This window comes from Heterodontus francisci, chromosome 14 (genome assembly GCF_036365525.1).
Source record: "Heterodontus francisci isolate sHetFra1 chromosome 14, sHetFra1.hap1, whole genome shotgun sequence".
In the NCBI taxonomy this organism is placed as follows: domain Eukaryota; kingdom Metazoa; phylum Chordata; class Chondrichthyes; order Heterodontiformes; family Heterodontidae; genus Heterodontus; species Heterodontus francisci.
The window spans coordinates 97,636,832-97,781,010 of NC_090384.1; the positions used below are offsets into that span (position 1 = coordinate 97,636,832).

Sequence of the window (144,179 nt, forward strand, 5' to 3'; positions counted from 1 at the left end):
ACTAACCCTGTAGCCCTGCAAGTTTATTTCTTCAAATGTCCATCCAATTTCCTTTTGAAATCATTGATTTTCTCTGCCTCCACCACCTTGGTGGGCAAAGAGGTCCAGGTCATTACCACTCGCTGTGTAAAAAAAGTTCTTCCTCATCGATTCTGCATCTCTTGCCCAAAACTTAAATCTTTGTCCCCTAGTCCTTGCTTCTTTGGCCTCCTTATCTCGAGAGACAATGGATAAGCGCCTGGAGGTGGTCAGTGGTTTGTGAAGCAGCGCCTGGAGTGGCTATAAAGGCCAATTCTAGAGTGACAGGCTCTTCCACAGGCGCTGCAGAGAAATTTGTTTGTCGGGGCTGTTACACAGTTAGCTCTCCCCTTGCGCCTCTGTCTTTTTTCCTGCCAACTGCTAAGTCTCTTCGACGCGCCACACTTTAGCCCCGTCTTTATGGCTGCCCACCAGCTCTGGCGAACGCTGGCAACTGACTCCCACGATTTGTGATCAATGTCACAGGATTTCATGTCGTGTTTGCAGACGTCTTTAAAGCGGAGACATGGACGGCCAGTGGGTCTGATATCAGTGGCGAGCTTGCTGTACAATGTGTCTTTGGGGATCCTGCCATCTTCCATGCGGCTCACATGGCCAAGCCATCTCAAGCGCCGCTGACTCAGTAGTGTGTATAAGCTGGGGATGTTGGCCGCCTCGAGGATTTCTGTGTTGGAGATACGGTCCTGCCACCTGATGCCAAGTACCTTGTCCTCAGTACCTTGCTCTATGGCAGCAAGGCCTGGACAACGTATGTCAGCTAGTCCTTGTACAATCAGTCAATGGGAACAGCTTTTCTTTCTCTATCTTATCTAAAGCTGTCACAATCTTGTACACCTCTCTCAAATCTCTACAATCTCCTTTGCGCCGAGGAGAACAAACACAGCTTCTCCAACCTAACCTTGTAGCTAAAATCCCTGCTCCCTGGAGCCATATTAGTAAACCTCCTCTTCACCCTCTCAAGGACCCTCACATCCTTCCTAAAGTGTGGTGACCAGAACTGGACGCAGTAGTCCATTTGTGGCCTAACCAGAGCTTTATATAGGTTCAGCATAATTTTCCTGCTTTTGTACTCAGTACCTCTATCTATGAAGCCCAAGAGCCTATATGCTTTGCTGACCGCTCTCTCAATATGTCCTGCCACCTTCAAAGATCTATGCATATGCACTCGCAGGTACCTGTGTCCCTGCAAACTCCTTAGAACTGTGCCATTACGTCTATATGACCTTTCCCCATCCCATCTGCACTAAATTCCATTTGCCACTTATCTGCCCATTCTGCTGGCCTATCTATGTTCTGTTGCAGTCGATTTGTATCATCCTCACTGTTTACCACTCCAAGTTTGGTATCATCTGCAACTTTTGAAATGTTCCGAAGAAGGGTCACTAACCCGAAACGTTAACTCTGCTTCTCTTTCCACAGATGCTGCCAGACCTGCTGAGTGATTCCAGCATTTCTTGTTTTTGTTTCAGATTTCCAGCATCCGCAGTATTTGCTTTTATTTTGAAATGTTACTCTCTATTCCAATATCCAAGTCATTTATATATAGCAGAAAAGGCTGTGTTCCTAGCACTGACCCTTGGGGAACACCATTTTCTACCATCTTCCAATCTGAAAAATAATCATTTACAACTGCTCGCTGTTTTCTGTCCTGACGCCAATTTTTTTTATCTAATTGGACACTGACCCTCCTACTCCATGAGTCTCAATTTAGCTAACCAGCCTTTAATGTGGTACTTTGTCAAACGCTTTTTAAAATCCAAATAGATAACATCCATTGCATTCCCTTCATCAACCTTCTTTGTTACTTCATCAAAAAATTGAATTAGATTATTCAAGCATGATCTGCCTTTCACAAAGCCATGCTGGCTTTCCTTAATTAGCTCAAACCTCTCAAGTGCCTGATGATTTTTTTCCCCCTGATTATTGTTTCTAAAACCTTACCCACCACTGATGTTAAACTGGCTGGCATGTAGTTACTAAGACTGTCCTTACACCCTTTCTTGAATAAGGGTGTCACATTTGCCACTTTCCAATCCTCAGGCACTTCCCCCATCTCCACTTCCTTTAGCAACCTGGGATGCAAGCCATCCAGACCATAGAGTCATTGACCCACAGAAGCAGACCATTTGACCCATCAAATCCATGCCAGCTCTCTAGGAGCTATCCAGTCTGTCCCGCTGCCCAGCTCTATCACTGTAGCCCTGCAAGTCTATTTCTCTCAGGTGGCCATTCAACTTCCTCTTGAAGTCATTGATTGTCTCCACTTCCACCAGCTTTGTGGGCAACGAGTTCCAGGTTATTACCACCAGCTGCGTAAAAAAGTGCTTCATATTCCCCAGGCATCTTTTGCCCAGAACTTTCAACCTGTGTCCCCTAGTCAGTTGCTGGGAATGGTATTTCCTTGTCTAATTTATCTAAGCCTGTCATAATCTTATACATTTCTATCCCCACGATCTCCTTTGATCTAAGGAGAACAATCCTAGCTTTTCCAACCTAATCTTGTAATTAAAATCTCCCATCTCTAGAACCATTCTGGTAAATCTCCTCTGCACCCTCTCAACGAGCCTCACATCTGCCTGAAGTGTGGTGACCAGAATTGGATGCAGTACTCCAGTTAGGGCCTAACCAGTGCTTTATAAATGTTCAGCATAACCTCCCTGCTTTTGTACTCAATGCCTCTATGAAACCCAAGATACTATATGCTTTACTAACCGCTCTCTCAATATGTCCTGCCATCTTCAAAGATCTATGCACATGCACTCCCAGGTCCCTCTGCTCCTGCACGTTCTTTAGAACTGTGCCATTAAGTATATATTGCCTCTCCCTATTCCTTCTGCCAAAATGCATAACCTCACACTTGTCAGTATTAAATTCCATCTGCCACCCTTCTGTCCATTCTGCTAGCCAATCTATGTCCTTTTGCAAGCAGTTCATATCATCTTCACTATTTGCCTCACCTCCAAATTTGGTGTTGTCAGCAAATTTTGAGATTCTACTCTGTATTCCAAGATCCAAGTCATTTATATATAGCAAAAAAAACTGTGGTCCCAGCACTGGCCCTTGGCGAACACCACTGTCTACCATCCTCCAGTCTGAAAAGCAACAATTTACTACAACTCGTTGTTTCTGTGTATAAGCAAATTTTTTTTTTATCCATTTGGACACTGACCATCCTATTACATGAGCCTCAATTTTGTTCACCAGCCTTTTATGTGGCACCTTATCAAATGCTTTCTTAAAATCCATATAGGCAACATCCACCACATTCTCTTCACCAACCTTCTTTGTTACTTCATCAAAAAATTCAATTAGATTAATCAAGCATGATTTACAAATCCATGCTGGCTATCCTTAATTGACTCAAACCTCTCTGTGTCCGTTGATATTTTCCCTGATTATTTTTTCTAAAACCTTACCTACCACTGATGTTAAACGAACTGGCCTGTAGTTGCTAGGACTGTTCCTACACCATTTTTTCAATAAGGGTGTTACATTTGCCACTCTCCAATCCTCTGGCACCTCCCCCATATCCTGGGAAAATCGGAAGATTATGGCAAACCCTTTTGCTATCTCCATCTCCACTTCCTTTAGCAACCTGGGATGCAAGCCAACTGGACCAAGAGATTTGTCCACTCTAAGCACAGCCAGCCTTTTTAACACCTCACCCCTCTCAATTTGTATCCTATTCATTGCCTCTACTCTCTGCTTCTACTGATATTTTTTCAGCCTCCATTTCCTTAGTGAACATGGATACAAAGTACTCATTAAGCAGATATTACCTTCTCTGTCCTGAATAGGCCCTATTCCTCTTGCTATTCACTTACTATTTACATGCGGGTAGAAGATTTTGGGTTCCCTGTTATGCTGACTGCTATTCTATTCTCATATTTTCTCATTGCCAGTCTTATTTTCCTCTTCACGTCTCCTCTCAGCTAATTGTATTTGGCCTGGTTCTCACTTGAAGGATTCATCTAACATGCATCATACACCCTATTTTTTGATTTCATCATATTCTTTATCTCTCTTGTCAGACAAGGAGCCCTGGCTTTGGTTCCCCTACCTTTCGCCCTTGTTACAATGTACCTAGCCTCTACCTGAAGCATCTCCTGAAAGATCCCCATCGTTCTGTTACAGTTTTTCCTGTCAGTCTTTGGATACATTTTACTCTGGCTAGGCCCCTTCTCATCCCATTGAAGTTAGCCCTCTTCCAATTTAGCAGTCCTACTTTAGATTGTTCCTTGTTCTTCTCCATTACTTTTTTGTGATACAATGATCACTCTTTCCCAAGTATTCCGAAACAGACACTTAGTCTACTTGGTCCACCTCATTCCCCAGCACCAGACCCAGCCATGCCTCCTTCCTAGTTGGACCGAGCATATACTGGTCAAGGAAGTTCTCCTGAACAGATTCCAGCAATTCTTCCCCCTCCTTACCCTTTACTCTAATACTATCCTAATCAATATTTGGGTAATTAAAGTCCCCTAATATCAGCACTCTATAGTTCTTGCACATCTCTGTGATTTCTCTGCAGATTTACTCCTCTATCGCTCTCTCGCTATTTGGAGGCCTATAGAACATCCCCAGAAATATGATCATCTCTTTTTTGCTTCTGACCTCTAACAAAATGGATTCTGTCCTTGCCTGCTCAAGAACATTCTCTCTTTCCAACACCACAATGTCTTCCCTGATCAGTACTGCCACCCCTTATTCCTTCCCTATCTTTTCTGAACACTTTGTATCCTTGAATTTTAAGCACCTAGTCCTCACCATTTTTAAGCCATGTTTGCGTTTACATTATATTCCTACATGGCTATTTGTGCTTGTAGTTTATTCACTAGACTTTGTGTGTTTACGTACATATATTATAAACCTGTCTTTGTATTCATAGAAGTCCTTCGCAGTCTGCTCCTATCTAATATGGAACTACTCCCTTCTCTCGTACTATCCAACACTCACTTTGTGCACCTTATTCCTCTTTTGTACTGGTGCCCATCCCCCTGCCCATTTAGTTTAAACCCTCCCCAACCACACTAATGAACCTAACCGTGAGGAAATTAGCTCCAGTCCTGTTGAAGTGGAACCCCTCCCTTTTGAACAGGTGCCTGCTGCCCCAGAACTTGTCTTAATGCCTTAAGAATCTGAAGCCCTCCCTCCTGCACCATGCCTCAAGCCACAAATTGAACCTCCCTATTTTCTTAATCCAGAGGTTATGACCTTCAAGGTCCTACCTTTTAACTTGCTTCCGAGCTACTGAAAATCTGACCATAGTACCTGAATACATGTTCTCTCTATGTCTTTGGCTCCGATGTGTACCACAACTTCTGCTCGCTCCCTTCCCCCTGCAGAATATTACCCTGGCACCACACCATGCAGGACTCATGACAGTTTCAGAAATATCAGTCTGTCCCCCTAACTATAGAATCTCCTATAACGACTGCATTTCTACACTTTACTGTTCCCTCCAGTGCAATCCCTTGCCCATTGGTGCCGTGGTCTGAACTGCACTCCTTCAAGATGTCATCACTCCCAGCAGTCTCCAAAGCTGAATACCTGTTTGAGAGTGGCACACACCCCGAAGACTCCTGTACCTCCTGCCTCTTTCTACTCTTCCGGATGGCCACCCATCCACTATCCTGCCTGTGGGGTGATCACCTTCTGGAACATAAGATCCAAGAAACTCTCCTACTCCCTGATGCTTTGCAGCGACTGCAGCTGCCCCTCCAAGCTCAGAAGTCCTGAGCTCGAGTGAAGCAGATGAACACACTTCCTACGCACATGGTCCTTCAAGACACATGAAGTGTCCTGAAGTTCTCACATGGCACAGGTATTGCCAACAGTGGGTCTCAGCTGCCCATCCTTGATCTAAAAAGCTCTATTCCCTCTTTTAGAAGCTAGTTGGTACCTTTATTAAACTATTAATTAATGCTTCTAGACCTACTACTCTTATTAATTCACTCACTGTTATACTCACCCTGATTGAGATTATTAGTTTCCTTGCTCCTAATTTGAAAGACTCCCCTAGTTGAGAGAGAAAAAGAGAAATACCAACCAATCACTTACCAGCTTTCCTGTAACGTCACACTTTGATTTTCTTTTCTCTAACATGGTGGGTCTGCTTTGAATCCGCACCCCCACCCACCCCCAGAGCTCTTTTATCCTCCCCCCGCTGGTCTGGCTGTGCTCTCGCTCTTAGTGCCGCTGTTTTATCCTCCCCGCTGTTGGTCTGGCTACTCCCATCTGCTTTTTCATGTTCTCATAGAAAATACCTTGATATCACTATGAGTCTTTGTTATATTATAAGTATATTCAATTTTGTTTTCATTTTATCCCTCATTTCGAATTTCTTAAATTTAAATTGTGAGCGATCAAAATATTCAATTTGCTTTGGAGCTTTTTAAACTGTTCCATTAGTTCTAATTTGAAATGTGGGCGGTGAAAAGAGAGTCCAATGGCAACAGGCCACTTAGGATTCAGGTAATGTCCAAACTGTTGCAATTTATAAAGATCATCTGAATTCATGGATTTTGTTGCCAATGTTAAGTGACTTCTAGGTATTTGTTATTTGCAATAACTTAGACAAAAACCAGTGCATATTTGAAAATATTAAGCCATAGTGTATGCAGTTTTTATATCTGATAGCGAGTGAATGTTAGAAACATGCACAGTGTACATAAATGCATGGTTGCTAGGCTCTGGAGGACATTCTGTGCTTTTGAGTTCCAAGTTACGGTTTACATATTGTTTAAAATAAAACATAACATTTAAAATCTTTTGTTTCTGTCAGGAAGTTTTGAAATTACTTCAACAAACTCAGCAGCTGCTACAGCGTCAAGAACTGGCCCTAGGCAGAACTGAAAAAGAGCTAAAAGTTTCTGGAGAGAAGCATCAGGTCAGAATGTTTATAGTGTGTTGTTTTTATTGATACCACATGTTGTGAAGTTTTTCAACAGTGCCTTATGATTAATGGTTTATGGGTGTTGAGCACCAAAGCAGGACTATTTTAGAATATTTTGGTGCACCTCCAACCCGTCTCCTCCCTTTTTACAGTAATCAGTGCCGCAGAGTATAATTTTGAGTCAAACCTATCTTCATCCGACTTATCTATCACCTGTGAGGTCGTTAATTTCAGTGCGTAATTTATTTCTTTCATTTGTATCATTTTTTTAAAAAGCCACTAACACTTGTAATTTATTTAGCCATATATAACCCATCATCTTCACATTAAGAGTAAATAATGTTTATTGTAAGTCTGTTCCTTTGAGTGTGTGAGCTGGGTGCCATTGGGAGTCAGGTCAAATTAGGGCTGTCATTGAAAGTTTGGTCAGGGTTGCTAGTGGGAGTTGTGTCGGGTTTGGGCTGCCACTAGGAGTTCGGTTGAAGCAAGGCTGCCGCCAGAAATTGCATCTATTTCTATCTAAGCTTTTCTTCTATGAAAAAAAAAGGGTTATATGCATTTTTCTTCTCTTTGCCTTCTGGGCTGCACTGCTCATTTTGGATGTGGGAGCTGATTGGTTATCAGTCAGGCAAACAAGACCTGCAACTTTGAAGATTGACGTAATTTGAAGAAGAAAATTAATTAAATCCCTTCAGATGTATTCTTGATATAGAATAGAATTATTTGTGGATTCATATCTTGGGTCAAAACAATGGAGCTTATTTCTTTCTGCAGCATAGTTATTAAAGTGTAGAGTGAATGTAGCAAAGTTAAAAAAATTTAAGTGGGTGCAACCCTTAAAAGGAGAGCAATGTTTATAAAGACAGTTGGATCTGTAGTATCAGAACAAATTTTGTGTTCAATTCTCTGGTATTGTTTAAAAAAAAGACTACTGTGTATCAGATGACAAATCTTTACCTCAGTACTATGGGTTAAACAGTACGAAGTGTAAGTATTTGTTTTAGCAATACCCTAAGTCTAAAAGCAAGAGCTAATTGGAAAATAAGTCTATGGAGAAAGAGCAGCAGAGTGGGACTAATTGGCTAGGGCTTTCAAAGAAGGGTACAATGGACCAAATTGCCTCCTCCTGTGCTCTTAAATTTATGATGGGTAATAGCAGACCAGAACACAAGACATGCAACTTGGAGAGAAGAAAGTTAAATATTAGAGATCTGTAAATTGAGAATTACAGTTGAATGAGAAAGAAAGCATTTAAATTGTTTGTCTTATCTTGTAAGAATATCAGTCCCGCTGGAGGTAGTTTTTCTCCATTTAAAGTTGAATAGATCGAAAATAGAGGATCATGTTTCTCCACTTTGTTTTCATGTACCTTTCTGCTTTCATTATTTCATGTTAATTTCTTGCCCAAAATTTCAGAACAATGTCAACTCTCTGGCAAAATTGGTCATCGGATACTTGAGCTAGGCAGGTCCGCAGACCTCTCTTCATAATTGTCACAGTAATGGAATTTGGAGGGTTAGACCTGCCACTAGGATAACTGCAAGCAAATGCCCTAACATTCTTGGCTAGACAGCAGGAAGTTTACCAGTACTTTGTGCTGATCGGCTGTGAGATTTTATCAGGTTACATTGCAGCAATGCCCCTATTCATACCTGGCTGCCAAACTATGCCTTAGTTCTCCAGGTTGGTTAATTGGGGTATGTCTATTCAGAAAAAGAGTGTGCTCATATGGTTGGATTTAATTGGCCCCCTGGAGAAAGGCTAGGAGGTGGGGGGCCTGTGGAATTGCGGCGGGGAGCAGAGGGCCCATTGCCTTCCCGCCGCACACTGATTAAGTCAGGGTCGGGAAAGGCCAAAGGTGGCCTTCCTGCCCAGAGGCCAATAGAGGCACTTAAGTGGCCTATTTTTAGCCACTTAAGGGCCTTTTCTCGTTGTCGCTGGAATTAGACCAGGCTTCTTCTGCACGGGGACGTCGCCCAGTGAAACAATGCGACCTCCCTGTGGGCTTGGGGGTGGGGCCTCCTTCTTGGGCAGTCTGTGGTCCACGGAGAGCTCCCCACCGGCAAACACCTCACCTCCCCTGACACCCTCACTCTCCTGCACTCATCACCCTACCCCGCCCCCAGCATCACTGGGGCCTGCCGGAACTGTCCCCGGCGACCCTGCCTCACTTACCTTCTGTCCGGGTCTTCAGTGCTGAGCCTGCTCCCAGGCTTCCTGTAGTATGGGCAGTGGCTCTCTGCTTGGCCGGCAGCTCTTGGAGGCAGATCCCTGTCTTTAATGGAACGGGGATTCCGGCGCCAGGCACTTAAGTGCCTGAGTGCCATCTAATCGTGCCTGGGGGGGGTGGGGCCCCGAAAGGCCGAGGCGGGGTTCCCCTTGCCTTTTCAACCCAGCACCAGGAGCCCCACCAGCATGACTAAATCCAGCCCATATTGGGCAAACAGAAATCCTACCTTTACAGATTTTTTAGTAGATTGGTTTGGTTACTCTTGAACATCATGATGTTACAACCGAGGTGGGAGGAGTACACTGCTTATTCTAGTTCCACTTCTCCACAGGTCACAACATGTATTTAAATCTTTTCCCACGTACTGATACTCTATTTTTATCCCAGAAAAAACACACCAACCAGGTTTCTTTAATGAACAAAAAAATTATTAGTTTATTATAAAACCAATCTTAACCAGTAATGAAGCAAAACATAAACACACAGATTGAAATATGAAAGTCCCCTTTTTATCTTAGCACCTCACACACACACATACATACACAGATTAAGTGAAAAAAATAAAGAGATTTACTCTTTAGAGCTCTAGTACATGAAAAAACAAAAAAAGAATACATTGGCCAAAGTACTTGCTAATTCTTGACAACAAAAAGAGAAGATATGAAAAGATGTCAGAAGCCCTTTTCTGGTTTGGCGTCCCAAATCTGTTTAGACAGCTGTCACTGGGATCTTCTTAGAACAGTTCTTGTCAGGCAACGTTGAAGATCAGTTTGGGCAGGCTTTCCCAGGAAAATGCAGTAACAGGGGTTTCAGGCAGTTTCTTACACTTGCTTCTCAGCTTCTCAAGAGATGTAAAACTGGCAGGCTTTTTCAAAGAGCTGGAACAAACTGAGCTGTGTGTTGCTTCCTTGGCAAGTTTTTTCCAGCTGTCTTTTCAAACCATTGTCCATATCCCAACTTACTGTCCAAAGTGAAACCAAAACCAGTGTCACAAGAATCTAGCCTCCTGACCTCTATAAAACTTGACCTGTCACTTCTTTGTAAACACCTTTCCCCAAGTCAAAAACAACCCCTGCTGGGTAATTATTTGAAGACAGATGCCTTCCAGTAACTGTTTACAATCCAGAACTCTCGGTGACCCTTATAAAAAAAAATCCATGGACTCCTTTTCAGTTTTAAAACACAAACTTCAAAATTTAACAAAAAAAAATGGAAGCACTCGTAACAATGATAGATTCCTGTGTATGTGACTCTTAGCTGACCACAAAAAATGTTCTGGCTGTATATTATAGCAAAATAAATCATACTTTGCACTCTTTTCCTGATGTATGTGACTTGTAAGCATTTGCATTTGATCAGCAGCCTGTGGCTAATTTATCTCCACTCCAGTGTCTTTTCTGAAATTGATGGGATATCCAGGCATCAAACGTAGGAATTTCTGATGAGCTAAACTAGGCTCTGTAGCCAATGGTTTTGGTGCTACGGGAAAGGGTTGCGATAACAAATGGCGGCGGAGCCGCTCCTGACCTCTTCCAACAGGTCCACGCTGATCATCATGTATTGAGGGTGATAGCGTGGGCAAATATGCAGGTTGGGCAGATCATGACATCATTCTGTGTCTAAGACTTATTTGACGCCTGACCTGCTCTTTTGGACCTTGTCGCTCCTGTTAACACCCTCTTTTAACCATGCACTGCTGAACATGTGTTTAGCAGCATGATGGAACCCTCCCACCTGTGTTATTTAAAGGCATCACCATCCAACTTGCAGGTTTGTTGCTTTTGACTATCTACTTGCTGCTTCAGAGTTAGTGGAAGTACTGGGTTGGAGAAGTTGTGAAAAGTTGGTTAAGTTAGCAGGGAGTGGTGCAGGATGTTGTGAAGTTGTTGTATGCTTCTGAAAGGCCTCTGAGTACATCACTTGCTCCCAGTCATGGGAGCTATGGTTGCAGTTCCCCTTGGTCTGCAGCATCAAAAGGACATGGAGCAGAGGCAGCAGAGAAGACAAGCTGCTCACAGAGGGAGGAGGAGAACTTTCAGCAGGTGGCCTTATTCACCTAGGGTATTCAGGGAGCACCTCTCAGACCTACACCTAAGCCAAGAGAAGTGTGTTCTTTGGCTGCACTTCACCAAGAAGGTGGTCACAGAACTGTGCCACCTTTTGGGAACTGAACCTGCAGCTTCAGAGCAGGGCAAGGATGACACTGCCACTGCCTGTCAAGGTGACCATAACTCTAAATTTTAATGCCAGCAATCCTTCCAAGCTGGAACAGGTGACATTGCAAACAGCTGTCCATCGCTGCTTCTGGGAGGTCATAGAGGCCCCACACACCAGGATGGGGACTTCATTGTTTATGCTGTAAACAGAGAGAAACAGGTAGAGTGGGCATGTGGCTTTTCTAGGATAGCAGGCTTCCTTATGGTGCAGGGAGCCATCGACTGCCCACACATGGCCTCAATGGAGAGATGTACCGAAACTGCAAGGGGTACCATTCACTCAATGTGCTGTTGATGTGCGACCACGCGCAAAACATCATATTGATGAATGCCTGCTATCCTGTCAGCAGTCATGATGGTTTTGTCCTGCGTCAGTCCACAGTTCCAGCAATCTTCGAGCTATCATGTTAAACCAGAGAATGTCAAAGGCTACCCACAGTACATGTGGCTGATGACACCCCTCTGCAACACCACACGTGGCCAGCACTCATACAATGAAAGCCATGCTGCAACAAAGAACACCATCAAGTCGACTTTGTCCTGCTGAAGCAATGGTTCCGCTGCCTGGACCACTCAGGGTGAGAGCCCTCCAGTATTTGCCGAAGCAAGTGTCCTGAGTCACAGTGGTTTGTTGCATCCTCCACAACCTGGCCATTCTGAGGGTACAGCCCTTGCTACCAGGGCTGCAGCGACCACCTGAGGAGGAAGGGAGGGAGGAAGCTGCTCGCACAGTCATGTTCCAAACAAGCTGTCCGTGAGCACATCCTCAGACTCTGGTTCCCTTGAATGAAACCCCAGGTCCTTGTTGCTGAACACTTCCCCACCTTACCATCCTTCCGCTACGGGCCTTAGAATACTCAACTAATCACTCTTGTGCCTTCCCTTAGTGCCTGTCTTGCGGGTGCCTTTGTCTGGCCTTATGTTCCTACTCAGGTGCTGTCCCAGTATCTGCAGCATGGCTGGTTGAAGGCTGCTGACTCTCACTGTGGTAGACTTCAGATGGCCTTGCAGAAAGCCCTCAAGCATTTCTGGGCCTTGAAGGCCTAGCTATGGACTGCATCACCTCGCTATGGGTGGCAGTAGCTTGGGCTGGCTGGCTGACAGGTAACAACAGGGGCTCTGGCAAAGTGATAGTGGTGGGAGTACAAATGCTATCAACCTGAGAGAGGACAGCAGGTTCGTGCTCCATGGAGCCACTCATGACCACTCCCTGGACGCTGCCGCAGCAATCCTAGTAATCTGCTGGAGCACAGATTGCTGAACTGCTGTTAAGACCCTGCAAGCTACTTTGAACACTGGTGTCCACAACCATGATGGCAGCAGTCTAATCCTATATGGCACCAAGCAAAGATTTCATGACCTCAGTCTGAGTGTCCACTACAACACTCAGACATTGCGTGGCTTCTCCTTGTGTTGCAATGGAAGCTGAGACATCGGCCATCAGACTGCATCATGGTTAGGTCCGCATGTGTTCTTATAGAGTTGGCCACCATTTCCACCCTGGAATGGATGGGCTCCCAAGCTCTACATGAAGCTCTATTCCTATTTGGAGCTGGACTCTTCCATGCTCCTTGACTTTGACAACAGGCTCTCTGGCAGGCCTGCCAATGCACCAAGCATTTCTGTGCACATGCCCCATCCAAGTCCTCTGCAGCAGAACTTGTATGCGATCTTGACATCCGGGGAGCTGGCATTTGGGCTATCCTTTCCCCTTGGCCTGGCTGAAGCCCAATCATTGACTCACCAAGTGCTGATCCTGCCTTTATAATGCCGTGTAAGGTTTGCATGTTGCCGGAGTCTGAACTGGTGGCTGCGAGTGTCAGGTCAATTGCAGGATTTTCACCGCGGGTTCTGAACTCCGCTGTCAAATGGGGATCTGAAGCCTGCACTGTTTAGGAATGTAATTTTCCCCAATTTGGCCAATCGGTGGCCAGAGGGCAGGCTTGCCATCCAATTAAGGTTGGCAGGCGGGCTTTTGACGTTGGAGGGCCAATATATGGCCTACCAGCTTGAAAACAGCAGTGGGAGGCCATGGCATGCGAGAGAGGACGCTTCAAAATGGAGGCACCCTCTCTCCAACTTTTTCACGTTCAAAATAAAAAAATGGCCTTTGTGGCTGGACCACCATCGTGGGAGAGAACCACGGGTGGTTGTGCTGCTGCTGCTGCCCCCAGGCAGGCATAGGGGGTTGGGAGCCTCTCAGCCTGCCTGGAATGCTACCCTACCCCCACCCCCCACGACTGCTGTCAGGAGGCTGCCTCCAAGCAGCTAAACTATCCCCTGCCTTCTGCGGGGGCCTGGAGGCCGACTGGAAAATTCCAGTCAGCCTCCGTTAACACACCTTAATAAGCCTTTAAGTAGCTTAATAGCCTACCTGCCACTTGTGGGCAGGCAGCCCTGACGTCACCCCCCCCCCCCCCCTCCATTCTGGCTCTGGGGGCGGGATGGAGGCAGGAAACTAGTATTCTGTACCTACCCACCTCCATTCCAGCCCCTGGTGGGGCTAAAAGTCTTGTCCCAAGTGAAGGTGTTTCCTCCTCAGAAGTCTGCTCTCCCTCTCGGCCTTCAGCCTCAGGCCCCTCTGGCTGACCAGGCAGCAGATGTTGGGTATCTGAAAGCAAAAATGCATAAGGAGAGGCTTAGGTGAGGGAAGGAGGTGGGGGAAAGAAAGAGGTGCATGGATATACCATCTGCAGTACGTTCTTCTTAACAGATTGCAGTGTGAGGGTGAATTGGGATTTGAGAAGGTGCATAAGGCAGGAACACACTGTCATCCTCGATGGCTTCAGCTGGCCACGGCCTCAGTAATGACTGCTGCATATTCCCGGCATTGTCTCCTGCATGAGAGTCAGCACATGCAGTCATGCCTGTCCCCGCTGGTTTTCTGTTGCTGCTGCCATCTATTATGTGCTACCTTTCCCTGCAAAGGAGAGGGAAGTACATCAGTGGGTGTGTTGCACTGTATTTGGGTGATGTGCCTGCCGCGTTGAATAGCTAGCAGTAAGTGGAAGCTGTGAGTGTGCAGCTTCCAGCAGTTACAAGTCTGTGAAGGTGAAGTGAAGCATATGAATGTGAGGTTCGAGTCGTGGTTGATTTAGATTGATGGTAGGCAAGTGAAGGGAGTGTGGTTATTGGCTATTCAACTGCAGCAGGCACATCACCCAAATATAATGCAACACACTCACTGACGCACTTCTCTCTCTTTTGCAGGGAAAGATGGCACATAATAGAATGGTTTTTGGAGCAGTGTATGAGGCTAGTGGTTCAGTTGTTAGGATTTGGCATGTAAGGATGCATTCACAGACCTTGAACTCTAGTGTGAGGTGATTAAATGCATCCGTGTCCTTGGTGGCAGACTGTTGACATTGATTGCCACAGCCACCTGTTCCCATTGCCTTCTGAGCACTTGTCTGGAGGGCTTTCTGGCCCCCAAAGGGAAGAGAACCTCTCCCCTCCTGCACTCGTGACTCCAACGCAGCATCTGAAAACCTGGGGCCCGCTCTCTTGCCTGGTACCCCATTTTGGGTACTTCCTAAACGTTATCCAGTGTTGCTCAAGCAGTTCCAGCCCCTGCTTCAGCCAGAATGCACCCCGTTTTTAAAAAGGTGCAATCTGGCTTTAAGTAGTGCAGACTATGTTTAATTGGCACGAGCTTGCAACCAACTTGGGCCCCCTGCTGAAGCATGCAGCCATTCAGCTTCGCATTAGTGCTAGGCTACACAGCTCCATCATGGAAATGAGCAGGCAGCATGCTGCCTGCATCACTTCAGTGGGGCATGGGATAATCACACATCGTGATCTCTGTGTCCAAATTTGGGGGCTATCCCGTTTAGCCCTGTTAGAGTTGCTTAATATTGGATTGTTGCCAGGTTTGGCAAAGTGGATTAGATTTAGATATTCTAATAGGAGTAACTATGCATTACAGTACTTTTAATGTCCATTTTGAGTTGGAACTAATTCTAACTTGCCAAGAAATGACACATACAGGAGCTGTTGCTTCGAAATGAACTGTTGTGTCCTCTTTCTCCTGCAATGTTAGTGATGGTAGTGGTAGGATAACTGAAAGGAAAATGTCTCAGAAAAGCAAAAGATTTGCAAGCTGAAAGAATGTCTCTCTAAACTTTACTGTGGTTTGGCTATCTCAGTACAGACATGTCTTCCCAGATCTAAAAGATTTGTCATGAAGACTTTTGTGCAAGAACAAACTAAGTAGTACAATTACTGGAAAAAATCCAACTTTAAAGGAGACCACAATTTTCATCCATTGCAGGTTTTATTGTGGTTGTTTGATGTGCAGCTGTGAGCTTTTTACAAAACAAAGTAAAAATGTTGGTGTCTTGTAGATTAAAATGAAAAACCATTCAAGTTAATATTTTTAATTGGAAACAGTGCTTTCTTATTTATGACTTGATGTTTCATTACATCACTTCCAAAAATGAATTGTCAGGAAATGTTTACAATTCCTTTTTTGACTTTGTATTGATGACAGGTGAACTGATTGAGAGAAAGCATGAACACTTATCTCTATCTGTTCCCTATAAAGTACTAGACAGTAACAGTGGCGCAGTGGTTAGCACTGCAGCCTCACAGCTCTAGTGGTCCAGGTTCAGTTCTGGGTACTGCCTGTGTGGAGTTTGTAAGTTCTCCCTGTGACTGTGTGGGTTTCTGCCAGGTGCTCTGGTTTCCTCCCACAGCCAAAGACTTGCAGGTTGATAGATAAATTGCCCCTAGTGTGGGGATGTGGTAAGGAATATGGGATTAATGTAGGATTAGTATAAATGGGTGGTTGTTGGTTGGCACAGACCTGGTGGGCCAACGGCCTGTTTCAGTGCTGTATCTTTCTATGACTCTAATCTCAAACCATCCCAATAATTTTATCAGGCAGATTGTTTTGTGAAGAAGAGCTAAGAAGAAAAGAAAGGATAGATTTGCTTTAATGCTGTGCCTTTCATAACCTCAGGACGTCCCAGAGCGTTTCAAGGTCAATGAAGTACTTTTGAAGTGTATAAAAATAAACAGAAAATTCTGGAAATACTCAGCCGGTTTGGCAGCATATGTGGAGAGAGAAACAGAGTTAACTTTCAGGCCTATGACCTTTCATCAGTTCCTCCATATTTGTCCTCTTATACATAACCCTCTCACTTCAACCCATCATTGGCTGCCATGTCTTTAGGCCTCAAGGTCCTATGCTCTAGAATCCTCTCTGCCTCTCCAACTCTCTCTCCCCTCCTTTAAGTCCCCCTGAGAAACTAACTCTTTGACTAAGCTTTTAGTCATCCTTTATAAATCTCCTTTGACTCAGTCAATTTCTGTCTTGTTACACTCCCATGAAGTGCATTGGGTGGTTTTCCTATGTTAAAGGTGCTATATTAATGTGAGTTGCTGTTGTTCTGTAATTTGGTTTTGTGCAAATGTATGAACATTCCCCTTTGAAAGTCTTTTGTGAGTAGAATTTCTGTTAAGGATTTGGCAGAGTTTCAGATATAAGTCTGAGTAGTAAATTGTCTACTTCAGGGGCTGAGGGTGAGAGATAAAAAAAATCCACTAGAGTATTGCTCTGGAACTGGAAGATGTATAACCTTGAACAGTGAGGAAGTTACCATACACTGACAATGTATTTCTTCATAAATTGCTACTGCCAATCTCTCTCTTCAATGCTTATTCCCTATCCATGTTTAAAAATAAGGGGCAACTATTAAAAAGTAAACTTCCTTACAAATTTCAATGTATCATGTTACTAATAAAAGCAATATTGTAGATAGTAATTTTGCATTCAACATAGAATAAGAAATCATTCTAACATATTTTAATTTTCAAATAGCTATATTTCTTGGACATATCTTTATTATTGGAGAAAAAAACTGTTCGATTTTAAAATTCTTAAAGCTGTCACAATGCACAAATTAATTTTCACAATATCCCTTATCTGGAAGATGGGAGGAGTGTCAGATCTGGTTCGTTTTCAATTATTCATTGCATACCTGCTTAATAGAATTCCATATTTTTGTTTTGTCTCCAGTGAATCATCTAAAAAGCACTCAAAGCATCTAAGTACCCTTGATCATATTTTAATGCAAACGGTGCTTTTAGCACTATTGTGTGGTTAAAACTTTGTTTACATTACAGAAGGTCCCTGTCACTCTATTAAGATTTACACTGAGATTCAATGGACTTTCACCACAGTCCTTTAAATCACCTTGTTTTTATTTAAATAAAAAAAGTATTGTAAGTACATGTTTGCATCAGTACCTTAGAAATCTAAGATTTATAAGTGCTAGTTTAAAAAAAAATGTAAAGCCAACTGTCTGTGAATGAGATTGACTAAACCCAGAAATGTTGAAAATGTGCATTGTCAAGTAAAAATTAAATGAGGTAGCCTACTGAAAAATGCTTTCTGGAGCTGTAACTTTGCAAAGGTTTAAGGGTGAAAATTATAAGCATGATGTCACATTTTTGGAGCTTCATGAAATAACATACATGAATTTTGTTTAAGAAATGATAAAGCTACCCGCTGACTATGGAGCAGAGCATGTGCCCCTGAACAGTATAATGAACTGCTACATCATTGCTTTTGTGTTGATGCTGCCTTATCACAGTAACAATGGTTGCATGGACCTAAGGCTGGCTGTGTGCCATTCGACAAAATTCCGCATAAGAGACCATTGACAAAAATGGAAGCAAATAGATTTGGGGACAACCTGTTGGCTTGGACATGGAGTTGGCTAAGGTAAGAGACAGACAGTAGGGATAGTGGGTATGTACTCAAATTGCAGGATGTGAATAGTGATGCCACCAGGGATCTGGGGGACACAGCTTTTCACTGTGTAGATTAAGTGAGTGGGAAAAAGCATGGCAGAGGGAGTTCAATTGGGGAAAGTGTGAGGCCTTCCACATTGGACCTAAAAAGGGTAGATCAGACACCGCCATCACCATCCTCGGGTATGTCCTATCCCACCGGCAGGACAGACCCAACAAAGGTGGTGGTACAATGATATATAGTTGGGAGGGAGTTGCCCTGGGAGTTCTCAACATCGACTCCAGACCCCATGAAGTCTCATGGGATCAGGTCAAACAGGAGCAAGGAAACTTCCTGCTGATTACCACCTACAGCTGATGAGTCAGTAGTCCTCCATGTTGAATAACACTTGGAGGAAGCACTGAGAGTGGCAAGGGCACAGAATGCATTCTGGGTGGGGGACTTCAATGTCCACCACCAAGAGTAGCTCGGTAGCACCACTACTGACCAAGCTGGCCGAGTCCTAAAGGACATAGCTGCTAGACTGGGTCTGCAGCAGGTGGTGAGGGAACCAACCAGAGGGAAAATTATACTGACCTCATCCTCACAAATCTGCCTGCTGCAGCTACATCTGTCCATGACAGTACTGGTAGGAGTGACCACCGCACAGTCCTTGTGGAGACAAAGTCCCGTCTTCACATTGAGGATACCCTCCATCATGTGTGGCATTACTACCGTGCTAAGTGGGACTGATTTCGAACAGATCTAGCAATGCAAAACTGGGCATCCATGAGGTGCTGTGGGCCATCAGCAGCAGCAAAATTGTACTCAACCACAATCTGTAACCTCATGGCCCAGCATTTCCCCACTCTACCATTACCATCAAGCAGGGGGAGCAATCCTGGTTCAATGAAGAGTGCAGGAGGGCATGCCAGGAGCAGCACCAGGCATGCCTCAAAATGAGGTGTCAACCTGGTGAAGCTACAACCCAGGACTACTTGCATCCCAAACAGCGTAAGCAGCATGCGATAGATGGAGCTAAGCGATCCCATAATCAACAGATCAGATCTAAGCTTTGCAATCCTGCCACACCCAGTCGTCAATGGTGGTGGACAATTAAACAACTAACTGGAGGAGGTGGCTCCACAGATATCCCCATCCTCAATGATGGGGGAGCCCAGCAGATCAGTGCAAAAGATAAGGCTGAAGCATTTGCAACAATATTCAGCCAGAAGTGCTGAGTTGACGATCCATCTCAGCTTCCTCCTGAAGTCCCCAGCATCACAGATGCCAGTCTTCAGTCAATTCAGTTCAGTCCACTTGTTATCAAGAAACGGCTGAAGGCACTGGATTCTGCAAAGGCTATGGGCCCTGACAACATTCCAGCAATAGTACTGAAGACTGTGCTCCAGAACTTGTCGCACCCCTAGCCAAGCTGTTCAAGTACAGCTACAACACTGACATTTACCCGACTATGTGGAAAATTGTCCAGGTATGTCCTTTAGACAAAGAGCAGGACAAGTCCGACCCAGCCAATTACCACCCCATCAGTCTACTCTCAATCATCAGTAAAGTGATGGAAGGTGTCATTGGCAGTGCTATCAAACGGCTCTTGCTTAGCAATAAGCTGCTCATTGATGCTCAGTTTGGGTTCGGCCAGGTCAACTCAGCTCCAGACCTCATTACAGCCTTGGTTCAAACATGGACAAAAGAGCTGAACTCAAGAGGTGAGGTGAGAGTGACTGCCCTTGACATCAAGGCAGCATTTGACTGAGTATGGTATCATGGACCCCTCGCAAAACTGGAGTCAATGGGAATCAGGGGGAAAACTCTTTGCTGTTGGAGTCATACCTAGCGCATAGTAAGATGGTTGTGGTTGTTGGAAGTCAGTAATCTCAACTCCAGGACATCACTGCAGGAGTTTCTCAGGATACTGTCCTAGGCCCAACCATCATCAGCTGCTTCATCGATGACTTTCCTTCCATCATAAGGTCAGAAGTGGGGATGTTCGCTGATGATTGCACAATGTTCAGCACCATTTGGGACTCCTCAGATGCTGAAGCAGTCTGTGTAGAAATGCAGCAAGACCTGGACAATATTCAGGCTTGGGCTGATAAGTGGCAGGTAATATTCGCGCCACACAAATGCCAGGCAATGATCATCTCCAACAATAGAGAATCTGTCCATCTCCTCTTGACACTCAATGGCATTACTATCGCTGAATCCTCCACTATCAACATCCTGGGGGGTTACCATTTTACAGAAACTGAACTGGAGTAGCCATATAAATACTGTGGCTACAAAAGCAGTCAGAGGCTGGGAATCCTGCAGCGAGTAACTCATCTCCTGACTCCCCAAAGCCTGTCCACCATTTACAAGGCACAAATCAGGAGTGCGATGGAATACTCTCCACTTGCCTTGGTGGGTGCAGCTCCAACAACACTCAAGAAGCTCGACATCATCTAGGACAAAGCAGCCCACTTGATTGGCACCCCATCTACAAACATTCACTCCCTCCACCACCGATGCACAGTGGCAGCTGTGTGTACCATCTACAAGATGCAGTGCAGCAACACACCGAGGCTCCTTCTACAGCACCTTCCAAACCTGCGACCTCTACCACCTAGAAGGACAAGGGCAGCAGATGCATGGGAACACCACTACCTGCAAGTTCCCCTCCAAGCCACACACCATCCTGACTTGGAACTAATCGCCTTTCCTTCACTGTTGCTGGGTCAAAATCCAGGAACTCACTTCCTTTTTTTAATATTCGTTCCTTGATGTGGGCATCGCTGGCTAGGCCAGCATAGGAACGTAGGAGCAGGTATAGACTATTCAGCCCATCGAACCTGCCCCGCCATTGAATATGATCATGGCTGATCATCCACTTCAATGCCTTTTTCCCACACTATCCTCATATCCCCTTATGTCATTTGTATTTAGAAATATGTCAATCTCTGCTTTAAACATACTCAGTGGCTGAGCTTCCACAGCCTTCTAGGGTAGAGAATTCCAAACCTCTGAGTAAAGAAATTTCTCCTCATCTCTGTCCTACATGGCTTCCCCCTTATTTTGAAATTGTGTCCCCTGGTTCTAGACTCCCCAACCAGGGGAAACATCTTAGCTGCATCTACCCTGTCTATCCCTTTAAGTATTTTGCAAGTTTCAATGAGATCACCTCTCATTTTTCAAAACTCTAGAGAATACAGGTCCAGTTTCCCCAATCTCTCTTCATAGGACAGTCCTGCCATCCCGGGAACAAGTCTGGTGAACCTTTGTTACACTCCCTCTATGGCAATAATATCCTTCCTAAGGGAAGGAGAGCAAAACTGTACACAGTACTCCCAGTGCGGTCTAACCAAAGTTCTATACAATTAAACAAGACTTCACGACTCCTGTACTCAAATCCTCTTGCGATAAAGGCTGACACACCATTAGCCTTCTTAATTGCTTGCTGCACCTGCATGTTAGATTTCAGTGACTTATTGACAAGGACATCCAGGTCCCTTTGTACATCTGCACTTTCTAATTGCTTACCATTTAAGAAATACACATCTGTTCCTTCTACCAAAGTGATTAACCTCACATTTTTCCACATTATATTCCATCTGCCACATTCTTTCCCACTCACTAAATCTGTCCAAAAAGCTGCTTTGCATCTTCCTCACAACACATATTCCCACCTAGTTTTGTGTCATCCGCAAACTTGGCAATACTACATTTGGTCCCCATATCCAAATCATTGATATATATTGTGAACAGCTGTGGCCCAAGCACTGATCCCTGCAGTACCTCACTAGTCACAGCCTGCTAACGCGAGAATGACCCATTTATTCCTACTCTCTGCTTTTTGCTGTTAACCAATCCTTAATCCATGTCAGTATATTGCCTCCTATCCCATGTGCTTTAATTTTGCTAACCATTTTGCTAATCTCCCGTGGGGGACTTTATTAAAGGCCTTTTGAAAATCCAAGTATACCACATCCATCGACTCCCCTTTATCAATTCTGTTAGTAATATCCTTAAAAACTCCAACTGGTTCGTCAAACATGATTTCCCATTCATAAATCCATGTTGACTATGCCCAATCAGGTCATTATTATCCAAGTGTCCATTTATCACATCCTTTAGAATAGATTCTAGCATTTACCCAATAACTGCTGTAAGGCTGACAGGTCTGTAATTCCCTGTTTTCTCTCTCCCTCCCTTCTTAAATAGTGGGGTGACATTTGCGACCTTCCAATCTGCAGGAACCACTCCAGAATCTATAGAATTTTGGAAAATGGTCACCAATGCATCCACTATCTCCATAGCCACTTCTTTCAACACTCTGGGATGTAGACTATCAGGTCCTGGGGACTTATCAACCTTCAGCCCCATTAATTTCTCCAATACAATCTTCTTACTTATACTGTATACTAATACAGCACTGTCGGTGTACCTGCCCCACATGGACTGCAGCAGTTCAAGAAGGTGGCTCATCACCACCTTCTCAAGGGTAATTAGGGATCAGCAATAAATGCTGGCCTAGCCAGTGATGCCCACATCCCAGGAACGAATAAAAAAAAACAATGTATTTCGAAATGATGAGAAGCTCGGACTGTGGATGAGCAGAGAGATTTAGGGTGAGGGTGGCGTCGGGGTAATGTCACTGGACTAGTAATCCAGAGGCCCAGGCTCATGTATTGGGGACAGAGAGTCATTTGCAACACAGAAGGAGGCCATTTGGCCCATTGAGTCCATGCTGGCTCTTCACCGAGCTATTCAGTTAGCCCTACTCCCCTGCCCAATCCCCGTAGCCCTGAATGTTTACCTCCTTCAAGTGGCCCTCCAATTCCTTTTGAAGTAATTGATTGTCTCCACTTCCACTACCATTATGGACAGCAAGTTCTAAGTCATTACCACCCACTGCATAAAACATTCTTCCTCATATTCCCCCTGCATCGCTTTCCCAAAACCCTCAATCTGTGTCAGATCCCACTATGGTAGCTGGTGGAATTTAAATTCAATTAATTAATAAAATTCAATTAGTTAATAAAAATCTGGCATTGAAAAGTAGTCTCAGTAATGGTGCCATGAAACTATCATCGATTGTTGTAAAAACTGATCTGGTTCACTAATGTCCTTTAGGAAAAGAAATCTGCTGTCCTTTCCTGGTCTGGCCTACATGTGACTCTTGTCAGCGATGTGGTTGACTGTTATTTGTCCTCTGAAATGGCCTAGCAAGCCACTCAGTTCAAGGGCAATTAGGGATGGGCAATAAGTGCTAGCCTTGCCACATCCAATGAAAGAATAACAAAAAAGTACAGAAATCACCTAAAACTAGTGAATAGGTACAAGAAATAATTTAAAAGGCTAATAGAATGTTTGACTTTATAGCAAGACGTCTGGAATATAAAGGGGTGGTAGGTCTTACAGCTGTACAGAGCTCTGGTTAGATCCAATCTGGAGTATTGCATTCAGTTCTGGGCACTGCACCTTAGGAAGGATATATTGACATATGGTGGAGTGTAGCACAGATTCACCTAAATTATAACAGGCATGAAGGGTTAAATTATGAGGACAGGTTGCATAGACTTGGCATGTATTTCCTCGAATATAGAAGATTAAGGGGTGATCTAATTGAGGTGTTTAAGATGATTAAAGGATTTGATAGGGTAGATGGAGAGAAACTCCATTTCCTCTGGGAGAGTTCAAAACCTTCAAATTAGAGCTCGGCCGTTCAGGGGTGATGTCAGAAAACACTTCTTCACACAAAGGGTTGTGAAAGGCTGGAACTCTGTCTACCTGAAAGCTGGGCTGAGGGTCAATTGAACATTTCAAAACTGATTGATAGATTTTTGTTAGGCAAGGCTATTATGGTTACAGAACCAAAGCAGGTAGATAGAGTTAAGATACAAATCAGCCATGATCTAGCTGAATGATGGAACAGGCTCGAGGGGTCGAATGAACCCTTGCTGTTCCTATGCTTCAAATTAGCATAAAAAAAGTAATCTTTACTGTGAACCAATAAACCACATCATGAAGATATTTTAAAACTATTCCATGGAGGTTAACATTTATTTATTTATTTTGTTACGACCAGGTGAGAGGGGTCTAGAGGTTCCCTCTCAGCCTTTGCTTGGTTTAACCGTAACAGGGTTTAATTTTTAAAAACACAGTGTTTAGCTCCCCCTCAGTGAATCCTTGTTCACCGCTTTCCAATGGTAAGACAAAGAAATCAATTCAGACAGGTTTTCTTAGATTTAAACGCGAAAGGTAGAAGTTTATTCATCTTAAACTCTAATCTGGTTCACAACTGCGAATATGCGATGCGAATATGCGATGCAACCACGCTAGCATGCATACACGATAAACACACACGCAGATAGAGACAGAAAATGTAGAAGGAATAAAGGGGAAAAGGTTGAGGCAATATCTGGTAGTTACAGTCCTTTAGGTTCAATATGGAGTCTTTGGTTGCCGGTCAGTCCTGTTGTTCGTTGGGGCCCAGTTCATATTTCAACTTGTTTCGATGTAGGAGTCTTTACTCTCTTGAGGTTTATGCGTCTTCCGTGGCTTGGGAGAAAGTGAGAGAGAGAGGGGTCTTTGCTCCAGCTTCAATTTCAACTGCCTTCTGCCTTTCTGTGTGGCACAATTTAAAAAAAGCAGGTTGCCCTGCAGGTTAGTCATGTGACTAGTTGGTTTGACCACTTCTGTTTGTGGATTCTGCCATCTTAGCAGCCATCCTGGAATGTGAGGTTCCTCACCTTCAATGTCTGGTGATCACAGTCCATTTTGGGTTAAGTGGACCAGGGGATAGTCCGTTGTCTCTCCAAGCACTGTCTGTTAGTTTGCAAATGTTTTTCCAGCCCAGTGTCTGGTGATTTTTTTTTTAACAAGTCCTTTCTTCACTCCAACAACAGTTTAAAATCAATGTTCCTATGACAAAATTAATATGCCACATTCTTGGCATATGGGGATCTGCATGACAATTTATTTGATGTCATTTTTCTTGCCTTTTCTGTCAATAGTGACTCTTGCTGGCGTCTGACCTAACAGGCGTCAGACACCCTCCAATACCTTGCCACAGATGAACATTTTTCATGTGTGAGCTGTGCAGTGAGAGTTGTCAAGCTGTTTGACTATGGGGAGAAATTACAGACAAAGCTAATTCTGTCCTCTCATTTGAAAACTTTGCAGTAAAGTTCACTGGTTGAGTTTGCAGTGCTGAAATAAAATTATAGAACATAGAACAGTACAGCACAGTACAGGCCCTTCGGCCCACGATGTTGTGCCTAACCTTTAACCTACTCTAGGATCAAACTACCTACATACCCTTCATACTACTATAATCCATGTGCAGTGATAATTTTCTTTTAAGGGTGGTCGGTGGATTTTTTATGGCAAATGTAGACATTTAATAGCTTAGAAGTTGGGATAGGAGAATTTTATACTTGACTCCAATGAGACCATAAAGTAACAATGCCTGATGCAATGTCACATTCAACTATTTTGCCAAGAGCCACAGTGGCAATGATCTCTAGTGCATCGAGCAAAATGAAATAGCTTCTTGTAACATTTGCGTATGTTTGATAGGCAGGCTCCAAAATTGAGAACCATTCTCAAGATTGCAATCTACTGAAGGAGAGACCTTTGAGACAGGAGTTTGTTGGGGCCAGCAGCACCTTTGCCTAAGTGTTGATGTGATATTGGTGTGAATGAGGTACCATCCTGGTTCAGCCTCTCCCTTACTGATTCAGTGAAGTTATTCTGATTTGCTTGTGAAGATCCTTAGCTGTATGCACTAAAGAATATATACCCACTGGGACATCTTCTATCCAGACCAGCTTTGGCTCTATCCAAGTCCATTAATTTGAATCCTGTTTGGCACCAGTTGTATTTTTTCCAATATGACATTCAGTATCAGCTAGCACTAAGAAGAAAAGTTGGTGTCAAATAGTATTAAAAAAAATCACCATTACTTACCAGCTCTGGCACTTCTGATAGGTGGTCAAGTTTTTAACTAATTCTGGCAGACTTAATCAAGTAGGACACCTATCCTCTACTCTTTTTATTTAGTGAAATGTCTAATACAGATTTGTACAGGTTAGTGTCTCGCGTGTATGTTCTGGAAGCATCTGATTACCGTTTACATTTGTAGGGAGGAATTTCACGAAGAGGCGGTAGCCCTACCAACCTGCTGGAAAGCCAGGGGTGAGCCCACCTCCTCCAGCCCTGGAAGCCATGACTGCATTTAGCGTGGCTCAGGCAATTAACTGCCTGCAGTTGTGGCTTCTGCCCCTCTGAGGCAGGATGTCCCACTTCCAAGAGCTTGTCGGTCCCAGCAGCGCCACCAGGAGCAGTGGCACAGCTGAGACGCCAGCAGGCAGTAGGCACCAGATCCAGCCAGCGATGGAGCCGGAGAAAAAGGTAAGTGGGGTCGGGGCTCACTGGGGCGAGTCAGGCCTTGGCGAGATTGTGGGGGTGGTCGATCAACAGGGCACAGAGGTGTTTCAGTGGGGAAGGGGACCCGTACTGCTGGGAGGGGGAGAGGGGGGAGCCTCCGTGGGGCTTGATCAGGAGGTGGCCGTTCAGGAGGGCACCCTCCCCCACCCCCACCCCCCTCCCCGCAGCCCACAAGCAGGTCGCCAGGAATTACTGGGTCGCCTCCCTAGGTGGCGAAGGGCCCACTGTTAAAATATCAGCGGTGGCAGGAAAAGACTCTTAAGTGGCCATTAATTGGCCACTTAAAGGCTTCAATTGGCCTAAGGATGGGCAGGCTGCCTACCCTGCTGCTGGTAAGGTACCCCACCTGCCATCCTGACCGATTTTACACTCAACGGCCTCCCAGCCTGCTCCCTGGATGGTGGTGGGGGGGGGGGGGGTGCATGTAAATTTCCAGCCTGGTGCTGACGACTAGCAAAGGTTCTTCTTCCTCCAGAATGTTAAGATTAAGAATGCCAAGGAGAAGACGGCATCATTGCTTTGGAGAAACTACTGTCGCCAGATGCTTCCAATAAGCATTCAACTTAGTTAGCTTGGAGTCTTTGGAGATTCTTATATCTTCACTCCAAGTTTTACAAGTTTGTTGGCAAGAGCTTCACAGTGATTGGTGAGTGCATCTGAGAGGTGACATGTTGCTGACAGAATTTCTGCTGCCAGAGGGCTCTTTGGGCGACAGATTTCATTAGAACCTTAACAAACCTGTAGGAGCAAGTCTTTCTACAAACAGGCTGCTGCTTCCTACAGCCCTTTGGGGTACAAGATCCAATACACTCATGACCAGGGCATGATAGGTAAAAATCCAACTTTATTGGCAATGCCGTCACAATCATCGAACAGTGATTCCACTCTTGGTTGATTTTAGTATTTTAGAGACCCATTGGAGGGGTAGTCTCTACAGAAAACTTTGGTATGTGGCACCCTTTATATCGTGAAAAAAAATCACAGAATCCTTACAGTGCAGAAGGAGGCCATTCGGCCCATCGTGTCTGCACTGGCTCTCCGAAATAGCAATTCCCTCAGTTCCAGTTCCCTGCCTTCTCCCCAAAATCCTGCACATTCATCCTTTTCATATAACTGCCCAATCCCCTTTTGAATGCTTCAATTGAACCTGCCTGAAAAAGTTTTTACTCATGTCACTTTTGCTTCTCTTACCAAATAATTTACATCTGTGCCCTCTCGTTCTCGATCCTTTCACGAGTGGGAACAGTTTCTCTCTATCTACTCTGTCCAGACCACTCATGATTTTGAATACCTTTATCAAATCACATCTCAGTCTTCTCTTCTCGAAGGAAAGCAGCGCTAACTTCTCCAATCTATCTTCATAACTGAAATTCCTCATCACTGGACCATTCTCGTGAATCTTTTCTGTACTCTCTCCAATGCCTTCATGTCTTTCCTAAAGTGCGGCGCCCAGAACTGGGCGCAATACTCCAACTGAGGCCGAACTAGTGTCTTATACAAGTTCAACATAAGTTCCTTGCTCTTGTACTCTATGCCCCTATTAATAAAGCCCAGGACACTGTATGCATTATTAACCGCTCTCTCAACCTGACCTGCCACCTTCAATCACTTATGCACATATGCACCTAGGTCCCCCTGCTCCTGCATCTCCTTTATTAAAGAACAAAGAACAAAGAAAATTACAGCACAGGAACAGGCCCTTCGGCCCTCCAAGCCTACGCCGATCCAAATCCTCTATCTAAACCTGTCGCCTATTATCTAAGGGTCTGTATCTCTTTACTTCCTGCCCATTCATGTATCTGTCTAGATACATCTTAAAAGACGCTATCGTGCCCGCGCCTACCACCTCCGCTGGCAATGCGTTCCATGCACCCACCACCCTCTGCGTAAAGAACTTTCCACGCATATCCCCCCTAAACTTTTCCCCTTTCACTTTGAACTCATGTCCCCTTGTAATTGAAACCCCCACTCTGGGAAAAAGCTTCTTGCTTTCCACCCTGTCTATACCTCTCATGATTTTGTACACCTCAATCTCCGTCTTTCTAATGAAAATAATCCTAATCTACTCAACCTCTCTTCATAGCTAGCGCCCTCCATACCAGGCAACATCCTGGTGAACCTCCTCTGCACCCTCTCCAAAGCATCCACATCCTTTTGGTAATGTGGCGACCAGAACTGCACGCAGTATTCCAAATGTGGCCAAACCAAAGTCCTATACAACTGTAACATGACCTGCCAACTGTTGTACTCAATACCCCGTCCGATGAAGGAAAGCATGCCGTATGCCTTCTTGACCACTCTATTGACCTGCGTTGCCACCTTCAGGGAACAATGGACCTGAACACCCAAATCTCTCTGTACATCAATTTTCCCCAGGACTTTTCCATTTACTGTATACTTCACTCTTGAATTGGATCTTCCAAAATGCATCACCTCGCATTTGCCCTGATTGAACTCCATCTGCCATTTCTCTGCCCAACTCTCCAGTCTATCTATATTCTGCTGTATTCTCTGACAGTCCCCTTCACTATCTGCTACTCCACCAATCTTAGTGTCGTCTGCAAACTTGCTAATCAGACCTCCTATACTTTCCTCCAAATCATTTATGTATGCTATATTGTCTGTCCATGTTCTGCCTACCAAAATGAATCACTTCACATTTCTCTGCATTGAACTTCATCTGCCACCTGTCTGCCCATTCCACCAACTTGTCTGTGTTCTTTTGAAGTTCCACACTATCCTCACAGTTCACAATGCTTCCAAGTTTCATATCACCTGCAAACTTTGAAATTGTGCCCTGTACACCAAGGTCTAGATCATTAATATATATCAGGAAAAGCAAGGGTCCCAACACTGATTCCTGGGGAACTCCACTTCAAACCTTTCTCCAGCCTGAAAAACATCCATTAACCACTACTCTTTGTTTTCTGTCACTCAGCCAATTTCCTATCCAAAATACTCCACAGATTTATAAGAACGATTTATTTAGACCACCAAGTGGCAAACTAGGCACCTGAAGTGAGCAATTTGATAAGGCCAGGAAAAGAAGGAATTCCTTACACTTTGAGGTCCTAAAGCAAATTGGAGATTTCATTCTAACCTGGATCACTGTTCATTTAACAGAGGCTCAGAATAGCCCCTCTATTTTGCATCATTTAATCATTCTGTGTGATTGTGAGTCACAATCAGTCTCAATGGTACTTCTGTTTTTGTTCACATCAGAAGACAAGGAATCACCAATATGCAATCAATTAACAATCAGCCTTAAGCTTTCATTTGTCCCAGAGTGTAGACAAGGTGCTGGTCTACTGCTGTAGCATCTGTGTGTTCATCTCAATTTCTCAACCATATACCATAGTTAGCAATTTCTACCCTTTCATCAAGTCCAGGGTCTCTTCATCAGTTGCAAGAATTCTCTGTTCGAGCCAAAGTCAGAGTGAACATTTTTAGCCTTCCAGTCTTGGACTTCTCTAGGAACTAACCTACCAGACCATGATGCACAGATATCAGCTGAGCTCCATTTGTGAATTTGCATTCTGAAGGCGGAACCATTTTTGTGGTACTGAATGTGAGACTATTCATTAAGTTGTTGTAACTAAACTTCCTTCTTTACTCAGGCACTGATATTCCTATTAGTGAGATTAGAGTCACAGACTCATTTACGGCACAGAAGGAGGCCATTCAGCCCATCGTGTCCATACCAGCTCTTCACGGAGCAATCCAGTCAGTCCCACTCCCCCACTCAGTCCCCATAACCCTGCAAGTTTTATTTCCTTCAAGTGGCCATCCAATTTCCTTTTGAAATCATTGATTGATTGTCTCTGTTTCCACCACCCTCATAGGCGGCAAGTTTCAGGTCATTACCACTCGCTATGTAAAAAAGTTCTTCACATTCCCCCTGCATCGCTTGTCCAAACCTTCAATCTGTGTCCCTAGTCAATTACTGGGAACAGTTTTTCCTTGTCTAATCTTGTCATAATCTTGTACAATTCTATCAAATCTCCCCTCAATCTCCTTTCCTCAGAGGAGAACACCCCCAGCTGTTCCAACCTAACCTTGTAACAAAAATCCCCCATCCCTGGAACCATTCTGGTAAATCTCCTCTGCACCCTTTCAAAGACCCTCGCATCCTTCCTAAAGTATGTGACTAGAACTGGATGCAATACTCTAGTTGTCGCCTAACCAGAACTTTATAAAGATTCAGCATAACTTCCCTGCTTTTGTACTGAATGCTTCGATTTATGAAGCCCAATGTTATATATTGTTGTATAATTTGGCAACAGCTAGGAACTAATTACCTAGAAACTAATTGTTATAAATAAGTGTTCCAGGGGGCCACATTCATAGCTGCACTGGAGAGTCACGTGACACATAACACTACACCAGTCTACAGGCAGTTCTTACCAGGCAGCATGGAAGCTGAATGAAATAAACAAAGAGCTCCAGCCTTTTCAAGTCTAAAGTGTGATTATTTCTAACTTATGGGAATCAGAAGACATAACATCCAAGATCCCATATGCGTTACTAACCACTCTCAATATGTCCTTCCATCTTCAAAGATCGATGCACATGCACTCCCAGGTCCCTTTGTTCCTGCAAACTCTTTAGACTGCACCATTAAGTCTATATTGCCTCTCCCTACCCCTTCTACTAAAATACATCAGCACACACTTGTCTGTATTAAATTCCATTTGCCACTTGTCTGCCCATTCTGCTAGTCCATCTGTGTCCTGTTGCAGGCAGTTCATATCATCCTCACTGTTTGTCACCCCTCAAAGTTTGGTATCATTGGCCAATTTTGAAATTCTACTCTGTATTCCAAGATCCAATCATTTATATATAGCAAAAAAGGCAGTGGTCCCAGCACTGACTCTTGGGGAACAGCACTGTCTACCATTCTCCAGTTTGAAAAATAACCATTTACCACGTCTCACTGTTTTCTGTCCTTAAGCTAATTTTTTTTTTATCCAATTAGACACTGACCCTCATATCCCATGAGCCTCAATTTTGTTAAACAGCCTTTTATGTGGTACTTTGTCAAACGTTTTCCTAAAATCCTTATAGACCACATCCACTGCATTTCCTTCATCAGCCTTCTCTGTTACTTCAAAAAATTCACTTAGATTAATCAAGCCTTTTGGAAGTGCGTGCTGACTATCCATAATCAATTCAAACCTCTCCAAGTGCCTGCTGATTTTTTTCCCTGATTATTGTTTCTAAAACCTTACCCACCACTGATGTTAAACTAACTGGCCTGTTGTTGCTAGGACTGTCCTTACACCCTTTCTTGTCACATTTGCCACTCTCTAATGCTCTGATACCTTTGCCATATCTAGGTCAGATTTGAAGGTTATGGCAAACCCTTCCACTATCTCCATCCCCATTTCCTTTAACAACCTGGGATGCAAACCATCTTATCTACCCTTTCCAGCCTTTCCAGAACTCCTTTCTCAATTTTTACACTATCTATTGCCTCTGCTCTCTCCACTTCTATTGATATTTTGTCAGATTCCTCTTCCTTAAACACTGATACAAAGTACTCATTAAGTATTTTAGCCTTGTCCTTCACCTCTAAGCATATATTACCCCCTTTGTCCCTAATATGCCCTGCTCAATCTCTTAATACCCACTTACTATTTGCATGCTGGTAGAAGATCTTTAGGTTCCCTGTTATGTTGACTGCCATTCTGTTCTCATATTCTCTTTTTGCCAGTCTTATTTTCCTGTTCACCTCCCAGCTCAACTTGTTGTATTTGGCCTGGTTCTCACTTGAAGAATTCACCTAACATGCATCGTACACCCTTTTCTTTTGTTTCATCAACCAAGGTGCTTTGTTTTTGGTTCCCCTAACTTTTGCCCTTGTTGGAATGTTCCTAGCCAATCCTGAAACATCTTTTCCTCTAAGATAACCCATTGTTCCTTTACAGTTTTTCCTGTTTATCTTTGGTTCCATTTTACCCTGGCTAGATCCCTTCTCATCGCATTGAAATTAGCCCTCTTCTAATCTAGCCGTTCTACCTTATATCGTTCCTTGCTTTTCTGCATTACAAGTCTAAACCTTATGATACGATGGTCACTCTTACCCAATTGCTTCCGCACAGACACTTGGTCCACATAGCCCAGCTCATTTCCCAGCATCAGATCCAGCAATAATGCCTCATTTCTAGTTGCATCGAGAACATATTGATCAAATATGGGGAGGCAGTGGCATAGTGGAAATGTCACTGGATTGGTAGCCCAGAGGCCCAGGCTAATGCTCTGGAGACATGGGTTCGAATCCCACCACGGCAGATGGTGAAATTTGAATTCAATTAATAAATCTGGAATTAAAAAGCTAGTCTAGTGTGACCATGAAGCCATTGTCGATTGTTGTAAAAACCCATCTGGTTCACTAATGTCCTTTAGGGAAGGAAATCTGCCATCCTTACCTGGTCTGGCCTACATGTGACTCTAGATCCGCAGCAATGTGGTTGACTCTTTAAAAATGCCCTCTGAAATGGCCACTCAGTTCAAGGAGAATTAGGGATGAACAATAAATGCTGGCCTAGCCAGCGACACCCACATCCCATGAATGAATAAAAACAAATATTAATATACTGATTAGACCAGGTAAATGCTGTGGAAGCACAATTTGGATTGTTGAACCAAGTGTCCTGTTGGGTTCTGCTTAGAACTGGCTAGTCATCTATTCTATTAATGTAGGAAAGTACACAAATTATAATGTTACTTATTTTAATATTAATTTATGAATTATGTAATATTTGAAAATTATATTAAACATTGAAGTGTTAAATTGGGAATCATTTCCCAAGATCATTTTTTCCTCCCTTTCGTCAAGCAGCTGTCGGGAAGATTTTGTCTGTGTAAAAGTGAGATAAATAACATTCTTAGAGATAAATGTATGAGACAATTGTTTCATACGTGCATTTAAGTAGGCAATTATGAATAACTCTTAAATCATAACAGGACAATGATCAAAACTGCCATTGAAGACAAGGCTAAACTTTCCTTTAGCTTATGAAGCAGGAACAGCCTTATCAATTGGGAAAGCAGCCTTATCGAAAACTCCAAAATAGAAGATTTATATGTTAATTATTGAGATAATTTAGTTGGACTTTCTGTCAGCCACAATGTAATACTTGTTAATTAGGAATGAGCAGCTGGCCAGTTTTCTGATTGGTATAAATAAAGAATGTACAAGGCTGAAAGTTAGATTCAGATTTTTGGCTTTTTCCACTCCTGCAATAGTTTAACTGAGGTGGGGAAGGGGGTGGGGGTGGGGTTGGGCTGGGTGGCAGTGGCTGTGGGTGGCGACGGTCTTGGAATTTGTGGCCAGGGGCAGCTTGGTACACAATCTCAATCTCTTTCAGATATATTGTAAGGCCAAATCAGTCTGAGACTTGGACAAAGCGGTCAATAAGCAGCTGGATGTCCTCAGGAGTATGTGCTATGAGACATAGTAATTGTAGTAACTATTCTTGTTATAGTGACTGTTCTTTGAGTGCATCTTGAGCATTTGCAGATTGAAGAGGTTGCCCCTCAACTCAACTGGAGAGAGCATAGAGTCGGTCTTTAAACTAAGATCAAAGTTTACCAGACAGTGGTTCTCACTTCACTTCTCTATGGCTATGCGGCATGGACAACTACTGGCGTCACATAAAGCAACTAGATGGATTCCACCTTCGCTGCTTAAGGTGTCTGCAACATCAAGTGGCAGGACAAAATCCCTAACACCGACGTAGTTGCAAGGTGGCATATACCTTGTATCGTGCGCATGCTCATCAGCTCAACTTCTCTAGGTCAGCTGTGCGGTTTGCACAGAGAATTCCGACATACCAAAGGTAGTATTCTATGGCCAGCTGAGCACAGGGACTCACAACATCGGACGCCCCAAACTTAGATACAAAGACATTCTCAAAGCCAATCTCAGAGCTTGTAAGTTGGACCCCACTACATGGGGGGAAAAAAACAACCATGGCAGATCCAAATGGAGAAGTCTCTGTCATCAAGCAATCTCAACATTTGAGAAGAACAGAGTCAGGTCCCTATGGGATAAGTGAGCACGTCGCAAAGCCAGTGCCTTCACCCACCCCTCCAACAGTGATTTCATATGTAATATCTGCAGTCAGATCTGTAAATCAAGATTTGGTTTAACAGCACATGTGAGGTGACATCAACCTAGACGGCGACTTGCTGAACACTCATCCGTTGAAGCAACGGGAGAATCCATCCATCAAAGTTTAACAATCCATTTGATTTATATAAATGTCTACAAAGTATAATCTTTCTGTGAAAGAGTTATAAAAAAGTTAACAAGAAGTAGGAATTAACTTCAGTAGTTCATCTTGGAGCTTTTCTTCATTAGAAAGCATCTCCTAAGGCTTTAGAAAACACAAAATCAGCTCATTGAAGCAAAACATTATTTTGAAAAGAGATATGGAGCAGGATTTCCCCCGTGGGCTTCAGGACCCAACATCAGGGTCAGATGGGGATCAGAAGCATGCACTGTATCGGAACAGTCACCTGCTGTGATTTTCGCTGAATTAAACACTGTTGGCAAGCTGTTGAAGAGCCCTCCAGCACTGAAGAAGCAGCAGGATGGTTGCCTTTTCGGGTAAGTGAGAGAGAGAGAGCACCCCAAGATGTAGGCGCCCACTCTTCAACTTCTTTTAACTTTAAAATAAAAAATGCCCTTAGCAGTCTGGCCACCATTGTGGAGAGGGGAGCCAGACAGGTGGAGAGGGCCTCAAAGCATGCCTGGAGCACTGCCCCTGCCCCCCACCTTGGTCTGCTGCCCAGAGGCTGCCTTCTGGCAGCTACACTGTTTCCCGATGCCACCTCGGACCAGGAGGGCAATTAGAAAATTCCAGTCAGCCTCTGACAATAGGCCTCAAAAGGCCTTTAATAAGCTCAATTGGCTACCCGGCACTTGCGGGCAGGTAGCCCTGTTGGCCCCCCCCCACCCATCCCACCTCTAGGAGATTGGCCCTGGGGTGGGATGGTGTCGGGAAACTGGCAAGCCGTCCACTGGCCCCATGCTCATCCTCACCGGGGCTAAAAACCCTCCCCATGGGGTTTGCTAGTCTGTTTGATAGTAATCTTAACATCTGCGTACTGCATAAATTTGTTCTGATGAAGAACCTATCCCTTAAACATTAACTTCTCTTTCCCCTTTATATGTTGATGGGTCTGTTCTGCTGTGCATTTGCAGCATGTTAAGTTTTTATTCTATTGCCTTATGGCCTTAATATGGAGCTAAATTTTAATTGGTTGTGCCTGGTAATAAAAAGAGAACTTGTATTTATATAGAACCCTTCATGTCCTCAGCATCTCCGAAAGCTCTTTACAGCCAATTCGTATCCAGCAAGGTACCACTAAAGAGCATTGACATAAATGACCATCTTTTGATTTGGCATTTTACAGACTTCTGGACTCAACATTGAGTTCAACATTTTCAAATCATAACCTCTGCCCCAATTTGTTTGGATGGCAGCTGTTGGTGATGATTTTGCTTTTCCTATTTATTCCTCCTCCGGACCCATCTTTTACTTCTTTTTCCTGTTTCATTGCCATCATCCTTTTGTCTTGCACCATCATCCCTTTTGCCATTTAACTTTTCCTGCCTTCCATTCTATCACAGACCTTTTATTTTTTCCTCTCCTCCCCTCCTTTTCCTGCCTCTGTACTCACTTTTAACCTGTTACATCTCTAACTTTTTCCAGTTCTGATGAAAAGTCATTGACCTGAAACATTAACTGTTAACATTAAAAGTTAACTGATGCTACCAGGCCTGCTGAGTTTTGCTGCATTTTCCATTTTCTGTGATGATGTTTGAGGGATAAATATTGGCTAGGGCATAACAAAGCACCTCCTGAGGGTGATGGGGCAGGAGAAGGACTGATTCTGGTGAAACATTGGAATGTATTTTGATCTTTACTGCCTGGGCTGTAATCTGGATTGTCTGTCTGTTATATAACCTGCCAGGTTTTCATTCATGAAAATCAGATGGGTTCTATAATAGGCTGGTGATCTGTTCAGCTAGATTACCACCCGGGTAGTGAAGATCAAAATCTATCCCAAAATTTCTTAAATTGTATCATGCCATATTTAATTGGATTTTTTTTGCAGAACTCCGCCCAAACTGAGGTACTAAATTAAGATTAATGCCACCCAGTCTGGCAAGAGTTGATATTTATGCTAATTGCCGTACTTGAAATTGGAGGGTCGGCAAACACATTTTTGGGCACTAAGTGATGTGTTAAAGATTTATTTTACATCTCATTATATTAATGCATCCTTTGGAATGTACACTGACTGGATGCATAACGTGTACATGGAAAACATTACTGTGCTTTTGCCACTGGCACTGGGCAGGGTGCCACACATATCTAGTGTAATGCAATCAGGCTTCCATGAGGAATGAGTGCCAAATCAGACTGAGCATTTCAGAAGCAGTTATGGCTCTACCCAGATGGATGAGTGGCCTCCATGTTTAAGGATTCATCCTACATATGAATTGGGTTTCAAAGACTGGAGGAGGAAAAGGCACTGAAGACATAGGAGGAAGAATAAGTATTTGTTGCTGTGGCAACCAGAAAAATATTGAAAGTAAGTAAAATATTGTCATTTTATCACTTTGAGGTAGTTTGTTATCACTTGAATAAATGTTATGTACACAGCACTTAAATATATGTTGGCACAATATTGACATTAGATCATTTTTCTTTATGAATTTTATATACAAGATATTGTAAAACATAATGAGAAAAGCACCAACATATGGCTTATGTTTTTTTCAGATTTGAAAAAGACTAGCTGCAAGGCTAGATGAGATAACCCATCTATTCAAGGATTTCATAGATTGTACCTGAAGAAAGAGAAGGGAGTGGGGAAAATACCACAGCACAGGTTAAAATGCATACTGGCCCCCAGTTCCTTCAACTTTCTTCATGGATTCTGCTTCAATACGGTGCGGAGGAAGATTGCTGCCAACCCTCCAGTGTGACGAATAGATTGACTGGAGAGCCTAACTTTATCCACAGGCTAAAGTGCATTCCCTTTCAAGCAATGACTTTGTTCATCATCAAGTTTGTCACATTGAAAACATCTGGTTCTCTTTGCTTCATTTCAACAACTACAAAGCCATTGAGATTTCAAAACGTCTGGTCAAGTCCCAAACCAGTTGTCCCTGTGGGAGTAATGGTGGCAGGTCAGACTAAGTAGGCTGATTTAAGAACTTCACTCAGAGGAATGTAAATCTTTGGAATTGTCTTTCCCAGAGGGTTGTTGATGCTCCATTGTTGAAGATATTTAAGGCTGAGATAGGCAGGTTTTTTGGTTTCTCTGGGAATCAAGGGATAGGGGAGTGGGCAGGAAAATGGAGTTGAGGCAGAAGATCGGCCATGATCGTATTGAATGGTGGAGCAGGCTCGAGGGGACAGATGGTCTACTCCTCCTATTTCTTATGTTCTTATCTTCATGTTTGTTGCCTGGAATGGCACAGGGAGAACCCCTGAATATGACACCAAGTGAACAGTAATAAGCCAGTTTTCTAAATACACAAAAATTCTATGGTCTATGTGGAAAACACATGAGAGAGTGTATGAAATTGTCTAATATATAGGATTTACTTTTCAAGCAAGAGAGTAGCATTTCCTGAATTGGGTGGACAAGATAGTGTGGTGGATGAGTAACAACATTTGTAATTTTAATGAATACTTTAAATAAATTGAAATGGGCTTTTAAACAATTGTCCATACCATTAATCAAAATAATTTAAAATTGCTCACTTGACCGATTGACAAAAATATGTCTGGTGTGAATTCGTACAAAATATAGTAGCACATAAATGCACAGTTTCTCCTGCTAAATAACTGCTTAACCACAGAGGAACTATGCAAAATTATAGTGCTTATAGTATTTTTTAGACTTTTCATTTGAAAGATGGGCAGTTTTCATTCAACTTTTAATGTTTTTGCTCACAGTATATTAGATTAGGCCAAAGTCCATCTCGTATCACTCAGCTCAGCATTTTATATTGCTTAGCCTAACATATTAGAAGTTGTGCACTGAGACAGAAAGTTACAGCAGATATGTTTATTATACCTATTACTGGCATTGGTTTTATGAAAAGGCCATCTTTTTTCCCTCCATGTACTCCTCCAGGTTTCTATGAGGCGAGTCAGATGTACATTTCTTAAATTCAGTATGAAATTCATTGGCAACATGGCAAATCAACACTGATCTTTATTGGAGCACGAATCTATTAGAAGCAACATTCAAGAACGATGTAGTAGAGGGAGATCACATAAAGCTAAGAATGTCATATTAATTTTCTGGGGCAATTAATTTTATGGCAGATTCTGGAAAGAGATAATGAGCTACTCCGGGAGAAGACAAAAGAAAATGAAGATAAATTTCAGATTCTCGAGAGGAAAAATGAAAAGTCTACAGCTCAATGGAAAAAGGAGGTAACGGGAATTAAAATAATACAACCTTTGTATGTAGGTTTTATACATTTCTTTTAGATAGCAGTTCAATTAGTTATAAAAACAAAAATGTAAAAACACAATAATATAGGCATCTTAGAAAAAAAATGTTAGAGATCCCTGCTGTTCTGCTGCATATAGCTATTTACAGTGTCAAAGAACTTATACCAATGTCCCATCACAGTAATATAGATACAGATTATTGAAGGATGACTTTGGTGCCCTTGTTCCCATTAAATCAATCACCGTCTCCCACCTCATTGCTGCCTCCACTCCAACTTTGCTCCACCAAGATAGAAGGGAGCAATCTTCAATGTATTTGGTGTACACTGTTTTAGTCTTGTATCATGAGATCTGGTTCATTTGTGCCAAGCATTACTGTACGTCAGTCCCCTCAGCTAAACCTGCCTGTTAGTCCAAGATCATACTGGATAACAAGAACATCCCCAGGCTGACATTTTTTTTATTACAGCCAATTGTTCTTTTAAACCCCTCCACCCTCACCTCAAACATCAACTGTGTGGAGCTCAAGAACATCTTCGTCTCAAAGATAGAGACCAGCCATGCACTTGCCTCCACTACTTTGTTCTCAAGTCTCCCACACTATCTTCTTGTAGTTTTCTGCTATCTCTCCCATGTGCTTTTCAAGCTCACCTTGTGCTCGAGATACACAACTTATTCCTTCATGCTCCTCCCCAGTGAATTTATGACCACTCAATTCCCCTCCCTGATTCCCATGCTGACATCATCAGTCATGGCCCTTTTCCTTTAAAGCTATTATCATCCATCCCTTGTCAAAAATAAACCTTGACCTTCTCCAATTACAGACCCATCATCAGTTTCCCTTCGCAGCCCCCCCCCCCCATTCCCCACAAGGTCCTTGAACACATTGTCGCTTCACAGCTTTGTGCTCTCGCATGGTTCAATTCCTACCTATTTGAATGCAGTCAGTGCACCTTCAACAATATCTTCTCTTCCCTCTGAGGTTTATCCTCAGACCCTTCTCTTTCGCTTTATGCTGCTTCTCTGTGACATCAACAGCATCCACACATAATCTGATAATGCCCATCTCTGCCTCTTCGCCATTTCTCTTGACCCTTCTACTGACTCCAAGCTTCAGACCGCTTGTCTGAGATGAGCCACAACTTTTTCTATGTCCAGGATGAGTCACAATTTCCTGCAGTTCAACACCAGGAAGATCACAGCTATCATCTTAGGCCTCTGATACAAATTTTATTCCCATGCCCCTCTCCTTGGCCACATTTTTAGGGTGAACTAGACAGTTTTCAACCTTGGCATCCTGTTCAGCTCTGAGCTGAACTTTAAACCACACATCCTATCCACCACCAAGACCATTTAATTCTGTCTCATCAACTTTGCCTGCTCCTATCCCAGCTCATAACCTCTGCTACTAAAACTTTTATACCCGCCTTCTTTACTCGCCAGGCATGATTACTGTTAACACTACGTCTATTTTGCAGCATCACATGCAGTGGAATTTACTTAGTGTTTCTGTTACATCTCCTATCCATTTTGCAAAGATATATTACACTCTGGTAGCAGATTAAAATTACTATAGCATTTATTTGCATTCAGATCATACGTACAGAAACTTGGGGACTGGGCAACACCATAAGCACAGACAACAGACGAAGTATTGTTGGAGTAGAAAATAAATGGGAATAGTGTGTGGGACAATAAACAATACAATTGAGGGGCTTTAGTCGAAAATACTGTCAGCAAATGTGCAATGGTAGAAACAAGACAAATGGGACCTTGGGATGTAGAGACAGAGCCCAATCCCAGGGTGTGATACAAAGTACTGATCCTCCCCCAGCTTGAGAATGTGTGGGAGTAGAATCATAGAAAGTTTAAGGCACAGAAAGAGGCCACTTGGCCCATCGTGTCTGTGTCAGCCGAAAAATGATCCACCTATTCTAATTCCACCTTCCAGCATTTGGTCCGTAGCCCTGCAGATTACGGCACTTGAGGTGCATATCCAGACTCCTTTTGAACGAGTTCAGGGTTTCTGCCTCAACTACCCTTTCAGGCAGTGATTTCCAGACCCCCACCACCCTCTGGGTGAAAAGGTTTTTCCTCATCTCCCCTCTAGTTTTTCTACTTTAAATCTATGCCCCCTCGTCATTGACCTCTCTGCTAAGGTGAATAGACCCTTCACCTCCACTGTATCCAGGCCTCTCAAAATGTTGTACATTTCAATCAGATCTCCCCTCAGCCTTCTCTGTTTCAAGGAGAACAACCCCAGTCTATCCAATCTTTCCTCATAGCTGCATTTTTTCAGTCCTGCCAACATCCTCGTAAATCTCCTGTGTACCCTCTCTAGTGCAAGTACATCCTTTCTGTAATGAGGTGACCAGAACTGCACACAGTATTCAAGTTGTAGCCTAATCAATGAGTTATACAGTTACAGCACAAATTCCCTGCTCTTATATTCTATACCTCGGCTAATAAAGGAAAGGATTCCATATGCCTTCTTAACCATCTTATCGACCTGTCCTGCTACCTTCAGGGATCTGTGGACATTCACTCCAAGATCCCTCACTTCCTCTACACTTTTCAGTATTTTCCCATTTGCCTTGTTTGACCTCCCCAAATGCATCACCTCACACTTCTCCAAGTTGAATTCCATTTTCCACTTTTCTGCCCATCTGACCAGACCATCAATATCTTCCTGCAGCCTACAGCTATCCTCTTCGCTATCTTTGTGTCATCTGGTGGGAGATCCACCCTTACCTTGGAGGGAGTATAAAGAAGGAGCTAGATGAGATTGGATAGCTATGTTAGAAAGAAAGACAACAAGCACTAGGGATGTTTATTTTGGTGCTATAGAAATGCAAGTTGTTGTTTCTTTAAGAACACTTTCTATTTGAAGTTAGGATCATCACTCAAGGTTTATTAAATTAAATATCAGACTAAATTCTGTTTTGACACGTGATAATATTGCAGACTCTTAAGGCCCATCTTGAACTCTGTGTAAGTGAATAGGTTTTGTAAAAGTTAAAATCTCACCCTATTTAGTATTTCTCTAATACAATATTACAAGCACTCATTGTTGTGGGTGTCTAAAGTGGACCTTTTATAGTAAATTACTGTAGGGCTATCAGACGTTTACCCATTGGTTGACACCTGGCAAACTTAATTTGTATTTTAAGTAACAAAAACAACTTTGTGTAGTACTTTTAATGTCATAAAGTGTCCCAAGGCACTTCACAGGAGTATTATCAAACAAAATTTGACATTGAACCACAAAAGGAGATATTACGACAGAAGGCCAAAAGCTTGGTCAAATAGGTAGGTTTTAAGGATCGCCTTAAAGGAGGAGAGAGAAGTAGAAAGGTGCAGAGTTTTATGGAGGGGTCCAGAGCTAAGGGCCTAGGCAGCTGAAGGTACAGCTGCCAATCGTGGAGCGATTAAATTCGCCGATGCGCTAGAGCCCAGAATTGGAGGAGCGCAGAGGTCTCTGAGGGTTTGTAGGGCTGGAGGTGGGGAGGAGTGTGGCCATGGTGTGATTTGAAAACAAGCATGAGAATTTTAAAACTGAGGCATTGCCTGACCGGGGTCCAATGTAGGTCAGTGAGCACAGGGTTGTTGGGCAAACCTAACTTGGTGTGAGTCAGGATAAGGCAGCAGAGTTTTGGATGAGCTCAGGTTTATGAAGGGTGGAAGATAGGAGGCCGGTCAGGAAAGTGTTGGAATAATCAAGTCTAGTGGTAGCAAAGGCACAGATGAGGGTTTCAGCAGCAGATGAGCTGAGGTCATTGTTACGGAGGTGGAAGTAGGTGGTCTTAGTAATGGAGCAAATATGTGGTCGGAGGATGATCTCAGGATCAAATATGACACCAAGTTTGTGAACAATTAGGTTGCTAAGGAGAGGAATGGGAAGGTGGCCAGGGAACGGAGTTTGTGGTGGGGACAGATAACAATGGCTGGAATTTCACAGGGATGGCTAAAGTCCTGCCGCCAGGGCTGAAAGCGGGAGGCAGCCCCGCTTGGGCTGGCGACGGGACATGGGAAGCATATTACCGGCGGTGAACAAGTAAGTGGCCCAGTGGGCTGGCAACTCAGCAGCGCCACTGCTAGTGGTGGCCAGTGCTGAGGCTGCAACTGCGAGGAGAGGGCACCTCAATGGCCAAGGTGCCCTCGCAGAGAGGTAAGTGGGATTGGGGATAGCCAGGACCAGGCTAGCAGGCCCCAGTGATCGGGGTCGGGGTTTGGGGGGGGTGAGTAGGGTGGTTGCTGAGGGCAGGCAGCATCTTTGCTGCAAGGGCAGCCATTGCCACCAGTGTGCCCCATCGTGGGCCATGGAGTGTCCCTAGAGGAGGGACACCCCCACAATCCCCCAGAGTTCAAGAGGCTGCCAGGTTTCGCTGGGTGGGCTCCCCACGGGGTGGAGCCCCCCCCCCCCCCCCTCCCCAAACGCAGAGGCGGGAACAGGGCCTTAATTGGCCACTTAAGTAGCACAATTGGGGTCCTGGCGGGCAGCCAATCTGCCACCTTTCCCACCACTGGCAAAATGGCATGGCAATAGGAAGACATCGGGCCTCTCCCCAATGCCTTCCTGTGCCATTTTGCCAGATTTCCCGCCTCCCAGCCCGTCGCCAAAGGCCTGGTAAAATTCTGGCCAATGGCTTTGTTCTTCCCGATATTAAGTTGGAGGAAATTTCTCCTCATCCAGTGCTGGATATCAGACAAGGAGTGAAACAAATTAGAGACAGTGGAGGAGTCGAGAGAGAGGTGGTGCTGAGGTAGAGCTGGGTGTCAGTAGCGTACATGTGGATTCTGACATAATGTTTTTGGATGATGCCATTGAATATCATGGCAGACTGCTCAATAAAGAAACCTTTTATATTCTTGATTAATAAATACTTGTACTATTTTCTTGGAGGAACAGTGCTGGCATTACATTTTAAAGTTGAAAAAATTACAGTCTCCATTTTAATCATAAAAAAATGAAGTATAATCAAGACAACATTTCTATTTTTGTAACTTGTCTGGGATAGTTTTTCAGTAAACTGAAAACTGACCACCATTGAACATTTAACAAAAGGTGTAGCTCATAATAAATATTTTATGATGAAATACATTGTTATATATATTTCATTTTTTAAAGGGTTAGTATAGTCTTTAAATAGTTAACAGAGGTTATCGTCCCTATTTTAAATACAGTGTTATGTGTCAACTTAGTTGGTTGTGTCAACAATAAATGATAACATTAATACAATCTTAAGAGGATAACTTCAGGCACATTACTAAAAAACATCATGGAACAAGTTGAACAATTTATATTATCATTCATATATTTCGTCAAAACAATAATATAGTTGCTGCCTTCATCACAAAAGTGTGATACACAAATTATGTTATTGTGGTAATCAAGATAATTTTACACGGCATGCATATGCAACACAGAGGTGAGTTTTGTGCCTCCCCATTTTTAGTAAGTTAAATCTCCATGTACATGTAGCATTCCTTAGCTGAGAGTTCAGGCAAAATGATTTAATCTCATGTCGTAACAGCGCTGCTCTTGAACCTGCCCCTATCAGATATGGAGGAATGCTTTGACTAGCCATCTCCCTTAACTTATGGGAATATACTTAAATGTTGCTGTCTGATACCCCCAACTATAGCTATGATTGAAGCACATTGTTTTCTGTGAGTACTGACTTTACTTCAGGCCCAAATTGAAGAAATCAAACCTTTCATACATGCATGTTTCACTACATCAGTAGAGTAGAAATCTGTGATTCTTGTTTGCAGGAGGCTCGATTAAATGAAGAAAATCATCTAATCAGATCTGAGTTAGAAGCATTTAAGGAGGCTTATGCAGAGTGGCAAGAGATCCACAGTAAGCTATCTGCTCAAGATGTACAACAAGAACAAATACAGATATCGCAGGCAAGTTTTTTTTAGTTCAAAGCCTCCAGAACAAGAGCTTGTGGCTTTTAAAGGAACAGTAGATTTTCATATAATATCTTATGTTGGCCTGTAAATAGTTGTAACAACTTAAAAGTTTTACTGTGATGTAAACGGAATACTATAAATACATAAGAAGGTAGGTAATGATTATTTGACTTGGAATTTGCATGGTCTTTTGGTTCGTCTATTGTAGTACTATTGTAGAAGGCAGACAAGTTCTTAAATTATTTACTTGAAGAATAAACAAAGAAGAACACAGGACATTATTAGCTGAGGACTTTTATCTACCCTCTATATATTGTTGGCATAAATATTATTGTGCTTTATAATGCAAAACTGTATTGACGATGCCAGACATCAAAATTATTCAAAATTAATTTAGCAAATTCAAGGTTGTGAATACTGATAAAGAAAGAAAAATGGAAGTGAATCATGGAGAGATGAATAGAAGAGAGAAATTAAGGCAGCAAAGAAAGATCCAGATGACATTGAATTAAGATTCAATAGAATAAAAATGTTAGCTAGAAAGAGCTTGCATTTGGATAGCCCCTTTCATGACCTCACAATGTCCCAAATCGCTTTACAGTCAGTGAAGTACTTTTAAAGTATAGTCACTGTTGTAACATTAACTCTGCTTTTCTTTCCACAGATGCTGCCTGACCTGAGTATTTCCAGCATTTTCTGTTTTTGTTATGTTTTTTAGTCTCGAGTTCTCCTGGTGTCCTGGCCAATATTTATCCCTCAACCAATATCTTTAAAACAGATGATTTGGTGATTTATCACATTAATATTTGTGGAACCTCGCTGTACAAAAATTGGCTGCCGTGTTTCCTACAGTGACTCTATTTCAGAAGTACTTCATTGGCTGTAAAGCGCTATGGGGCATGAAAGCCGCTGTAGGAATACAAGTTTGTTCTTTCTTTCTAAACCCACAACCTCTGACTCCAAGGCGAGAGTGCTAACATATGTAAAAATAGAAATGTTTCATTTTAAGTTAGATTATAAATTGGAAACACTGAAGTTTTGTTTCAAGTAAATAAACCTGCTAAAATCTGCTTGTTCACTATTTTTCCCTACTAGAATAACTCAGAACATTTTGAACATACAGTACAGGAAACAACAGGACTACAGACCAGTGTGAGTGAGGCCTTAATGTTTAGTAACAATGAGGTCAAGCAAGCAGGAATTCACAATACCATCGAAGAGGAAATGAAAGAGTCCAGTGAGAGAAACTACAAAAATCAAGAGATCAGCAACCACAGTGAGGATGGAATGGTCAATACAGATAATATAGGTACATCTTAAACATAGAAATAACACCAGGAATTTCCAAATTATTCTGCGTATACTCATTTCTGAAAGCAGTATCTTATTTAGTGTCAGGAACGGTGACCCTTTGGGATATTGTACAAGAAAAATCTTATTTATTTGTTTTTATATGTTGTATATGTAATATTGAATTATTCTTAAAATTGAAGCTGGAATCATATGCACTTGCATAGAACAGCTCAGTTTGTACTGAAATGTTGGTATATTTAATATTTTTATGTTAATTAATTAATGAATTGTGATTGAAAAGTGTTATAGGAAGTGTGTTAACTTCAAGGCTTTTATTATTTTGCTAGCAGATTTCCATTGGTGCTGCTCAAGGTGAGTCAGCGGATACAGCTATGTACCACATAATTGGCAAAAGAACCAGAGATGCGATGAGATTTCTTTTTAACCAGCATGATGTTAAGATCTGGAATGCACGGCCTGTAAGGGTGCTGGAAGCAGATAACTTTCGTTTGGATAAATTGGATAAATACTTGAAGGGGAAAGGATTGGAGGGCTATGGAGAAAGGGTAGGGGAGTGAGACTAATTGGATAACTCCTTCAAAGAGCCCGAATAGACATGATGGGCCGAATGGCCTCCTCCAGTGTTGTATTACTCCATGATTTGAAGTAATGTACAATATATCAGGCTACTGATTTACTATTATTGAATAAATCAAATTGCAATTTATTGCCATGTAGTAAGAGCTTCAGTGATATTATTGGTCTTGAATAATATTATGTGCACATCTTTTTGGACAGTGTAAATCAATAGCATTGATTATTAATAATTTACCTAAGCATTTACTTTTATCTCTATTTTTTAAAGCCCGGAATGTGGTGGACAGTTGAAGGGAAAAGGTTCTGGGCGTTAGGTTGCAGGAACAGCATGTAGCAGTTCTGTGTAGTTGGAGGAAATGCTGAGTTAGTAGTTAGGTAGGGTAGTTCTGGGTTTGGGAGCAGGGGTTTGGGGTCAAGGGATGTGGGTGCTTTGAGGGGGAGGCTGTAATATCTAGTATAACCAGAGGGACGTTGGGACAGGTATTCATGGTGTTTGGGACTACAGGGCAAATGTATCTGGGTCTGGTAGGGCTCCACAAAGGCAGTCAACTCTAAATGTCCGATCGTCCACATTTGTAAGAACGAGCTAAATGCCATGGCCATATCATCGTGACTCTCAACAGTAAACAGTTGTGCATAATGTACCGACTACCAAGATACTACTAAGTACAATGCATACCACTGCATGTACTGTGAGACACACACTGAGTTTTTTTTTTAAAGTTCAACATTTGTGTAAAAATTCTAATAGGTTTCCTTAAAGACAAATTTCTATTAGGCAAAAAGAAAATTTAGTACACCAAGCAAAGAGAAATGTTAAGAGCAACATGCAGAGATTGTGAATGTATGTGTGGTGGGGGGAGAGAATCATGGAAAGATTGAGAAAAAGAGACAAATAAAAGATTGAGATACTACAAGAGTTGAAAAAAGTGGAAGACAGGGAGATAGGCACACATACAAAGAATTAGAGAGTGGGAAAGAAGCAGAGAGTAATTGTGATTTTTAAAAAATTCATCTGTTGCATTGCCATGGGACATTATGATATAATAGTACATTGTGCGCTACATGATATGGTTGTTGTTATAAATAATGTGCTCGCTGACTCACCAGAAGCAAAGCCACGGGAGATCCACTAATTTAAACAAACCTGCATAGAATAAATGGAGGAACTGAAGAAATTGAAATGTGCAGATCTGCTTTCAAGGTTAATCTTGTCTTTTATCATAACAGTTACAAACAGTAATGTATTGCCAACAGACACGGCTAAGCCAGCTGCAGAAATGCCAGAGAAAGCGACTGATAATGGGGCCCTGTTTGTGAATGAAAGACAGTACACTAGTGTATCAACTGTGAATGTTGGTGCTGGAGAGCCCAATGACATACAGCAGGGTGAAACAGGAAACACTTGCTATGAAGCAGAGTCTGCAAGTGCAAAACTCAAGTCCCAGTGCACTTCTGTCTGTTTGGCAGAAGTCCCAGTGAAAGGAGGAAAGATGCTCCAAGACAGTGCTGATGCATTAGGTGTCTGCAGTGCAGATGTAGGTCAGCAGACAGACTCCATCGCACATAAATTCGATGGAGGCAAAAGTGAAGCAGTTTATGATACGAATGATAAGACTAAAACCACACAGTGTGACAAAGGTGTCTTTATAAATGAACCACCTAGAACTGAAGCCAGAGCAGCTCCTGGCACCGATGAGATTCCAGCATGGAAAGTCCGTGCAAATGAAGTACGACAGGATACTAACCAAACTCAGCACCAAAGTGCTTCTGACCTTATATCTCAACCTGTAATACATGAAATTCAAAATGAGCAGAAATCCAGTTTACAGCAGCAGCAGGAACACCACAACCAAGCAAATATTCTGATGGAAGAAAACTGTGCTAACAACAATAAAGTCGAACTCTGCCAATTCCATAATCCCGGCAGTAAATCAGATGTCAGTCCCACAAAATTACACGCTGACCAGTGTAATCATTGCATTCCATCAATTGTAGCCTGTAAAATTAACAGTAGTGTTGATGCCAACAGTAAACCCCTGTTAGACATTTTGGCAGAAATAAGGGATTTCAGGCCTACTGACCAGGAAGAAGATACTACCAAAGAAATCAGTAGTAATGCGCAAAGCGATCTTGTTAGTAGTGATGATCAGCAGAAAGAACCACATAATCTGGAAACTGTCATTTCTGACAGCGAAGCAATGGAAGATTTGCAGGTAACTGTGTCTAATGCTGAACCTTTAGGAAACCTGAAACAACTGCAAGGCAACTTGACACAAAGCAATGACTGTATTAGTATGACAAGTACCCACTCACTAAACTTCAAAGCTAATGCTGACCATAGTGTGGTTTTAGCCCAAACCTCCCAAAGTACAGAGGAAGCTCATGACCGTGCAAATGATTTTGCAGCTACAGTGGAAAGTCAGCAAGCAGCGGTTAATAAAATGGGTTCACTCGCTGAAATAGGAGAGGCGCGAGGCCCTTCCAAGATAACAGAAAATCAATTCAAACCCATCTTTATAAGTACTTCAGTTAATTCAGTTACAACCATCGTTTTAGATCACAGGAATAAAACATCAAATTGTCAGGCAGAGACTGCAAGCGGCAAAACAACAGAAAATCAACGTGGCTGGAAATTTTGTGGCCTGCCGCCTTTAGATTCTGGCAAGGAAAAGGATATGCTGAACAAAGCCGCAGCATCACTCTCAACCTCATTACCGAGGGACAAATTGGAGGCTCCTGTTATAAACAGAAGAGTCCCTTCAGCATTCACTTTTCCAAGACAAATCAGTGAAATGAGTTTGAGAAGGCCTAGTGCAGCAGGTAATGTCTACTTTTCTTACGACATAATCCTGTAGTAGAAAATGGATGCTGTATGGGGTACAATAGCATAATGATTATCTTACTGGACTAGTAACCCAGAGGCCTAGATAAATGATCCAGAGACATGAGTTCAAATCCCACGATGGCAGTTGGAGAATTTAAATTCAATTAAATAAATCTGGAATAAAAAGCTAATATCAGTAACGGCGACCATGAAACTATCGGATTATTGTAAAAATATCTTTTAGGGAAGGAAATCTACTATCCTTGCCAGGTCCAGCTTATAAGTGACTCCAGACCCACGGTAATGTGGTTGACTCTTATCTGCCTTCTGAAATGGCCTAGAAAGCCAGTCAGTTGTATTCAAGAAGGTGGCTCATCACCACCTCCTTGAGAGCAGCTAGGGATGGGCAACAAATAGTGGCCTCACCGCATCCAGTGAATGAATAATAAAAAAAAAAATGTGGGCAGATAGAATTTAAACTTGTTACATAAAATACCCTTGAGAGTTGAACCATTCAATTCTAACTTAAAATCTTAACTTGCACCAAGCCCTGTTCCCCTTTCACCCCTGTGCTCGCTGACCTACATTGGCTCCCGGTCATGCAACATCTTGATTTTAAAATTCTCATCCTTGTTTTCAAAATTCTCATCCTTGTTTTCAAATCCCTCCATAGCGTCGGCCCTCCCTGTCTCTAATCTCCAGCCCCACAACCCTCCGAGATATCTGTGCTTCACTAATTCTGGCCTCTTGTGCATCTCTGATTTTAATTGCTCCACCACTGGTGGCCGCACTTTCAGGTGCCTAGGTCGCAAGCTCTGGAGTTCCCTCCCTACACCTCGCTGCCTCTCTACCTCGCTTTCCTCCTTTAAGACCCTCCTTAAAATCTACCTCTTTGATCAAGCTTTTGGTCATTTGACCTAGTATCTCCTTTTGTGGCTCAGTATCATACTTTGTTTAATTCTGCTCCCGTGAAGCCCCTTTGGGACGTTTTATTACGTTAAAGGCGCTATACAAATATTAATTGTTGTAGTTGTTGTATAAGTGGAAGTAATTAGGTCTACATAATATATGGCAAGACTTAATTTTCTCAAACACTGAAGCACCAAAGTTCATGATATGTTATTTTTGCATTGTTATTTTCTGTTAATGGACTACCGATCATCACTGCGTCTGTCATTAGTCACTGCAAGTTATGCAGTGATTAATTGCAGTGACAAAAAAAAATTATCCGACTGCACTGAGGGCCCTGACTGTTAACTGCCATGACACCAAGAAAATGGACGTGATGATAAAACGAAACTGGTTACACACGTGACTCCAGTCCACCACTACACGTTTAATACAATAAATGCTATCTTGCTGCTGTTGGACACACCCTGGAACAAATAATAATAAAAAAAGGATCTACATTAATCTGTAATATTTAGGATCGGTCACGCGAATAGAATCCACCAGTCCAATATTTGTATTTATGGGATTTGGAATAGGGGTTCCTGATTAGTGAACAGTAGCAGGGTTAATTCATCTGCAGAGATAATTACAAGTATATAAAGATTTGAGGGCAAATTTCAAATCCAGGTGCCACATTTTGTATGAAACAACTAATGGTCCTTTTTTAAAAAAAAATTGTATCGGAACGAGAAAGAAATAAGTTTCTTTATTTCTTTCCCTTAAAATAAGCTGGAGAGGTTGTTGAGATAACATGAGAAACCAAGCTACCAGACTAGAGGAACAACCAACTGCAATAACTACTATCAGGACCTATTTGGCTATAGCAGGCCCATCAAGTATCTACCGGAGCAAAAGCAAAATCCTGTGGATGCTGGAAATCTGAAATAAAAACAGAAAATGCTGGAAACCTCAACAGGTCTGGCAGCATCTGTGGAGAGAGAAACAGAATGAGCGTTTCAAATCGATAACCTTGCATCAGAACTTTCGACGTTAAACTGAAACACGAACACTTGTTTCTCTCCACAGATGCTGCCAGACCTACTAAATCTCTACTGGTGTTTCCCCACGTAAGTCACCTAATCACCCACTGTCCTGCCATTTAATAGTTATTTTCCCATTCAGCTATCTAATTCTCTCTTTAAGGTAGACTGCTTCAACAATGGTTTGTGGCAAAGAATTCCAAATTCTCACTCCCTCTTATTAGGCAGTCCCTCAGGAACGAGGATGACTTCCTTCCACTCCTGAGTTGTGGGTCCTTAGGTGACTGAATAGTCCAATTCTGGATCCGCACACTCTGCCACAGGTGACATTTGATGAGGCGAGTGGATGAGATGCTCAAATTTCCGAACGCTCCTTCTGCTGTTTGCACTTGGTCGCTGCGTGGGCATGTCAACGTTGTTCCAACTGGCTGGCACCTTCACGGATGCTTCTTCTCCATTTTGGGCAGTCTCGGGCAAGAGATTCCCACAAATCAGCGGAGATGTCACATTTTTTCAGGGAGGCTTCCAGGACATCCTTGTAGCATTTCCTCTGCCCTCCTGGTAGCCTCTTGCCATGATGTAGCTCAGAGTAGAAAGCTTGTTTTGGGATACCTTCTGTATAAAGGCATTCTTTTTACCTGCCCTTTAATTCTTTGTGCTTCTCCTTTCTTCCATTGTTAGACCCATTTACCCTCCAGGAAGCAACTGATAGGCCAGATTAGCAGCCATTATAACCATACTCCTGAATCCAGACTATCCAGGAGCAAAGCCATGGGAAATTGGGCTAGTTGTGCGTGTGTACATCTACCAGTGATCAAATCTCAAGGATAAAATAAATTATAAAAGTGTTGCATTTCACTCCTGTAGTTTATGGTGTTGTCAGAATCGTTTGAATAGATTACTGCCTTGTAATCCACTCCCATTTATCCAGTATCCTCTAAATAACTTTGAAGGCAGCAACCAGTTCAGTGTACACATGTCCATCTCCCACCCTGGTTTCCTCCCAAAGGCCTGAAATGTTTTGGTCACATGGGATTTTCCATCGCTAAACCAATCAAAGATGATTTACAGTCTCACATGATCAATTTATCAGAGCCTATGTGACTAAGTGCAGACACAGACATGAACTCTACGAGTGTATTTCTCTTTACCTCTGACAGGAAACGGAGGCCCCAGTAGAAATAACAGAAATTGCACATCTGAGACCAAATAAGGTGAATTGCAGGCAATTTTCATTCACAAACTAGTATTTGTTCTTCCCTAGTAATTACCATTAGTTAAGTATACTAAATGTTATAGTATTTGTCAAGGAAAGATACATTGTGAAGAAATATTTCAAATGATTTTTGAGTACTCTGTGGCAGTACGAGATCAAAGCCTATATTAGAATAGGAAATTGTCAAGTGAATGGATGAACAGTGAAGCGTCTCTGATTAAACTTGAATAGCCATAATTCTCAAGGTCAGATACAAACTAGCAGTTCAATGACTTCAAAATTAGCATCTGGGGAATTTCAAAGTTTAGCACATTGAATGTAGTTGTAACCATTTCCTCTCTGTCACTCAGATTCTCCCAGTACTAAAAGGTTGAATGACACTTTTAATACCTCCAGTGTTCCCCTTTACCCCAAGAGAAATTCCAGCGAGGAGTGGAATGCAATAGCACAGACGTTTTCTGATTTTTCACAGCCTCCAAAGCAGGTAAGTAGATTTTAAGACATCATTCTAAACCTTTTGTGAGCCAATTTGAGAGAAATGTACAGTCTTATATACAAACAGACAATTTATGAGACAGAAGGGTTTCAAAAATATTGGGAAGGGCTTTGGCACCATATTTTACAATTAAAGGTTATATTGACAGAAACAGACATACTGTATACTTCAATAAGAATATATCTGGTCCTTTCACAAGGCTGGAAGAAAGCAATGTATCCTGAACAAAGCATCAATTGCCAAGGAAAATATAATGTAAAAAAAAGTGTTCATAAATCCAAGACCATACCTCTCAAAGTGGCATGACAGGAGAACATAGTTTGGAATATACCTTAACAAATAATTGGCAATTAAGATGTTTTATAAAAAAAAATATATTGAAAAAAAAAGCCCTGTGTGAAGTAATCATCTATTACATTTACATTTCAAAGTGTCAAAAATGGTACTTCTTACATTACAAGCAGAGTACTTACTTCTAGCTGTCAAACCAGGGACAACTGGATTCACATGCAGCTGCTAATCTACAGAGAAACAGTGAGCTTCTAACTGACCATAGGACATGTGAATTTACATTCATTAGACTTTGTGGACTTAAAGGAATGGGCCATTTTACATGTAGCTCCCACCTTAGCAGTGGAATAATACATTGTGCATTGCATGTTGTATTATAACCTGCCATCATAAAACAGTGCACACTTTAACTTGCAGTATTGATGCTACTGTGTTGGATAACTAAGGACCTGCCTTTTCCCATTACTTTAAAATCTTTATTTTTAACCTCCTATTTGCCTCAGAATCCCCATCATGTCCATCAGATATTAGTTTATGTTCCTGCACTCTCTACTGGTTTCCAAACTCAATAAATACCTAACTATGGTACTTCAATATTAATTCCCACCCCACCCACTTTGTTTTTGGTCTGGGTTTGTCTCCCTTTGTATCCTTATACATTGTGAAATTTAAATCAAGCCATAGGTAGCATTTTACAGTTAGTATTACATTTCTTTTGGGATGTCTGCCATGAATATTTCTATTCACAATGGTCCCTGTACAATCTGTATTTATTTTTAATTCTCCATTATCATCAGAGTTATTATTTCCTTTTAAATCTGTATTGACCACTTTGCCTCTCCATGGAAATACCTCCCCCACTTTCATAAAAATTCTGAATGTTTTATTGTCTGTTTATAACTCAGGCCATAGGAGACTGCATGCTTTATTAATTCACTTCCGCTGTAATTCTATATCACCCTCACCTAGGTTAAAACAATAAAATCAGATCTTCCTACAAAACCTGTTGTGAGAATGTAGCTCTAATCTCAACTTGAGTGTTAGCACCCTTACAACACAAATACATTCCTTTAATGCACAAAAACCCAGCAAGGAAAGTGTCCCAAAGGTGGCTAACAAAAGAAGTCAAGGAATGTATTAGAGCAAAGGAAGAAGTGCATAAAATTGCCCAAAACATGGTAAGCCTGAGGATTGGGAGCATTTTAGAATTCTGCAAAAGAGGTCCAAGAAAAAGATTAAGAAAGGGAAAATAGAATGAGAGTAATCTAGAGAGAAACATAAAAAGAGACTAAAAGCTTCTATAAGTATATAAAAAAGGAAAAGATTAGCAAAAACAAATGTGGGTACATTACAAGCGGAGTCAGGAGAATTTATAATAGGGAATAAGGAAATGGCAGAGAAACTAAACAAATACTTTGTGTCTGTCTTCATGGAGGAAAAGACTAAAAACCTCCCCGAAAGAATGAAGGGACTAGTGTACATGAGGAACTGCAAGATATTATTAGTTAAAAAAAAAGTACTATAGAAATTAATGGGACTTAAAGTAGATAAATCCCCTGGACCTGATGATCTACATCCCTGAGTGTTGAAAGATGTGGCTGTAGAGATAGTAAACGCATTGGTGGTCATCTTTCAAAATGCGATAAACTCTGGAATGGTTCTTGCAGATTGGAAGATTGGTCGGAGAGAAAATGCTAGAATCTAAAATAAAGAATGTGATAACAGGACACTTAGAAAAATAATGGTAGGATTGGGCAGAGTCAACATGGATTTATGCTTAACAAACATGTTGGAGTTTTTTGAGGATGTAACTAGGAGAATAGATATGGGGGAACTGGTGGATGTAGTAAAATTAGATTTTCAGAAAGCTTTCGATAAGGTCCCACACAAGAGATTAGTAAACAAAATTAAAGCACATGGGATTGGGGGAATATACTGGCATGGATTGAGAACTGGTTAATGGACAGAAAAGAGAGTAGGAATAAATGGGCCATTTTCAGGTTGGCAGGCTGTTACTAGTGGGATACCACAAGGATCAGTGCTTGCACCCCAGCTATTCACAATCTATATCAATGATTTGGATGTGGGGATTAAATGTAATATTTCCAAGGTTGCAGATGACACAAAACTAGTTGGAAGTGTGAGTTGTGAGGAGGATGCAAAGACGCTTCAAGGGGATTTAGAGAGGCTAAATGAGTAGCCAAAAATTTGGCAGATGGAGAAATGTGAGGTTATCCACTTTGGTAGGACAAACATAGAGAGTACTTAAATGGTGAGAAGCTGGGAAGTGTTGAACTTCAAAGGGACTTGGGTGTCCTTGTTCATGAGTCACTGAAAGCTAACATGCAGGTACAGCAAGCAATTAAGGAGGCAAATGGTATGTTGACCTTTATTACAAGGGGATTTGAGGAAAGATGTTTTACTGCAATTATATAGAGCCTAGGTGAGACCACACCAGGAGTATTGTGTGCAGTTTTGGTCTCCTTACCCAAGTAAAGATATACTTTCTATAGACTAAGTGCAAGGACTAATTCCTGGGATGGAGGGATTATCCTATGAGGAAAGACTAAATAGACTAGGCCTTTATTCTCTGGAATTTAGAAGAATGAGAGGTGATCTCATTCAAACATACAAAATTCTTACAGGGTTTGACAGGGTAGATGCAAGAAGGATGTTTCCCCTGACTGGGGACCAGAACCAGGGGACACAGTCTCAGAATAAGGGGCAGGCCATTTAGGACTGAGATGAGGAGGAATTTCTGAATTCAGAGTGTGGTGAATCTTTGGAATTCTCTGCCCCAGAGGGCTATGAAGCCTCAGTCATTATGTTCAAGACTGAGAGCGATAGACTTCTACATATTAAAAACATCAAGGGTTGTGGGAATAGTGCAGGAAAATGGTGTTGAAGTAGATCAGCCATGACCTCATTGACTGGCAGACCAGGCTCAAGAGACTGAATGGCCTACTCCTGCCATTTGGCCCATTGTGGCTGTGCCAGCTCTCAGAGCGATCCATTTAGTCCCACTTCCCTGCTCTTTCTGCACAGCCCTGCAAATTTTTCCTGTTTTAAGATCCAATTCCCTTTTGAAATTTACTATTTAATCTGCTTCTCCCACCCTTTCAGGTAATACATTCCAGACTATAATAATTCAATGAGTAAAAACATTTTTCTGATTCTATAACTCTTCCGTGTCTTTTTTGCCAATGATTTTAAATCTTTGTTCTCTAGTTACCAACCATCCTGCTAATGGAAACATTTTCTCCCCGAATCTAAACTTTTCTTTTTGCCTTTTGGTGGGCAACAAATGCTGTCTGTGCCAGTGTGTTCATGTCCCATGAGAAGAATTTGTTTAAAAATCAATTGATTTCCCACCAAATCTTTAACAGAAATGTAACAATCTCCACCCCCCCCAACATCTTTGCCCCAGGTCTAATTTACCAACAAATTCTAAACTATTCTCATAAGCTAAGCTCATTATTGGCTTTTCTTTAAGAACATTACACTCTGTAAAGCTTTTTCACAATATGGAACATCTGAACAGGGAATACATTATTTTCCTATTTTTTAAATGAATTCTCAGAATGTGGGTGGCACATCCTGAAGGCATGGTCAACTGCCTTGAACTGCTGCAGTCCATGTGAAGTTGCTCCCATGGTGCTGTTAGGCAGGGAGTTTCAGGAATTTGACATGTGCATATGAATATATGTGCAAGTCTGGATAGTGAGAGACGTGGAGGGAAAGCTGGAGGTGATGGTGTTCCCATGCACGTGGTGTCCTTCTAGGTGGTGAAGCTTACAGATTTGGGAGTTGTTGCAGTGCATCCTATAGACATTACATATGGTAGCCATGTTGTGCTGGTGGATGGGCTTCATTCGCCTACTCTAACATAAACATGATTAAAATCCATATTGTAATGTAGAAGCCTACAACATAGTTCAGCTACACTCTTCTAAATTCTTCTTTCTACTTCAAATCATTGAAAGAATTTAGCTGAACTCATAACCCTCAATATCTGAATCCTGTCAGTTCTACTCTTCATTTAATTGAGACTTTCCATATTCCCCATAACATTTTATCTTGGCCTATAAAACCAATCTTTCCATTCTCTCTTTATATTCCAGATTTTCTTCCCTTGCCCCCCCCACCATTTGTTTTTTTTTAGGTCTTCCTGTACTATACTTTATTCATACTCATCTAAGGGGAAGGCAATCTGTTCCCACCTTAAAGGAAAGCAGCTTAGTAGGTAATTGCTATAACTGCACTTTGCCACTGGCTCACTCAGTGTGATCTCATATGAACTGTTGCACTTGGCTGGTTGTGTATGATCTTGAAAAATGCTGCCTACACACTTGGACAGGTTCAGAGGAAATTTGGAACGTATGTTTTGTGATGGAAGAACTTCCAGAAGTAAAAAGTGTGCAGCACCACGCTCATTGTGCTATCTTCCTACAACAGTTTTAAAGCACATTTATTTTGGCTATGCTGGATCTCCTATGCTTTAATGACCTTGGTCGTTTCACCTCCATAAATATAGTAATATGAGTAGATATTCAATTAGATTATGGAACACCATAAGGCAGTCTGTCTAGATCAAGAGACAGAACTTCTGGTAGTTTGTCAAAATCAGAAATTTACAGGCCTATCAATGTGTTGTTTAATAAATCTGAAAAGATTATGCTTAACCTACCATGCCCAGGAGATAATAGCTGAGAGGATCTATCTGGTAGATTCTGCACAATGTGTAAGGAAGTATCATAAGAATTAAGGCTTGATGACTGTGACAATAGTTGCTTTCTACTATATATTTAGAGCAGAGTCCTTTGGATGACTTCTCTATGCCTTCAGATTCAAGGATACATACAAAATTAATCCAGTTACCAAACTCTCCGTGTATAGAATGTGAACCTGGTTTTGGATATTTGTACATCCACCATTTGAATTACAAATATGCAACATGAAGCCATTTCAGGAAAGGCTTTGCTATGTCAGTACATTCCAAAGCTGTTACAATGGAGCAATGCAAACCAAGACAACAGGAGCATATTATGTTGAACCCCAGCCTTAATTCCATCATGAAAGTTGTGTAGGTCCCACTTACTCAGTTTCGAGAGACTGAGCTTAAGAATGAATTATGAACACTTACAGGGACTTCTATTAAGCAATTAAAAAAAACAGATGTTTGCTAAATGACAGTGTATAATTGCATACCATTTAGTAGGAAAAAAATCCTTGCAGAATCATTGTTTGTTGGGTTAGTGTAAAATATTAGTATGCAAAATATCTACACTATTTGGAACAATTATCCTATACTTACCAAAATATATTTATGGCAGTTTTCCCCAAGGTGGCCTGCTATTGGCAAGTCTGTTTGTACTACATGAAAGCCCTACCTTTTCCATTACTTGACCAAAGCAACAGCCAAAGTTCCACTGGCATGTAGTTAACATAATGACCATTTGTGATGAATGCCAATTATGGTAACAAATTGGAACTAGTTGCCAAATAGTAGTTCAAGTCTCAAGATACTAATTCAACCAATTCCTCCATGTTGGACCCAATTAAAATCTGAAATAAGCTCGACCTATGGCCACAATATGAACTTTTACTATTTATCTGCTTTTCTATTCTCCTTACATCTGTTTCTCATTTTTAAACCCAACCTGAATTAGCATCTTCACTGTCTACAGATGGCCAGTTCCTACAAAAGAATGGAGCTGAGGATCTGCGTGAAGTTAGGAGCTCCTTGTTCCAAAAAAACTTACATTTCAAACTGTAAAACTTACCAAAAGATACTTATCTATATGAGGTAGGCTATTTGATAAAATGGATTTACCAATTTATAGAATACAAACTATTTCAATAATGAGCTAGAAATTCTCCTAATCCTCCTTCACTTGCTGATTTAAAACAGCTGTTTCAAATGGAAACTTTCAATCAAATTAAGTTATCCTTCATATACCATTGGTGAACACTAGTATTGGCCAAGTACTTTTATAAAGTGAACAAAAATTTATTTAATTCAAAGCAATTAAAAGAGAAGTTTCTTGTTAACTAGAGGCCAATTCTCCAAGGATACTACAATCAGGGACCCTCACCCACATTGGGAAATTGCATGCACACTGCCCATGAGTTTACATCCATGGGATTTTAATGGATGGATAATTCTGGACAGTACACCTGCATTTCATGTTTATGGATGCTGAGTGAGGCTCCCCACTGACAATGTGCATACAGAAAATCAGACTAAATTTTGTGTGTAATGCACTGCCACTCTCCTCCCTTATATAGATGGTGTCATTGGTTGACTTAGTTGTCTATAGACAAAAATCATTGTTTAAGAATCTAGAATTTTAAGTTATGATTGGCACAACTGTTTAAAAACCCCATCGACAGTAAAACCATGCTGGATCTCAAGCTGCAATTTACTTGAGTAAAGCCCCAAGATTATTAGACTACTGAGAATCCTGTTAATGGCTTTTATTACAGTACATGTTTGTTACATTTAGGAAAAGCTATGCTCATCCTCCAGTGAAAGTTTCAAGATTCCTTATCCACTTGCTTCAATGAAATATCATGGCCAGTTTACAGAATCTTCCTCCACTTCTTTCTCCCAGTTATTATTTAATCCTCAGCTGTCAGCGATTAAGTTGCCAGAGGTTTCCACATCTAATCCTATGCCTAAAACTGCCACTCAAGAGTTACTGTTTGAGGATGAATGTGATTCTCAGTATTCCATCATTAAAGGACAGATTTGCGAAATAGAGAGGTTTCTCAGTTTGGACCAGTTGAAGCACACACGGAAAAGGAAGGCCGACGAGAGCACAGATGAGTGTGTAATCAAGATAACACCAACTTAATGTCTATTCTGTTTGTATACAGTTTCAATTCTAGGAGACACTTTTTTGGGGAGTTCTTCTCTTGTTAGTGAACAGACATGTTAAGGTTAAAGATTTCAGATGCAAATTGGATTTGTTTCAGTTTTACACAGAACATTAAAGGATAACATTGCGCTGCCAGACAAATTTTAAAAACTAGGTAAAGCATACTGTTTTTAATTAGCTAGTTGGAACTTATAAATTAATCCACAAAATAACAACCATGATCTTTACTCAAATAGCTGTTTAATTTTCAAAACAAACTTAATTCTGACATTGACCAATTGGCAAGTCCGGTCTTTTTATTGGGCTTTAAGTGGTGGAAATGCTGAGGAGGCTGTTCCGCACCTGGTTCAAGTTCTGTTTCCAGGAGTTAAGACTATCGTACAACTGCTGCCACTGCTGTTTCCCAAAGGTTCTGTGTGTGGTGTGACTATAATGAGAAAAACAGTTAACTACATTTTATTGATTACTTACAGCACATTACAGAAATGTAGAACAAAGGTTTGAGAGTAAAGCCTATTTCAGGATCACTATGCTCAACTGTTTCATTCAGTTTATGTTGATACACAGCCTCTGAAATACACACCCTCAGAAATTCTGTTTACTTTCAATCAAGCTAGTCTAAATAGGTCTTTTGCCTTGAAACGTGAAGATTGTGGATTGAAGTCCCACTGCAGGAGTCACTACAATCTGTGGTGGATACTCAAGCACAGTGCTGGGGAGTACCCTATTTCTGTGGCACTAAGAACATTCTGTCTGCCTTTTCTGGTGGATGTTAAAGATCCCATGTTACTTATCCAAGGAAAAGCAGGGAGCTCTCCTAGTCAACACTCCTCCATCAACCAACTTCCAAAGAACATTAACTAATCATCCATCTCATTGCCGTTTGTGATCTTGCAGTGAATGTAGTGAGTGCCGTATTTGCTTACACAAAAAAGGGATTCAAAGTAATTGTCTGTTTAGATTTGGACTATGCATTAAGTTGTAGATGGTATCTAAATCAAATTAAAAATTAGTATGAACTAGTGTACATTATACACACAAAGGAAGAACACAGTTCAAATTCCACACCGATGAGCATTAGAGTCCTCATTTTTCAAGTTTATCTTTAAAGGTTTCTAGTTAAATTTTTGCTGCAATTGTCTAAAGGAGTTTGAACCTTTTAGCCAATAGACGCTGCTAGTTCAGATCATAAACATATCAGACTTGTGTTTTATATAGCTCATTCCTGCAGACTTGGCCTGAATTCATACAGATAGCGACTCAAACAAGTTATTGTCTTATTGGAATAAAAACAAGAAATGTGACCTTAAGTAACCAAGGACTAAGACTCCTGATATGCAGCTTATCCAAACCTAGACTATTTACACAGCAGCAACTACATTTAACATTTGATTGCATTTTGATTAAAATGGACTTTACCTTACAACTACCTTGCGTTGTGTTTGATCAATTTTGCAGTATACCATTTTCGTCCGAACAGCTGGAAAATTAAATTTTTTCCAAATGTTTAGAAATTCAAAAGATATACGATTTGTAAAGTTAACTTCTGAAAATATTTTGCATTCATTTGCATATAATACAGCTGTGAATTTCAAGCTATTAAACACAATATGCAGTAAGCCTAATTTAACCAAAAGACATTTGAACGGTGACTATCAGTTAAAAATAATCTAAGTACATCACAACAGATATGGGAACATAAACACTGGCAATTTTTTTTTTAAATCAACACTCTAGTGAGTATGGTACTGAAGTTGAAACAGGGCATGTTTAATGCTGCAGGTTGCCAAACTATTTTTGGTAAAAGTAACCATGTGTAAATGACTCGAGAGATAAATCCTGAACCCTAGCTGTATGCCACTGCTCTGATAAAATTGCTCATCCTTAAAAAGGGGGATTAAAGATGGGGAGCAGAGATACAGCACAACTAATTCATTGGCTTTAAAGCATCCTTTATGGCTAGATTTTTCATCAAAAAAAGTTTTCCACATGCAGAAAAGAGATACTCAATGGAATTTCTTTTTAACCATTTGTGAAGGATAGCTCGAAAACACAACTGAAAAATCTACATCCTTCTTTGTGCTGTTTGAGAGATGTGATCAGGCCCTATCTAAAAGCAAATTCTTTTACTCAGTAAACTCTGCACATGAAAAGAGAAAAATTATAAACTTAACTGGAAGTTTTGAATAACTTTTATTGTTCAGAAATAAGATTGTGATGTTTTCCAAGGATCTATTTTAAACACAATTTAACTTTTATACAATTATATAAAAGATTTAAAAACAGAATAATTCAGAAATACTGAGAAAGGATGGGAAAACAACTTGACATTGAGATAAAGGATTTTACAAACCCCTTGCCAACTTATTAAAAGCAATATCCTGTCTATTTGTGGAACCTCCTCATCTCTACCAAAACACATCCTGTGTTTATGATACCATATAAAAATAGACAAATTAAAACTGCAGGCTGTCCATTCACACAAACAAATTTTACGGTTGAGCACAGAACTCTGTGAAACAAGACTAAGCAACTTTAAGTGGTGTATCTGCAATATACGGACTGAAATCCTTTGTTCTTATAACATGCTGGCTATCTAACTGCCAAGTCAATTCCCATCAATTTAACAATGACAAGAAATTTTTGACATTTGGTTAGTTTCTGACTGCAATTAGCTGATTTATTTGGGGCATTACAATTCTGAACCAGAATTGGGAATTCCCCAAGTTCAAATTATTTATCACTTGTCTGCTGCAGCTTTCAAAGCAAGACTATTACATGATCATTTTTCTTTGCAAAAATCTAATGTTTAATGCTAGCAAGTAAAATCAGATGAAATAAAATATTGCAATATTTTCTAAACATAAGAAATGAGAGCCGTTCTAGTTTCATGCCAACATGCTACTGCAATCCTCAAAGACTTCAAAATAAACTTTTTTTTGGTAAGGCCCTCTTCTGACATACACTATCCTCCTTGATCAAAATGGTCCAGCTTAGATACATCTCCGTGGACAACCATCAACGCTGTTTCAAGAGTGATTTGCGACATATGTTTCATCTGTCTGGAATGTAACCATTCCTTAAGTAGTTTACCCTCCCTCTTAAAACACCCAAGTGAGACAGGCAAACACACCCTTCCCAGCAATAGTCTCAAAACATCTTGATTGCAAAGAATTTGACGAACAGGCCGGGCAGTGAATTACTTGATTTGAAAAATTCTATGTTTAATTTCCATATTTTCATCAGCAAGCAGCTCACCGAGGCACCAGGTCTAGAAATATACCAATATTCAGCTTAACTCACTTGCTAGCGAAAACACCACACAAAGGATAACTAAACTCCAGGGTGCAAAGGGAAGGGTGGGAAGGTTAGCAGTTCACTACATTCAACATCTGAGTATTATTACACCTTAGTCACTATAAAGCTTATAAATTAGTAAATTTGTACTGCCACTGCTGTCATAGATGAGAGACATTTTTAATAAATTCAATAGCGAATTTGATCACTTACCATCGATAACAAATGCTTCAACATCATCTTCAGCAATCTGAAGTTCCTGCTGGAGAGTGTCAAAGGAAATCTCCTTGTTGTCTACTGCCATTCCCATCAAGGTTAAGAGCCTCATCTTTGCTGTGTTCTGTTCATGAGAAAGTCCTGCAATCATGGAAAACTAGTTAGGCCATTGTTCCCAACAGTCATTGCTACATTCTTTTGGGGCTTATTTTTTACTGTGCATCATTTTCGATGTAGATAATTGTATGAAATTGGCAGTGAACAGTTTCTGCTTAACCATTATAATGTCAAAGTTTTAAACCATATGAAGTCTTATTTTTTTATTTACTTGATTTGACTGATTTTTTTTTTAAAAAGTAGTCATCAAGCAAACATTGGGGCAATAATTATACACAGATCAATACTAAACAAAAAGAAATTTATTGAACTACATTGCACATGTAATGTTCTATATTTGTACAAAATGAATTGAAATCAGGAATGATTTTGGACTAGGTCCATAAAAAATGAAATGATTAAGGAGCAATATCAAAACTTTTTCTGCATAGAACAGAAAGCAAACCTTGTACGCAAGTCTTCAATAGTGTTACAGCCAGTGTTCAAATTTTAATTAACATTGTCTCAAACAATGCAGTAATGGCAACAGAACAGTGAAAAACATAATTCAATTGAATGAGGTACACTAGGGCAAAACTCCAGCTAATGTGAATTAATGGAAAATTACACAAAAAAATCAAGTAGCACACACTATCCCTAATTAACAAATGCAAATGAGATACTGATGAACTTTAAGCAGGGTAGTGGTAATCAAACTAGGTTTATTGAAAGGGTACATGTCTTAGGGCAAAGCAGTTGACAACAGATTGTTACTTTTGGCCTATCTTGTCAACATTAATAAAGGCAAATTATGACTTCAGGAATCATGCCACCTGTTGGAGATAGTCTGTAAAACCTTATCCTGCACTTCCAATGCATTCGTGATCCATAAATATTAGGCTGCCCTTTTACTTTGTATCAAGCGTAAACTTTGTAAAATGCTAATTAATTCAGAACTGTAAAATCTCCAGTTACAGCTCCTGTTTGTACACAAGAATACAGGCAGCTTTTCAGAAACAGAGATCCTTCTGTCAGCCTCACACGGGTACATTAAATTAGTGAACAAATGGCAACAGTTCCCTGACATTCTCGCTCATGTGTACAGCCAATTGAAGAACCAATCTGTATCCTGTCAACATACAATAATTAAACAGCAACCTGTATACTTTTTTTTTTAAAAAAGATGCAAGTTGTAATTTCTTGCCAGAGTATCTCAGCTGGAGACAGGTGGATCACATATTTTGAGCAGTAACTTTATTCAAACTGCTGCAGTGTTGGTGCTCAGAAAAAGGAAACGCTAAGTTAGATTTACCTAAAGCGAGGTAAGGTGAGCCAAAGGTGATAAGTTGTGAGGACTAAACTCAGCTTTCCCTTCATTTCATGCCTAGTTGTTTTGTGAACACTAATGCCTGCAGGAAACTACAGGAATGTTTTTAATACAAGAAGAATCAAGCAAAGTAACCACCCAGATTAGTGTCAGGTAGAGACAGACAGTTCTCTCACCCTTGTATAAATCATACTCCTCCACCAGGTCGTTCTCACAGTAGATTCACTATGGAAATAAAACCAGGTAATATTGCATGGTAATGTAGCAGTTCAAGGGTGCATCATGTGATGGCATCTGCCTTTACCTTTACTGCCACTTAGCAGCTTCTCATCTGTTTCACATCATCTCAATTGTGCTCAGTTTATACAACAGTAGAAGATATTTAAAAGGAGGAATGTAAATGTTTGCCAATGAGTTCATGGTTTAGCTGACTAAAACCCAATTGAAAAATTTGCCTTGTTACTAATATCAGAACAACTCAGCTGAATGCCTGCTGCATAATCATTTTGTAGATCTCCATTATTCTACCTATAATCTACCAATTTCACATTAAAACAAGTGTTTGCATTCTGCCTGCCCCTCCACCTCCTAATTTTCTAAGTACATAAACTAATACAAACAATTGTATATAAAATGGCCGTCACAGTACAAATCACATGGACAATGGTGTTCTGTTCCATCCCATGCAAATGAATGAGTCAGGTCAAACGTTAGCAGCCCAACAGCAAAGTTCTCGTGAAGAGAGGGACAGGAGAAAGAAACAGCAGGCAAAGAGACCCTGTACAATGGACCCAGAGGAAACATGTCAACTCCTGCGGTGCAAGAAAGGGTCTATTGACCAATACATTCACTCAAACGCTCCAGCTGTGGGTTAGAGGTCTACTGGCATAAGGTAGGGGCATAGTATGAAACAAAAGGAACTCAAACTGCCTAAGGAAACAAGCAGCAATAAGCAGAGAGGAAGGGTCAAGTTCTAGTTTTTGGAATATGACTAACCCTTGTGGGCTTTATAGCTTATATTGTTACTGCCACTGTAAGGGTAACAGGTTATTACATAGAATTAACAGAACAGGTCATTTAGCCCAACTGGTATTTTGGTGCTAGTATTTATGCTCCATATGAGCACCCCACCCCCACTCCACCTCCTTCATCTAACCTTATCTGGATAACCATTCTCTCATATGCTTATTTAGCTTCACCTTCTAGACATCCGTGCTATTCGGCTCAGCAACTCCATGTGGTAGCAAGTTCCACATTCTGACCATTCTCTGAGTAAAGAAGCTACTGGTTAAGTCCGACTCTATGGAGGCAGCCAATTTGAAAAGATTAAATTCCACAAAAGTTACACACAGATTTTTTTATATTTAAAAAAAATCAAGGCTGGGCTGCATTGGTAAGTAGGGTTTATAAAACAGTTTTAAAAGCCTTGATAAAGCTTCTCTAGTTACATTCACCTTTCTTTAAACAGATGAAAACTTTCTAAAACATTTATTCAGCTTATGCAGTGTGCTCCTGATTATTCAATTTTTTTTTTAAATTAACAATGTGAATGGAAATTGTTTCATGTCACAACTAATGTAGTACCAAAAGAAAGTCAAAATCAGGTAAACTGAGTTCAGAGTAGACCACGTATACACAATTCTGTAAATGCCAAATGCACCAAAACCCACCATTGGGGAGCGCATATCTCAAGTGCTCAAACTAACCAATCTGAAAGTCAATTGCTACCACTTGTATCGCATTGCAAATTCAGTAACTAGATCAAAGATATTCCTAATATTCTCAAAATTTTCTTACAAAACAGATCTTACTGTTGCCAGACTAATTTCCAAGCATGAACTATATTAAAGAGACATCAGATGCACACAGCATTATTTCAAGTACGAAGTTTTAAAAAGCATCTCATTTTCTGCCAAACAGATTTGCTTATTACTGTTATGACAAAATCCTAATGCAGCAATAAAGTATTCTGCATCACTAAGCAATTTCTGCATTTGTTAAACCCTGCCATCCAAAAACAAGTGCAATATGGAAATCGCATCTTAATACAAATAAGACACAAGAAATCATTGCACCTTTTAAACAGTCAATTACACAGCACTGTGGGAGTGCTGAAGTGTTAATTACCACTCCCTCCTGCAGTGTGTAAATAAGGAGACTGCTGACACCAACACTCCCAGGCCTAAGCGATGAAGCAGATTATCAAGTTCATGGAATAGAGGGTGATAGATCTTGAACAGTTTTCTGCAGCAAATCATTGAGCACATCTTTGCAACACTCCATCACTCTACTGTTCTGTACAAGTTGGAACTACATATATTTAATCAGATCCCTCTCTCGAGTATAGTTCTTGATAAGTGGACATAAACCCTTCCTCTACATAAACAGAAACGTCAAGAGTCAGCACAGTAAATGCAGCCACCGACACTTTTAAAGGTTAGAAGGTTAATGCTAAACATAAGTTTCCCCCGAACCTGCTGCATAATGAGAATTTACAGGTCGAGGGATGCTGCTGGGTACAATTCCATCTCACAAAATGACCAAACAAAAACTGACCCTAATGACCAATGGATTCCTGTCCTGGAAGACTATCCCAGTTTCAAATAGGCAGCTCTTTTTCATGTAATATCTGAAAACATTATGGAAGATTTCTAACGATGTTTCAAAATTTATTTAGTAAAATGCAACAAAGAACAAAGCTGAGATTACAGCACGTCAATAAATCAATTAAATCACCATATGCAGAAATTCACCATCCAAAACACATTCCTATCCTAAAGAGACCCTCCATCAACTTTAGCCAGCATTTTAAAGTACGATGTATTTGAAGATATTTATTATAATATATTAGCATTTGTTCACACTCATTTAAAGGGAGGTCAGAAAAGACCTGGCTTTTGTGTTAGACATTTAAAGGATGAAACATTATGCAATGTCCCCACATAAGAATAAGAACATATTGTTTTTAAGTAGAAGATACAAATAAAGTTGAAGTTATTCTTTCCTCTCCTATTTCCAACTTGTGTAGAGTTAGTGCTCATTTAACCAGTATGATGGCACCGTGCAGATACAGATCAGCCAATTTCTCACTGAATGGCAGAAAAGGCTCAAGGGGTCAAATGGACGATTCGTATTCCTACTTTCGGGTCTGGTCCCAGATAAAAACTTTTTTCACGTTGTTAAAACAATGATCCCTGAAACTACAATGTAAAATTTTTATTCTCCCTATCTTGTAGCATCTGCCAAGCCAGTAATGTATGCTCTGAATTTAGCGCTCTCCACCTAAAAAATGTAATCTACACAGTGAATTGCCTGCAGATAACATGGCCAGAAAAATCTGAACCTTCCAGACAGGCATTGACATAAAACCACATGTATGCATCATGTCACAGTAAGCATCTAGTACCTTACACCACCTCACACCAAACTTAGACGATCCGATAAAACTTTGTCTGGAACGTAAGAGGAGCATGAGCCTGCTCCGCCATTCAATACAATCATGGCTGATCATCCACTTCAATTCCAGTTTCCTGCCCTAACCCTCAATTCCCTTAGTTTCCAAAAACCTAATAGATTAGAATCCTGAATATACTCAAACCTGAGCATTCACAGCTCTCAAAGGTAGAGAATTCCAAGGATTCACAACCGAGTGAAGTAATCCATCTTCCTAAACCACCCAGTAGTGAGGAAGAAAATAAAATGCATTCTGTCCAACTATAACATTGTTCTTAAACAAATTCTTGCTATAATTTGAAGGAATGAAATCTCACCTAGTGAATCGATGAAATCTTTGTTATTCTGGTAGAATTTGACATAGGCTGCTAATTTTCCACTAACAAAAATAGTCAAGAGCTAGACAGAAGACAGATGCATTGGGTTAATATAAATTCCAGTATGAAGTAACAAACTAAAAAAAAAAACTTTGGATGCACAATTAAAATGCATATATTTATACAGACTGAGGAATGCTCTGCTAAATACGCAACAGAAGCTAAGGAACAAAATCAGCAAGAGTTTGGCAAACTGCCTGAATACTCTCACTGTGAGAAAACTGTAGTTAATCAGAAACATTTCTCAAATGGCTTCTATAAACAGTTTATTTATTCTCAACAGTCAAGGATCGATACACAAAACTATATTATCAGGAGTCAGTAATTCACTAACAGGCCTCAACTTAAAAATATAACTTTACAAAAAGTAAGCCATTTTGTGACATTAAACAATTATAATTTTTAAATATAAATAGAAAACGCTGCAAATGCGCAGGAGGTCGGGCAGCATCTGAGGAGAGAGAAACAAAAGATATTGTTCAGGTCGATGACCTTTCGTCAGAAGTGATGTGGACCATGAAAACAGAATCCTCCCCCTCCCACTCCAAATTCTTCTCCAGCAGCAGTCTTTAAGCCTGGCAACCGGGCAGGCAACACACAAAGAGGACAACTAAAGAAAGAGGGCCTTAAGGGCAACCTGTGTTGTGGTGGAGGACGTTGGTATGCTTCTTAATGAATGAATACTTTGCGTCAGTTTTCACAAAAGAGAGGGATGATACAGACATTGCAATCAGGAGCAGGAGTGTGAAATAGATGACGACATTAAATAGTGAGGAAGCATTAAGGGGTTTAACATCTTTGAAAGTGAATAAATCCCCAGACCCAGACAAAAAGGCTAAGGGAAACAAGAGTAGAAATAGCGAGGCTCTGACCATCATATTCCACTCCTCTCAAGTGTAGTGCCAGAGGACTGGGAGACAGCTAACGTACCATTGTTTAAAAAGGGAGAAAGGGATAGACAGTGTACTACAGGCCAGTCAGTCTAACCTTGGTGGTGGGAAAATTATTGGAAAAAATTCTGAGGACAGGTTAAATCTTAATTTAGATAGACACGGGTTAATCCAAGACAGTCAGCATGATTTGTTAAGGGAAGGTTGTGTATGACTAACATGATTGACCTACTTGTTACCTCCTCAAAAAATTCAATGAGGATAGTGCATTTGATATAGTCTACATGGACTTCAGCAAGGTTTTTGATATGGTCCCACATGGCAGACTGGTCACGAAAGTAAAAGCCCATGGGATCCAAGGCAAAGCTGCAAGCTGGATATAAAATTGGCTCAGACAGGAAGCAAAGGATAATGGTTGGTGGGTGCTTTTGTGATTGGAAGGTTGTTTCCAACAGGGTTCTGCTGGGCTCAGTACTAGATTCCTTGCTTTTTGTGTTATATAATCAATGATTTGGACTCGAATGTCAAGAGTATGACTCAGAAATTTGGATACTCAATCCCGAGAAGTATGATGTAATGCATTTGGGAAGGGTTAACAAGGCAAGGGAATACACAATAAATGGTAGGATACTGGGAAGTGCAGAGGAATAGAGGGACCTTGGAGTGCATGTCCACAGATCCCTGAAGGTGGCTGGACAGGTGGTCAAGACGACACATGGAATACTTGCCTTTATTAGCTGAGGTATAGAATATAAAAGCAGGGAGGTTATGCTGGAACTGTATACAACACTAGTTAGGCCACAGCTGGAGTATTGTGTGCAATTCTGGTCACTGCACGATAAGATAGATTGCACTAGAGACGGTACAGAGGAGATATACGAGAATGTTGTCTGGATTGGAAAATTTTAGTTATGAGGAAAAATTGGATAGGCTGAAGGGTCGCAGACCTGAAACGTTAACTCAGTTTCTCTCTCCACAGATGCTGCCAGACCTGAGTATTTCCAGCACTTTCTGTTCTCATTTGATAGGCGAAGATTGTTTTCTTTGTAACAGAGGAAGCTGAGGGAAGACCTAATTGAGGTGTATAAAATTATGAAGGTCTAGATAGGGTGGATGGGAACGCCCTATTCCCCTTGGTTGAAGGGTCCATAATCAGGGGGCACAGTTTTAGGTTAAGAGGTTGAAGATTTAGAGGGGATTTGCAGGGAAATTTTTTCACCCAGAGGGTGGTGGGGATCTGGAACTCTCTGCCTGAAAGGGTGGTAGAGGCAGAAGCCCTCATAACATTTAAAAAGTACTTGGATATGCACTTGAAGTGTCGTAACCTACAAGGCTACGGGCCAACAACTGGAAAGTGGGATTAGGCTGGATGGCTGCTTGTCAGCCAGCATGGACACGACAGTCCAAATGACCTCCTTCCACACTGTAAATGTCTACAAACCTTCGGAACTTCTGGTCGTGTCTGCAGAGAATGGCATCTATTTCCTTAGCTGTACTGTCTTCTATCACTACCACATTCCTTTGCAGTCCTTGTTCTCACCCAGTCAGCAGGTACCTTGTACCTGTTGGCCAAAGTCAAGGGTCGAAGTTCCTTCATCACTACATCCTGATCCCCATACATGTCTGACTCGCAGTCACACCCACCTGCCCATGACCATTGGCCAACTGTAAAGTGCTCCTTGACCTAAGGAGCGTGACTGCATTCTGGAACAAACTGTCCACCTAACTCTCCCCCTCCCCCATGCCCTGCAATGCCTGCGGTTCGGACTCCAGCTCAACAACTGGGCTGAAGTTCCTCGAGCAGCAGACATCTACTGCAGATGTGGTTGTCCAGGATCACAAGGCTCTCCACAAACTCTCTCATACTGCAACTGCAGCACACCACCTGTCCTGCCATGTCTATTTAACCTTCCTTATTTAGCTACTAATTTAGTAAAGTTTCCTAACTTACAACCAAAAGAAAAACACTCAACAGCTAGAGGTAAAACAAAAATAAAAAGCAGCATCTCCTTCCCTCTCTGCACCAAATCCCCAACATTCCCAGCATTCTGTTTCCCAAGCACTCAGTTCTCTGATTACTCTGTGCAGCACTCAAAGTGTTTATGACTTTCGAATTTTGGATTCAAAACACTGATACCAACACTCTTGACTGCGCTTGATAACAAAAGGTTCAGTAAACATGCCAAAACACCTCTTGCGCATGTGTCAAGATGATGATTTGTACAGCCACTGCTTTAAAAAAGGGAGGTAGAGAGAAAGCAGGGAATTATAGACCAGTCAGCCTGATGTCGGTAGTGGGGAAAATTCTAGAGTCCATTATCAAAGATTTTATAGCAGAGCACTTGGAGAACAGTGGTAGAATCGGACAGAGTCAGCATGGATTTACGAAAGGGAAATCATGCTTGACAAATCTACTAGAATTCTTCGAGGATGTAACTAGTGGAGTTGATGAGGGGGAGCCAGTGGGTGTGATTTATTTGGACTTTCAGAAGGCTTTTGACAAAGTCCCACATAAGAGATTAGCGTGTAAAATTAAAGCGCATGGGATTGGGGGTAGTGCATTGCAATGGATAGAAAATTGGTTGGCAGACAGGAAACAAAGAGTAGGGATAAATGGGTCTTTTTCCGAATGGCAGGCAGTGACTAGCAGGGTAGCACAGGGATCGCTGCTAGGACCCCAGCTATTCACAATATATATTAATGATTTAGATGAGGGAACTAAATGTAATATTTCCAGATTTGCAGATGACACAAAACTGGGTGGGAGGGTGAGTTGTGAGGAGGATGCAGAGGCGCTTCGGGTGATTTTGACAAGTTGAGTGAGTGGGCTAATGCATGGCAGATGCAGTATAATGTGGATAAATGTGAGGTTATCCACTTTGGTAGCAAAAACAGGAAGGCAGATTATCTGACTGGCTATAAACTGAGAGGGGAATATGCAGCGAGACCTGGGTGTTCTCGTACACCAGTCGCTGAAGGCAAGCATGCAGGTCCAACAGGTGGTAAAAAAGGCAAATGGTATGTTGGCCTTCATAGTGAGAAGATTCGAGTACAGGAGCAGGGATGTCTTGCTGCAATTATACAGGGCCTTGGTGAGGCCACACCTGGAATATTGTGTGTAGTTTTGTTCTCCTTATCTGAGGAAGGATGTTCTTGCTATAGAGGGAGTGCAGCGAAGGTTTACCAGACTGATTCCTGGGATGGCAGGACTGACGTACGAGGAGAGATTGAGTCAATTAGGATTATATTTGCTGGAGTTCAGGAGAGTGAGGGGGGATCTCATAGAAACCTATAAAATTCTAACAGGACGTGACAGGGTAGATGCAGGAAGGATGTTCCCGATGGTGGGGGAGTCCAGAACTAGGGGTCATAGTCTAAGGATACGGGGTAAACCATTCAGAACTGAGTTGAGGAGAAATATCTTCACCCAGAGAGTGGTGAACCTGTGGAATTTGCTACCACAGAAAGCAGTTGAGGCCAAAACATCGTATGTTTTCAAGGAGGAGTTAGATATAGCTCTTGGGTTTAAAGGGATCAAAGGATATGGGGCGAAATCGGGAACAGATTACTGAGTTGGATGATCAACCATGAGCAAAATGAATGCCGGAGCAGGCCCGAAGGACCGAATGGCCTACTATTTTCTATGTTTTATGGGACTGAGAAAGCTCAAAGTGGTCCACTGACATTTTACAGCATTCAGACCAGTTCAATAAGATCTAAAACAAAGTTGAAGGAATTGTATTGGAGCCTCAAGGTGGTAAGCAGATACAACCATAGCTTGGTCACGAGCGTGCAGTAGTCCAAACATCAGGTTATTTCCAGCCTGATCTGAATGGGCTCGAACAATCAATGCAAGATATATGACAGAAATCCCAGATTTTGGCCTGCAGTCCAAACTCAAAGAGACATCAAAACTCCTGCTCAGATTAGAGTCTCTTGATAGTTGATAGTTTCTGCCTCAAACTTTCTGCAATCTGTTGCCTTAATGCAACAATCAATTCAAGCTATGGAGAAAATAATTTAATGTGCTGCATTTGAAAAAGAAATTCAACAGCATGTGGGAATTGAACGAATGCCCAGTAATCCTACTCACTTCAATGCTCCCAGGGTTATAACTAAAAAGATCAAAAGAACTTTTTGGGATCCATCCAGTAGTCGCAGTTGTACATGACAGAGCATTGTGCTGAGTGTTATTAAAGAGCTTACCGGGCTCAAGTACAACACTAGCAATTCAAGGAACACTCCATTAATCTTAATCAATGTACCTCTATTATTACCACTCACTAAGGAAGATTACATCTGCCATTATAGACACCTGTAATAAAAGATGAAACGTAAACACAAAGGCCTTTCCTCAACACACTTAGTAAGATTATGTGGGATAACTTGAATTTCTATTGTTGCTCGGTATGGGAAGGAGAAGTGAGCAAGAAAGACTGCAGTTGGACCTAGCTCTTGTATCTAGTAGACTCACGTGCTGTTTATAGACAAAATGTCCACCATCAGCACAAAGTATAACTTGGCTTATGTGGAAAAGGATGGATATTCTGCTTAAAACACAGTTGGTTTTTCACTTCACACTCAGGATTTCAGAGGACTGCTGGTAAGCTGTAGCAATTTGACAGAATGCTTTGTCAGTTTTCCTTTTCTAACAATTTATACAAGTTAATTTATATAAAAATCTCCTTTAACTGGTGCATAATGAACAGGATTGAAGGACAACCAGGCTTTGTTATGTAACCTATCCTCAATGGTCAGACCACTCACATCATGAATGAGCTCCCCTTCCAGGAATCGAACAGGTTTCAAAGCAAGAAGATGGTCAAAAAGAAATGTGTTTTGATCCTTCAACGCTCTTACAATGCATCTGTCAGAAAGAAATTCAACAAAATATTTACTCGTTTCCGCAGCAAAATACTCCACTTAGCTACACAATACACAATCATTTTGCTAACCTGTTACAGCGTTAAGTGTACAATTTGGTGGCATTTGGGATGTTTTTTCGTAGATCAAAACTACTTGAAAGGTAATATTCAAGTAGTTCAGATAATGCACACTGAAACTAAACATAAATGACTTTACCTGTGAGCATCAACTCTTGCCTGCGAAGCATTGTCTTCCGTGTAACTCCCCAGCAATTCCACCATAATTTTAGCTGCAGAATCACTGTCAAAAAAAAGTTTGAATGATTTAAATATGTAGCTGATAAAGAACTAAAGAGTCTTCATTTATTTAATCATATTTAGAAAATGATGTTCTGATCAAGGTGTTTAAAATGATTCAATAGAGTAGATACAGAAAAGCTAATTCCTCTGGGGATGGATGGGGGTTAGTGGTTAGTATCCAGAACAAGGAAACATGATCTTAAAAATTAAAACCTGGCGATTCAGGCTGAAATCAGGAAGCACAAAGGACGGAACAAACTCCAAGAGGCTGTGGATGCTGGATCAATGGAAATTTTTAGGCCCGAGATCGACAGATTAACGGGGGATAAGGATTAAAGGCGGGCAAACGGAGCTGAGGCACAGATCTGTTATCACCCATTTGAAAGGTGCGGAACAGGTTTGAGGGACTGAATGGCCTAATCCCGTTTCTGTATCAGCAAATCCCTGGTCGCACTGCTTGCAGTAAATCAGAAAATGCGTAGTTTTACAACAATAGAAATATTTACCATGCAAAAATAAAAGGCTACTCTTCTGCTGTGAAAAAAGTGCTTCCTTTGAACACTACAAAGCCTAGTTTGTATTAAGTAAATAATGCAACAGTTTGTAGAGAGGGCTATGTAAAAGTTGCAGAAATTCTGTCTCTAGCATTGCATATTCTTGGAGGGTTGCCTTGCCTTTTATTTTGAAATTTGATGAGAAACACCAACAGGAAAATGTATGCTTTTCAAAATACCGTTATATTCACTATAAAAAGTCAATGAGAATGTTGCTTTAGAATAGTACATCTTAACCAAATTAAGAACTGATCTGTTGTGAAATTTGAACAGACCTCCTTAAATCTTTACTGTAATAATGTGCTTATGTTATCTGAAAATCTTTTTTTCTGTTAATTCTGTATTACTTGGTCATTTTAGTTAATAGTGGTCCCATGTAGCTTTTGCCCCACTTCACTAAGGTGACATTTCCTAACTGCCATCACACAGCCACTTTCATTTAAGATTTTAGGATTATTGATAAATCCAGGGCAAAAATTAAATTAAATTTTTTTTGTGTTATGATCTGGAATACACTGTCTAAAATGGTGGCGAAAGCAGATTCAGTAACTTTCAAAAGGGACTTTGATGTACACTTCCAAAGGAGACATTTGCTATGTGGGGAAAGCAGCAAGGGAGTGGGACAAAATGGAGAGACAGTACAGAAATGATGGGCTGGTTATATCATTCCATTTCATTTCCACTGCTGCTTCTCACCCTGCCAGCAGTTTGCAACATAAAGCAGTTACAAAATGCCAGTGTGTGCGTGCTCAGTGCGTGTCAGCTAGGAACAGGAGACCATTCAGCTCCTCGAGCCTGTTCCACCAATGAAATCATGGCTAATCTGTGACTTAACTCCATACTGCCTACTCCATGGGCCTTTGGCCCATATCCCTTAATACATTGAGTTAACATTAATATATCAACCTCAGATTTAAAAACAATTGACCCTGCATTAACTACTATTTTCAGAAGAGACTTCCAAACTTCTACCACCCTCTACATGTCAAAGTGCTTCCTAACTTCAATCCCAAATGCCTGGCTCTAATTTATAGGCTATGCCCTAGATTCCCCAAAGAGCGGAAATAGTTTCTCTCCATCTACCCCATCGGTTCCCCTTAATATAATCGGAAACATTGATCAAATCACCCCTTAAGCTCCTAAATTCCAGAGTTGTGTAATCTCTCCTCTTAATTTAACCCTTGGAGTCCAGTTATTGTTCTAGGAAATCTACACTGCACTCGCTCCAAGGCCAGTATATCCTTCCTAAGGTGTGGTGCTCAATAACTCACTGTGCTCCAGGTGCGGTCTAACCAGGGCTTCGTACAGCTGGTAGCATGACTTCTAACCCCTTATATTCCATTCCTCTCGATACAAAGGTTAGCATTCATTAGCTTTTTTAATTATTTTGGTGAGGTGAGAGTGACTGCCCTTGACATCAAGACAACATTTCACAGAGCGTGGCATCAAGGAGCCCTAGCAAAACTGAAGTTAATGGGATTCAGGTAGAAAACGCCACTGGCTGGAGTAACACCTAACACAAAATGCAGATGTTTGTGGCTGTTGGAGGCCAATCATCTCAGCCCAACACCTCACTGCAGGAGTTCCTCAGGGTAGTGTCCGAGGCCCAACCATCTTCAGCTGCTTCAATAACCTTCCCTCCATCATAAAGTCAGAAGTGGGGACGCTCGCTGAAGATTGCACAGTGTTCAGTACCTTTCACAACTCCTCCGATACTAAAACAGTCCATGCCTGCATGCAGCAAGACCTGGACAACATTCAGGCTTGGGCTCATAAGAGGCAAATAACATTTGTGCCACACGTGACAGGCAATGACCATCTCCAATAAGGGATTCTAATCATCTCCACTTGACATTCAACAGCATTACCATCACTGAATCACCAACATCAACATCTTCGGGGCTTACCATTGACCAGAAAATTAACTGACCAGCCATATAAATATTGGGAGCGAGTCAGAAGCTGGGAATTCTGCGGCGACTAACTCACCTCCTGACTCCCCAAAGCCTGTCCACCATCTACAAGGCACAAGTCGGGAGTGCGATGGAATACTCTCTACTTGCCTGGATGGGTGCAGCTCCAACAACACTCAAGAAGCTCGCCACCATCCAGGTCAAAGCAGCTCGCTTGATTGGCACCCCATCCACCACCTTCAACATTCACTCGCTCCCCCGTCGGCGGTGGCAGTTGTGTGTACCATCTACAAGATGCACTGCAGCAACTCACCAAGGCTCCTTCAACAGCACCTTCCAAAGCTGCGACCTCTACCACCTAGAAGGACAAGGGCAGCAGACGCATGGGAACACCACCACCTGCAAGTTCTGCTCCAAGTCACACACTATCCTGACTTGGAAATATATCGCAGTTCCTTCACAGCCACTGGTTCAAAATCCTGGAACTCTCCAACAGCACTGTTGGTGCACCTACACCACATGGACTGCAGCAGTTCAAGGAGGCAGCTCACTGCCACCTTCTCAAGGGCAATTAGGAATGAGCAATAAAGTCTGGCCTTGCCAGCGATGCTCACATCCCATGAATGCATAAAAAATGTTTTTGTACCTGTCCATAACATTTTAATGATCTACGTACATGGCTCCCCAAGTCTGTCTGGACATAGAAACCACAGAAAAATTACGGCACAGAAGGAGGCCATTCAGCCCATCGCATCTGCACCAGCCAAAAAAATAGCTGCCCAATCTAATCCCACTTTCAAGAACCTGGTCAGTAGCCTTGCAGGTTGCAACACTTCAGGTTCATGTCCAGATACCTTTTAAATGAGTTGAGGGTTTCTGCCTCCACCACCATTCCTGGCAGTGAATTCCAGACACCCACCACCCTCTGGGTGAAAAGGTTTTTCTTCATGTCCCCTCGAATCCTTCTACCAATCACCATAAATCTGTGCCCTCCAGTAATTGACCTCTCCACTAGGGGAAACGGGTCCTTCCTGTCTACTCTATCTAGGCCCCTCATAATTTTGTACACCTCAAATTAAGTCACCCCTCAGCCTCCTCTGTTCCAAGGAAAACAACCCTAACCAATCCAATCTTTCCTCATAGCTGCAACTTTCAAGCCCTGGCAACATTCTTGCAAATCTCCTCTGTACACTCTCCAGAGCAATTATGCTCTTCCTGTAATGTGGTGACCAGAACTGTACGCAATATTCCAGCTGTGGTCTAACCAGCGTTTTATACAGTTCCAGCATTACATCCCTGCTTCTAGCTTTACCATTTAGAAAGCACTCGGATATCTCCTTTTTAGATCCAAGGTGGATGACCTCACACTTGCCTTTATTGAAATCCATCTGCCACAGTTTTGTCCACTTAAACTATCAATATCTCTAATTTTAACACTTCCATCTACATCACTTACAATGCCGTTTATCTTTGTACCATCGGCAAACTTGGATATGTGGCTTTCTATCCCATCATCTAAATCATTAATATAGCAAATACTTAAGACTCCAACACAGATTCCTGTCAAACACCACTAGTCACATCCTGCCATTTAGAGTACATTATTCTCTGTCTCCTGCTGCTCTGCCAATCTCGTAACCAAGTCAATAATTTGCCTTCAAATCCACGAGCTCAACTTTAGCTAACAGTCTCCTGTGAGGGACTTTTATCAAATGCCTTCTGGAAGGCCATACGAATATCATCCATAGACCATTCCCCTATCCGCTGCTTTAGTACCTCTTCAAAAGATTCAAATCAGGATGATCATGCATGACTGACCTTTTACAAATCTATGCTGGCTCGCTCTGATCAGCTGAATATTGTCAAAATCTGTGGGATATTGCTGACATACAGTGACGGCAGAATAGCAAGATACACATGGCAAAAAATCCAGCTAATTTTATACCAAATAGTGAAATAAATCAACGTAATACAAGAAAAATTGAATATTGTGGTTTCAAGCTACAGTACATTGACGAAAATCTAGGGGCAGCAAATGGGAACTACACTTGTTTTTAATACTATATAACACACTCTATAAAAGCTGTAATACAGGGGCTGTTGAAATAGACTTGAATCCTTACAGGTGTAAGTTACAGTATTTTAAAGCACTGGAGCTTAAGGAAATGTGACTAAGGGGAAAAGAATAGAGCAACAGTAATATAAAAGCAAAATACTACAGATGCTGAAATACAGGTCAGGCAGCATCTGTGGAGAGAGAAAAACAGTTAATGTCACAGACCTGTATTTCTAGCACCTTGTTTTTATATTAGAAGAGAGCAACAGATTTGTTTAAACTCCTTTACAGCTCTTTAGCCCTAGCTTATTGCAAATTTTGAACTTGCACTTGTATGGCACTTTTAATATAATTAAAACGTCCCAAGACACTTCACAGGAACATTATAAAACAAAATATGACATCGAGCCACATAAGGAGATATTAGGTCAGATGACCAATAACTTGGTCAAAGAGGGAGGTTTTAAGGAATGTCTTAAAGGAGGAAAGCGAGAGGGGTGTAGGGAGGGTATTCCAGAGCTTATGGCCTGGGCAACTGAAGGTGCAGCTATCAATGCTATCAATCTAGGGCGGCACAGTGGTTAGCACCGCAGCCTCACAGCTCCAGCGACCCGGGTTCAATTCTGGGTACTGTCTGTGTGGAGTTTGCAAGTTCTCCCTGTGTCTGCGTGGGTTTCCTCCCACAGCCAAAAGACTTGCAGGTTGATAGGTGAATTGGCCGTTATATATTGTCACTAGTATAGGTAGGTGGTAGGGGAATATGGGATTAGTGTAGGATTAGTATAAATGGGTAGTTAATGGTCGGCACAGACTCGGTGGGCCGAAGGGCCTGTTTCAGTGCTGTATCTCTAAATCTAAAAAAAAAATCTAAGCACCGCAGCCTCACAGCTCCAGCGACCCGGGTTCGGTTCTGGGTACTGCCTGTGCGGAGTTTGCAAGTTCTCCCTGTGACCTCGTGCTCCAATTTCTTCACACATGCCAAAGACTTGCAGGTTGATAGGTAAATTGGCCACTGTAAATTGCCCCTAGTGTAGGTAGGTGGTATGAGAATAGAGGGAAGCTGGGGATGAGAGGGGGAAATGGGATTAATGTAGGATTAGCATAAATGGGTGGTTGATGGCTGTCGCAGACACGTTGGGCCGAAGGGCCCATTTCAGTGCTGTATCTCTATAAATGCTGGAGCGATTAAAATTGGAGATATTCATAAGGCCAAAATCCGAAGAGTGCAGATATTTGTGGGTAGTGGGGCTAGAGGAGATTACAGAGAATGGGAGGGGTGAGGCCCTGGAGGGATTTGAAAAGAATGAGAATTTTAAAATCAAGATGCTACTTGGCCAGGAGCCAATGTAGGTCAGGGAGCACAGGAATGATAGATGAATGGGACTTGGTGCGAGTTAAGACAGGGGCAGCAGAGTCTTGGACGGCCCTCAAATTTACAGAGAGTAGAGTGTAGGACCCAGCCAGGACTGCAGTGTAATAGTCAAGTCTAGAAGTAACGAAGGCATGATTGAGGGTTTCAGCAGATGAGCGGAGACTGGGGCGATGTTACAGAGGTGGAGTTAGGCAATCTTAGTGATGTAGCGAATATATGATCGGCAGCTTATTCGTGGTCAAATGCGACACCAAGGTTGCAAAGGCTGGTCCTTTGTCCTTGTCACAGGAGCCCTTGGAGCAGGCTTTCAGCTACCCCTTCAAGAACACACTGACACAGGTTCACATGGCCTGCATCCAGGCTCACCAGCTGGACATGTTGGCCATGTGTATGTATTAGTCCCCGTCCATGTAGCAGAGCCTGTTATCCAATCGTATCGCCCGTCCCTGCCATCGGACAAAGACCTTGCTTTGCTCAGACCGTGTGGTAGTCGGTGTGCAACAGCCACCCCACGTTAAAAGAACCCACACATAGGCATCTTCCACCACCTCAAAATGAATCTTCTGGACCTGGAGTATCAGGATTGGACTATTCAGTCACCTAAGGACCCACAACCCGAGTGGAAGAAAGTCATCCTCGTTCCCGAGGGACTACCTAAGAAGCAGCAGCTCAGACTGTTGCCAGGAAGAGGGACGGAGTCAGTAGCTGGGGCAACAGTTCAGAGTGGGGACAGAAAACAATGGCTTTAGTCTTCCTGATATTTAATTGGAGGAAATTTCTGCTCATCCAGTACTGGACGTTGGATAAGCAGTTGAGAGGGCTGGTGGTGTCGAGAGAGGTGGTGATGAGCTAGAGCTGGGCATCATCAGCATACATGTGAAAAATAATGCTGTGCTTTCGGGCCGCACATAGATGAGAAATAGTGGAGGCCCAAGCATAGATTCTTGAGGGACACCAGAGGTATCAATGCAGGAGCAGGAAGAGAAGAGAATCATAGAAGATATGATTAGATAGATAAGAATGGAACCAGGTGAGAGCAGTCCCACCCACAACAGCAGAGAAGCATTAGAGAATGACAATGTAGTCAACCCCCATGTCAAACAAGACATCTTTTTAAGCCTGGCAACCACCTGTGTGATTTCATTGGTACCACTGTGCAAGAATAAAATCTTTCTTGGAATAAAATGCATAAGTTCCTAAAGGTCCTCGAAAGATTACTAGAATATATGTATGCCACAGTTGTAATCTACACTGCGTTCAAGCCCCAAGATCACCTCATTTTTTCAATACTATTGCAAGCTGATGCATGAAAGACCCCGTTCACACCCAGAACCAGTGACTGGATTAACAAGTTACTGCTGTAACCCAAGCACAGGCAGCTTTGTGAGCTAGAAACACTTGTATTTAAAAAGGTAGTTTTTTTTTTAAAAGTAGGATTTGATCTACAAGAATTTTACCACGCAATGAGTAAAAATCATTTTGTAAACAAAGGTTTGATTTTAAGCATCCATTAATATAGAGGAAGAAAGAATCAGATTTTAAAATAATTCTGAATGAACTCAATTATGTTGGTTGAGGCTCGTAAGAACCATGTGAGGCAAACTCAACAGGACAAAGAAATCAATGCAATTATTTGCTTCACATTAATCTGATCACTCAGTGAATTGAGGCACTTGAAAAATAGCACAAAGCAATGACACTATCTTTTAAAATTAGTTTTATTGATTTAGATAGTCGTGGCACCAGAAAACTGAATCAAAAGTTCTTTAAGTGCATGACTGGTCTGCTCATTTCAGTGCACACTTGTTATCTTGCCTCATTATTCATTTGGCAAAACATCTGTAAGCATGCAAAGGTTCAGCCTTTAAAATCACAAGAAATAAGACCACTTTCCTGTGTACTTTTCAGACTTGCTGAGTCACTTCCTATGCCATGCAGCTAATTCATACTTCAACGTGACATTCAAGTCACGTAACATCTTCCTTCAAAGCAAGTTAATAGGATTTGCAGCTGTTTTACAAAAGAAAAAAGTGGCACTTCTGTTGATTAAAATGAAAATACAAATTTATCTCCTTCTGCTAAAACCAGCACATTAATGCATCAAATTTGTTATAATCTAGGGTTGCCATTTTGCAGTGCCTTTCAAGGAAACCAGATCAAAATGTCCTGGAATCTGACATGGCAGACTGTAACAAACTACAGAAGGCATAAATTGTGTTCTATGTTACCCAGCTGGGGTTTAAGATGTTGGTTTAAGTATGCAGATCAAAAGATTAAAAAGATCAAAACAACAAAGTGAAAAAATATAAGAGCGCATACATCAAATTTTATAGGAAGTGACAACATCCCTCGAGAGACACGGAACGAAATTAAAATGAGAATTACGAACTGGGTCAGTTTTTAATTTGGGATAGTGATTTGACACTTCCACACTCTAAAATATCATTGTAATGAGATTTAAAAATAAACTATATAATGACTTAGCAAGACTATAAAGCACCGAATCAGGCCATTTGCCCCATCGTGCCTGTGCTGGTTCTTTAAGAGAGCTAACACCACTTCCCTGACCTCTCCTCACAGACAAAAGACAGGCAACATTTCAAATGAAGCAGGACATCAATGGGCTGTCAGCATAATAACCCAACAGCAGAAACTTTACATATTGACGGGCATTAAGAATCACCAGCAGAACCATTTCAAATACCAACTGTCCCTATCCTCTTGAAAGATCGGGCAGGATAGCTTCAACATGGCATCAACACTGTAGTAATGTTGAGGTTTTCAGAGCAGATTTCTTGCCAGGAATATTGTCATATGCAGCAAGCAGAGTTTAGAAGAAAAAGTTACACGGAACTAAACCCCAAATAGTTGAATGGAAGTTAAAGCAGGGGAGTTTAATCTGCAGTCTAGTGTCACAGGAGTACCGAGCCGTGTAATCCCATTCAAGACCCAAGCATTCTGCTTCTACACGAGCTTACATTTCTTATTTTGCAAGCATAAGGGTTTTGGAAAGGGTTTTCTTTTTAAAAAGTACCATTGCCTCACAGAATTCCTTAATGAAAAAACCAAGGTGAATTGATACCAGCAACTTCAAATATGTGCAAGTGCATGAGAATATGGAAATTAAACCTGATAGACAGCACCCTCCCCCCTACCCACCATGGATCACATCAGGACAGCCCACAAAGTCAGAAGGACTGAACACCTTTAGATTTAAATACTTCGAGGCAAAAATTGGCTTTGGCTGAACAGGTGGTAAAATAAAAAAGGATGCGACTGTTATGGCCACATGGTGTGACATGAGTGGTTCTCACTGTTCAACTCCCCATCTGACCGCAGCAAGTTTATTTGTATTAGAGTTTATCCCCTTGGTGTTTTATTTTTCAAATAACCAGACAGCAACAGGTTTTCTCATAGGTTTTAAAAAGTCAATTGTTTATTGATCAATAAACCTTATCCTGAAATTGACGCAACCTCATTCACTCATGCATGCACACACGAAAGAGAAGGGAAAGAGAAAGGTGGGTTTTGTGGGGGAGAAGAGTTACGATAAACCTGTTGAATTCTCGAGACTCAAAGTCCAGATAGTTGCAGGCAGTTATAGATTCTGTTGAAGATGGTGGGTCACTTCCAGCTCTCTCACTGTTGTATAATGTAGATGTCGGATTTTTTCAGCAGGTAGTTGCTTTCTGGCTTGCTGGAATGCCAGCTATTACAAGTAGCTTCACCTTCTGGGCCAGTCTCTCTCTCTGCCTGTCTGTGTTTTAAGTAAAACAGTGTCATCTCTCAACTCCTGTTAACACTCTGGTTTCTTTCTCATGGTGATCACACTATGGCTCAGGTCGTGACTACTTCACACCTCCTTTGTTTTAGGAGACGACATTCAATTCTGGAATGCTGCTAGAATAGGTGAGAGATGGGTTTCATTAACGCCTTTCGGCATTCAGCGTCTCCTGATAACGCAGAACGATCGCCGACATCATTAGTGCATCCATACGTGTGCCATCTTGCCAGTAGGAATCTGCACATGCGCGCACGACGTCACCACACAATGATGTGAGACGTATTGGATGTGATCTCTGCCTCCATTCCCCAACGGTATCCCGTTCCCTTCCACCATCCCTGCCTCAACCGTCGCTTTCAGTTTCCTCGTGCCGACAACTCACCCCTTCGCTCCCATCTCCACCCACCAACCCCTCCAAACCCCCCCGGCCACTCGCTTCCCACTGCGCCGCACCGAAAAGTGGTGGGGGGCAGGATGCGAGCGGCGGGGTTTTTTTTTTGGGGGGGGGGGGGGAGGGGGAGGGAGGGAAGTAACGAGGCAGCAGCTGAGGGGGTGACGGGGCAACATGTGGAGTGACCGGTGGCGGGTGGGTGGGTGTAGTGGCAAGCGAGCGGCCATGGGGCCAGATGGGGGGGGAGGGGGGGCAGAGGAAGCGGCGAGGCTGAGAGTGAGCAGACGGGCGCAGGATGGAGCAGTGAACAGAAGCAGCGATGGCGGGAGGGAGCGGGGTACTGTTGGAGGTGGAATGGAGGCAGCGAACGAAGCCAATGCAGGGGTTTGGGTTTAATTCTTTATGGTGTCAAATTGAGTAGTGCCATCTTTATTACTGGTAGCTGCCTGAGACGTCGCGTACAGTGACGTTTCAGTCGATGAGGTTGCATTCGCGCATGCGCTAGTACTGTGCCACCGAGCTGTTGTACTGTCAGCAAACATGCCCTCTGGCTTTCAAGATTTGTCTTGTGTCTTTGTCAGATTGTTTGAATAAATGGCTAATCCCCATTTTTCTTCAACAGCCATTTTGGACCATTGTTCACTTTTAAAAATAAAGGTTCATTTTTTAAAGACAAAGTTTGTTTATTCATAACTCTTCAGAGTTAGTTCATGAATGTTTATCATCGTACTTCCAATTGACAGTGACCCAAAACAGCACAAAGCAACATTGACTGGCCGTGAACACAAACACAGAGAAAGCATCCCTACTGGGAAAGGACTGAAATCTGGACTCTGCATTCAATAGAGGAGAGTGATTTGGAATTGTTCTCCAGACACGACTACACCCTGCAGATAATCTTAAATTACACTGCTGCTTTCAGCAATGGTCAGATTTTAATCATTAGATTGATTTAATTTATCAAATTTTATCACCTGAAACTGGTTTCTTACAGGGGCAGGTGTTGGCCAATTAACTTTAGGTAGGTAGTTTGCACTCATACTTAGGAACACAGGAACAGCAGCAGGCCATTCAACCCCTTGAGACTGTTTCTCTACTGAATTAGATGATGGTCGATCTGCATCTTCATTCCATTTACCCGCCTTGAAAGGCATTATATAAATGCAAGTCTTTTCATGACCACCAGACATCCCAAACAAAGCTCTGTCTTGCTCATGAAGTACTTTTGAAGTGTAGTCACTGTTGTAATGTAGGAAATATGGCAGCCAATTAGCACACAGCAAGCTCCCACAAAGAGCAATGTGATAATGACCAGATAATCTGTTTATGATGTTGATTGAAGGATAAATATTGGCCAGGAGACCAGGGTTAGTTCCCCTGCTCGTCTCAAATAGTACCAGGGGATCTTTCAAGGGCAGTCAGCGCCTGGGTTTAAAATCTCATCTGAAAGACACTACAGCACTCCCTCAGTACTGCACTGGAGTGCCAGCCTTGATAGTGTGCTCAAGTCCTAGTGTGGAAATTAAACCCACAACCTTCTGACTCAAAGGCAACAGTGCTACTAACTGAGCCGCAACTCAACTTCGTTCGGTAACTCTTAATACCCATACTTAATAAAAAACTATCAATCCCAGTTTTGAAATTCAAATTTTCAAATCACCTGCAGCCTCAACAGCTTTTTTTTGGTGGCGGGCGGGGCGGAAAAAGAGAACAGGGGAAGAGAGTTCCAGATTTCCACCACCCTTTGTGTAAAGTGCTTCCTGATATCACCCCTGAACAGCCTAGCTCTAATTTTAAGGTTACGCCCCTTGTTCAGAACTTACCCCACAAGAGGAAATACGGTAGGTACAGAGAAACTATCAAATTCTCTAAACATCTTGAAGAGCTCAATTAGACGACCTCTTAATCTTCTATACTCAAGGAAATACAAACCTCAGCAGTCTTCATACACAAGTGATAGGTGTAGACAGAAGAACACCTCTAAAAATTCAACCCAATGTGCCAGGAAACAATGGCAAAAAGAAAGTGGTCATGCAAGTTCCGCAACAATATTGAGTCAATGATGTAGTTCAGCATAATATCATTGCTCATCAAATCAAGAAAATCAATTAAAGTTGGTGTATCGACAGTCAGATTACGCCTGACCACGCTGGGAACTGCAGTGTAAAATCCCAACAGCTGGGCTTTCAGACTCAACTGTAAACGCTTAACTGCAGTGTGAAAAAGGTCTGCAGCAATGCAGGTACCAAACTCTTTCTCCCTCCTATTGTGGGTAGCCTGGTAATGTCACGGCACCAGAGCACCATAGGGCTTGAAAACCAAAAACAGGAAGAGAGTGTTCACACCTGGAAAACTTTTGGGTAAAATAGCCTTTAAAAAGTTGCGGCAAATTTGATTTGTAAGGCAACATTCCTACTTAAGGACGGAATTGCTGCCCTTTCGCCATGATCTACGTTTCTATATGATCTACAGGAAGATATTCTGGATTGTGTTCAAACAAAGCAACGCATCTTGGGCACGAGATGAGAGCGATAAGCTGCTCAGCTTGCTCTTATTTCAACCCTTTGATGTGTAACTGTTTTGCAAAACACCACATGCTGGGTTATTCCATATGTAAATCAAATACATATTCAAAAATCAAATGCAAAAATCAAAACAGTAAGTAGAAATAGGTAACATTATTTCCAGAATTTTCACCTACAGAGTGTTTATTGGGACGACATCTTTAATGAAGTTCAAGAACCAACAGGGATTGTTGATTTTATAGGTTTTTCTTAGGCAACCAGATGTAGCCAACTAGTTAAAAGATTAAGGCAATGAACCCAGACACGTTTATCAGCTTTTCTATCCCTGAAAAACATTGACCGAGAGACACCAGCTTTGAGTTTCTGTAATTCACCTCTTATGAATTATTGATTCAATTGATTAATAAATCTAGAATAAAAAGCTCGTCTCAGTAATGATCATGAAATTACCAGAATATCAAAAACCCATCTGGTTCACTAATATCCTTTGGGGAAGGATATCTGACATCCTTACCCAGTCTGGCCTACACATGACTCCAGGTGCACTGCCCTCTGAAATGCCCTTGCAGGCCACTCAGTACTATCAAACCACTACTAAAAAAAAAATAAAACCAGACGGACCATCTGGCATTGAACTAGGCACACCCAACCCAAATGACCCTGTAAAATCTTCCTCACTAACTGGGGTCTTGTGCCAAAATTAGGAGAGTTGTCCCTCAGACTAGTCAAGCAACAGCCTGACAGTCATCCTCACCAAATCAAACTTTACAGTCAATGTCCCACACTCCTCCATCACCATCCCTGGGTATGCTCCTGTCCCAGGGCAGGACAGGACCATCAGAGGTAGTGGCACAGTGGTATACAGTCAGGAGGGAGTAGCCCTGGGAGTCAACATGGACTTCAGACCCCATGGAGTTTCATGCCATCAGGTCAAACATGGGGAAGGAAACCTCCTGATTACCACCTACCACAGCTGGTGAATCAGTACTCCTCCTTGTTGAACACCACTTAGAAGCAGTACTGAGGTAGCAAGGGTATAGAATATACTATGGATGGCAGATTGCAATGTCCATCACCAAAAATGGCTTGGTAGCCCCAATATTAACCAAGTTCTGAAGGATCTGCTAGACTGGGCCTGTGGCAGGTGCAGACAGAACCAACAAGAGGGAAAATCTTACTTGTGCTCATCCTCAATCTACCAGTCATAGATGCATCTGACAACATTGGTAGGAGGGACCACCGCATGGTTCTTGTGAAGATCAAATCCTATCTTCACACTGAGGACATCCTCCATCGTGTTGTGTGGCACTACCACTGTGCTAAATGAGATAGATTCAGAACAGATCTAGCAGCTCAAGACTGGGCACCCATGAGGCCCTGTGGGCCATCAGAACTGCATTCAACCACAATCTGTAACTTCATGGGCTGACATATCCCTCACTCGACCATCAAGCCAGTAGTCAACCCTGGTTCAATAAGAAATGTAGGACAGCATGTCAGAAGCAGCACCAAGCATACCTAAAATGAGGTATCAACCTGGTGAAGCTACAACACAGGACTACATACATGCTAAACAGAAGCAGCATGTGATAGACAGAGCTAAGCAATCTCACAAGCAATAGATCAGATTAGAGCTCTGCAGTCCTGCCTCAGCCAGTTATGAATGTTGGTGGACATTTTAACAACTAACTGGATGAGGAGGCTCCACAAACAATCCCATCCTCAATGATGGGGGAGCCAGCATGTCAGTGCAAAAGACAAAGCTTCTGAAGCATTTGCACCTTCAGCCAGAAGTGCAGAGTGGATGATCCGTTTTGGCCTCCTGAGGTCCGCAGCATCACAGATGTCTTCAGCCAATTTGAATCACTCCTCATGATAAAGAAATGGCTGAAGGCATTGGATACTGCAAAGGTCATGGGCGCTGGCAACATCCCAGCTGTTGTACTGAAGATTTGTGCTCTTGAACTAGTCCCGTGCCGAGCCAAGCTGTCCCAGTACAGCTACAACACTGACATCTACCCACGAAAGTGGAAAATTGCCCAGGTATGTTCTGTCCACAAAAAGCAAATCTAATGCAATCCAGCCAACTACTGCCCCATCAGTCCACTTTCAATCATCAGCAAAGTGATGGGGTCTCGCTGACAGTGCCATCATGCGGCACTTACTCAGCAATAAACTGTACACTGATGCTCAGTTTCGGTTTCACGAGGGCCACTGAGCTCCAGACATTATTACATCCTTGGTTCAAACCTGGACAAAAAGAGCTGAATTCCAGGAGGTGAGGTGAGGTGAGAGTGACATCAAGGCAGCATTTGACCAAGTATGGCTTCAAGGAGCCCTAGCAAAATTGAAGTCAATGGGAATCAAGGGGAAAACTCTCCACTGGTTGGAGTCATACTTAGCATAAAGGAAGATGGTTGCAGTTGTTGAAAGCCATTCATTTCAGTTCCAGGACATCATAGCATGAGTTCCTCAGGTTAGTGTCCTAGACCCGACCATCTTCAGTTGCTTCATCAATGACCTTCCCTCCATCAGAGGGTCAGAAATGGGGATGTCCACTGATGATTGCATGTGTTCTGTACCATTAGGATCTCCTCAGAATCTGAAGCAGTCCATGCCTGCTTGCAGCAAGACCTGGGCAACATTCAGGCTTTGGCTGATAAGTGGCAAGTAACATTCACACCGCACACGTGCCAGGCAATGATGACCTCCAACAAGAGAATCTTATCATCTCCCCAAGATGTACAATGGCATTATCAAGGCTGAATCCCCATCAGCATCCTGGGGGTTACCACTGACCAGAAAGTTAACTAGACTAGCCATATAAATACTATGACTGGTGTTACTACTGAGGTGGGAGAAGTGCACTGTCTTTTCTAGTTCAACTGCTCCACAGGTCACAACATATATTTAAATGTTTACCCAGTTACTGATACAGTCAATCATGTTTATCCCTGGGATACGGTTTATCCCAGAAAATACACCAACCAGTTTTCTTTAATAACAAAATTATCAGTTTATTATAAAAACAAGACTTATCCAGTAACAAAGCAAAGCACAACACAGATTGAAATATGAAAGTTCCTATTTTAAATCCCCCACACACAAATACTGAAAAAAATAAAGAAATTCTCTCTGCAGAGCTCTGGTACAAAAAAAAGACAAAAATACTTTGGCCAAATACTTGCTAATTCTTGAAGAACAACAATATGGAAAGATGCCAGTTGTCCCTTTTGGTCTGGTATCTGGGTATACGGTGATGGGTCACTGGGATCTTTTCAGACACAGTGCGTTCTGGAGATGTCAAGAAATAGCTTGGTAAGCTTTCCAGGAGAAATACGGCATCGGGGCTTCCGCTAGCATACTCTGGTTTCGCAGAGCCTTTTTTTCCCCAAAGACAAGAGGAAAAAGGAGTTGACACACTGGGCCTCTCAGAGAGGTGCAGGAAAGATGAGCTGGGGTTTTCTTTCTTGGCAGGTTGATTTTCAACTGCTTTCAAACAACGTCCACACCCCAACTGAACCAAAACAATATCTCAGACTCTAAACCACAGCCAGTCAGAACCTCCTGACCCTCATAAATCTTGACATGTCACTTCTCTGTAAGCATCTTCCCCAGGGAGCTTAAGGCATGTGACAGCCAGTAAAGGTTGTTTTCAAACAAGACCTCTCAGTGACCCTTGTAAAAAAAAAATAGAAGTCCAAGGAGTCTTTTCAACAAAAACAAAGTCCAGCATCTATGAAATCTTTAATCTTCTAAAAAATTAATCCACTTCCAAAATTTAAATATGAATCCTCAAAAAATATTTAATAAAAAACAGAAGCACTTTCATAACACTGCAAGATACCTTGAAAAGCTGGGATTCTGCAGTGAGTAACTCACCTCCCAACTCCCCAAAACCTGTCCACCATCTACAAGGCCGAAGTCAAGAGTGAAAAGGAATACTTTCCACTTGCCTGGATGTATGCAGCTCGAAAACTCATCCAGGACAAAGCAGCCTGCTACTTGATCGGCATCCTATCCACCACCTTAAACATTCACTCCCTGCACCACCGGTAGCAGTGTGGCACCATCTACAAGATGCACTGCAGCAACTCGCCAAGACTCCCTCAACAGCACCTTCCAAACCAGCGACCTCTACCACTGAGAAGAACAAGGGCAGCAGATGCATGGGAAAGCCAGCACCTGCAAGTTGCCCTCCAGTCACACACCATTCTGACTTGGAAATATATCGCATTCCTTCAGTCTCTGGTCAAAATCCTGGAAGGGCACTGTGGATGTACCTACTGGACAGCAGCGGTTCACCACCACCTTACGGCAATTAGGGATGGCCTAGCCAGCAATGCTCGTGTCTCATGAATAAAAAAAAATTTCTATGCTAATGCAAGCAACATACAGTTTTACCTTCTAATTTTGTCCCCGATCAATACACAGTAGAAAGGGTGGGTGCAGTTTGCTCCTAGGTCTTTGACAATCCAGCTCTCAATGAGTGGGAAAAACTTTGCACCTGGAGATTTCACACTGTACTGAGATTGTCTCATACTGCACCTCCTCTGACTTTGTGATTCTCACACTTGTTAGTTTGGACCATCACACCCTCTTGATAACCCCGTTGTCCAATCTAAAAAGAGGGATTATGCTTCGTTCAAAGACCAACCAAGCCTTTCTGGAATACACAGATGTCCAATCTTTCAAATAAAGAGCAAAAGCAAAATACTGCAGATGCTGGAAATCTGAAATAAAAACAAGAAATGCTGGAAATACTCAACAACTCTGGCAGCATATGTGGAGAGAGAAGCAGAGTTAACGTTTCAGGTCAGTGACCCTTCATCAGGCCTTTGCGCCATGACCTTCTGGTCAGTTATTCTCTGTGACCCCTTCCTATCAACACCTTTACTTTTGTTATCTCTTGCCCCACCCCTGCTTTATTTGCTTAAAAGCAATTACATTTCTAATCTTTGCCAGTTCTGATGAAGGGTCACTGACCTGAAACGTTAACTCTGCTTCTCTCTCCACATATGCTGCCAGATCTGAATATTTCCAGCATTTCTTGTTTTTATTCCAAATAAAGAGACACTGTGATAGAGCTCTGAGTTAGGGAAACTGCAGTCTCCATAATAAGCATCATCAAGGATCTTGACCCCCTCTCCCCCCAACCTCATTTTATCTGATCACTTAATTTACACAGTAAGTGGAAGTTTCAATTTTAATGCACTTTGCAGATTGAATTAATCAGTAAACAGTCTGTCTCCTAAAACTAATGGGGTCAGGGGTAAAAATATGAAAGGTTTTAACAGGTAATAAATTGTTCCCATTTGATAGTGAATTGATGGCAACTGGGCATAAAAGTCAGGATTATCACTAAACGAATGAAAGGGGAAATTAGAATGCTTTATCACAAGGGTAGACTATAGATAAAAGGGGCTTGGATAAAAATTTAAAACAATTTAGGGAAAGTGGAACGTGATTAGAGTAGGTAGCTTCAATTGACCAACACCTAAATAGATGCGATGGATTGGTGAACCTCCTGCCATACTGCAATTTCGAGGATTTGATCACGCAGGTCGTATCTGCATGGAACTGTTTAGGTTGGAAGATGTTTTACACACACTGTCCCAGGACCAGCTTCTTTGAAGGTTTGGACCTCTATTTGGTCAGGCTACAACTGGTATATATTTATCTATGCTAATGAGAATGTGCATCCACAATAAACAGGAAAATCAAAAAAAATTAAGTGGTATCTTTATGATGGTTGAAGTGTTACAACCTTCTGAGCTATTTCGAGGAACACATTAAACAAAGGTTTGCAATCCAACAGACTCTAGGCCATGAAATGAAAGCCTGTCTTGCACATAATTCTGTTAAATGAAAAACAGCGTGTTCCTATCTAGTCTTTGTGACTTCTCTATATTTCAGATTATTTTCAAGAATCCTTGTGTCTTCTTTGCATTTTTTTTTTTAAAAACTCACTATTGTAAAGAAAATTCTAAGATGATCAGGTGCATTTCAATATTTACCTACAAAAAGCTTTAGAATGGCAAGCAGCTAAACAGTCCCAAAGGCCATCACCTCAATCCTATTAAACCTTAATGTGTTACAAGAGTTCCAAGGGCAAAATCATTTCAATCTTCACTTTGCATTTTATTTTATTTTATTTTTTTTAAACTTGGCTCTCTTCTGGCATCTTCATTCTCATTTCAATGTTGATACTGGATTGGGGTGCACGTGGGAGAGAGAGAGATATGAATTGTGGATTTTGTACTACGGGTACATGGTTTGCAGAAGGGGCCTAGCAACCCAGAAAGGATAGCGAGACATTAAATAAGGAACGAGCACAAAGTAGGCCATTCAGCTTCTCAAGCTTGTTCCGCCATTTAATTAGAATATGGCTGATTTGCATCTTAACTCCATTTATCTGCCTTGGTTCTGTAACACTTAACTATCCTTGCCTAACAAAAAAAAACAATCAATTGGTTTTACAATTTTCAACTGACCCCCACCCCCCAAAAGCTTTTTGGAGGACAGAGTATTTCAGATTTCCACTACCCTTTGTGTGTGAAGAAGTGCTTCCCAACATCAACTGTGAACAGTCTGGCTCTAAATAAGGGCAGAGCTTGAGCAGCTCAATGTCATCATGGGCAGGAACTTGCAAAGCTTGGAGCAAGGGATTGCAAAGGAAAAGTCATCAGAAACACAGGAGACCATTTCTGTGAGAATATAAAACAGCAGTTGCATCTCAGAGGCCCAATGGAAAAGTTATGACATCCAGACAGCTAGCCTGATGGTGCTTTGTTTCCTGCCAATGGCTGCACACAGCACCTGCTTCCAATATTAACACCCTTTACATTTACAATGGACAGAGTAAGCTGCTGTAAGAATGCAGGATACATCGAGCAGAACTTCCACAGTGAAGTCCTTGTGCAAGTACATTCAAAATATAGCAATTATTGGAAAAGTATCTTTCAACTGGTAATTTATTCAAATAGTTTAACAGATAATGCAATATAGGAAGACGAGTAGGCCACTCGGCCCCCTCAAGACTGTTCCACAATGGCTCTGTATCTTGACTCCATTTACCCACAAATACCTCAAAAGTTTCGAGGTTAGAAAACTGTCAAGGGCAATGACTCCTGTAATTAATTCATTTTTCTTAACTAAATTCAAAACATGCAGATACCTTTTTTTGCAGTCCACCAGTGCTTCATAAAGCAATCGCAGTACATGGTGTTTCTTGTCTACACTGAGGTTCCAGTCCGATATCCATTTGCGAACCTAGATAAAAACCATTAACTTCTTATTCACTGATCTTTGCCATTGTATCCATCATATAGACCAAAGGGCCAAAGTAGGAGCAATGGCAGCCTGAGAGAAATCTCTACATTTTACCTTGGGGCTGCTCATCAAACCAGCAACAAAGATAATGAATCTTTTCCAGTAATTGATCACATTGTAACGGAAACCCCACGTCACCTGGAAATATTAATTTCACCGAATGGAACTTTGCCTGAGACTTTTTACTGGACATTGTTACAAACAACCTTTAAAAGAAAACAGAACTACTAGCAGCCAAGATGGCCATGAATTTACATGTGAAAAAACTAAAAGAATCAGTCTGGGGACAGAGGTGATTACCCAGTCTAGCCAGAACAATGGAGATATTCCCTAATTGAATTACCTAGAATGATTTTGTCAATGTTGATCGTCAAAAGCCATCGACACCCATTGACTATGAAAGAGCCAAACCCCCTGGCCAAGTATTTTTGAACAGCTTGAGAGGAGAACTTTAGTTCAAAAAACCCTTCCAGAAACTTGTTTCTCAAACATAAAGAGGTGGTCACATCACATAACTGTTTGGGCCACAGTGGAAATTTGAGAGTGATGACGCAGAAGTCAGACAGTAACTGAACTCCAGGGAAGGAACATCTCTCTCCAGCAAAGTCCAAGGGAAGCCTCAGCTGCAGCCAAACTTCAAATCTACAGACCCTCAGTCAGCAACAGAGAGGACAGGCCTGCTCAGGCCGGGAAAAAGAATCCGACCCGAACCACATCGGACCCGATCCCCTCCAATTTTGCCCCGAGCCCGACCATCCCTTTACTTACCTTTCGACTGGGAAGCTCTACGAAGCTGCAGCGCATGCGTGATGACGTCATAGTGACATCACTCATTCACTGCGCAGACTCAGTTTCGTCCCGGACTCCCAGCTCAGGTAAGTTTTTTAATTTCAATACTTACCAGCAAAGCACTCACGTGTGCGTCTGACCCGACCCAACCCGGGCCTAACCAGAGCCTGAAAGCTGGACCCGGAAGATTGGCCCGACCTGACCCGAACCCGACACGTCGTCTGGTCCAGTCAGGTAGCAGCCTCTTCGGCCTTCTGGAACCAGAGAAGCAAGCCCAAATTGTGCACGTGGCCCAGCAAGGACTTCAAGATTTAATTTCAACTAAAGACACAGACTCAGTATTTAAATTACAATTTTATTAAGGACTCTACTCCAACCTCCCAACTCTGTTTTTTCCCTCTATTTCTGTGTGTGTGCCCCTCGTGTGAACGCGATCATGGATGCATCGCATATTTTGGTAATTTTAACCGGTTTAGAATAAGGTTAATAAACTTACATCTTTCTTGTTTAAACTCAAGAAAACCTGTCCGATGGGGTCATTTGCAATTATTAGAGGAACAGCAGCAAGTGCTCCCTGAGGTGGTAAGTTAAATCACTGTTAAAAGAATAAACCCTGTTACGGTCAAACCAGAGAAGGGGCGAAAGGGGAGCCTGAGACCCCTTCCTCACCTGGTCGTAACAACATACTGATATAAAACCAAAGTACCGGCAAGTGGGGGGGTAGATTTGTGCAACAGTAAATGAACCATTCATCCATGAACAATTCCGCCCCAGTATAAATGACAATGTCAAAGATGACTGTCAAAAATAGCCATAGAGGTTCCTCCAGCAAAGTTACAAAGTGCATGTAGATAGATGATTGAGATTCGTTTCACTGACCGTGCTCAATCTGCTTCAGACTGGCAAGAGACATCAGGCAGCCATATAGTTTCCTCCACTGGTGGCACAATATACTAATAAGCAAAGCTACGAAGTGCATGTACATAATTTAGCACACTCAGTGAAACTAACCCCAATCTGCCTCAGGCTGGCAAGGGACACTAAGCCAAATGCTCTGCCAGCAAGAGAACTGCAGCAATATTGAGAATGGCCTGGAACAACTTCTCCCCTCCTTACCTTGCACACACAAACCCCAAAGCCCAAGCAGCGAATGGCACTAATGAACTAGGCTAGGAGATAGATCAATAGAGAATCAGTGACAGACATTCAAGGGGATATTTCAGAATACTCAGGATAAGTACATTCCTACTATAAAGGAAAATTCTAAGGGGAGGACCCACCACCCGTGGTTAACTAAAGAAGTTAAAGAAATCAAACTTAAGGAAAAGGCATATAATTGCACACAAAGATGAGTAGCAGGCCAGATGATTGGTCAGAATACAAAGAATGGCAGAGAATAACTAAAAGGTTAATCAGGAGAAATTAGAGTACGAGAGGAAGCTAACTAGAAATGTAAGAACAGATAGCAAGCGTTTCTACATTTAAAAAGGAAAAAAGTAAATTGAGTGTTGGTCCTCTAGAAGTGAGAATGGGGAACTAATAGTAGATAATAAGGAAATGGATGAAATGAACAAACATTTTGTTTGTCTTCACTATCGAGGATACAAAAAACATTCCAGTAATAGCTGTAAATCAGGAGGTGGAAGGAAGGGAGGAACTTAGTGAAATTACAATCAGCAGGGAAGCAGTACTGACCAAACTGATGGAGCTGCGGGTCGATAGGGCTTCATCCTAAGGTCTTAAAAGAAGTGGCTAATGAGGTAGTCAAGGCATTGGTGTTAATTTTTCAAAATTTTCTAGATTGTGGAAATGTTCCATCAGACTGGAAAATAGCACATATAATCCTTCTATTCAAGATGTGGGGGTGGGGGGTGGCGGTGCGGGGAAGGTGCAGAAAACAGGTAACTATAGGCCAGTTAACTTGAAGTCTGTCATGGGGAAGGTGTTAGAATCCATCATTAAGGAGGCTATAGCTGGGCACTTCGAAAAACTCAAGGTAATCGGGAATAGTCAGCATGGCTTTGTGAAAGGGAGATCATGTTTAACCAATTTATTGGAGTTCTTTGAAGGAGTAACATGTGCAGTGGATAAAGGGGAGCCCCTTGATGTACTGTACTTAGATTTCAAGAAGGAATTTGACAAGGTGCCACATAAAAGTTTATTGTGCAAAGTAAGAGCTCATGGTGAATGGGTAACATATTAGCATGGATAGAAGATTGGCTGGCTGATTGGCAGAAAACAGAGTATGCATAGCTGGCTCCTTTTCTGATTGGCAGGATGTGACAATGGAGTCTCGCAGGGGTCTGTGCTGGAGCCTCAACATTTTACAATTTATATCAATTACTTAGATGAGGGGAGCGATGGCATGGTAGCTAAATTTGCAGATGACACAAAGATAGGTAGGAAAGTATGTTGTGAAGACACAAGGAGCTTGCAGACTGATTTAGATAGGTTGAGTGAGTGGGCAAAAATCTGGCAGATGGAGTATAATGCGGGAAAGTGTGAAGTTGTTCACTTTGGCAGGAAGAATAAAAAAGCAGAGTGTTACTTAAACGGAGAACGACTGCAGAATTCCGAGGTGCAGAGGGATCTAGGTGTTCTAGTGCATGAGTCACAAAAAGTTAGTATGCAGGTACAGCAAGTAATAAAGAAGGCTAATGGAATGCTATCCTTTATTACGAGAGGAATAGAGAATAAAAGTAAGGATGTGATGCTTCAGTTATACAGGGCATTGGTGAAACCACATCTCAAATACTGTGTGCAGTTTTGGTCTCCATATTTAAAGAAGGATGCGAATGCGTTGGAGGCGGTTCAGAGGAGCTTTACTAACTGGATTAATAACTGGAATGAGCGGGTTCGCTTATGAGGAAAGGTTGGACAGAATGGGCTTGTTTTTACTGGAGTTTCGAAGAGGGGAGACTTGATTGACGTTTATAAGATCCTGAATGGTCTGGACATGGTGGATGTGGAAAGCATGTTTCCTCTTATGGGCGAGTCCAGAACCAGGGGGCACTGCTTTAAAATTAGGGGTTGCCCTTTTAAGACAGAGATGAGGAGAAATCTTTTCTCTCAGAGGGTTGAGAGACTTTGGAACTGTCTGCCTCAGAAGGTGGTGGAGGCAGGGTCACTGAATAGTTTTAAGACAGAAGTAGATTGATTCCTTTGTCTAACAAAAATCTAAGGTTATCAGGGGTAGATGGGACTGTGGAATTCGAGGCACACAGATCTTATTGAATGGCGTAGCAGGCTAGAGGGGCCGAATAGCCTACTTCTGCTCCTAATTCATATGTTCGGAATTACAGAGAAGTAAAGCATGTGAAGACACAGTGACTCACCTGGTCAAGATCAGAAGGAATGTATTGAATAGCATTGCAATACGTTGCCACCTTGATGAGACTGCAGTATACGATGTATCTAGCAGGAGCATTCTCCTCCATTCCATGAAAAAGATTACGCAGCCTAATTAAAGACAAAACTACCTTTCACATTGGATAACAATAAATATAAACCAGTGTTAGCAAAATGAATTAGGACAGTTCTTGCAATAAGAATTGTTATTTTAAGAAAGTTTATATTTTTGGCGATTTTAGATGACTTTCATCTTGTCTCAACATCATGTCATAAAGTGGCATGTGCTGCAATGTAAACCTTTCCCCAGTCCATCAGCCCCAAAAGAGTGCAGTAGGGCCTTTTCGATTTCTCGCTGCTTTATTTAAATGACATTGCTGATGCTCAGTGAACTGTGGACAACTTGGGCTATGTGGCCTGGTTCATTAAGCAGATTCAGTCCAAGCTCATTCCACAACTCACAGCTAATAGAAAGGAAAGCTGAAGTACTTGAACATTGACAACATGATTACAATATATATATATATATATGTCATAAAAGGTTAAAAGAAATGGTGTGTAAAGCAAATGGAAAGACTGCAGCAGGATGAAATTCAGTGGTGTCAGTACCAGAAGCCAAGCTTCTGGGAGAAATGGCAGGAAATATGCACAGTTACAAGATTATAAATGTATAATGCAGCTGTTCAGCCACTGTCTGTTTTGTTCAGTATTTACACACATTATTCTAATGTTTGTATGAACATTTGGGCAGTGTTGAAGAGAATGGGGCAATTGCGTGTGGCTGGGGAAGGATGGGGGGGGGGGGGGGGGGGAAGAAATGGTTGGTTGGGGTCTCCCATACACTGGAGCTAAGATGCTGTTCTTTGTAGTGCCTGGGGTATCCACCTCCAAGCCAGCCTAACCCTCCCTACAAGAGGCAATGTTTTTGCTGCGATATTAAAAAGAGGGAAGTTTTGGGAGGGGAAAACAGTACTTTTTATCCAAACTATTTCTTCTTTTACTGAACAAAAAGGATAAATTTAACTCAAATTCTGCAGCTTTTTAAAAAATTAATTCTCCTGCCAGCATTAACGCTCAAGTAGAAATTGTCTGCTTGCTCAGCTGCTTATATGATGCAAACTGCGGAGCAGCATTAGAAACAGCTGTTGGCGGGGGGAGTGGTGAAGGCGGGAGTTGGAGGGGAGTAAAGAGAGTGGGGAATACTGTTCTGGAGCCACCCAAACCTGCAAAGGCACAAGTTTAAAGTGGTTAACGCTTGAAAATGTAATTGTATGGCAATGGTTAGAAGAAAGAAAAACTTACATTTATATCGTATCTTCCATGATCCCAAAATGCTTTACAGCCGAAGTACTTTTGAAGTGCAGTCACTGTTGTAATGTAGGAAATGTGGCAGCCAATTTGTGCACAGCAAACACCCACCAACATAAATGAGCTAATGAGAAGATAATTTTTTTTTATATAATAGTGGTTGAGGGATAAATATTGACCACAGGAGAACTCTCTTGCTCATCTTCGAATAGTGCTATGGGATCTTTTACATTCACCTCAGAGGGCAGATGGGCCTTCGGTTTAATGCCTTATCCAAAACACGACACTTCCCAACAGTGCAACATTCCTGCATGGGCTTGATGGGCCAAATGGCCTCCTTTTGTGGTGTAATGACTATGACTCCTCCCTCAGTACAGCACTGAAACGCCAGTCTGAGTTATGTGTTCAAATCTCAGGAATAGGACTTTCTGAACCAGAGGTGGAAGTGCTATCAATGAACCAAGCCTAACACTGTAGTCTCAGTTCTAGTCATCACACTAGAAAAGAGCATATTTCCACTGTAAAAAGTGCAAGGGATCCCAATATACAGGATATGAGCTATGCAGAAAGAATAGAGAATATCAAGTTCTAAAGATGATCAAGAGGTGACCTCTCAAGATACATAGCATTAAACGTTTTAGATATATAACCCCAAAATATTACTTTAAAAGTCAGGTCAGGAGGATCAGAAAACATTAACATATTTACAACAGATATTAAAAATTTCTTTAATCAAAGGGTGGCAAACATTGGGAATTATATGACAAGCAAGCAAGCTTTCAAAAGGCAGGTGGAGGAATTTGGGTATGGGTAGAAGCAGCTTTATTGGGATGAAAGACTTTACTACCCTGGACTGTTCTCACAAAGCTTAATTTAGTTCCAACACACCGCTGTGTTCAGTAACACAACCATTCCCCTGTTTTTTTTTTAAAAACTGCCCCAAAATATAAAAACAGGTAGAAGTCGTTAATAATTCTTGACTTTTGAAGGGGCTCTGATGGCATGACCTCTTCCAATGCAAACTGCATACTCACAGCTGCAGTCGGAGCGATGAGCGTTCACCCTCGCGAGCTTTCAGCAGCTTCTCGCACAAGCTTTCAGTCAGCGCTTCCTGCTTTTCAGTCTCCAGAATCAGGAGCAGAGACACAATGCTATTCATCACACTCTCCACATCTGCATAAAATGCATAAAGAAAAATATTTGTAAAAAAGCCAACAAAGTAGTTCACTGGACTTGCCCAGCCTCACTCAGGCCACCATAACACTTAAGGTTTCCTTAAGATTTCAGAGAGTGGCCGTTTAAGAATCACTACTTAGAATCAAGGCTTTTAAACAAAAAATGCACTGACTTCAAAATGAACCAGATGATTTGTGGGAAAACAAACCTTTGTCATCTTCCTTCAAACAGATATCACAGACTTCGATGATATGTGCCAAGTCAACGTGCAGCCCACCTTCCGAGTTTTCTTCTGAAATTTCCGCTCCCTTTGACTTCAGGTAGGATCGAAGCTCAGAGGCCTGGGCAACACAAATAATTTTATAAAATATTCAAAGATTAAATAAAAGAAATCCAGAACTTCACTGTATTTTACATTGTGAAAACGAGGAAAACTTCACTCAATCAGGCAGAGATTATTTAATAAATACCGTGATCTTCCATTTAAGTGTCCGATGCATCTATAAACTAACTGCCCCTGCAAACAAACTTTAACTTCAGCAGCAGCAGTTAACCTGTAATTGACCTCATGACATTAGGAATTTACAAGCAACTATCAAGTTAAGAGAAACTTTTTCCCCACTGCAATAGCAATTAGCTGCTAAGTTTCTTCTAGTTTTGCTGACAGGGGCACTTCCATATGTCTTGTGGACTTAAAGGTGCAAACAATTGTACCTAGCAGTGTGCAGCTTTTCCAGAAGCTATTCCTTTCTAATGAGGAAAGATCCATCATTACTTATTACACAAGATATTTCACATGAATTATAACCTGCAGTGATTAGCTTATAATCTTTAATTATTTCAGTAGGTCTATCTAAAACAACTTTGGCCTTAAAGTGACAAAGCTTTACTTGGCCTTCTTTGTTCAGTATCTCTATGCACTGCTGGAGTTGAGCCAGTCTTGGTGAAACTATGACTGGGTCAGTGTCTGAGAATGTTTGTGGTCTCAGTAGCAGTAGTTACATATAAAGAAAAGCAGTGGTCCTCGTACTGACTCCTCTCCCCCCAGGGAACCCCACTGTCTACCTACCTCCAGTTTGAAAAACAATCGTTCACCATTACACTGTTTTCAGTCACTCAGTCAACGTCGTGACCATGCTGCCTCTGCCCTTTAATTCCATGGGCTTCAACTTTGCTGGCAAGTCTATTATATACCACATGAACTGCATTACCTTCATCAACCAACTGAAAAACTGAATCAACTTTGTTAAATACGATTTGCCTTTAACAAATCCATGCTGACCTTCCCTAATTAATCCATACTTGTCCAAGTGATTATTAATTTTGTCCCGGATCTTTTCTAAAAGCTCTCTCACCACTGCGTTAAACTGACTGGCCTTAGATGCTGGGCTGATCTTTACACCCTTTTACAAACGAGGGTGCAACATTTGCGATTCTCCAGTCCTCTGGCACCACCCCCGTATCTAAGGAGGATTGGAAGACTATGGCCAGTACCCCAGCAATTTACTTCCCTTGGTATCCTCGAATGCATCCCATCTGGTCCTGGTGACTTATCAACTTTAAATTAAGGGCGGCGCAGTGGTTAGCACCGCAGCCTCACAGCTCCAGCGACCCAGGTTCAGTTCTGGGTACTGCCTGTGCGGAGTTTGCAAGTTCTCCCTGTGACCGTGTGGGTTTCCACCAGGTGCTCTAGTTTCCTCCCACAGCCAAAGACTTGCAGGTTGATAAGTAAATTGGCCGTTGTAAATTGCCCATAGTGTAGGTAGGTGGTAGGAGAATGGTGGGGATGTGGTAGGGAATATGGGATTAATGTAGGATTAGTATAAATGGGTGGTTGTTGGTCTGCACAAACTCGGTGGGTCGAAGGACCTGTTTTAGTGCTGTATCTCTAAATAAATAAAATAAAAATAAAGTGCAACCAGCCTTTCCAATTCCTGCCCCATCACTTTTTAAGCCCTCCAGTTTCTCAACTACCTCCCCTTTCAGTATGACTTGCACAGCATCTTCGTCCTTGGTAAAGACAAATGCAAAAGTACTGATTCAGTACCTGACGCATGCCTTGCGTACACATGCAGTTCCCATGTTTTGGTCCCTAATCGGCCCTACCCCCCTTCCCCCCAACTACCCTTGTACTATTTATATGCCTATAGATGACTTTTGGATTGCCTTTTATGTTGGTTGCCAGTTTCTTCTCTCTCATTTCTTTTGGCTTCCCCTCTGAACTTTCTATATTATTCAGCCTGGGTCTCATGTATCAAGCTGGCATCTGTTCCTTTTTCGGCTTCATCTTACTCTCTATATCTTTCCTTATCCAGTGAGCTCTGGCTTTGACTGTCCTACCTTTCTCCCCTCGTGGGAATGCAGCTTGACTATACACAAACTATCTTTTCTTTAAAGTTTTGCCTGCCAGTCTTTGATTCCAATTTACCTGGGACAGATCTGTTCTCACTCCACTGAAATTGGTCCTCCTTCAATCTAGTATTTATCACTCTGGATTGGTCGTTGTCCTTTTCCACAGCTAACCTAAAGCTTTTGATACTATGATCGCTATACCCTAAAAAGTTCCTGACTGACACTTGATCCACCTCATTCCCCAGAGCCAGATCCAGCAATCCTTCCTTCCTCATTGGACTGGAAACATACCGTTCAAGAAAATTCCTCTGAATATACTTCAAACACACTCCATCTCTGCCTTCTGTACTACTACTACTCCAGTCTACATTAGAATAATTAAAAGCCCATTGTCACTACAGTTTTCACACCTCTGGAATTTCCTTGCAAATTTGTTCCTCCATATCTTTCCCATTAGTTGGTGGCCTATAGAATACACTGAGTAGTGTAATGGTACATCTATTGTTTCTTAACTCTAACCAAATAGATTCAGTCTTTGATCTCTCCAGGACATCCTTGCTCTACAGCACTGCAATATTCTCCTTAAACATTATAGCTGCCCCTCCTTCCTCTCTTTCCCTATCTTTTCTGGAAAACCTTGTATCCAGGAATATTTAGCACCCAGCCCTTTTCTGAGCCCACTTTATCACCACAACATATTCCCATATGGCTACCTGCTCCTGTAGCTCACCAACTTTATCATGCTTTGTGCACGAACATATATGAACTGTAACCCTAATTGAGACCTTATTGCATTCTCTTACTCTGACCCCATCTAATAACTAATTATTTCTTATTCTAGTGCTATCTGCTTTGTCCAATCTTTTGTACACCTTGTTTTTCCTCTGTTATCTCCTGGTTCCCATCCCCCATCAAATTAGTTTGAACCCTCCCCAAAAGCATGGGCAAACCACCCCATGAGGCCAATGGTGCCAGTTCTGTTCATGTGCAACTTGTCCAGCCTGTCTAAATCCTACCTCCCCCAGGAACTGTAACCCTAATTGAGACCTTATTGCATTCTCTTACTCTGACCCCATCTAATAACTAATTATTTCTTATTCTAGTGCTATCTGCTTTGTCCAATCTTTTGTACACCTTGTTTTTCCTCTGTTATCTCCTGGTTCCCATCCCCCATCAAATTAGTTTGAACCCTCCCCAAAAGCATGGGCAAACCACCCCATGAGGCCAATGGTGCCAGTTCTGTTCATGTGCAACTTGTCCAGCCTGTCTAAATCCTACCTCCCCCAGAACTGATCCCAATGTCCCAGAAATCTAAATCCCTCTCTCGTGCAACATCTGTGCAGTCACATAGTCATCTGCTCTATCCTCCTATTTCTATACCCGCTAGCACATGGCACCAGGAGTAATCTAGAAATTACTACCTCTGAGGTTCTGCTTGCTAGTCTCCTTCCTGGCTCCCAGGACCTTATCCAACCCGTCATTGGTACCAATATGGACCATGACCTCTGGCAGTTCACTCACTGCCCTGAGTGCTCTGCAGCCACTCAGTGAAACCCTTGAACCTGGGACCAGGGAGGCAACATACCATACTGCGGCTATAAATGTGATTCTAGAAGCACCTGTCTGCTCCCTGAACGACACATATTTCATCTGTATTATGCTGGTTTATCCATACCAATCTAGATAGAGAGAAATAAGCAGTTACTCCAGTAAGCTACCAAAGTAACTATAACTTTAAAAAGTGGGTGTTGTTATCAAAAGGATGGCCACATCCTAACATTTTGAGACGACACAGCCCATCTCATGGTTTCACCCAGAACATGGCTCAACTCCAACAGTGGAGGAATGCAAACAAACCACGAGGAACATCCTGCAAGGAAGGAAATCTTATTTATATATTTAGAGATACAGCACTGAAACAGGCCCTTCGGCCCAGAGTCTGTGCCGACCAACAATCACCCATTTATACTAACTCTGCAGTAATCCAATATTCCTTACCACCTACCTACACTCGGGGCAATTTACAATGGCCAATTTACCTATCAACCTGCAAGTCTTTGGCTGTGGGAGGAAACCGGAGCACCCGGCGAAAACCCACGCGATCACAGGGAGAACTTGCAAATTCCATACAGGCAGTACCCAGAATTGAACCCGGTCCCTGGAGCTGTGAGGCTGCGGTGCTAACCACTGCGCCGCCCTTGTGTGGCCACCTGAACTCCCGATATGACCCAGTAATTGTTCCCAAGTACAGAAAAAGACTTGCACTTGTATAGCACTCTTATGATCATCAGACATCTCAAAGTACTTCACAGCCAATTAAAGTGCTTTTGAAGTGTTATAATGCAAGAAATGTGGCAGCCAATTTTGTGCACAGCAAGGTGCCTCAGAAAACAATGTGATAATGACCAGATAATCTTTTTGTGATGCTGACTGAGAGATAAATTTTGGCTCGGGATAACACCCCTGCTCTTCTTTGAAATAATGCCATGGGATCTTTTACATTCACCAGAGCAGGCAGATAGGGCCTGTGTTTAACATCCCATTTGAAAGACAGCACCTCTGACCAGTGCAGGACTCCATTAGAGTGTCAGCCTTGATTTTTGTACTCAAGTCCAGGAGTAGGACTTGAACCCAGAACCTTGTGACTCGGAGGAGAGTGTGCTACCAACTGACACACTATCCATTCCATAAATATTTATTACATAATCATCAGGGTTAAAACTCTAATATTCTGGGCAATGAAAGTTACCAGTCACAGGTATGTTTAGGATTCCTGTTTATGTGGAGCATGAAGTCCTGCATAGAATTGTTGGGCAAAACTGCCTCTCGTACTGCACAGCTGGCCATTCAGCTCTTTGTGCCTGTGGCAGCGCTTTGAAAAAGTCCCACTCCCCTGTTCTGTTTTCCTATTTCTATGTAATTGAGTTTCTATTCACAGAACAGTAACTTTGCCACTGAGTATTTAGCTTTGCCAGTACTTAATTATTTTGCTATTTAAGATCTTGTGTATATTGGTCTTGTTCATGGATTAGCCTCATTTCAACTTCCATGGCAATACTTTTCAACCAGCAACAATTCTTCTCTATTCACTAGAATGCTACAGCAGAAGCTAACTTCTGATGTTGAAAACTCTTCAAATTACAAACCCACTGGTCAATCAATATTCTGGTCCCAATCTGCAAAAATTACCAATGAGCAGAGACAATTTTTTTTTTTTTATTACTTCATGCAATTGAAGATGGCAGCAATTTTCCACTTTGTAGAGTCTAATGAAAATGTATCATATATAAAAATGTTACAAATGTGAGATGTGCATATAAATGCTGGTGGATGTAAAAGATTCCATGACACTATTGCAGCAGAAGAGGAGCATCAGGGGAGTCGTGCCCAATATTTATCCCTCAAGCAACAGCACTAAGAACAGATTACCTGGATCATTGTCACATTGCTGATTGTGGGAGCTTGCTGTGCACAAATTGGCTGCTGCATTTCCTACTTTACAACAGCAACTACACTTCAAAGATCACATGAGCTGTAAAGTGTTTTGGAAAGTCCTGGGGTTGTGAAAGGTGTTGTTTAGATGCATGTCTTTCTTCTATGTATCGAAGGCTGTAGATTCCAGGATGCAGGCTGTGCTTTTTTACATTAAAGTCACTGCCCCAGCACCCCCTCAACCTGCATTCCCACCCTCCCCAAGCACCCTCCAGTCCCGATTCCCCCCTCCCCCAAATCCCTCATTCGCTTCCCCCCTCCCCCAGATCCCTCATTCGCTTCCCCCCTCCCCCAGATCCCTCATTCGCTTCCCCCCTCCCCCAGATCCCTCATTCGCTTCCCCCCTCCCCCAGATCCCCCATTCGCTTCCCCCCTCCCCCAGATCCCTCATTCGCTTCCCCCTTCCCCCAGATCCCCCATTCGCTTCCCCCCTCCCCCAAATGCTTCCCCCCTCCCCCAAATCCCCCATTCGCTTCCTCCCCTCCCAAGCCCTCATTTGCTTCCCCCTCCCCCAAATCCCTCATTCACTTCCCCCCTCCCCCAAATCCCTCATTCACTTCCCCCCTCCCCCAAATCCCTCATTCACTTCCCCCTTCCCCCAAATCCCTCATTCGCTTTCCCCCCTCCCCCCAAGCCCTCATTCGCTTTCCCCCCTCCCCCCAAGCCCTCATTCGCTTCCCCCCTCCCCCCAAGCCCTCATTCGCTTTCCCCCTCCCCACGCGCCCTCATTCGCTTCCCCCCTCCCCACGCGCCCTCATTCGCTTCCCCCCTCCCCACGCGCCCTCATTCGCTTCCCCCCTCCCCACGCGCCCTCATTCGCTTCCCCCCTCCCCACGCGCCCTCATTCGCTTCCCCCCTCCCCACGCGCCCTCATTCGCTTCCCCCCTCCCCCAAAGCCCTCATTCGCTTCCCCCCTCCCCCCAAGCCCTCATTCGCTTTCCCCCCTCCCCCCAAGCCCTCATTCGCTTTCCCCCCTCCCCCCAAGCCCTCATTCGCTTTCCCCCCTCCCCCCAAGCCCTCATTCGCTTTCCCCCCTCCCCCCAAGCCCTCATTCGCTTTCCCCCCTCCCCCCAAGCCCTCATTCGCTTTCCCCCCTCCCCACGCGCCCTCATTCGCTTTCCCCCCTCCCCCCAAGCCCTCATTCGCTTTCCCCCCTCCCCCCAAGCCCTCACTCGCTTTCCCCCCTCATCCAAAGCCCTCATTCACTTCTCCGAACCCTCCCCAAACCCGAGCCTCCATTCTGCGCCTGCCCGGCGACGAACTACGTCCCCGGGCCCACGCGTGCGAAGCGCCCCCAAGCCTGGGATGGGAGGCGGGACCCGTCCTTTCACCACTTGGCCGCTCGGGGAGGGTCGGCCGGCCACTCCCTCCCACCTAGAGCGGCTCACCTGGTCCTCCTCGGTGATGTCGATGAAAGCCGGCACACTCATGGCCACCGCTCCAGCCTCCGCCGCGGCGCAAACAGGCCCACTTCCGGCGGCATCGCGTCACTTCCGGTCCCACGTTTATTAAAGGAGCCGCCACCCCGCCGGAACCTCTGCAACTGAGGAAGTGACAGCACAGGAATAGGAAAATTATTTAGGAAAAAAATAGGAACAGTAGAAGTATTTGGAAAAGGAAAGGAAACAATAAGGAAAATATTTGGAAAAGGAATAAGAAAAAGCCAGTAGACATCAAAAAGCTAGCCCAGTTCTGAAGATGGGTCACTGACCTGAAATGTTAACTCTGCTTCTCTCTCCACAGATGCTGCCAGACCTGCTGAGTATTTCCAGCATTTCTTGTTTTTATATCAAGAAGCTTTTTTTAAAAATCTGATCTGATCCCCAAACCTGTCCTGCACGGCAACATCTTCAATTTTCTTCTTCGTTGTCAACCATGGCCCCTTCCAGACAGTTGGGTGTAAAAAGAATCTAGCTCCAAACTCCAGTGCTGTTTTTCAGGTGGATGTAAAAGACCCTCCTATAACACTGTTTCAAAGAAGAGCAGGGGAGTTATCCCTGGTGTCATGGCTAATGTTTATCACTCAATCAAGATCACCAAAAAATTGGTCATTATCACATTGCTTTTTGTGGGAGCATTCTGAGCACAAATTGGCTGCTGCATTTCCGACATTACAACAACCGCTGCACTTCAAAAATGCTTCATTATCCATAAAGCACATTGGGATGTTGTGAAAGATGCTATATAAACGCAGGTCTTTTTTGTATTAATAACCTATTTACATGAATCAATTTGATACCCTTCCCAGCGAATGTTTTGTTTGCTATTCCTACATCATCCCCTCCCCCCTTAATGTTTTTAATTATGTAATGTGTTAAACTTTTAGCATATCTGCCATTTGATTGATATAAAAGTTATGCATAGTCTTAACTCAACAGCTGGTCAGACAGCATTGTCAAGTGTCAGCTGTGGCTCTGCCGGTCGCACCCTTGCCTCAGAGTCGGAAAACTGAAGTTCAAATTCTACTCCATTTGAGTTCAAAAGCAAAATCTAGATTGACTCTCCACTGCAGTACCGAGGGAGTGTTTCACTTCCAGCAAAGCCATCTTTTGGATGAGACATTAAACCAAGGCCCTTTCGGCTCTGCCTGTGAAGGATCCCATTGTACTGTTCATAAGAAGAGCTGGGCAATGCACCCTGCTGTCCTGGCCAATATTTATCCCTCAATTAACATCACTAAAAACAGATAATTAGGTCATTTATTTCATTGCTATTTGTGAGACCTTGTTTTGCACAATTTAGTTGTTGATACATTACAACAGTGGCTACACTTCGAAAATAGTTGATAGGCTGTAAAGCACATTGGGACATCCTGAGGTTGTGAAAGGCACTATGTAAATGCAGATCCTTCTTTTAACATCGCTAATTTTCTCATGAACCTATTTACATTATTCATTGCAATGCTAATCTATTCATCTTTGTTGTCATGGTTGCTATTCACCCCACCCTGCCTTAATTTACATTTTTTTAACCACAGTAATGTAACCACAGGCGCAGCGCAAATGACTACTGGCAACACCTATGCAGTCATATTCAGCTGGCCTCAGACACCGGAAACATCAGAGGAATGTATGATGGCATTAAGAGAGCTTTTGGGCCAACCATCAAGAAGATCGCCCCCCCCCCCTCAAATCTAAATCAGGGGACAAAATCACTGACCAGCGCATGCAAATGGACCGCTGGGTTGAGCACCACCTAGAACTGTACTCCAGGGAGAATGTTGTCACTGAGACTGCCCTCAATGCAGCCCAGCCTCTACCAGTCATGGATGAGCTGGACATACAGCCAACCAAATCGGAACTCAGTGATGCCATTGATTCTCTAGCCAGCGGAAAAGCCCCTGGGAAGGACAGCCTTACCCCTGAAATAATCAAGAGTGCCAAGTCTGCTATACTCTCAGCACTACATGAACTGCTATGCCTGTGCTGGGACGAGGGAGCAGTACCTCAGGACATGCGCGATGCCAATATCATCACCCTCTATAAAAACAAAGGTGACCGCGGTGACTGCAACAACTACCGTGGAATCTCCCTGCTCAGCATAGTGGGGAAAGTCTTTGCTCGAGTTGCTCTAAACAGGCTCCAGAAGCTGGCCGAGCGCGTCTACCCTGAGGCACAGTGTGGCTTTCGTGCAGAGAGATCGACCGTTGACATGCTGTTCTCCCTTCGTCAGATACAGGAGAAATGCCACAAACAACAGATGCCCCTCTACATTGCTTTCATTGATCTCACCAAAGCCTTTGACCTCGTCAGCAGACGTGGTCTCTTCAGACTACTAGAAAAGATTGGATGTCCACCAAAGCTACTAAGTATCATCACCTCATTCCATGACAATATGAAAGGCACAATTCAACATGGCGGCACCTCATCAGACCCCTTTCCTATCCTGAGTGGCGTGAAACAGGGCTGTGTTCTCGCACCCACACTTTTTGGGATTTTCTGCTCCTTGCTGCTCTCACATGCGTTCAAGTCTTCAGAAGAAGGAATTTTCCTCCACTCAAGATCAGGTGGCAGGTTGTTCAACTTTGCCCGTCTAAGAGCGAAGTCCAAAGTACGGAAAGTCCTCATCAGGGAACTCCTCTTTACTGACGATGCTGCTTTAACATCTCACACTGAAGAGTGCCTGCAGAGTCTCATCGACAGGTTTGCGGCTGCCTGCAATGAATTTGGCCTAACCATCAGCCTCAAGAAAACGAACATCATGGGGCAGGACGTCAGAAATGCTCCATCCATCAATATTGGCGACCACGCTCTGGAAGTGGCTCAAGAGTTCACCTACCTAGGCTCAATTTTCACCAGTAACCTGTCTCTAGATGCAGAAATCAAGAAGCAGATGGGAAAGGCTTCCACTGCTATGTCCAGACTGGCCAAGAGAGTGTGGGAAAATGGCGCACTGACACGGAACACAAAAGTCCGAGTGTATCAAGCCTGTGTCCTCAGTACCTTGCTCTATGGCAGCGAGGCCTGGAGAACGTATGTCAGCCAAGAGCGACGTCTCAGTTCATTCCATCTTCGCTGCCTCCGGAGAATCCTTGGCATCAGGTTGCAGGACCGTATCTCCAACACAGAAGTCCTCGGGGTAGCCAACATCCCCAGCTTATACACCCTACTGAGTCAGCGGCGCTTGAGATGGCTTGGCCATGTGAGCCGCATGGAAGATGGCAGGATCCCCAAAGACACATTGTACAGCGAGCTCGCCACTGGTATCAGACCCACCGGCCGTCCATGTCTCCGCTTTAAAGACGTCTGCAAATGCGACATGAAGTCCTGTGACATTGATCGCAAGTTGTGAGAGTTCGCCAGAGCTGGCGGGCAGCCATAAAGGCAGGGCTAAAGTGTGGCGAGTCGAAGAGCAGTTGGCAGAAAAAACAGCCCCAACAAACAAATTTTTCTGCAGCACCTGTGGAAGAGTCTGTCACTCTAGAATTGGCCTTTATAGCCACTCCAGGCGCTGCTCCACACACCACTGACCACCTCCAGGCGCTTACCCATTGTCTCTTGAGATAAGGAGGCCAAAGAATGTGTTACACTTTTACTATCTGCCATTTCAAAAAATCTGTGCAAAATTTACAGAAATCCTGGCTCCATAGCTTGTTAAACAGCAGCAACAACAGCTTGCCTTTATATAGCACATTTAGCCACATAAGGAGATAGTTCGGACAAATGACCAACGATTTAGTCAAAGAGGTAGCTTTTATGAGGTATCTTAAAGGTGTAGAGAGAGGTGAGGAGGTTTAGGGAGGGAATTCTAGAGCTTAGGGACCAGGCAGCTGAACAAGGCCCCCAATGGTGGAGCAATTAAAATGGAGGTTGTGCAAGAGACCAAAATTGGAGGAATGCACAGATCTCGGAGCGTTGTAGGGCTGGAGGAGGTTGCAGAGATAGGGAGGGGCGAGTCTATGGAGGGATTTGATAACAGAGATTAGAATTTTAAAATCGAGAGCACCTTTAAATAAATGTTTAATCTGAAATTATGTTGCTTATTGAAAAGGAATGTCATGGTTGAACACAAGCATATTCCATGCATTTTCCTGGCAGGATCTGTGCCCTGAACTGTTCAATAATCACTTGCAATACCATCAGGAGGTGCATTTCACTAAGACATTCCAGTATCCCACAGACATGCAATGATGCCCCATTCTATATGGAAAATTCACTGAGAACTGAGGAAATAGACTGAACTGTGGGTAGGTTTGAGTTGCCGGGCATGCTACAGTCTAAGCACATGGAAGCTTTTGGTTGGAAAGCAGTAGGTCTACTCCATAGCAACAACAATACAGTGCCTTTAAGATACAGAAACATCCTAAAGCACTTCACAGAGACGTAATGAAAATGGACAACAAGCAAAAGAAGACGGTATTAGAAAGGAGCGATCAAAAGCTTGGTCAAAGTGGTGGGATTTAAGGAGGGGTGGGAGGTGGAGAGGTGGAAGGGTTTAGTGAGGGAATTTTAGAGTATGGGGCCTAGGCAGCTGAAGTCACTGGCACGGCCTTTGAAATGCATCTGGTCTCTTGCCAGCAGGAATGGGGAGTGTGGGGGGATGTTCTACCTCAACCAGTCCGTTCCATGCCTGGAATTAAAATCTGCACCACATTCTGGTAATTAATCACATTGCTGTTTGTGACATCTTACCGTACACAAATTAGCTGATGCATTTCCTAAAAATGCAATAGACAATACTTCAAAAGTATTTCATTGCTGGTGAAGCACTCGGGGATGTTCTGAGGTTGTGAAAAGGCGCTACTTAAATGCGAGTTCTTTCTTTCTAACCTTGTACATAGAATTAAATAGAATTCAGCCTAACTGGTCTGTGCTGGTGTTTATGCTCCACATGAGCCTCCTCCCACCCTATTTCATCTAACCCTATCTGCATAACCTTCGAATCCTTTCTCCCCTTTGTTATGCAGCTTCATCTTAACTGCCACCTATGCTGTTCGTCTCAATTACTCCTGTGGTAGCGGGTTCCACACTCTAACCTCTCTCTGGGTAAAGATCTTTCTCCTGAATTTTTTATTGGATTTATTAGTGTTAATCTTATATTTATGGCTTCTAATTTTGGACTCCCTACAAGTGTATTTGCAACAGAAGAATCACTAAATAATGTAACGCTTATATAAATTATTGCCCCAATACAGAGTTTGGGAGGTGAACAACTGAGGTAACATTCTTACCTCCTCACCTTAGCCTGGAAGTAATCAATGTGAGGTGGTGTTGGAATACATGATTGCCATAAATCTTTGCTGCATTGATATATCTTAGAGTTTAGATATCTCAATCTTCAAGGAAAGGCATTTAAATGAAGAACACAGCCTGACTCTTCAAACAGAACGGTTGTTTTAAAAGGATATGCTATAGGTTTATAGCTCAGTGCCATCACAGACAGTACAAAGTAGAATTCATAAAACAAAACCTCCGTTAAGTTTCCTTAATTAATATGTTGAAAATTGGAGCAGTGCTTCTAATGTAAACCTGAGACAATGTAGTCTATGTTCGTAATACACTTCCTACAAAATTCTAAAACTTCCTATTCATCTCTTGATATTAATATTTATTTTCACATAATGAACATAGTTATATTCTCACATGCAATGCTTCATCATGAACATTGTTACGAAAGTGCCTCTGTTTCGTTAAACATATTTTTTGAGGATTCATTTTTGAAAGATTGAAGAAATGTTAAACTTTGGAGTTTTCAAAGGGGGTCATGTAAAGGCCACTTGACTTTGAAAAAACAGTCCCTGGAAATGTTTTTTAAAAGGGGCACTGAGAGGAAAATAAGCCTTTCTGGGAAACCACTTAACTTCCAGCAACAACAACAAACCTTTCTGGGAAACCACCTGACTTCCAGCAACAACTACAAGCCTTTCCAGGAAACCACCTGACTTCCAGCTCAATAAACAACAGAGAACTTTGGACACCTGGAGATGTTGTTTACAAAGAAGTGACAGGTCAAGATTGATGGATGTCAAAAGGTTTTTGAAAGTTAGTATGCAGGTACAGCAAGCCATAAAGAAGGCTAATGGAATGCTATCCTTTATTATGAGAGGAACTGAAAATAAAAGTAAGGATGTGATGCTTCAGTTATACAGGATATTGGTGAGACCACATCTCGAATACTGTGTGCAGTTTTGGTCTCCTTATTTAAGGAAGGATGTAAATGCATTGGTGGTGGTTCAGAACAGGTTTGCTAGATTGATACCTAGAATGAGCGGGTTGTCTTATGAGGAAAGGTTGGACAGAATGGGCTTATTTTCACTGGAGTTTAGAAGAGTGAGGGGAGACTTGATTGAAGTATATCAGATCAAAGAACAGTACAGCACAGGAACAGGCCATTCGGCCCTCTAAGCCTGCACCGATCTTGATGCCTGCCTAAACTAACACCTTCTGCACTTCCGGGGCCCATATCCCTCTATAACCTTCCGATTCATGTATTTGTCAAGATGTCTCTTAAACGTCGCTATCGTATCTGCTTCCACCACTTCCCCTGGCAGCAAGTTCCAGGCACTCACCACCCTCTGAGTAAAAAACATGCCTCGCACATCCGCTCTAAACTTTGCCCCTCGCACCTTAAACCTATGTCCCTGAGTAACTGAGTCTTCCACCCTGGGAAAAAGCTTCTGACTATCCACTCTGTCCATGCCGCTCATAACTTTGTAAACCTCTATCATGTCGCCCCTCCACCTCCGTCGTTCCAGTGAAAACAATCCGGGTTTTTCAAACCTCTCCTCATAGCTAATGCCCTCCAGACCAGGCAACATCCTGGTAAACCTCCTCTGTACCCTCTCCAAAGCCTCCACGTCCTTCTGGTAGTGTGGCGACCAGAATTGCACGCAATATTCTAAGTGTGGCCTAACTAAGGTTCTGTACAGCTGCAACATGACTTGCCAATTTTTATACTCTGTGCCTCGACCGATGAAGGCAAGCATGCCGTATGCCTTCTTGACTACCTTATCCACCTGCGTTGCCACTTTCAGTGACCTGTGGACCTGTACGCCCAGATCTCTCTGTCTGTCAATACTCCTAAGGGTTCTGCCATTTACTGTATACCTCCCACCTGCATTAGACCTTCCAAATGTATTACCTCACATTTGTCCGGATTAAACTCCATCTACCATTTCTCCGCCCAAGTCTCCAACCGATCTATATCCTGCTGTATCCTCTGACAATCCTCATCATTATCCACAACTCCACCAACCTTTGTGTCATCCGCAAACTTACTAATCAGACCAGCTACATTTTCCTCCAAATCATTTATATATACTACAAGCAGCAAAGGTCCCAGCACTGATCCCTGCGGAACACCACTAGTCACATCCCTCCATTCAGGAAAACACCCATCCACTGATATCCTCTGTCTTCTATGACCGAGCCAGTTCTGTATCCATCTTGCCAGCTCACATCTGATCTTGTGTGACTTCACCTTTTGTACCAGTCTGCCATGCGGGACCTTGTCAAAGGCTTTACTAAAGTCCATATAGATAACATCCACTGCCCTTCCTTCATCAATCATCTTCGTCACTTCCTCAAAAAACTCAATCAAATTAGTAAGACACGACCTCCCCTTCACAAAACCATGCTGTCTCTCGCTAATAAGTTCGTTTGTTTCCAAATGGGAGTAAATCCTGTCCCGAATAATCCTCTCTAATAGTTTCCCTACCACTGACGTAAGGCTCACCAGCCTATAATTTTTTGGATTATCCTTGCCACCCTTCTTAAACAAAGGCACAACATTGGCTATTCTCCAGTCCTCTGGGACCTCACCTGTCGCCAATGAGGATGCAAAGATTTCTGTCAAGGCAATTTCTTCCCTTGCCTCCCTCAGTATTCTAGGGTAGATCCCATCAGGCCCTGGGGACTTATCTACCTTAATGCTTTGCAAGACACCCAACACCTCCTCCTTTTTGATACTGAGATGACTGAGACTATCTGCACTCCCTTCCCTAGGCTCATCATCCACCAAGTCCTTCTATTTGGTGAATACTGATGCAAAGTACTCATTTAGCACCTCGCCCATTTCCTCTGGCTGCACACATAGATTCCCATCTCTGTCCCTGAGTGGGCCAACCCTTTCCCTGGTTACCCTCTTGCTCTCTATATATGTATAAAAAGCCTTGGGATTCTCCTTAATCCTGTTTGCCAATGACTTTTCATGACCCCTTTTAGCCCTCCTAACTCCTTGCTTAAGTTCCTTCCTACTGTCTTTATATTCCTCAAGTGCTTCATCTGTTCCTTGCCTTCCAGCCCCTTTTCTTTTTGACGAGGCTCACAATATCCCGTGTTATCCAAGCTTCCCGAAACTTGCCAAACTTGTCTTTCTTCCTCACAGGAACATGCTGGTCCTGGATTCTAATCAGCTGACGTTTGAAAGACTCCCACATGTCAGATGTTGATTTACCCTCAAACAGCTGCCCTCAATCTAAATTCTTCAGTTCCTGCCTAATATTGTTACAATTAGCCTTCCCCCAATTTAGCACCTTCACCCGAGGACTACTCTTATCCTTATCCACAAGTACCTTAAAACTTATGGAATTATGGTCATGAATGGTCTTGACAAGGTGGATGTGGAAAGAATGTTTCCTCTTGTGAGTGAGTCTGGAACTAGGGGGCACTGCTTTAAAATTAGGGGTCGCCCTTTTAGAACAGTGATGAAGAGAAATCTTTTCTCTCAGAGGGTTGTATGACTTTGGAACTCTCTGCCTCAGAAGGTGGTGGAGGCGGGGTCATTGAACATTTTTAAGGCAGAGCTAGATAGATTCTTGTTCAGCAAATAATAAAAGGTTATCAGGGGTAGATGGGAGTGTGGAATTTGAGACACAAACAGGTCAACCATGATCTTATTGAATGGCAGAGCAGGCTCGAGGGGCCGAATGGCCTACTTCTGCTCCTAATTCAAATGATCATATGTATTTTTTTTACCTCCTGTTGTTGGTTTTGCTTTTTAATTCCTTTGAGTTGGGATTGAACTGTATAAAAAGGGAGAGAACTTTCATGGAGAGAAGAGAATTCCCAAGGCAGGAGAGAAGAGAATTCCCAAGGCAGGAGAGAAGACCACAACCCAGTTCAGCTTTCCAGCACCTCTCTAAAAGAACCTGAGAAGTCCATTGTGTCAACTCATCTCATCTCCTGTCTTTGAAGAAAAGCCTGCTAAATTAATTCTCAACGCCGTCAGAAAAGAACTGTTCCAAAAGATCCCAGTGACGCATCTACATGTACTCGGAGGCCAGACTGTATGCCTATTTTGGAACACAACATAGCTCATCTGCTGTTTCTTCAAAAATGAGCAAGTATTCAGCCCGTGTTTTTTTGTCTGTAATAGAGCTCTAAAAACAAAATTCCCTTTATGTTTCTGGTTAACCAGTGTATGTATGTGTGTGAGTTTGAGGGGCTCAGATAAAAAGGGAACTTTAATATTTCAATCTCTGTGTTTATGCTTTACTTCATTACTGGTTAAGAATTGTTTTGTAATAAACTGATAATTTGTTGTTTATTAAAGAAACCTGGTTGGTGTGTTTTATTCTGGGATAAAAATAGAGTCTATGATTGATCGTATCGGTAAGTGGGAAAAAATTTAAATATATGTTGTGACCTGTGTGGAACTGGAACTAGAATAAACAGTGCACTCCTCCTGCCTCGTAACAATATATATTATACGCAACTTCTTTTATATGTGGTATGTTGATAAAATCTTAAACTTTCCTCTTATCCCCTTTTTTTATTTCACAGTTATCTGATCTTTCAAATATCACTTCTCTGTTTAATGGGTCTTTATAAGTTAACCTTTCCAAAGGGATGACAAAACTTCCCCTTCTCTCTAACCTCTAACACATGACCTCTCACAGTGAATTTATTATCTGCCATTAAGATCATTAATACTTTCAAGCTCTTTCTGAGAGGTTGTATAGGTTGCCAAATTGGGTTGTAGCACGCTAAAACGCTGTGTTAAAAACCCCAAAACCCACACAGGAAACAATGGAAATGTACAGCATCTTCAATGACACCTGGACAGAAAGAAGGCAGGTTAACATTTTGGGTGTAGGCTCTTTATGGAAACCTTTAAGTTACCTTCCAAGTATAGAACATTAAGACTAAATATGTAACTATCACTGTTCCTTCATTGTTAGTATCATGGAATTCCTTACCTCCCACCATCACTGGAGCAGCATCCGCACAAGAACTGCAGCCGTTCAAGTAGAAAGAATCCTTGTCTTCAAATCTCTCATGGCCTCACCCCTCTCTGGGCTGAATTTTACGCCGCCCCAGCAGGTCGGATGGTGGCGGTGTAAAATTGAGCAGGAGGCTCCGGGCGGCCTAGCCGCCCCACTCCCGCCTCCGATCAACTTTACAGTGGTCAGGCTGGGGTGGGGGGGAAATGGCCTGCCCGCCCAAGGCCAATCAAGGCCCTTAAGTGGCCACTTAACAGCCACTTAAGGCCCCTCGTCGGCCTCCAGGGGTATTTTACCCATGGCAAGCGGGTGTGCTGGGGACGTAAAAGGCTGCCCTGTGATAGCCCTGGGGGGAGGGGGGGCGTGGGTTACCATGGCAGTCGAGCACAGGTTGCCCGATTAAGGGCTTCCCCCGCCTCCCAACCCACCCCCAGGTGCCAAGACGCCCCCCCCCTCCCCCATAACGACCACTCCAGCCTCACCAGGGAAGGACCGATCCCCCTGGTGAGGCATGCCCAACTTGCCTTCCCTCATGGATCCATCCGGCCGGCTGGGGTACAGTCCCAGCAGTGGCCACCGCTCCCGGTAGCACTGCTGGGACTAAGCTGCCGGCCCGCTGATTGGCCGGCAGCTCACCGAGGTGGGACGTCCTCCCTCTAGCGGGTGGAAGTCCCGCCTCGGGACAATTAAAGCCCAGGGACCCGTAAAATGCAGGACAGATCCCCGGGCTAGGCAGAAGCGTGTTCGTCGGTGGCGAATTCCCCTCCGCCTAAGGTAAAATCCAGCCCTCTATCGCTGTAACTGCTTCCAGCCCTACAACCCTCCCCAAATCTCTGCACTCCTCCAAGACTGGCTTCTTGCACATCCCTGATTTCCGTCGCTCCATCATTGGTGGCCTTGTCTTCAGCTGCCAAGGCCCTAATCTCTGGAATTCATTGCCTAACCCGCTCTCTCCCTTTATTCTTCTTTAAGCTGCTCCTTAAAACCTACCTCTTCAAGCATCTCATCACCTGTCCTCATCTCTGTTTGTGGCTTGATGTCAAATGATGTAAATCTCCTTAGGATGTTTTACTACGTTAAAGGTGCTATATAAATGTTGTTGAAATTGTTCCTTCCACCAGCTACCACCTTCTCAGGTATCTAGGCATGAGCAACAAATGTAGCCTGGCCAGGATTGCCCACATTCCAAAATAAAATAAAATTAGAAATTTCTAATATTTGCCAGTTCTGAAGAAGGGTCACTGACCCGAAACGTTAACTCTGCTTCTCTCTCCACAGATGCTGCCAGACCTGCTGAGTATTTCCAGCATTTCTTGTTTTTATTTCAAACACAATGAATCCTGGTCAATTAATTTCCTCAAAGTACCACATTGTGTAATAATTTGTTGTAAAATTCTGTTGTAGTCTGTATTTTAGCAGTGGCAATGCTTCTTGGCGTTATGTTCAAAAATGTAGAAAATCCGAGTGTCTGCTTTAAAGTAGCTACCCAACAGGTGCTGGGAATGTTACTTATTATATACTGATGGACAAGTTACTATATGAAGTAAACATAAATTCTATTTTGGTTAAATTCTGCTAAGAAAGAGGAAGCGTACATTGCCAAATAATGCTTTGCACTTCAAATCGTCCGTCGTTTGTAAATGATGCCAGGAAATCTTCATAAAGTCCTGTTAAAATTTCCTTTGGAAGGTTGAATATAGTCCAGTCTGTCAAGTGATTACACACAGTTTTCATAACACATAACAGCTGTTGAAGAAAGGTTTTGAGAAAAGCGTCTTATTTTATTGCTTTTGCATTGTAAAAGCATTATTTAGTAACTGCTACGATGTTAACAGACTGAATCGATGTTAGGAGACACTAGCAAGGTGATTCCAGGACTTGGCACCGAGCTCTTCTTATCTGCAAATCTATGCTTGATTATCTGTCATCATCCTTTCTCCTTTCTCCCCCAATCTCCTCTCTTCCATGACTGAAGATCCCCCGGCTCCAATAATGGATGCATTTTAGCTCAAAGTACACATTCGAACTGCTGGTTTAAAGTTACCTATGCAGAGTAGTGTTGCCAACTCTGATTGGATACATTCCTGGAGGTTTCATCACATGCCCTTCCACTTCCAATCACACAACTCAATCAAAGAGCCATCGCATCCCACCCGACCCATCCATCTCCAATATTTTTATAATGACATGTCCAAAGAAAATTTTTAAAAGCCACATCATATTTTTAATGCCCACCATGCACCCCCCACCCAACTACAATTTTTCTTCCAGGGTTTATTCACAGCAATGTCCAGGAAATTAATCTAGAATTCCTAGAGACTCCAGGAATCCTGGAGGTTTGGTAACCCTGGGAAGAGCTCACTGCCCATTTACCGATCTAGCTTGTCCTTTGTTTCTCAATGGCTGATCTCTGCTCGCATTTCACTTTGGGAACTCCTGGATTTCCTTTGCCATCAGGAGTACAGTCCTCTAACTGGCCTACACTGTGAGACTCGGCTGCTGTGACACTGCTCTGCTACTCAGTCCCATCAAATGTCAAGGTAACTTTTTCTAGCCGACAGACCATCCACCCTCATGTGCTGCTGTTGCCTATTGAGCTCCTGACTGTCCTTCAGTGCACTACTGGTTCCTCAGCCTCATTCTGCTGCTGGGTAAGTCCCGGGCAAATATCCACTTTCTCCTGGACTAAAGTCCATTTCTCCATGGCTTAGAGTGACCTCCAACATCAGCGCCATTGCCCATATAAACTGTGCCCAATAATCTGTTGCCTCTAAAACCCGGCATCAAGTTCCACTCACCCTTCACCGCTGTGCTGGTTGACCTACATCGGCTCCTAGTCCACCAGTGCCTCGATTTTAAAATTCTCATACTCGTGTTCAAACCCCTCCATGGCCTGCCCCTCCCTATCTCTGTAATCTCCTCCACTCCTTCAACCCTGCAAGAAATCTACATCTCTCCAACTCTAGCCTTTTGAGTATCCCCCATTCCCTTTGTCTCATCATTGGCAGCTGTGCTTTCAGCTGCCTAGGTCCTAAGCTTTGGAATTCAGTCTCTAAACCTCTCCACCTCATTCTCCTCTTTTAAGACCCTCCTCCAGACCTATGTCTTTAACCAAGCTTTTAGTCACTCATCCCTCCTTCTTGGCTGTTTTTTAAAACAGATTACACTCATGTGAAAGGCCTTGGGAAGACTTTCTGATGTGAAAGGCGCTATATAAATGCAAGTTGTTGTTCTCTATAGGGGTAGGTTAGATGTCTGTCCAATATAATAAGATTTTACAGAAATGTCAAAGTTTACTCAAAGTCAACCAGCTTTACATCGTGAAAAATGTTAACACTTTTCAAGAATTAATGTTTTATTTTTTACACAACCGATCGAAAAAATACCCACATTTATATAGCGCCTTTCACAACCGCAGTGCATCATAGCACTATACAGCCAATAAAGTACTTTTGAAGTGTCACCACTGTTGTAATGTAGAAACCAAACTACATGCAGCAAGATCTCACAAACACAATGAATTAACTGATCAGATTATCTGTTCTACATATTGGTTGAAGGATCAATGTTGGCCAGGATACAGGGAAGAACACCCCTTTGCTTTGAATTGTACCATAGAACCTTTCTCATCCACCTGAGAGGGCAGACAGGACCTCAATTTAACACTACTACTGAAAGATGGCACCTCTGACAGTGTAGCACTCCCTCAGCACTGGGAGTGCCAACCTCAATTCTGTACTCAAGTCTCTGAAGTTGGGCTTGAACACACAACCTACTGATTCATTGGTGAGAGCATGTGAAAGATACCCACTGAGCCATGGCTAGCACTTAATGGTAAAAAGAAATTCTAAAATACTTAACAAAGGAAAATGCCTGAAAATTGAACCACAGTATATAACTTGGGTTAGGAAACTTGAAAACTAATCGTATATTGCTAGAATGAATTGAATTGTGGCTAAAATATAAATATTTATATATACTGCTTGACATGTACTCCAATTACCATTGACATGTGCATGTCAATTTAAACTATAGCAACAATGGGCTTAACTTCTATTTATCTGCAAACCTGTGCTTTCACCATTAGGAAGGGGATGGAGAGGCCCAGAAATCATAGATATTATAGTAATCTAATTTAAATTGGAAATGTGTGTGCTCACATACAGTTAACCATCATCCCAAGAGATGGGCATAAGAGCAATGAAGCCCAGCAAAGGTGTAGTTTGGATTTTTTTTGTAATAAAAGCCATCGCATGTGAGGAGTTTTGCTCGTAACAAACCTTATTGTAGTAAGGAATACACAAAATAGGATAGCTCCATGAGTAGGTAAGGGTCAAAAATTGAATTAATTCATTTACCTACAAATATATTCTTCTTTTGTTAAATTTTACATGTCTCTTTAATTGTTTTTGTAATGGGTGACCATCCTTCTCCAGGATATCAGCCATACAAGTGCCGGCTGTGTTCAGGACAGCCTAATTTCCCTGACAGGTCCTAAAACAGACATTAAATCCCTTATAGGCAAGGGGCCTACCGTCTGTTTTAGAGAGCCACCCCAGATGCTTGAATGTCTTCCGAGGCCAACGTGGTGTTGGACATTTTTCATGCATCTCTGGGGCATTGGGCAATAACCCTGCAAAATTGGTAATTTTTTCCATCTCTTCCATCTGGCAAAATCGGCACTAAGGTGAGCAATTCCTACCCCATTATCTCTAGCTCATGAACCTTACTAGAAGCGAATGAGTGTTATGTTGAGCAAGGAGCAGTACAGTTATGGCTATGAATACCCTGGTGTTGAATAGCCTCAGATGCTCACTGTAAAGGAATATAGATGAAGAATAAGTACTTGGGAGAGGTAGCAGAAAGTGAATGGTACTTGTGGAAATGTACCCTGCAAGGAGTCAACACCTTCAGAAGATGAGGAGGGAAGAGAAGAAAACTGATAGAGAAAAGGTAGAAAGCAGATTTTTAGAAGCTTGATGATACAAATTATTGTTTGTGATGACTTACACATAAGATTGAAATTTTGTCCCTCTTTTTGGAATCAGGGGACTTGGGGATAGGGTGCAAAAGTGGAGTTGATGTAGAGGTTCAGCCATGATCTTATTGAGGGGCCGTATAGCCGACTCCTGCTCCTATTTCTTATGTTTCTTATTTCTGGTTCTGTAAAGAGTATTTTCTTTCATCTATATATAAATATCTATAAGTATCACTGCTGTTTTTATATATTTGAATGATTGCTAAACATGTGTATGCTTCATATAGATTAATAACTGGAATTATCACTAGACTCTCAGTAGTGTTTAAAATAAGGATAGAATACTCACTTTATGCCAATCATGTTTTCTTCTATCATTTTAATGATTTCACTTTCAATCATCATTTTAGATATTAAACTGTCAGTTTTCTGGAGCAGTTGAATCTGGTTCCATTGAGCACTTCTATCAGAATAGATTCTACATAATACATCTGTAACTGCTAACTTTTTGATTGCTTATTGACAATTGTATTTACATATACATTATTAACCCATCTCTGTTGATCTAGAATTGGTGCTATTAATTTGAATACAAAAGCAATTATAAAAATTATCTTATCCTTAATTAAATTCCATAAACTATCTTTAATTTTTGTTATTTTTCAAGACCGAGTCTAAACCATTTTAAAAGTTGCATTGTCCCACCAATTTGCTTCAACCAATACTCTGCACCCTAGAAGTAGTTGGAAGTTGTTTTTTTGTTAATTGTTATTAAAGCTTTATTCTGTTTTATTCCAATCTGCTGTTCATTTTCATCTTTCAACTAGGAAGAGGTGAGTGGCTAAACATAAGGATAATTTTAGGGGTTTTCAAATTCTAGGAGAAAGCCAACTCTCTCTATGCATGACAGAGCCTAACTAATTGAGAAATAACTGAGGTTGTGTCTTGGATCTGACCTCCCTCATTTACGCTTGGCCCAAAGGTGAATTCAAAATGGCAAATGCTAAAAACTAGAACTAATGCAGCTTGGCATGCACTGGCAAGACATTTACTGCACGGTGTGGAATAAATATCATAGATGTCTCATTCTCCATTAAGGTTGGAGAATCTACCACCTCTGCATCTAGCATCCGCCAAATGGCCTTCTTCATCCGTACCCATCTTATGATCTTGTGACCAAGTCCCAGCAGAACTCATCCACAATCAAGCTTGAATGTCAATCAAGCTGGAAGTTAGGCCCCTAAGTGTCAAATTTCCTCATTCTGAATTCCTGTTTAATTCTCTGTCAAATTCCTGTCATAGGAATACATACATTCTTATGTATGACCCAAGGTCCACATTTAAAATGGATACCTTCTATATAAACTTGTCACCCTGTAATTACATCCATCTGTGAGTCGTGGCACTGTAGTGCCTTAGTTTTTCCTCTTCCAGCTCCTCAATCATATGCTGCAATCAACTGTACTCTGCTTCCTAAATTATTGTAAGTTTTGTCAAAGTATAATATAAAAACAAGGAAAAATGTGAGACTTTAAAATGGGGTCTGTATTATGTCTGCACACCCTAGTCCAATTATATCTGTCCTCCAACCACCTTTACCTAAAGGCTACATTTGATCTTCGTTCATCATGTGTCGTACCATGGGAGTCCATCTAGTATATAGACATGTTTTCATTAGTGCAATTTCAATAATGCAACCTAATAGATTCCCCTAACATTACCAAATACTTAGAATATGTGACTGAAATCTTAATTGGTGTAAGTTCCTAATCCTTTCACATTATTCATCAGAAGCTATTAGTGACTAACTTAGAGTAACCTTCCAATTGTTGAAATGTCCTATTGCAATGTTCATCTACAATCTACAAGGCACAAGTCAGGAGTGTGATGGAATACTCTCCACTTGCCTGGATGAGCATAGCTCCAACAACACTCAGGAAGCTCAACATTATCCAGACAAAGCAGCCTGCTTGATTGGCACCTCATCCATCACCTTAAACATTGAGTCCCTTCACCACTGATGCACAGTGGCAGCAGTTTGTACCATCTACAAGATGCACTGCTCCTTCAACGGTACCTGCCAAACCATGACCTCTACCACCTAGAAGAGCAAGGGTAGCAGATGCATGGGAAGACCACCACCTGCAAGTTCCCCTCCAAGCCACACACCATCCTAACTTGGAACTATATTGCCCTTCCTTCACTGTCGCTGGGTCAAAATCCTGGAATAAACTCCCTTCCTAACAGCACTGTGAGTGTACCTACACCAGATGGACAGCAGCCGTTCAAGAAGGCAGCTCACCACTACCTTCTTACAGGTAATTAGGGATGGGCAATAAATGCTGGCCTAGACAGCAACACCCACATCCTGTGAACAAATAATAAAAAAAATCTTTTAAATGGAGCCACCAGCTTCATTGATCATTGCACATCACTTCATATTTCTGGTGAAAATATGTAGCACATTTAATCTCATGCCACATTTTTCTTCCTTTAAAGAGTCTTAAATGTTTATTTAATAAGAAGATTATATGATTTTGCAAGAGGGAGCATTTTTGAATAATGACATAATATTAAACACTAGTTTATGAGTTGATATATTGAAAGCAGTTTTCAACCCACGCTTGGATACTGAGTCATATGGGCTGCATACTACACCCAATGTTGCTGCCATTGAACCTATCGAAGTTGGCATTGCTTTGATCTGCAATGGTCTGTCACGACTCTGTTCTGTGTTAAAGGACAAGCCAGGTTTTTAGTGATGAATGCCACATTACTTATGAGCAGGGTGTTAACCCACTTCACTTGTGTTACAACCAACCAACCATCTAACCTAGGGCTCACTTTCACTCATAATAGATCTGTTTAATCTCTAAGCAGATTCAAAGTCACTTTACCTGGCAATGGGCTTGACCAGTAACAGATACATCAGTAAATGTTATGCTGGGAAAGGGAGGAATGTGGTGGAGGTGCTGACTTTCTGACAGAAAATAGGAGTTACTGTGAAATCTGAAGAACTGGCAACCAATGCATTTGGCAGTTTAACATGTTATAATTTATTGGCAGTGCAATCTGAAAGGATCGGGAGGGCTTGCCTTGAAATTGCAAACAATACGGGATAGATTAATAGTCAAAATCAACAACAACAGAAAATGGCATCTTTATTTAAAATTTCAACAGCACTAGAATTAATAATTAATTTGTGAACGTTTGAAGTCCAAAGCAAAATTAAAGAAGTTAACTAAAACGCGGAGAGAAATGTTGCATTGAATTCTCCTTACCCAGAATAAAACATACCAACATAATTAGGATTGCAATAGTGATTAAAATGACTAAAGACAAACAAAAAGAGTAGGGACTAAGAACAATTGAGAGAATTTCTGCTGGGATTTTTGCTTTCGTTGCAGTAGGTATGTAAATGTATAAATTACTGATTTTTACAGGCATGTGTGTGCTTGATTTGGAAATTTAAATAGGACAGTAGGTTAAATGACAGATCCTTGAATTGATGAAAGAGTTTCAAACGACGGGTAAGTTCGCCACAGGAAATACATATATCATGCTTTTCCATCAAAGATCTGAGCAAGGGCAGCGACCTCATCTGTGAAATCCTAACTCAGGAATTTTAGTCCAGCCTGAACAATGGAGAAAAATAGCCAGCTAATAAAATCATGGCGTCATTTATATTTAGCAAGTTGCATAAACTACACATTGCCATGTGACATTCCCTTTGATATCAACTGACTGCATCTTTATATGTAATGAAGATATTTCGAAGTAATGTAATCCATACTTTCCCTATATATTTCATTCAGTGCTACTGCCAACTTGTGAATAGTGAAGAGGAGAAATATTCCCTTCCCATCTTCTACAAATTCAAAGTTTCTTTCTTTGCATTTGATTTATGCCGAACCTATGTTTAAGATGAACAAGTCAAGGGGCCAAACCCATTTCCAGTAAAGCAACGGTGAGATTTTATTTATTCAAATTCCTCGGTAAGAATTGTTCAACAATAGTGAATCACTCATTGTTCAGAAGTGCAATCCCGAGTGAAGATGCAAGTTGCAAGAAATGCACAAAATGGATATAGGCACCGAGCAGTGATTCACTGCTTTGCTGTTTGTCAGCATAAGAAAAAATAGCAGCAGATGGAAACGCCAACAACAGAGCACTTACAAGTCTTTTCAAAAGTAATTTTTAATATATTTCTTTCTTCATTCTCGGGATGTGGGTGTCGCCAACAAGGCCAGCATTCATTGCTCACTCTGCGTTGCTCTTGAGAAAGTGGCGGTGAGCCTTCTTATTGAATGACTGTCGTCCATGTAAGTGAAGGCACTGCCACAGTGCTGTTCAGTGGAAATATTTAATTGCATATTTTCTTCTTTTTATTGCACATTTTCCTTTTAGAGATCAACACTGGCCTTCCAATTAATGAATCTAAGGACTGATAATCAGATCATTGAAATTTTTTTTTTTACGTCCAAATAAATGCTAGGTAGAAAATGTTAGTCTGGGTACGAAGGGTTGACAGTGCGAAAGGCAGTCTGCAAATTCCAGTCTGCAATTGTGCTCAAATCAACTGTTCCTTTTGTTCTGCTTCATGGAACCTGTTGCGAAGTGAAGATGTGTGGCTTGTTGCATTGAGTTATTACTAGCTTGTTTGATTGCATTAAGAGAGAAGGGTTGTGGGGAGGATTTTCAGGATTTTCCCCCAAATTAGCTACAGATGCTTTTGCCTCCCAGGCATTTGCATGACCAGCAATTCAGGAGGGTTTTACTGTCTGATGATTAGAATTATTATATTCCAGATAGCCAAGCACTGAAGGATAGACCTGGAGCCTAATCTTCATGCACTTATAAGCTTTTATTTGCACACTACAAACATGCTCCTCCAAACCCAACAACCACAATTTCAGTTTGTTCCTATTTATAGGAGCACTTGTGAATCCCCAGTTAATGATCACCACCTGAATGCAATAAACACTCAATTAATATACAATTAACAAAGGTGAGCATCGATAGCTCAGATGGCCCTTTCTCACTTTTCTTCTTTTGTGTGTATGCATTGGACTCTATGCTTTACCATTCTATTCAGATCATGGATACATATTGAGTGTAATCCCATGCACTTTCTTTTGGAATTTTTGGAAGCTTAATTGACTTTGAAAGGTAAATTCACCGATCTTGGGCTCCAATAGGGAGACTTCTTCAAGGTAATGCTGGCTCAGAGAACCAGTGGTACCATGTTGTAGTGTTATGTCCAACTGGTGCTTTTCCCCAGCACTGCTCCCCTCTGGGAGGTCTCGATCAATGAATTCACCCTTGTGTAACTATGTGTCCTTCAGTAACTGGTAAAACTAATTTTGTACTCCTTTATGTTTGAGGAACATTTCAACCAGAATAAACAATTCAGCCTGTGGAAATTGTGCTCATCACTTGGCTTTGCACAGATTTGTTCTGCCTGCACCAGCTTATGTTGTTCCATACATAGTGCTTGCAACAGAGAAACTGGTCATTCAGCCCAGCTGGTCCATGCCTATATATATTCTCCACACACGCTTCCTGCTACCCCTCTTCATCAAACACTATTCATTTGTTGTAGGTCGTCTACCCCACCTCTGCAGGTCTTCTGGTGAACTTGAATCATTTAAACCAATGGTTGATCAATGTCTTAATGAATTATGTCTTGAAATGCCTGGCTGCACGGTAAATGAGTGAACATATTGCTCATTCAGCTTGTTGCTGGCTGTGCCTTCAGCCAGCTAGACCCTAAACTCTGGAATTCCCTCCCTAACACTCTCTACCTCACTATCTCTCTCCTCCTTTATGACACTCCTTGAAACCAACCTATTTGACAAAGTGTTTGGTCACATGTCCTAATGTCGCCTTCTTTGGTTCAGTGTCATTTTTACCTGATTATGCTCTTGTGAAGCATTTTGGATACTTAGGTGCCATATAAATGCAAGTTGGTGTTGTTATAACTGTCGCAAGCACCTTAACATTTGACGTTCTGAATAAAGCCCCCACAATGGTTAGTGGAAACTGTTCAAGTTGATTGTTGATATATTAGTGTCTACCCTTCATTTTGCAGTGAAGGAAAAGTTCAAGGAAAATATAGTACTTTTAAAACTAAAGTGTGTATTTTTATTTCTGATTTTAATGAACTCTCTGTAGCAACTGCTGACTGCCACAGTACACCTTCCGGGTTTCACCATGTCTGGTTTTGACAGTATCGTGAAAAAGAGAAAAAGGGCTTTTATTTATAAAACACTTTTCAGCCAATCACTTACATCAGTTACTGTTGTAATGTAGCAAACACATAGCAGCCAATTCACACACAGCAAGCTCCCCACGATCAGCAATGAGATAATGAAAAGATAATCTGTGTTTTCAATGAGGTTTGTCGAGGGATAAATGTTAGCCAGGATACTGTGGAGAACTCCCCACTGCTCTTTTTGAAAAGGATAGTGCCATGGGATCTTTAACATTTACACGTGAGGGCTGCTATTTCATCTGACAGTACCTCTAACAGGGAGTATCAGCTTGGATTTTGTGCCCAAGTCTCTGGAGTGGGCCGATGAACTCTGGACTTTCTTATTCAGAGGCAAGAGCCGTAGCTGACACTTTTATTCAGAGCCAAATCAATAGGATTTTTAGAAGGTTTCACAATTGCAGTTAATTTCTGAGAGTAGGTCAGCTATTGCAATTCACGCAATTGTAGAATAGTTACAACTCAGAAGGAGGCCATTCGGCCCATCGAGTCCATGCCGGCCCTCTGCCAGAGCAATCCCGCTAGTCCCTCTCCTGCGTTCTTTCCCTGTAGCCCTGCAAATGTTTTCCCTTCAAGAACATATCCAATTCCCTTTTGAAGGTCACAATTGAATCTGCCTCCAACCCTCCCCTCCCCCCGCCCCCCTCCCCAACCCCCCACCACCCCATTCCTGGCAGTGTTTTCCAGATTGTAACCACTTGCTGTGTAAAAACATTTTTCCTCATGTTGCCTTTGGTTCTTTTGTCAATCCTCTTGAAATTAAAATTTGTGTCAATTAACTCAAGTTCAATAAAATAAATGCCCTACTGAAAATTCTGACAATCAGTAATTCAATATTCTTAATATTTTTCTTTGCTTCTAGCTTTTAAAAAAAAAATTCTCTCAGGATGTGAGCATTGCTGGCAAGGCTGACATTTATTACCCACAACGAGTTGCCCTATTATTACTGAGTGGCTCACTCGGCCACTTTAGAGGACAGTTCAGAGTCCCATTGGTGTGGGACTGGAGTCATATATAGGCTGGACCAGAATAAAGACAGCAGGTTGCTTTCCTTAAAGGACATTAGTGAACCAGTTGGGTTTTTAATGACAATCTGACATTTTCTCGGCTACTTTCAGTGGTACCAGTATTTTTTGAATTAAACTTAAATCTCAAGCTACCATGAGTGGGATTTGAGTACCTGTTCTGTGAAGTTACTAGTACACTACCGTAAACATAAGTTTGCAAACTGATTTTGACAAAAAAGACAGTAGATTTCTCTTGTCATTACTTGATTTTAAATAGTTACACAGAAAGCAGGAAGACAATATTTAAACAGAGTTAAAGAACAATAGCTCCAACTAAAAGCTTAAATAATCGCCAGTGCACAAACATAAACTGATCACTCACGCAGTTGACACAAACACACGCTGTTATTTAGTACTGATTGCCAGATTTAAAGGAATATATGATCCTTGTTACAGTGTTTATTATTCTGTTGGAGGTTGACATTTTATTGTAAGATTTAGAGGAGGGTTTTATAACCTACTTTACTTTCAAAGAACATGTAACTTTTGATCAAAAGAGTTGTAAAACTTAGAGGGAGCTATAGATTTATGTGATACTGTTCTAGAAAAGGCCCAGTGCCCCTCTGTAGACCTGTACAGGCCTGAGGAAATCCATTCCTGCAGCATTATCTTTTTCTCATTCATCACAAACTTTTTTTTCCAAAAACTTAATGTTTGCATAACTGATGGAATTAAGGTTGATGAAACAAACATTGTCCACTTTCATTGTACTGTGCAAATTACTGTACAATATATCAGGACATTTAAAGGGATATTTGGTAGTTTTGTTTCCCCTGTCTGTTACAAATTGTGAGGTATGCCAAAAGATACACTATATTGTTTTATTTGCTTTTATAGGTTTGTAAATTATCCCTGTGTAGCTTAACAGAAAAAGGCAAACCATTTCTCATTGTGATAAACTCCCAACTTGTCCAAAGGCTGCCTTCTCAAAGTGGGCCTTATCCAGTGATGTTTTGTTGTAACAAGGCTCAAGATTCTATAAATTAAGGCCATTGATTCCTAGTGCCGCACTTCAATGGTCACTGCTTCACAAGCCTCCATGAAATGAACCAATGTTGCAGTCTCTGAAGTGTGATTCTGCTGTCTTATCATCAGAGTATGTGCAATATAAATTACGCTGTCCTTACTTAAAACAATGAATTTCTATGACACTTAGTAGGGACAGTCAGTGCCTCACATTCTCTGAGATTAGCTTCTCCAGATGTGCTTTTTTGCAGCCTCTCAGTCACTGCAGATTGTATACAGCCTTGCCTGTGACACCGAAAGACACTCATATCAATTATTACTGTAGTGAAACCCATAAGAATAATAGGTGAGATTAAATATTAACAGATTTATCTTTTAAAGAACCATTGGAGCAACATTGAGATTCTGGGATCAAGAAGCCAACTATTAACCACAGCTGCTTGGTGTCAGTTGTAGCTCAGTGGGCAGTGTATCCACATCTGAGTCAGAAGGTTGTAGGTTCAAGACCCACTCCAGAGACTTGGAACAGGATTTTTTTCTGCAGAGTGCAGAACCATGACAGAGGGGTCAGAAGCCTGCACTGTGTGGGGAACAGTCACCTGGATATGGTCTTCCCCAAATTGGCCAATTAGGCTCGCTGTCCAGGCTCTCGGAGCTGGAGAGCCAATAGGAGGCCCTCCAGCACTAAAGAAGCAGCAGACTGCCCTTTCAGGTGGGTAAGAGAGAGGGTGCCTCCACTTTGAGGTGCCCTCTCTCCATCTTTTTAAAATCTTTCAGAAAACAATCCCCTCAGCAGTCGGTGCACCATTGTGGAGGGCGAACTATTCCACCGGGAGTTGAAGCCAAGCAGGCAGGGAGGGCCTCAAAGGCTGCCTGGAATGCTGGACCCGTACCCAACACCCCCCTCCTCCCCCAACGGTCCACCCACCCCCACAAAGGTCTGGGAACCCAGAGTCTGATAATAGGCATTTAACAAGATCAATTGGCTACCCGCCACTTGTGGGCAGGTAGCCCTGCTGCCCCCCACATCCTGCCTCCAGGAAAATGGCTCGGAGGCAGGATGGTGCCAGGCAACCAACACGCTGGCCGATGGCATGAAACTTTGAGCCGCCCCCACCTCCGTGCTCACCCCCATTGAGGCCTAAGGATTCAGCCCTTGAACACAAAATCAAAGCTGACATTCCAGTGCAGCACTTTAAAAAAAAAGTGAGTAACTAATTAATTTAAAGGTAAGTCATGGCAGGAGAGCTCACACCCGTGATATGCTCCTCCTGCGCTATGTGGGAAATCAGGGATGCTTCCAGTGTCCCTGACGACCATGTGTGCGGGAAGTGTATCCACCTGCAGCTACTGACAACCCGCATTACGGAGCTGGAGCTGCGGGTGGATTCACTGTGGAGCATCCGCGATGCTGAGGAAGTCGTGGATAGCACGTTTAGTGAGGTGGTCACACCGCAGGTAATTGCTGCACAGGCAGAAAAGGGATGGGTGACACAAGATGGAGTAGTAGCCGCAGGCAGGTAGTGCAGGAGTCCCCTGTGGCCATCCCCCTCTCAAACAGATATACCGCTTTAGATACTGTTGGGGCGGGATGACCTCCCAGGGGAAAGCAGCAACAGCCAAGTTCGTGGCACCACGGAGGGCTCTGCTGCACAGCAGGGGAGGAAAAGGAGTGGAAGATCTATAGTGATAGGGGATTCTATCGTAAGGGGTACAGATAGGCGTTTCTGTGGCCGCAAACGTGACTCCAGGATGGTATGTTGCCTCCCTGGTGCTCGGGTCAAGGATGTCACGGAGCAGCTGCAGGACATTTGGAAGGGGGAGGGTGAACAGTCATGGTGCACATTGGTACCAACGACATAGGTAAAAAGAGGGATGAGGTCCTGCAACAAGAATTTAGGGAGCTAGGTAGCAGATTAAAAAGCAGGACCTCAAACGTTGTAATCTCTGGATTACTCCTGGTGCCACGTGCTAGTGAGTATAAGAATAGAAGGATAGAGCAGATGAATGCGTGGCTGAGGAGATGGTGCAGGAAGGAGGGCTTTGGTTTCCTGGATCACTGGGTCTGTTTCTGGCAAAGGTGCGGCCTGTACAACTTGGACGGGTTGCACCTGAACCGGAACAGGACCAACATCCTTGCAGGGAGCTTTGCTAGTGCTGTTGGGGGAGCGGGGGGTGGGGGTGGCGGGTGGCGGTGTTTAAACTAAGTTGTCAGGGGGATGGGATACAGAGTGGAGGGCCAGTAAGGGGTGATGCACAGTCAAATATAGAAGAGAAACTGAGTCAGTCTGGAAGGCAGAGCAAATATAGACCTGTTAAGGCACAAGGGAAAAATGCAAGGCTGGATTGCATCTATTTTAATGCAAGGAGTTTTACTAGTAAGGCAGATGAATTGAGGGCATTGATTAGCACATAGGATTATGATATTATTGCTTTCACAGAGACATGGTTGAGGGAGGGGCAGGACTGGAGCTCAATATTCCAGGGTATAGAATCTTCAGTCGTGGTAGGGGAGGGGATAAAAGAGGAGGTGGCATTGCACTATTGATCAAGGAGTCAATTACTGCAGTAAGGAGGGATGATATCTTAGAAGGTTCTTCAAATGAGGCCGTATGGGTAGAACTTAAAACCAAAAAGGGGCAATCACTTGGCTGGGAGTGTACTACAGACCTCCAAACAATCAGGGAGAGATGGAGGAGCAGATATGCAGGCAAATCTCAGAGAGGTGTAAAAATAATAGGGTTATAATAGTCGGGGATTTCAACTTATCTAATATCAACTGGGATAGTCTTAGTGTAAAAGGCTTAAAGGGGGCGGAATTCTTAAAATGCATACAGGACAGCTTTTTGAGGCAGTACGTAGAAAGTCCTACAAGAGAAGGGGCAGTACTGGACCTAATCCTAGGGAATGAAGCTGGACAAGTAGTAGAAGTGTCAGTGGGGGAGCATTTCGGGGATAGTGACCATAAGTCTGTAGTTATCGGAAAGGACAAAGACAAGCCAGAAATAAAGGTACTGAATTGGGGGAAGGCCGATTTCAATATGATAAAACAAGATCTGGCCAAAGTGGACTGGGAGCAGCTACTTGTAGGAAAGTCTACATCACATCAGTGGGAGTCATTCAAAGGGGAAATAGTGAGGGTTCAGAGCCAACATGTACCCGTTAAGGTGAAGGGTAGGACCAACAAGTCCAGGGAACCCTGGATGTCAAGGGATATAGAGGATTGCATCAGGAAAAAAAAGGAGGCTTATGGCAGATTCAGATTGCTGAAAACACCGGAGGCCCTAAAGGAGTATAGAAAGTGTAGGGAGGTACTTTAAAAAATAATTAGGAGAGCGAAGAGGGGACATGAAAAAACACTGGCGGGCAAGATAAAGGAAAATCCTACGGCATTTCACAAGTATATCAAGGGCAAGAGGATAATCAGGGAAAGAGTGGGGCCCATTAGGGACCAAAGTGGCAATCTGTATATGGAGCGTGGAGGACCTAGCTGAGGTTTTAAATGATTACTTTGCATCTATGTTCACTATGGAGAAGGACAATGTAGGTGCAGAGATCAGGGAGGGGGATTGTGATATACTTGAACATATTAGCATTGAAAGGGAGGAAGTATTAGCTGTATTAGCGGGCTTAAAAGTGGATAAACCCCAGGCCCAGATGTGATGTATCCCAGGCTGTTAAGTGAGGCAAGGGAGGAGATAGCAGGGCTCCGACACAAATTTTCAAATCCTCCCTGGCCACAGGAGAGGTACCAGAGGACTGGAGGACAGCGAATGTGGTACCATTATTCAAGAAGGGTAGCAGGGATAAACCAGGTAATTACAGGCCGGTGAGTCTAACATCAGTGGTTGGGAAAAAAATTGGAAAAATTTCTGAGGGACAGGATTAATCTCCACTTGGAGAGGCAGGGATTAATCAGGAATAGTCAGCATGGCTTTGTCGGGGGACATCATGTCTAACAAACATGATTGAATTTTTCGAGACGGTGACTGGATGTAGAGATGAGGGTAAAGCAGTTGATGTAGTCTACATGGACTTCAGTAAGGCTTTTTATAAGGTCCCGCATGGGAGATTGGTTAAGAAGGTAAGAGCCCATGGAATCCAGGGTAATTTGGCAAAGTGGATCCAAAATTGGCTTAGTGGCAGGAGGCAGAGGGTGATGGTCGAGGATTGTTTTTGCAAGTGGAAGCCTGTGATCAGTGGTGTACTGCAGGGATTGTTGCTGGGACCCTTGCTGTTTGTAGTGTACATTAATGATTTAGACGTAATATAGGAGGTATGATCAGTAAGATTACAGATGACACGAAAATTGGTGGTGTCGTAAATAGTGAGGAGAAAAGCCTTAGATTACAGGACGATCTAGATGGGATGGTAAGATGGGCAGAGCAGTGGCAAATGGAATTTAATCCTGAGAAGTGTGAGGTGATGCATTTTGGGAGGACCAACAAGGCAAGGGAAAATACATTGGATGGTAGGACCCTAGGAAGTACAGAGGGTCAGAGGGATCTTGGTGTACTTGTCCATAGATCACTGAAGGCAGCAGCACAGGTAGATAAGGTGGTTAGGAAGGCATGTGGGATATTTGCCTTTATTAGCCGAGGCATAGAATATAAGAGCAGGGAGGTTATGATGGAGCTGTATAAAATGCTAATTCGGCAACAGCTGGAGTACTGTGTACAGTTCTGGGCACCACACTATAGGAAGGATGTGATTGCACTGGAGAGGGTGCAGAGGAGATTCACCAGGATGTTACCTGGGCTGGAGTATTTCAGCTATGAAGAGAGACTGAAAAGGCTAGGGTTGTTTTCCTTAGAACAGAGAAGACTGAGGGGAGACATGATTGAGGTATACAAAATTATGAGGGGCATTGATAGGTTAGATAGGAAGAAACTTTTTCCCTTGGTGGAGGTGTCAATAACCAGGGGGCATAGACTTAAGGTAAGGGGCAGGAAGTTTAGAGGGGATTTGAGGAAAAACTTTTTCACCCAAAGGGTGGTTGGAATCTGGAACGCACTGCCTGAAAAAGTGGCAGAGGCAGGAACCCTTACAACATTTAAGAAATATTTAGATGAGCACTTGAAATGCCATAGCATACAAGGTTACGGGTCAAGTGCTGGAAAATGGGATGAGAATAGATAGGTGCTTGATGGCCAGCATGGACACGATGGGCTGAAGGGCCTGTTTCTGTGCTGCAAAACTCTATGACTCTACTGAGGGAGTGCTGCACTGTCAGAGGTGCTGTCTTTTGGATGAGACATTAGAACCATAGAAAAATTACGGCACAGAAGGAGGCCATTCAGCCCATCGTGTCTGTGCTGGCTGAAAAAATTAGCCGCCCAATCTAATCCCATCTTCCAGCACCCTGGTCTGTAGTCTTGCAGGTTACAGCACTTCAGGTGCATGTCCAGGTACCTTTTAAAAAAGTTGAGGGTTTCTGCCTCCACCACAGTTCCTGGCCGTGAATTCCAGACACCAACTACCCTCTGGGTGAAAACATTTTTCCTCATGTTCCCTCTTCTCCTTCTACCAATCACCTTAAATCTGTGCCACCGGGTAATTGACCTCTCTGCTAGGGGAAACCGGTTCTTCCTGTTTACTCTATCTAGGCCCCTCATAATTTTGCACATCTCAATTAAGTCATCCCATAGCATCTGCTGTTCTAAAGAAAACAACCATGGCCTGTCCAATCTTTCCTCAAGGCTGCAACTTTCAAGCCCTGGCAACGTTCTTGTAAATCTCCTCTGTACTCTCTCCAGAGCAATTATGTCCTTTCTGTAATGTGACCAGAACTGTACGCAATACTCCAGCTGTGGCCTAACCAGTGTTTTATACAGTTCCAGCATTACATCCCTGCTTTTGTATTCTATACCTCGGCTAACAAAGGAAAGCATTCCATATGCCTTCTTCACCACTCTATCTACTTGTCCTGCCACCTTCAGGGGCCTGTGGACATGCACTTCTTCTACCCTCTCAATATCCTCCTGTTTATTGCTTTGTTTACTCTCCCCAAATGCGTTACCCCACACTTCTGGAGTCTACAACTACCCTCTTCACCATCAACTAAAGGCCTGCTCGGGACTGCAAATGAAACCCGACCTGAGCCCAACAGAATCACATCTGACCTGAGCCCGACCTGGCCCGAGTCCCTTGACGTTTTCCTGCGCCTGACCTGACCCGCCCCGACTGGACCAGGGGAATATAATCAACTTTATTGAAGAGGTTGTACTCTACCTTGAATGGAATAGCTCATTGCAGACTAGAGTCCAAATGCATGTTTCCCCCCCTTGACGTCCTGACTGTCACTGTGTCCTACCTGATGTGACTCGACCTGAGCCCGAATACCGGACCCGGAAGAGCGACCCGACCCGAACCTGAACCCGACACATGTTGTCGGGCCTGGTCGGGCTCGGGTCAAGTAGCCATGCTCTACTATCAACTACACGGCCAATTTTTGTGTTATCAGCAAATTTCCCAATCATGCCTCCCACGTTTAAGTCCAAATCATTAATATTTACCACAAACAACAAGGGACCCAACATTGAGCCCTGTGGAACGCCACTGGAAACTGCTTTCCCTTCACAAAAACATCCAAGATTCTATAGACTCTGGAACAGTTCCTACAGATTGGAGGGTAGCTAATGTAACCCCACTATTTAAAAAGGGAGGTAGAGAGAAAGCAGGGAATTATAGACCAGTCAGCTTGACGTCAGTAGTGGGGAAAATTCTAGAGTCCATTATCAAAGATTTTATAGCAGAGCACTTGGAGAACAGTGGTAGAATCAGACAGAGTCAGCATGGATTTACAAAAGGGAAATCATGCTTGACAAATCTACTTTAATTCTTCGAGGATGTAACTAGTAGAGTTGATGAGGGGGAGCCAGTGGATGTGGTTTATTTGGACTTTCAGAAGGCTTTTGACAAAGTCCCAAAGTCCCACAAGAGATTAGCATGTAAAATTAAAGTGCATGGGATTGGGGGTAGTGTATTGCAATGGATAGAAAATTGGTTGGCGGATAGGAAACAAAGAGTAAGGATAAATGGGTCTTTTTCTGAATGGCAGGCAGTGACTAGTGGGGGACTGCAGGGATTGGTGCGAGGACCCCTGCTATTCCCAATATACATTAATGATTTTGATGAGGGAACTAAATGTAATATTTCCAGATTTGCAGATGACACAAAACTAGGTGGGAGGGTGAGTTGTGAGGAGGATGCAGGGAGGCTTCAGGGTAATTTGGACAAGTTGAGTGAGTGGGCTAATGCATGGCAGATGCAGTATAATGTGGATAAATGTGAGGTTATCCACTTTGGTAGCAAAAACAGGAAGGCAGATTATTATCTGAATGGCTATAAACTGAGAGAGGGGAATATGCAGTGAGACCTGGGTGTTCTCGTACACCAGTCACTGAAGGTAAGCATGCAGGTGCAACAGGCGGTAAAAAAGGCAAATGGTATGTTGGCCTTCATAGCAAGAGGATTCGAGTACAGGAGCAGGGATGTCTTGCTGCAATTATACAGGGCCTTGGTGAGGCCACACCTGGAATATTGCTTGCAATTTTGGTCTCTTTATCTGAGGAAGGATGTTCTTGCTATAGAGGGAGTGCAGCAAAGGTTTACCAGACTGATTCATGGGATGGCGGGACTGACGTATGAGGAGAGATTGAGTCGGTTAGGATTATATTCGCTGGAGTTCAGAAGAGTGAGGGGGGATCTCATAGAAACCTATAAAATTCTAACAGGACGTGACAGGGTAGATGCAGGAAGGATGTTCCCGATGGTGGGGGAGTCCAGAACCAGGGGTCATAGTCTAAGGATACAGGGTAAACCTTTCAGGACTGAGATGAGGAGAGGAGAAATTTCTTCACAGAGAGTGGTGAGCATGTGGAATTCACTACCACAGAAAGCAGTTGAGGCCAAAACATTGTATGTTTTCAAGAAGGAGTTAGATATAGCTCTTGGGTTTAAAGGGATCAAAGGGTATGGGGCGAAAGTGGGAATAGGCTACTGAGTTGGATGATCAGCCATGATCATAATGAATGGTGGAGTAGGCTTGAAGGACCGAATGGCCTACTCCTGCTCCTATTTTCTAAGTTTCTATGTTTTCTTGCCCTGAGCCAATTTTGGATCCAACCTGCCACATTCCCCTGTATCCAATGAGCTTTCATTTTACTGACCAATCTGCCATGCGGGACCATGTCAAATGCCTTACTAAAATCCATGTAAACCACATCCCTTATTAATCCCCTCAATTAAGTTAGTGAGACATGACCTTCCCTTAACAAATCCATGCTGACTATCCCTGATTAATCCACGCCTTTCTAAGTGGCAGTTTATCCTGTCTCTCAGAATTGATTCTAATAATTTACCCACCACCGAGGTCAGACTGACCGGCCTATAATTATTTTGCCTATCCCTCACACCCTTTTTAAATAATGGTACAACGTTTGCATCCAATCCTCTGGCTCCTCGCTCGTATCCAATGAGGATTTGAAGATGATCCTCAGCGCATCTGCTATTTCCTCCATGGCCTCCTTTAACACCCTAGGATGCAATCCATCCAGCCCTGGCAATTTATCCACTTTCAAGGATGTGAGAACCTCTCTTATCTTCATTATATCTAATATTTCACACTCCTCCTCTTTTACTACAATGTCTGCATCATCCCTCTCCTTTGTGAAGACAGATTTGGCTGTAACACCATTCATCTTTGTGGGGATGTGCCTACACTGCCTGTAGAATCTCGCTTTTGAATGCCTCCCATTGGTTTGCCACTGATTTTCCTTCAAGTAGCTATATCCAGTCCACTTTCGCCAAATCACCTCAGTTTTGTAAAATTTGCCTTCCTCCAATTTAAAACTTTTACCCCTGTTTTTATCTTTGTGCTTTTCCATGATTGTGCAAAAACTAACTGTATTATGGTCACTATCTCCAAAATGGTCTCCCACTGCTACTTCATCCACTTGCCCAGCTTCATTACCGAAGACTAAATCTAGAATTGCGCCCCCTTTCGTTGGGCTCGTTAAACTGAGGCATTGTCTGCCCTCTTAGGTGGATGAGAAAGACCCTGTTGTACTACTTTGAAGAAGAACAGGGTCCTCGCCAACATTTATCCTTCAACTAACATCACCAAAAAGCAGATGACTGGGTCATGATTACACAGCTGTTGGTGGAATCTAACTGCTTGCTTGCTTTTTCTTGGGTTACGACCAGGTGAGAAAAGGGTTCCCTTTCAGCCTTCACCTGGTCTTACTGTAACAGGGTTTTGTTTTTAAACACATTGTGTTTTTAGCTCCACCTTGGTGAATCCTTGTTCACCGCCTTCCAATTATAAGGCAAAGAAACCAGCACAAACAGGCCTTCTTAGGTTTAAAGGAAAAAGATGAAATCTTATTAAACTTAAACTCTAATTCGGTTGATGCCTATGGATACACGGCACGCCCATGCTAGCATGCATAAGTGATACACACAGGCAAATAGAGACAGAAAAGAGCAGAAGAAAAATAAAGTGGAAAGGTTTGAGGCAATATCTGAAGAGTTGCTACGGTTCTTCGAGCTCATTGTATAGTCCTTGATTGTAGGTGGATCTTGCTTTTCATTGGGGCTCAATAGGTTAGGGGAGGTAGGGGGAGGGAAGGTGTTCAGGAGGAGACGGAGGGGAGGGGAAGGGAAGGGGAGGTAGTGGGGAAGGATGGGGAGGGGATGGAGGGGGAGGGAAGGTGTTCGGGAGGGAAGGGGAAGGGAGGTTCTTGGAAAGTAGGGAGGGGAGATGGTTGGGAGGTAAAAAAGGGGAAGGGAATGGAGGGCAGGGGAGGGAAGGGCAGGGGAGGGGAGGTGGTCCAGAGGGGAAAGAGGCGCAGCACTAGCCTTCAGTATTAATATGAACATTAAGGTAAGAAAACCTACCCAACTGTTTCCTCGGCAGCCTCCTGCATTCTCGTCCCTTTAAGCAACTGTCAATTAGACTGCTGTAGATCCTGAAAAGATACAATCTCTTAATGAATTTAGCAAATGGGTGCTGAAACAAGCATTGGGCCATCACTTTAAAACTGCAATGAGGCCTGTGCTCATTTCAGGCAGCCACCAAGGATGCCTAGAAAAAAAACCGCTGTGATGAATTTAGCAGATCAAGTGCAGGCCATCTCAACGCTAAATTTGGCATCATTGCGCCAACTTTGTAACTATAAAACGGGAACAACCATGTTGAATTTCTTCTCCAATTGAATTGTTTGAGGGTGGGTGAGTGACTCAGGCTTCCAGGACCAGGTTTACCACCCAGCTGGTGACGCTGAAAATTACCGCCCCGTCCTGCCCTTTGATGTCACAGAAATGGATAAGAATGTTTAAGAAACAATAAATGAGCTATTATGCTCCTTGATGCATTTTATAGTTGTTCGGAGATAGAGGAATAGATTTGCAAAGAAATTACTGAGAGGTACAAGACCTATAGAGTAGTGATAATGGGAGACATGAACTTGAATAAGGCATGTTAAGAGCAGGAAAGGGGAAGAATTTCTCACGTATGTTCAGGAGAATTTTCTTGCTCAGTTTCCTCCTGACAAGGAAGGAGGCATTGCTGGATCTAGTCCCAAGGAATGAAATGGGTCAAGTGGAAAATGTCACCATTGGGGTGCATCTCGGGAATAGTGATCATAGTATTACAAGGTTCAGATTAGTTATGGAGAGAACAAGGAGTAATCTAGGATATAAATACTTAACTGGAGGAGGGCTAATTTCAGCGAATTGAGGAGGGATCTGGCCCAGGTAAATTGGAGTCAAAGACTGGCAAGCAGAAATTTAATGGAGCAATGTGTAGCCTTTATAGAGATGGTTCAAGAATGGTCTAGGTACATATCCGCAAGGAGGAAAGTGTTGTGCAACCAAAGCCAGAGCTCATTAGGTGACAAAGGAGTTAGATAGTAAGATGAAGCAGAAAGGGTGGGGGGGGGGGGGGGGGGGGGTGGTGACAGATGTCAGGTTGATGATAAAGGGAGAATCAGGGTGAATATAAAAAGTAGGGAGGAAAAGTGAGAAGGAAGATATTAGGGGCAAAGAGACTGTAGGGGAATAGATTGGCCGCTAACATAAAATTAAATCCAAGAGAGAATGTGTCTGTGAGAGAAGGAGAGTGTATGGGCTGGATTTTATGCTGGAGGCGGGGCTCCTAGCGTGGGCTGAAAAGTGGGGGGCCGGGTGCCCGACTTTGCCTTTTCGTGCCCCCCTCCCCCCACTGGAATGATACTCTGGTCTTTTTAAATCAAAGTTTCAGGAACTGGGACCCTCATCCCATTAAAGACAGGGATCCTGCCTCTAAGAGCTGCTGGCCAATTAGAGGGCCGGCAGCTCAGCGGTATCGGCAGTGCCATTGGCAGTGTGGTCACTGCCAGTACTGCAGTGGCCTCAGACCTAGGCCCAGCACTGGAACCCCGGACCTCAGGTAAGTGGGGCAGGGTTGCCGGGGCTGGTCCGGAAGGCCCTGGCTAGGGGGAGTTGGGGTAGTCGTGCAGTCCAGGGAGAGGGGT

At 42.5% G+C, this 144,179-nt stretch overlaps 2 protein-coding genes across 3 annotated transcripts; one reads left to right on the forward strand and one right to left on the reverse strand.

The window, feature by feature from the left end:
- The first annotated feature begins 26,411 nt into the window (after positions 1-26,411).
- On the forward strand, positions 26,412-60,482 carry LOC137376918 (coiled-coil domain-containing protein 73-like). The gene is made up of 7 exons (XM_068045873.1): positions 26,412-26,528; positions 38,924-39,034; positions 44,831-44,968; positions 46,070-46,283; positions 48,095-49,687; positions 53,189-53,322; positions 60,132-60,482. Exons 1-7 carry the CDS (start codon positions 26,412-26,414, stop codon positions 60,480-60,482), a joined length of 2,658 nt encoding a protein of 885 aa, XP_067901974.1.
- A 244-nt stretch (positions 60,483-60,726) lies between these two features.
- eif3m (eukaryotic translation initiation factor 3, subunit M) lies at positions 60,727-109,216 on the reverse strand. Of its 2 annotated transcripts, XM_068046590.1 has the most exons (12): positions 109,108-109,125; positions 105,813-105,906; positions 102,084-102,216; positions 101,734-101,872; positions 99,379-99,502; positions 95,100-95,194; positions 75,245-75,328; positions 74,930-75,029; positions 69,213-69,294; positions 64,017-64,160; positions 61,926-61,986; positions 60,727-60,933 (listed from the first exon to the last, which is right to left on the reverse strand). In XM_068046590.1, exons 2-12 carry the CDS (start codon positions 105,813-105,815, stop codon positions 60,813-60,815), a joined length of 1,086 nt encoding a protein of 361 aa, XP_067902691.1. In that variant the 5' UTR covers positions 105,816-105,906; positions 109,108-109,125; the 3' UTR covers positions 60,727-60,812. The 2 variants fall into 2 exon arrangements, with proteins under 2 accessions (XP_067902691.1, XP_067902690.1); XM_068046589.1 differs by lacking the exon at positions 105,813-105,906 and having other exon boundaries at positions 109,108-109,216.
- Between the last annotated feature and the right edge of the window lie 34,963 nt (positions 109,217-144,179).

Coding starts and splice junctions, on each gene's coding strand:
- LOC137376918 (XM_068045873.1), top strand. CDS start 26,412: ATGTCCCACTTCCAAGAGCTTGTCGGTCCCAGCAGCGCCACCAGGAGC. Junction 26,529..38,923: donor CGATGGAGCCGGAGAAAAAG/GTAAGTGGGGTC, acceptor ATTTTATGGCAG/ATTCTGGAAAGAGATAATGA. Junction 53,323..60,131: donor TTTCACAGCCTCCAAAGCAG/GTAAGTAGATTT, acceptor TGTTACATTTAG/GAAAAGCTATGCTCATCCTC.
- eif3m (XM_068046589.1), bottom strand. CDS start 109,149: ATGAGTGTGCCGGCTTTCATCGACATCACCGAGGAGGACCAG. Junction 75,030..75,244: donor GCAAGAGTTGATGCTCACAG/GTAAAGTCATTT, acceptor TCTTTCTGACAG/ATGCATTGTAAGAGCGTTGA. Junction 69,295..74,929: donor AAGGGGAGCTCATTCATGAT/GTGAGTGGTCTG, acceptor TCTTCTGTCTAG/CTCTTGACTATTTTTGTTAG.